Genomic DNA, 104,144 nt, shown 5'->3' with positions numbered 1-104,144 from the left:
TAATTCCTCTAAAAATCACGATTTACTGAATAATCCACAGCACACACTAACCTGGGGGCCACAGCTTCAAAGGATGAAACAACAACATCAACTGGTCTACTGGTTTTCATAGAGCATATGTTCAGGGCTGTTATGTGCTTTTTGATCTTGTGCCAAAGCAGAGCAGCAGCTCTTAAAGAAGGACGTCGGTGGACGTGCGTAGGAAGGCCATCAAGAGGTTAACTACCCGGCCAATATCATTTATACTGTTTAAATTCATGATGACGAACCGGTGTTCTTTGATGTGCAATAAAAAACACCTGGCAGCTTCTGCTTGTACTGAGGCAGATATGGAAAGTCTCATAATAGGTTTAGTACATGCACGATTATGGCTTCCAACACACTATTCCTACTTTGTATGGCAAAGTGGATGTAGCTTCCATGACGTTCTGATCTACTTCTCTTTTGAACGCTAAAATTTTGGATTTTGGCCTTGTCATCTTGTTTTGGCAATCAGAAAGCTGAATAGGACATGAGACATTTTTATTATAAACATATTTTACTCTTAGAGACTTCTTTATCTAGCACACTTGATTTTATATTTCGCAGTACGTTCGCAATTTCAAGCACAATCTGTAGTGTCTAAATGGGAGATTTAGGAGAATGTCCCCGTCACTGTACAAGTTTACATTACTGACTGCACTCCATTTCTCACCAGGCATTGTCCTTACATACAGGCAGCAGCACAATAATCCAGCAAAACATTTGAATTTTTAATTGGATTTAATATAAAACATCAAATATACATTTAGTTACAGTCTAATTTGAGTAAACAGTAACCATATCTTAAGGTGTTAATATATTGGTGTAGCACAGAAACACATGACTCTCTTTTAGTACATGAAATGCAGAAATGGGTCATTAAACTGCGCATGCACTGCAGCAGATATTCACAATAGAAGAGCGGCGGCTAACATGAAACACATGCTCTTAAAAAACGAGCTGAATGAAAACAGCACCAGTCAACCGCTCATGGAGAGAGAAGAAACCGCTCTAGTCACAGCGGAGATAAGCTGAAGGGTCCTCTGGCGTCAACAGAATAACTGAATTACACAAATAAAAGACAGAAGTGCAGCACATGAACAAACAGAAAGAATAAAGCCTGAGAAACAGGTTAGAGACATCATTTAGTTAGCTCAAATAGTTATACTCGCACTGATATAAATACAGTGATTGAAGCGTGATGATACTTTTTAAATAAGTCATATTGAGTTTTTCTTCCACAAAATATTTTAAAAAATCAAATTAGCCATAGGCTAGTAATAGTTTCAACTTGGGCAGTCAGTCTACCTGGAGTTTTCCAGGTTAAATTGTAAGACTAAATACGTTAATATCACTTCAACTTATTGACATATTACTATAGTCCAGTTAAAAGGTCACAACATTATCAAGGAAAGTAGCCTACTGTTAATCTTTATTTGATTAAGTACACTACTATATTAGTCTTTCTAGAGTAAATGTAATTGGTTACTTTCCATCAGATAATGCTAACTAGCGTAGCTAACCGTACATGAAGGTGGTTTTAGTTGAAATTCTGAAACTGTTCATTACTGAAACTACAGAAACACAGTAATCATTCTTTATTCATGCACTTGGGGGGTAACCTTTAAACATGGTTACTAACTTTCTCTATGCTAAGCTAAGCTAAAAGGCTGCAGTGAGAATGGTTTTAATAATCTCTTAACATGGACTAAACTCCAATACGAAACAGCAATAACCATATTTTCTATTCCTCCAAAATCAAACCATCAAAATCTACATTGCTTAACATCTGGTCTATCTTTTTAGAAACACAAAAAACACGGTTGAGTTTCTTATTCTATACTGCAACCCAGAGGATTGACACTCCGCTTCCTGATTGGTAGCTGATCTGGTTGATTCGTCCACGCACGCAATCCAGTGTGAAGAACGCCGCTGTGCCGTTACGGACCTGGAAAGACGCTCGCAGGCCAACAGTGGCCCAGTTGCTTCCCTCGGGCATCTGACCACCAACCTGCTGGGCCAGAGTGACGGGTCGCGAGCCCTCTGCCTCCCGGCCTCCCGCCGACCCCTCTGCGTCACCTCGCCTGAGAAGAGTCACCTTGATGAGGTTGCAGGAGTGAATAAGCTTGAGATCCAGAGCCACGCTGGCGGTTCCGCCCTCCCTGAAGACAAAGTCCTGCCTCTGACCTGTGGACGCCTTCACTAGCAGCCCCATCTGGGGCACCTGAGCGCTGGTCTGGCGGAAGAACAGCGGCTTGTTTCGAACTGCTCCCGAGGGAAGGCCGGCGTCAGACACGGAGGCAGACAGGGAGGAGGAGAGAGCGGCGGGGACCCAAACCAAGCTGAGGATGCTGATGCCCGTCTCGTCGCCAAAGAATCTGACGTTGCACTGGGCGGGAGAGAGGATCTCGAAGCCCAGCGTGTCTCCGGGCTCGACTCTTGCCGCCCCCGACAAAGACAGGGAGGTGTCCCGATAGTGGACGCCGGGTTTGAAGGTGCGACACAGCTCGGCGCCCGTTCCGTTGTGGTTGAGGTACGCCAACGTTTGGAAGCCCTCGCTCACGCAGGCCTGGCCCATTGAGTACAGCGCCTGCTGGAACACAAAGCGCACGGTACCGCTTTCGGCAAAGCGGATCCCGCGGCCATCGTGGGTGAGGCCCACTACGTACGGGTCAGAGGTGGAGGAGGTGCGGAAGACCGGCCGATAGTTTGTGTGGTAGTGCGCGGACACAATAGCCTGTGCTGTCATGGCGACGGCCCCCGTGTCGTGGGAGAGCCAGAAGAGGCTGAGCGGAGCTGCTAAAGGGTCGTACAGCTGCAGGCCTTCGCTGCTTTCGTTACAGTGCCGGCTGGCGCTCCGGAGGAAGAGGGAAATCGTGTTCCCCGGGGCGACTTCTGCCACGCCGCTGATGCTGACGCTCTGGAGCGACCTTCCCTCCTGCTGCTCGACCCTTAGGCCGCTGAGGTCGCGGCCTTCCGAGCCGTCCGTGTTGTTGATACGGAGACACAACTGGATGAAGCTCCGGCAGCCGTGGCTCACAGACAGATTCTCATCCAGCCAGACCAGGCCGTGCTGCCTGAGCGTCAGGCGGCCGTCCTCAGCGGACAGCAGACCTGCGTTGCCTCTGCCCTGGATGCGAAGCTGCACGCCAGGAAAGGCGTGAGCCAGGATTTGGCCTTTGGTGCCGGACAGCCTCACATCTCCGGACCAGGACAAAGAAAGGGCGCTTTCACCACCAGCAGCAGCATGGCCAGAGCAGATGGTATCTTTGGTAAAGGTACAAGGTGAAGCCACGGGCTCGCCATCACACTCATTACAGGCCTGACACTCGTCCATGTCCAAGACGTAGAAGTAGCCGTGGCCACACATTCCTGAATTGGCTTCACGCTCTGTCATGCCCTGGCACCTGAATCCACCTGATGATAGAGAAACAAGGAGCGAAGTCTAAAACCAAAAAGTGTTCAAGAAATTCAAGAAAGACCAAATGAAACGTCACGGTTCTAAACACATGCCGGCAATATTGACAAACGTTCTCAGTAACTCAGGTTACCTGGAGTATTGAGACACTTCTGTTGGTCTCTGCACGAATCAGCTATTTCAAGGCATTCATCTCTGTCCTGTAACGATGAACACATTGACACTTCAATCCATTTTTAAGAAGCTTTGATTGCTTTGGTTTTCCGGCCACAAATGTATTTTTGGCTACACCCCCCCTCCTTCCCCCCAAATAACTTAATGAGAAGGCAGCCCAGTATCCTGTTTGCATGTTTCTGTCCGTCTATCTTCTCTGTCATGGCTGCTCTGGATCCTTTCTGATCTAGTATTCTGTGGGGAAACATGCTGTAACCCAAGAACCCTCCACCACAGGCGTTGCTTTGTCTCGCACGTTTTAAGCAAATTTTTCACATCCCATGACTTTTGTTTACGAGCGTGAGTGCAACAGTCTGTAATGTTCAAATGATTGTGGTGCTACCTGGCAGATCCTGTCTGCGTGGACTGAACACTGGGCGACAAGGAAGAAGCCGGCAGGACACACGGTACATTTCTCACAGCGAGGATGACCGCTGCTGAAGCCACAGTACTCCTCAGGGCCGCAGCTCCCACAAGCCAACAGGGAGCGCCCCACCTGGAGCCATCAAACAGGTCACACAGCGTCAGTCAGGTCTGTACAGCACATGAAGATACTTTGCAAAATAAGAAGAAATCAGAGCAAGTTTTGTGCATGACTCCAGGAACAAACAACTGTTATCCAACGAGTTAGTTCGCTCTCTGTTGATGGAAACCTGAAATCACATTGACTGTCACTATGTGGCTCTCATACACTATAATCACCTCCATCACGCTGGCCTCCATGTCCACCTTGTGCAGCGAGAGAGCCTGCTGTGCTTGGTGAGCTCTAACCTGCCCACTCGCGGTCTCCATGTGACGGTCTAGCCCCCCCTGGAGGTTCTGGAGTGATGTTTGTTTGAGGCTGTCCATCATTGTGATGTACTGGGCTTTGACCTGGGTGTAGTAAATAAAAAGACACTGAGAGGTCAGTGGTCAGTCTGATCTAACACATAAAACTTCCGTGGGTCCGATGTTTTCTATCCACCTCTCCAAAATAAACGTTCAATGCTTCTCAAAGGCCCTCAAACCATTGACTACCAAGATCTCCCGCGTCGTCAAACCCCAAGAACCTTACTTGCTCCATCTGGTCATACATCTTCCTCTGTTGTTCCAGTATCTCTCTCTGCTGGCTCACCAGCGTCCCCTGCTGCTCACCGAGGAGCCTCTGCAGCTCCTGGACCTCGTCCTGCTGGCCCCTGAGGGCCTCAACCAGCTTCTCCTGGCTCTTAGACAACTGCAGCTGCAGCACAAGCGCGTCCTCCGAAGGGAGGTCATTCGTCCCTGAGGAAAAGGAAGAAAACGGTTACAATTTAAGAGATCATGTTCTCACTTAGAAGGCTGTCGTTTAAAGTTGTTTCGTATATCTTTTTACATTTTATGTTTTCGAGCACGTCAACACTTATATTGACCTGGTTTCATGTCACATGTCAACTGTATCCAGGCGCCACGTTCCGACGCCAAGTCTGGAAACTCATCCAGAAATTGCGCCGCTGTGTCGGTCACGTGCACAGGTGAAGAGGGTCCCCTCCCGTCGTCTCCTGCATGCGCGCCGCAACCGTCTCCGACGCACGGCTTCGGCTTCTGGCGCATCCGAGGAGGCAGCTTACATCCGATCCCTTTGCACTCGCGCGTTGCGCCGTCATCACTTGTCGGGCGTTGAGCCACGGTGGTCGGGCAGGTCCCCCCGGCGCAGCCAGGGTGGAACACCTCCGCCGTGATGGTTCTCGCATTCGTCCTCCTGTTGCCGTTATTTCCCGCGGTTTGCACATAGCCTCCCTGCTGCGGTTGGATGACGGTGTACGGCGCCAGCGGCGCGCTTTGAGCTTGGTGGTGACTGAAATGAGCGTCGTGTTGGTAACTCGGGTAGACTTGTCCTTGTCTGGATTGTGCAGAGCTGGGAAACTGTCGCCGGGACACGGCTGCCTCCGTGCGCCCGTGGCACTGCGCTCCGACGCACGGTCTCCATTCCTGTCCAGAGAAGCAGCGTGTCCCGCGGCACACATCAGGCGCGCCTTTGGCCCCACCGAAGAGAGAGGCTACGCAGAGTAAAAATATGCCAGAGATACCTGCCATGTTGTAATGCTGAAAGGTACAAACGAACCCAGGCCACGGGCGAATGGTGACCCAATCCTTCAGTCCTGTAGATCTTGTTTTATCATGTCTAAAAAAAGTAAAGGCAGGTTGATCTTGAACAAACGGTTGCACAGATATTTAGGTTGTCTCCATTGCGCACACCGCGGTTCCCGCCTCCTTTTGCTCCTTCTAGAGATGGCTCCGTCTATCCCACATGTGGCGCTCACTGCTCCTAATTGGCAACAGGCTTTGCGCCTAGTCTTAAATTAACCCGTAGCGTTCCCGGACATACCACTCTGCAGAGTCACCCCATTCCCATTAAAGCTGTGCCAGTGGTATTTGGACTATTTTATTTGTTATTTTTCTTTTCACAGTCCCGTGGGTCATTAATGAGATTTGTATGCAGTGAGCCGAACTACAGAAGAAAGCTTCAAGTAGTCCAACTTTCAGATATGTTTTTTAATTTCTAGTTACATGTTTTTGCTTTCTTTTGCTCTTCATTTTGATGATCGGAACATTTTTTACAAGCCATTTTGGAATCAGAGTCTCTGCTTTATATGGCACCCAATCTTTGATCTCTTCTGTAGAACCAGGAACGGGTGCAGAGGAAGGACTCTGGGACATTTTTGAAGACCTCTCTGCCTGTAAAATCTCAACTTTACTACAGTTTATTGCCAGTCTCACATCCCCCCCTGAGCCCAACGGTGTTGATTAAAGCCTTAAACCCACATTAGAAACTCTTAAATGTTTCTTGCTCTTCTCATTTTCTTGGCAAAATAGATCTTACTCTCTCTCTCTCACACACTGTAAGTAGGTACACACACATACACACAACGTGTAGAGTAGAGTGCACGTCAGTGGAGGAAACCTCCACCTTTTGGTTATGAATCTTCTGCTTATAAACAGTCAAATAAATAGTTGTTAAATAATTAGTCGTTAAAAGTTGTTTTTTGTAAAGGGCCGCTAAAGAACGGATGTACATTCTACACATAGCAGGGTCACACTCAGTTACTCATTTACTCCCTCGAGTGGGACCACACACGATTCTGACACTGTCAAGAACTATGTGTTAAAAAAAGACACGAAAAAAATTGTTGTCGAACGGTCACAACGTCGGAGGCTTTTAATGTCTGTATGAGAATTCACACATTTCTCTCACCATCTGCACTGTTCACAGTGACGCTGTTGTCACATGGGCTCATTCTGCTGCTCAACTTCTCTGAGTTGCAGGTTTATTGTGGACGCCTACCCAAAACATGCTGTAACGTCTCAGAATGCATCTTCGATATGCGTTTTTCTCCAAACTGTTTTAGAGAGAAGCTGAGTCGACTTTATGATCACTGTGGTTGGCTGCGGCTTGAGGTGCAATATGCACAGTTGTTTCTATTTTTCAGCCTGCCCTTGTTGATGCAAATAAGGTACAATAATAGCAACACTAGTGAGTACAAAAAATAACGTCTAAAAGTTTACTTACGTCTTTTATCAGACCCTCCAAGTCGTGTTGCTGCACTAACTCAAGTCACACAGCTTTTATTTGTGTAGCTCCTTTAAATGAAATGACAATGCATCAGGGTTTTTTTTGCATCAGGCGTGAAAAACACCTCTGTGCAAAAGAAAGAATAAGCAAAATGACAGACACAAGAAATGCAATTTAATAAAGATAAGTAGCACAGTTGCAATGCAGGGGACACGTGGTTTTAAAGTATTAGTTTAAAGAATTGCAAAGGAGAAATGTTTCTGAGAACCGGGGCAGACCTCAAGTGCTAAGCAGGAAGTTGGTGGATACCACCAAACTACTTATATTTCACAAAAAGCTGTAATGAATCCCCCTCCTGAAACATGTATCGCAAAACTGAAAGAGTAAGAGACATTTTAATCAATTATGCTCCATAACCAGGCCAAATAGGTGGACACTTTCATGGCTCGACCAAGGACCGGGTAGGACTTAAGAAATTAAGAGAAGAGGCGAGTAGATCATGGTCTTAGCTGTGGCACACACTCAAAAAATACATTTATTTGTGTGCAGGATTTCCATCCAATACATATGTGTAGTCAGATGAATAGATAACATTAATCAAATATAAAAAAAATGTTGTTCGTTCAACTCAATCTGCAGTGCTGCGAAACAATTAGAGAAGAAAACCTCACGGTTTAATGTACTTCCTGATATTACAGGAAGTTTAATATCTGCGGCGGCTGTGCATGCAAAGTCACATGTTCTTAGTGGTTTTTTATGGACTGACCTTTGAGCGCTTTAGCACTCACACACACTCTATGATGCTGCCCCGTGTGAACGAGACAGACAAGGTAAGAACTTTAAAATGAAAGTTCTTTATGAATGATATATACTCTCTTGTGTTCGTCCCTTTGAGGGTTAAATACTTGAGCAGCAACATCAGCTTTGTTTGGGACAAGCACATGTCCTCCCCACGGCAGCCAATGAATAGTTGTGCAACTAATTAGGAAATAGCAAAAAGCTTTCAACCACAAGAGTAGAGAGGACATGGTGGTTTGCTGTCGACGGGCAAAGCTGTTGTCAAATTGCATTTAAGTCTCAATAAATCACCGTTTTGGCCCGTCGGCCGGTTGCTTAGCTGTTCCCTGTTTTGTTGATGTGAGAGACCACGGTGGCAGACGGCAGGAACAATCGGACCTGCCCGATGGGAGCATGGCCCGTGCAAACAAATGGTGGTTTTGGAATACGTTGCTTTGATGAGCACATACCGGGCATCGCTGAAAAGCACCGGGAATTGAATAAACACACCTCTGTATAATAGAGAAGAAAAGTCCGGTTCGACGTTTTCACATGTGGGAGAAAGTCCACAAAGGTGGAGTTCACTTTGTTGATTAACAAAATACAATTTCATATGGAAGCGATACTTAATCCACTACCTTCCTCTCAACTTCCCCCTCCGTATCATTGCAGTTTAATGGATGGTCTGTTTATTGTTCAGCATAAACACAGAATGAGAGTGAACAGCGCAGGAAGAGCTGTATCCTGTACGTGTTTTCGGGCACATGTGTGTGTGTGTGTGCATAAATACAGTAACTGTGTATGAGCAAGAACAAGTTTGCATACTTCCAGCATTCTTCCAGCAACACCTAAAATGTGTGCAATGTATCAGCGTGAAGTTAAACAAAGCCAAACAAACGTATCCGCTATAAGCCCGTCGCATATTTGAGTCCCGCAAATCTTTACTGCTGAGAATGCATTCACTCTTTCTGAGATTAAACATGTGGTCCAACCTGTGTCTCAGCAACCATTAACACAAACGAATAAAGATTTATATTACCGATGGAGCATGTGACTACTTGCGTTTGAGAGGAGTCAAAGCGTCCTGCTGTGGCTTTAGAATATATTATTGATGACCAGCATCGGTCTGAAATAGTTGTCACGATGCACTGAGCTCATTCTTCAATTTGCCGCTTCACATGCTGCTTCTAAAAAGATGTATTATTGACCCTAAAGCTGGTGAGGTCCCCATGAAAATCGTTACTCTCAGTGGAGCCCTCTCTTTTCACAGAAACTATCCATTTTTTATTTGATGTACTTTTCTGCTTTCTCCACGACAAGCTGTCGAAAGTTGTGTGCGTTAGAAACTGAGTTAAACTGAACTGAAATGATCCAACGGTTTTTCAGTTCCTGATGCGACTGCTTTAGTCACTTACTACACCGCACACTGTGCTGTCCTAAAATCTCTCCCACATAATGCTTTACCATCCTCAGATGGACGACATAGACACCATGTTCAGTCACCTGCTTGGAGAGATGGATACTCTCAGTCAGGTGAGTTCTACAGCAACACAACATGCTCACGGTGACTAAGGCTGGCAGGAATGTGTTTGTCTAAACAAAGACACTTGAAGGGCCTACAACGGAATGTGGAGCTATTTAGTCAGAAACCTGATGATGGTGCTTTGACAAGTAAAGGGGTCACACACATAATACCGTTCATCCTTGTGACGGTGTTAGCAGAGTCGAGGGATTGTAATAGTTATGGGGATTCATCCTCCAAGAACCATTACTGACATTTCCCTCCAATCATCAAACAGTAGTCGAGCCGAACTGACTGTGATCGCATTGTTTCTCGAAACATGACCGAGGCCCTCAATGAGTTGAGACTCTTTCGCTCCAGCCGACTGTTCCCTCGGGTGCCTTTGAAGCTGGAACAGGTTACAAGAAGTGAATCAGAACAAATCCCTCAATGTTTACCTCACTAATCTGGACATTACCTGATTACACGCAGCGGTCTTTGTTTGAAACTGAAGCATCAGACAGGAGGACGCTAAGGAGTGATGTCATCGCATCTGGATTGGGCCGCAGGTGATCGCTGCTGAGTCCCTTAAGCGTCCATAAGCTGCTCATCACATAACTGCAATTCTAACTGATTCATTATTGATGCATATGTAAGATAAATTACAGCCATGATAACACGATCAGTCTGGAACATTACATAAGCTGCTATATAATAGAATATTGGCTCAATTGAATGCACGATGTTGATAAAAGCATTGACGCTCCCAGAGTGTTTTAAACAAAAGGATTTAAAGGGATTCCACTCACCGCCATAATACGGCTTATTCTCTGATTTACTGCCTTGAAGCCAGAAGACAAATAATATCATTTTATACCCTTGACATTAAGGATTCCGGTGTAATTTAAGCAACAGCTCCACCATTGCAAGTTGCAGCTTTAAGAGAGATTGAAAAAACTGGCTTACGATGTAACATTAAAACATTCACAGCAGTTCAGGGCCACAAATGAAGGGCATGACGTCTGCTTAAAATCCATTTCAAAACAACAAATGGAGTGAAATAAAATAATTGACTTTATAACACTGTCATTCGTGGATGCTGGGGAGGTGTTGTTAATTCACCGTCTCGATGCTTCACTGCAGAGTTTGATGCCTGCAGCGGACTCACCTGAAGTGGACGCCGGCTCACAGGGAAACTGCCCCATTTCCATCGGCTTTTCAGACCTAAACGGTACAGTGAGTGTTTGTTCAGAGGGGACGCTCTCATCCAAAGCAAGAAGGGTAGATGAAGCTTGAATGTCCAGATCCAGAATGAGGCTGGGATTTGTATACACCATATTTCCTGTTAAATAATTAAATTAAATGACCAAGCCAGTCCGTTGCTTCAACAAAAGTAAAGCAATATTCACCTTTGATCTGTCAGAGAGTTGTCTTCTTTCCTAGAGTTGGACGAGAAGATTGTTGCATTGAGGCAGGAGGCAATTAGCTTAGCTTAGCATAAAACCCTGAAAAACTGTCTCTGGGGATCTCTTCCTCAGTGCGATGCTGTGGGATTGAACCTGAACCGTTACCTTTATGAGGCCTCTTCTCTAACACAGAGCCTCAACTGTTCCCCTCTCTCCTCACAGAGTCTCTTAATGAAATGGAGGACCAGGACCTGGATGCTCTGGTGGCTGACCTTGAATCCACCTCAGATGGGCACGACCCCGGGGATCAAGGCGCCGGCAGCTTGGCGGCAGCCTCGGCAACGCTTGATCCGGCTTGGGAACCTAAGGCAGCAGCTACCCTTCCTCCACCGTCAAACTCCGTGGAGTCCTCTGAAGAGATGGTAAACTGAATACGTCACTGATCACGAAAAAATAAAGATGTAGAGTCATGAAAATAATGCCCAGATTACGTCAGCTTGTTGTTCTTCCAGGTCGAACCCCAGACGAAGGCAGATAGAATTCACCTGGCTCTGGAGAAGCTGAAGGAAGCCAAAGTCAGAAAGGTACGTCTGCGTTTTTGGTGTTTGCAGGCTAATCAGCCCTCCAGATAAAGTTCAACCCAGCCAGCCGCCTCTCCTAGTTGATAGTCAAGCTGCTGATGAGTGACGGCAGCTCCAAGACGCTGATGGTGGACGAGAGACAGACCGTACGAGAGGTTTTGGACAAACTCTTTGAGAAGACACACTGTGACTGCGGCATCGACTGGAGCCTGTGCGAGACCAACTCCGAGCTGCAGATCGGTGAGGCGAACGCTTCCCATGCGGGCAATACGGCGAGTGTCCAAAAGGACGAGCCGCACTGCTTTCAGCCCACGTGTCTTCTCGGCATTTCAGAGAGAGGATTCGAGGACCATGAGCACTTAGTGGAGCTCCTGTCTGCGTGGACTCGCTTCAGTGAGAACAAAATCTATTTCCTGTCAAGACCTCAGAGGTATTTGATGTTCACTGAGCCTCAGGTGAGTTTGACTTGTTTTTTTCCTCGCCAAAGTATTATCCCAATTATTGCTTAGTCAGAAAACTGAACTTTTTCTGACCCTGCAGCTCTTTTACATGTGGAAAAAGAAGACAGCATGTTTGAGTGGGATTAAAGAGGAAGCCAAACAGCTCTTAATCAAGGTCAGTTACATTACTATAATACTTTAGCGCAAGTTGGATGTCATTTAACAAAGTGGAAATCACTGCAAGTTGATTGTTCCACAAATTGAAAAGTATCTTGTTCTTAAAGTTTCTCATGTAATCTTTGAACCTGCAGGAACATTTTGGAGGTTCCACTGTGATTGTTCCTGATCTGGAGGGCAAGCTGTACCTAAAGGAGGATGGGAAGAAGCTTTGGAAACCTCATTACTTCATGCTCAGGGCCTCGGGCCTTTACTATGTACCCAAAGGAAAGACAAGGGTAAAAGAATTTCAAAAAAAAAGAAATACAACAAATTAGCACTAACCACACAGAGCTAACCCACTTTAACTATTCTTAGATAGCTGCAACTGAGAGAACTGTGAATAAACGTTACAGCATTATCTTTCTTCTGAGAACATCAGAGAAGTGCGTACATTTTGGCAGTGCAATGATGTACAACTATAGCAGCAGTACTTTTACAGGGAGAAGTCAAATGTTTTCCCCTCGTAAAGTCTGTAATGTCTTAACTCTGAGCGCCCAAGAAGAGGCAGGAGAGAGCGACGGAGGGATGAGGATGGACGTGAATTGAGGCCTCGCCAGTCGTTCTTTTACTGAGCGGAAAAACGCCGCCCAAAGAAAAATCATACAAGAAGAAAAAAATAGATGGAGGGCAAACTCTGTGAAGCAGATGTGCAAATCAAAAACATAAGAGATGCAGGAATCCTCTGAGGTCAGGACACAAGAACAAAGCAGAACACGACCCACAACGGAGAGTTCATTGGGCAGCGGAAAAGAGAGAAAACAAAAAACACTGTACAATAAGGCCAACGTGTATTCCATCTTCACAATGCGAAAACAAAATAGTGGAACCGCATTTAGACCACTGCAATTTATGCTAGATTTAAAATACCATTGTTTAGCTAATCTTGATTAACAGCTTTTTTTTATTTAAAAAATGCTAGAAAGTTGTTTACCATGTTTATAATTGTGTATAAATTACATTCCATCCTGTGATGCCCATGCACATTTTCCACTATTCCTTCCAAACACATTTTGATGATGTTTCAGATATAAACATATGTATAGTGTATAATATTTTCCACATTATAAGATTTTATTTTTCTCTCTGTCCGGCAGGCCATAAGTGATCTCGTCTGCTTTGTTCGTTTTGAAAAGGTCAACATCTACACCACCAAAAACTACAAACATAAATACAAAGCTCCCTCCGACTTCTGCTTTGTGCTGAAGGTAAGCTCAAAATATCTTTTGTCAAGAGAAGTGAGAAGTGAGAAGAATTAAGACTTCTCAAACTATAAATAACAAGCGCCACCTATTTTTAGTGGTGTGGACTACTTCTTTTTTTTTTTTTAAATAACCGTACGATCTTAAAAAAAAATCACAAATTGATGTTCAAATTGAGCTTGTGCACTTTCAGACAACTTATTTTTAGAATATGACTAAAGTTGTTTGTAAGGCGAGTTTAAACCGTTAAACCCCCACTGAAGCCCTTCTCTGTTCTCCTTGCAAATCACTTCCAACGTGAGAAAATTTCCCATTTGACAAAAACATTAACAAAAAAAGGCTACAATTCACACAGCAGAGCAGAGAAGCTGTGTTTTTTGTTGGGCAATGTGGGCCTTTTGCAGTATGTTTAATTAGAGGAAAAGGATAGTAAGCGGAACAACATGTAGGCAGGTATGCGTGTGTGTGTGTGTGTGTGTGTGTGTGTGTGTGTGTGTGTGTGTGTGTGTATGTGTGTGTGTGTGTGTGTGTGTGTGTGTGTGTGTGTGTTTGTGGGTGGTTTTGTTCCATTTTAAGGGCATGCAGGTCTTATTATGACCATGTTGACCATGTTGACCTGTGTGTGAGGTGAGTGCAATGATCACATGTCACAGGTGAAGCTGATCCGGGCAGAGCAGACAATCAAAAAGGTGGGAAAACTCAATAAAAACAAGATGTCAAACCAATTTGGGTTGAACTTTAAAATAAGATTAAAAAAATGATGACATAAATCGCAGAACCATAACAATGAGCACTGGTATTTTCCACTGCATCCACCATGGTGCTCTCCGCGTCACGGCAGTTTTTCAAAACATGAGGAAAGCTTGAAGGGAGGCTGAAGATAACGAGAGGAGGACTTTAAACAAGTGGCAGATGAAGAGCGAGTTTTTAGGAGACAAAAAAGTGTTACTGGCAATTACAGGTTTGTGATGTTGACTTGTTTTAACAAAAAAACAGCAGTTTTTGGTAATTTTTGCTTTTGAAAAACAATGGTCACATCTAGGACTGTCTGCTTAACATTCAATTTGACTAATCAAGCGCCCAGTGAGAACACTTGGTATCCGCTGCCCTCTGCTGACTTGTACGTGTGCTGCAAACATACCGCAGAGTTAGTTTCTATGTATCATTTATTTTATATATAGAAATATTTAACAAATAAACATATATTTATGATGCCTCTCTCAAGCTCCATGTAGTTGCATCAAGGGAATGGACCTGCATTCTGTGTCAAAGGAACAGCCCTCTGACCTCATTGTTCTCTCTGCACGTTCTCGTTCCCCAGCATCCCTGCATCCAGAGAGAGTCGCTCTACGTCAGGTTCCTGTGCTGTGACGACAAACACACACTGTCGCTTTGGGTGAACTCCATCAGAATAGCCAAGGTCAGATCCAACGGCGCCCTTATCACAAATCACTTTAATGAGAGCTGCTCAGTTGGAAATCTATTTGCAATTCAGCTACAAATTTGGGACTTTAATAGACAAATATAGACATTTGGTCTCCAGCAAAGTGTGTGTCCTCTGTCTGTGTTCAGTATGGGACCGTCCTATTTGAGAACTACCAGACCGCGGTGAAGAAAGCTTCCGGTTCGCAGCCTCTCCACTTTGCTGCAGGTGAGTCCACACCTGTAATCTCTTGGAAGCTTTGCGTGAGGAAACTTGAAAGAAGCATTTGGCAAAAGTTTGATTTTTGCAGTAATTTTAGACTGCAGTGGATCCTAATTATCGTTCGCCTTTACAGACAGATACAACAGCGCGGCGCCTAATCCGGCTCCACCCAAAACCACAAATGTGGAGGACTATCCTCACGAGCCTCCACCTGACTTCATCCCTCCTCCTCCTCCTTCTCAAAACACACACGTTTGAGACGCATCCTCTCCTCCTCCAGCCTGGATTAAGCCAAATTAGCCTCCATGAGCACAAGACCAAATGCATATTTTATAATATTTTAATAATGCACTTAGGTGTAGTAGTACCAGCGTTTCAGGAATATTTTGCAATAGATCACATTCTAAAAGACTTTATTTATTCCTAGATGAATATACTGAAATATTTAAACGTTCATTCAGCTTTACGAAAAAAAAAATCACGCACTTCTGTTCATTGTTTCAATGGGCTGTTTATTGAAAAAAGACTGTACATAAATTTCAATGAACACACAATATGTACAAACTGAGAGAAGACAAATATTTGTTTCTGCTTCCGTGAACATTTAAGTTACTGATTCTTTTTTTTCCCACCAACGTTTCATCATTAAGAAAACACACATCAAAGAAAGGCGCCTTGACCTGTGATGCCCTGAAATGCAAGACGTTAAGTGGTAAACATTACAAAGTCATCAGTGGTTGTCTCATGGTTTCTCTATGAAAAAAGTATAAATTAATCCGTTACATACAAACCTCAGCAGTGTCCGACACAAAAAACATGTTGAATGCAAAGCTAGAAATACATTAGGTAGAAAAAGTTGTTTTCTCACAAAAGATCACCTCATGATGGAAAAGATACAATCAAGAATGGGATGTAGTGGCAAATCAATCACTGTAACACTGTTTCAGACTTTTTTGCACAGCGAGCTGAATGAATACTGTCGATCTGAGTCATTTTCTTTTGTTGGTCTGTGTTAATAATCATCTGTATCCATTCCAAAATAAAAGTTTGTGTTACAATGACCGTTACTCACAAAGTATAAATGATTGTGTTAATGTGGATTGTTAAAAAAAAATAGATTCTGAGATAAACAGTGTAGCTTGATGGTATTTGACAGCGGGTTTCACTTAAACCAAACGATCACTTGTCATCTCATTTCCCTAAAAAAACGAATTGAAATCAGAGCAGAAGTCTTCACATCGGCACCGTTTGTGAGACCTGCTGATTGCAATTCATTCCTTCACTGCAGCAAGCAGGCGTCATTCATACGTCCGTGTGTCGATCGACAAAAACATCCCGTAAGTAGCCGACAGAACCTCGCACATCGCTGCTGGGTCGTCTACATTCACGGAAAAAAAAAAACCCCAGAGGGGATTAAAGACAACTACAATCAGATCTGAAATAAGGTTGCTCCTCTGGAACGAAGCAGCGTGGCTTAAATCACTTCTGCAGTAGTTGGAGCAGTCTTGGCTTGAGGTTGTTTGGGTTGGTGATTATGGTTATTGAGCACCAATGTAGAGCACCACACCACTGAAAGACTGGACGAGTGTGAAGGTGAGTCCATGCTTCTGTAGATGCAACTCTTGAGTAAAAAAAAAAAAGTCAAAAAGCAAGGAAAGGAACTCAGCGCAGCTATTCCAACACAATGGAGAACAACATGAAAACACACATCTTATTCTTCCCTCCGATTCCCCTTTTGAAGCCACCTCTGCAACAGCAGCTGGACCGCATCACAGAATATAGTGACAGTGATCGTAAAATGATATAGTGGTTTGTACGCGGCCGCTTGGCTCCGATGAAGTTGAAATGGCACTGTGAGTGACGGATAAAATGAATATTCCAGTAAGAAAAACTAAAAAAAAATTGAAAACATCCAACCTTGGCATCACGCTGATGGAATCTCACAGGTGAAACACACTAACCGACAAATGCACTGTACTGGCAGCTTCTCACGTTACAGTTTATATACAAGAGAACAGAAAGAAGAATCGGTTGTCTTTTTTTTAATGCATTCTATACACTCGGTTTAACCCTTTTTTTCCCTCCTCTGCAGCCCCACATCCACAGAGCACAGTGAACACACAACTCCAGGTCGCTTTAGTTCCCTTCGTAAACATCTGGCGATTCGGACATCGACGGCATCGAACATTCAGTCGTGTCCTAAATGCACTTGTTGATGTCTGTTTATCCTTTTCGGGTCGCTGTTTTTTTTTTTGTGTGTGTGTGTGTGTGTGTGTGTGTGTGTGTGGCAGGTTTTAGAAAGGAGGGGAAAGGTCGGTCTGCCTCATCTTTACTGTCTGGATGAACTGCGTATCGGAAACACTGGTTGCAAATACACTGAATCCAGATGTGCTTGTTTAAAATTACTCTGCAATGTCTTTCGAGAAAAAAATGACACCTACACGGGTGTAACAGCTGCAGGTGAAAGGCTTTATCTTTGTCTCCTCCCTTTCGTCCACAGTGTAAACTAACAGACCCCAGTCTGAAGCGTCACCACCCTCCTTCCCTGTTTATTTTTTTGAGGGGGGGAAGGGGGGGGCGAGGGGGGTTGGGGTGCATTATAAAACCGTGCAAGCACAAGCTCCCTAAAAGAAGAAAAGCATCTGAAAAATCCACCATGGCACTTCATTCAAAAACGGGAGCTCGTATGAACTGCAGTCAATGGCAAACATCTGTACATCTTCACGGTTTTACCTTCGCTCAAAACTAGCAGTGCCACTTTGGGTGTGTTTTTGTTTCGTCTGTCCGCTAGTCAGCATAGTGCATGATCGACTCCACGTAGTTTCCCGGGAAGAGTCCGGTGACGCCGTTAGCGACCCCTTCGAACCAGCCGTCGTCGTTTTTCTTGATTATGTAGATGATGGCTCCTTCGTTGAAGGACAGCTCATCCTCCTTGTCCTTGCTGTAGTCGTAGATGGCCACCACTGTGGAGCAAAGTTATCGTTATATTATAGTCTTTTTTTTTCTTCTCCAGAAGACACGTAGAAAGATGTCACTAACCTTTCTCTAAATAAACCTTGGGGGCCCAGAGGGGGTCTCCGTCTGCGTAGGGATCGCTGTAATGAACCACCGCGGCTTCCTCTTCCTCATAGTCCACAGGTGGGGGAGGAGGAGGGGGAGAGCCCTCCTCAAAGACGCCCATGTCCTCTGGCGGGGGCGGCGGAGGCGGGGCGGGGCTGTCTGTTACTGAAAGAGGACGTGGAGGATCAGAAAGAAGAGGAGTGCCGGTCTGCTCTCCTCACCTCGTGCTCTTGCAGCGATTCGTTCTTTGACACCCTCTTTTTATTTATTCTACTTTTGCATTCAGTGTCTGACAACGCAAGGATTTGATTTCAAAAACTGTCCCTGTGAGGAGGGACAAAGTTGGGATGATGTTCTACACTTAACACACGTGAATATTGTCAAATTAATTTTCCCATATTGATAACCATCATATAGACTTTTATCAACCCGGTCAGTGTGGAGCCATTTAAGTGTTCACTAGAGGGCAGCTTGGGGTCATTGCTTCTCTTTATTATGGCATCTTACAGCTTCCACTACTACGACTCACACCACCAACACTCCTCTGTTGGGATAACATTTAGTGTATCTTTTTCTTGCCCTAAATAAAATTGTATCCTATTTAGTCTAAAGTACCAGGAAACACCTCCAGACTGCTGCAACAGCTACAACCCTGCTAGTATTGCGGTTAAGAAATACCTACGCTAATAGCAATTTAAACCAACAGTTTTAGTCTTATTTTTACTTATTGTGAGTAAGTTTTCAAGATACAAAGCTGTAGATTTTGTATTTTAACCCCCCCGAGTTTTGAAATGTTAACAGAAAAGGATCTGTCATCTCCATCTGCATGTACAAGGTGCTATATTGGGCAGATATGCATTTTACTGGCTTAATAATAATGAGAAAAGGTCGACTCGGTCTTCACGCTCTTCCACCGGTGCTACAGTCTTTTAAACGCATTCATGTCCAGAGATGAGAGAACAATGGCACATCCGTGCCGCACTAATTCATAAGCCTGCATATGAGTTACACAAACTGGTAAAAAGTCACCAGAAATCTGCTCAATCAGCTGATTCTCCACTGGTCTAATGACTGATCTTTAATCGCATTAGGAGCTGAAAATGCTTCAAAATATAACAGATGTTGTCTTTCTTTCTATTAGTGCAGGCAGTTACCTGTCTAAGGACAATAACTGACTGACTACCTCCAACACAAGAACTGTATCAATAGTAAGTCACAATTCGGGAAGACGTCAATTCAGTACTACTATTTGATAAGTAATGTGTATAAAGTGGTTATACATATATCATTTTTAATGTTTAAACAAGTTACAGGGAGATGACTTCTGTTTAAACATAATTACTGAGGCCCTCTTTGTCTATTCAGCCCCGAAGGGGGCGGTGTGGGGGGGGCTGTGTATCGCTGGTCATACTAACTAGTCGCTGCTTCTCCTATTCACATATGACTCCCTGTTTCTGGTGTGCGCCTCTGTGTGCTTAGACAAATAAAAAAGCAAACGTTGAATGGATAGAGGTTAAACAGCCCATAATATCAAAATGTTTAATTTCCTGAGACCATACATTTGTTTAACCCGGCCTTTGTTTGACTTTGTGACTCGTATCCACCAGTGCAGCGCGCCGGCAGTCTGCACTACGTTTGAGACGGACGCCGACAGACAGTTGCAGATCGCTACACAGCTGCATTTCTGCACACAGGCGGCGGAAGGTGTGGGGGGGGGGTGGAAGGACACGGCATCGGGTGCATTTTCTCAGGAAGGATGGGACGCGCGCTTTTTTTCGTGATCCATCACCATGGCAACAGGCAGTCAGCCGAGGGGCGTGCGCTCGACCCCGAACGCGGCGCAAGGAAAAGGTGTGGCGAGTGTAGCGAGCGACAGAGAGGAGTGTAGAAGTGAGGCTGCGTGTGGATGCTGAGATAGTGAAAAGTGTCTCTCTATACGCTTGCATTTATGGAGAGCTGAAATACGGTCGATATATGACAAATCTGTATTAAGGTAGAGTTTACAGATACGCATTTATTGCCTCGTCATTTCTCACGCTCTGGACAATTGAGTGTGCACAAGTGAGTGTGTGTGCATGATATAATGTATAAACTCACACAGGTATATCTGCTTGACTGATTTTGGAATAGATTTTCTACTTACTGCTCTCCTGCATTCTGGCAACAAAGCCGGTCAGAGGGATCTGTGGGGTCAGCTGGACCATTGGAGGAGGAGGCGGAGGAGCCACAGACACTGGAGCAGCAACACCCAGAGAGGCAGACGTGGCAGCAGAGAGACAGAGAGAGACGGAGGTGGCGGAAAGGGAGACAGACGATGGCGAGGGAAGAGCCGATGGACACAACAGAGGAGACGGAGAGGTGAATTTGAGAAAACAAAAAGCTTGTGATACAGGGCAGAAAGCAGAGCTGAGCAACTCATTTACACATTTGCAATCGTTGTTCTTTCGGGATGCCTTTTTCCAGCTCAGCTAACGAGACATTCATCTCATCTGAGTACGGAAAACCAACCTCATCAGCATCTGTTTTACTTCAAGAGCAAAAGGCTGCGGGTAACGAGCGCACTACACAGACCTGAAGACATGAGGTGGCAGCTGAGGAGCTGTGTGGAATAGCAAGGCAGCCATATGTGTCTTCTCAAGAAAAGAGCCCTCCCAGGTAGCGCTGCAGCATCTTTATCTGATCTGAATAAATGCTAAATTAGAGCGGTATGTCTGGATCAAATGCTACATTTAGTCCACCCTTTACTGAAAAGCGCCTGCATCCAAACCATCTTCTGCCTCTGGAATGAGGCTTTTTGCTGCAATTTTTAAACGAAAAGGAGAAAAAAACGGAACAGACAAACAAACAAACGCAGCTTTCCTCGCCGATAAAGACATGATGTCACACGAGCGCACGCCAGGTGTGACTCATAAATCACACGTAATGGAAAGGCCTCTGTGAGCTCACAGTAATGTCTTATTATTCCACCCTGCTCTCAGCGCAGCGCCATATGCCTCCACAGCTACACCCTGAAAGATCGATGAACTCCCCCGGGCTCCCTCGTGCACGGGAGCCGGCCTCCTTTTACTGCAATAAGGCTTTTATTACATCCACCAAATATTCCAAAAATATATTTTCAATTTCAATGAGTAGACATGACAGAGAACATACGTTGATGTGGCTCTGCATCATTGTCTCTCTCCTCCCAGACAAGACAAACAGCCTCCTCCGTGCCAAGGAGGATGCCTGTCCTTTGAGGGAGAGACGCCATTAGCAGAGAACGGATTAGAGTGATGCTCCTTCTAAAGGGAAGACACGCACGTGTCCCTGGCTTCCCCTTGTCTTATCGGCTCGTTATGTGCGTACGGAGATGAGATGCCTCCTGGCAGCCCGCCCTGCCGCTCCTGAACAAGAAGGCCTCTCGAGCGGACTAAAGTGATAATGTCATAACTCATTCACGAATGGTAATGGAAGAGAGGTGGGAAGGTTTCAACAAGCATGACTTCAGTAATTATGGTTCATTATTCATTTTCATTAGCCGCTGGAAGGGCTAGCCCCGGCATATCTTCTAGACCCAGGGGATCCTTTTTAGGAGGAGGCGATGCTTTAGTCTGACCATCAGATAAGTCTATTACGAAGCACCGATCATCTAGTAAACTGGAGCGCTCCGAACATACGTTAAAGAGTGTTTTCTTTGTGTCACCTGAGTTCTGCGGGTAGGCCGGGCCACCGTTCATGTGGGGCTGCTGGGAGGAGACGGAGGGGGCGCGGCGGTAGGTTCCAGTGGCCGACACCATGGAGGCCGAGGAGGTGGTGGAAGAGTTGTGACGGGAGATCTGGCGGGAGATGGTGCCAAACTGGGACATGGGTATCGGACCCAGGCCGGGGCCCTGGGGCACCGAGGCAGAAGATGTCGCCGCTGCGGGAAGAGGAGAGACAAGGAGACGTGAGTCTATCCTTCCATGCAGAAAGTGAGAAAAGATCTGTGTGTATATGGTAATGAGTGTGGACAAGAACAGGCCAGCGAGAGCCAAACAGAGCCTGTACAGCATTACTGTGCCCAGCAGGGACGTCTTGTGATGTGCAATACGGGTCTGGCTGCTGAGGCTCACCTTGCCCCATGCTGGGAGGGGAGGGGGTGGGAACTGCTATTGGAATACCGACTCCACTGCCTCCGCTGTTCTCCCTGCCGCCGCTACCACCACTGCTGCCACTGCGGACGCAGTTGGAAAAGGGTTTTAGGGTGATGATTAGAGGATGTCTGCGACAAACTGCCATTGCATAACAGCATTTGACATCCCATCATTACTCTCTCATGTGTCTTTCCTGTCATGAGAAAGTCCCCGTCACCGTGGTAACATATTCACGGCTCTGTGAATGTGGGGCGGGCGCCGTCTGGCACGTTCACGCGTTCACACAGGGCACAGATTTTCGGGAGCAAGAAAAACAACACGACAGCCAGGACTTGTTTGGAAGGCAGAAAGGCACCGCGGACAAATCTCTAAAGCTGCGACTAAAGGAGTAATTACGTCTTGCTGGTAGATGCCGAATTGTCAAGTTAAAAGTGATAAAAGAGAGATATAGAGATATAAAAGTCTAACGCCATACTGACTACAATGCTATATTCTGATTTGGGCCACTGTATAAAACACTTGCTGATAGTAAAATAAAACATTTTAATTGGAAATGCAGTCTTCATTTTAGCAAAAGCTGTCACTGTGTTGTTGTGGGTGATTTAGTAGAATTGATGTTTTGGCACTCCAGCCAAATGGATCAGTACTGAGTGACGAGGATGGTGAAAGTAAAACAAGAAAACACAAGCTAAGAATATAAAGTAGAGCGCTGATGCAGCAGTGGCTCATCTAAAAGGTTCTTTCACTTCTGCTTGACGTGTACCCTTAAGACAGATCTAAAGCTGTAAATATCAAGAGAGAACAAAAAAAAGGGATTTCAATCACTTAAGCACACACTAAGGTGTGTAAATAATGACATCATAGATGGCTGAGTTTCATTTAGCTGCGTTAGTGTCCCAGTGTGAGTGCGTGTCCCTTGTTAACAAACGTGTAACTAATACGATGACTCATGGCCCCTGTTACGCCCTGCCATTGTGAGTGGTGGCTCACTGGAATGGCTGGCACACACTAAATAGAATGGGGCCATAATTTATTTTTGATCTATTTCAACCGTGATTATCCTGCTATGACAAGTCAAAATGGCTGCAGTGGTTTCAGCCTCACACATTCGCTGAATTCTAGTTTAAAGTGGATTGTAGTTCCAGTTTACTACATTCGCTCCTGTGGCTCTGCAGTCGAGCTCTATCCGAACACAGGTTGCGTGTAAGTGCCGCGGCCGTGCTACCTGTGTGTCCTGGGCCTCTGGTTGAGCGAGGCTGTGCGTGCGGGGCTGTGCTGGTTGCCCAGTCGGGCCGGGCTCGTCATGTAGTCGTTGGGCACCACGGGAGGCTTCACCGGCTCCAAGGTCTTGTAAGGAGTGTTACGCCTGGATGTGGATAAACACGGCCGAAGAGGACACAGATACTTCTCAGTGTTTTCATCAAGTGAGAGGAGGCACTCGGGGCTTTTGCAGCTATTGTTTATGGAGCCGCGGTCGGGTGGTCCTGGTGTTTACAGTAACCAACGTGTAAAGTAGGAATAGTCTCAAACTGACATAAACAAAGAAAAGGTTCATCGGTGTAACGGTCCAGAGCTTCCACCTGCACTGCAAATGCATTTAATTCAGTTTTGTACACAGACTATGTTTTAAAAGTATTTTGAAATGTACTACACAGCTGTAAGTTCTTACCCTAGGGTACCACGACCAGCCATGGGGGGGCTTGGTGGTTTCTGTGAGGGAGGGGTGGTCCTGGAAAGTGTCGCTCCCCTTCCTGCTGCATTGTTCCCATGTTGCTAGAGGAGCAAATCGAAGTTAAAGCATTGTTTTTTGTACAATCTAATCTTCTTTTTGAAGGGGGCAACACCGGGATCCAGGCTTTTTTTCTCCATATAAAGACATCGAATAGGACACGATGAGACATGAAGGAGGAGAGCAAACAGAAGGCAGCACCATGAAGGGTGTCACTCTGTACATGGATCAGGATAGGAATATGTATAAAGATGAATTACTATAAATATTAAATATAAGGTTTCAGTTATCCATTTTTCTGCATTTACTGTAACATACATAAAGAGATTTCACACCAGGTTTACACTCCCAATAGTTAAGATGAAAAAGGTAAATTAAGTTCATCAAATCTATCACCAGTGGTGACAGGAAGAGACACAGTCGGTTTAATTATGCTGCTTTGCACCATAGTAATAAATCAGCGTTTTCATGGAATCCTATTTGTACAATGAGAAAGTAATTCAAAGTTGCCTGAAATGAATGTGAATGTTTTTTACAAAGTGAAAGAAAAATAAAGAGAAAGACACCCATCTCTTACCTTGGCCTTAAGCCACTGAGCGCAAGCAGGCAAAAAGGAGGAGAGAAAACCAGATATGCCCATTGGTTAAAGGTTAATATGAGTTTAAATAGTTATATACAGAATATCAAATTTCAATCACAAATCGAACGATCACAAATCATAAATAAGGACAGAAGAGAAGGAGATTGTAATGGAACACGTTAGTGTGAAATAACCAGCTTGCCAACTAAACACATACAGAAAATATGAGAGGCTGAAAATCTGTGTTCCTTTCTAACATGTGATGTTTGTGCCAGTTGCCAGTATGTGTGAATGTGTGCATATGTGTGTGTGAAAAGCTGCAAATATTACAGCTTTTCATGATACCGACATGATCTTTTAATCCTCAGCACCAGAATGATTGCTCTAATATGTAATTCACTTCTATTTAGACTCAGGCTCCTTTCCTGCTGCAAAATGAATCACCTAAAATAGGTTTCAAGCAACAAAAAGAAAGAAATAACCGGGTTTGAGAAAAAAGGAGCAAAAAAGAGGCAAAACCACCACTGGCCTCCAGATCAAATACACAGATGAAACTACTGACCAACCCTGTGTGTGTGTAGACGTGTTGTAGACTGTAATCAGAATGAGAATCACTTTAACGGGTAGATAGACTAGAAATAATGAGCCCTGCCTGAGCTATATGCTACTGTGCTGACGTTTTAAGTGTTGCAGGAATCAAAGAAATAAGAAAACCTGGGCAGTAAAGGTCATCAATAACGTCTGTGAGGTGTTCAGGCCGTCGGAGTGGCTGTAATGTAGTCGAAACGATGTCACCCTGGTAACTGCTGGTAATGCCAGTGAAGGCTGCTAAGGAGTGTGGGGCGGGGGGGACACAGTCATCCGTACATGTGGGAATGGGTCTAATGCTCAAGCCTGACTTCCAATCCGTCCACGGGTGACTTCCCACAGTTATGTGGATGACGGATTTTTACAGGCGATCACGACTCGGATGCTCCAAGGGAAGCCGCCACTACGCGGAAGGACGAGGCTGTAATGTTGGAGTGCTAATAAGCTGCCAGTGTGAACACACCGACAAACAAGGACATTCATTAATGTACTTCTCAGCATCATTTTCATTTCTATCTATCTATCTGTGGTGCAGAAGTGACTTTTAAATTATCTCATGATATATATATATAATACATTTAGGTCTGCAGCCGAATGCATATCCATGGACAAAAGCACACACACAGAAATGAACCAGTAGCCAGGGAGTCTTATTGCTCCAGTTTGCTTCCAGCCCAAAATGATGATCTGACCCTCATCCAAATTGAACTTGAATAAATCAAAGATCCTCCCCCAAATGTTGACTCCCGAGATGAGTCACTCTACTCACGTCTGGATCCTCTTTTAGTGCTGGCAGGGTAAACAGTTTTTCCCTACACAGGTATAACTAGAAAGAAAAAACTGGCACATCTTCTAACATATGCAGTGATTTCTGCAGAGATCCGTCATTTGTAGCATTCACGAGTGATGCTCCATTTGCATAGCCGGCCGTGCCAAATCTGTGTCAGCGTGCGCCAGCTCTCACAGGAGGGAACACTGGCTTTTGAGTTCGAAGCGGCGGATGTTTGAATATCAGCGGGCAGCCACTATCTCCACAGAGACAGACGAGGGGGGGGAGGGATAAAGAGGGCAACTCAAACAAGCTGCGGAAATGTGACACCAGCAATCAATGCCCATAAACTGTGTGTGTGTGTGTACCTCACACACACACACACACTCGAGACAAAACACACAGAACTTTATATAAAAGCAGGGAAGAAGGGGTCGGGGTTGGGGGGTGGAGAGACGGATCATGGGGGAGAGGATAACAAAAAAAAACGGAAGAATGAGCCGGAAGAGCATTGAAAGAATATTTTCGCACAGTTCAGTAGAGGATGTGATGGTGTGTAGCACTTGGCCAATGTGTCTCACACTGCGGGTTCTTCACACACACTTATCCTTTAACTTCCACATTCGGTCCATGTTAATTGGCACGAGAGAAACCTCTCAAAAAAATATTCATTTTGCCGCAGACCGCCGCACACTTCCCGAAGGCGAGCGGTTGATACTTTTCTCAGTGTGTCTTGACGTAATAAACTGAAAGGCCGGCGTATTGATCGGCTCGCAGCGTGAGTGAAGGAGACCATCGGCTCGTCCACGTGCACGTGGGAAGTGTGAACTCCACTGAGCATGTGTTTTCCTGTCTCGTTAAATTGATTAGCAATGGAAATCGAGATGAAACATTAAAGTAATGACGTTGGGATTCTGCCGCAACACTGGTTGTGGTGAAGCGAGGAAAGTGCTTTTTCGAAAACCGTGTACAGACATCAGGGTCAATGTGCGAGCTAGTCTGATGTGACAGATATCTTACTTTGACGCCGTGTCCCACGTCGTCCAGCAGCGTGTAGTCGATGGGCTTCCGGATGTAGCGCACTGGCCGCTCCATGTTGCCAGGGGCGATGATCTTGTGGGTGCGCGCGGTGTTCTTATTTGTGGTCAGGATGCCGATCTCTCGACGCGCCACCTTCTCCTTGTGGATGTCCACGGTCTGCAGCAGAGAGAAACGAAGGACAGAATGAAGGGGGGGGGGATACAAATGCTCAGATTGATGCAATTGCATTGGCTTATTTTTAGACAGGTCATAATAACAGACATAGAGGATTTCATTTAGGACATATAGGAGAGAGAGAGAGAGAGAGAGAGAGAGAGAGAGAGAGAGAGAGAGAGAGAGAGAGAATGAATCATATTTTATTAAGAGGCTTCTTACTTGCTTTTAATGCAAACACAATACTTCCTCCATCTGTTTCACGTTAAAAGCCTCCCAGGAGCTCAAGGGCACAATCACCTCACTTCCCCGGTGAGATATGTTCTAAAAACATGTTTTAAATATATAATTCCAAAAATACTAACTAAACTAATAAAAAGACAGGAATCACTCCAGTCTTTTTATTTAAAGGTATTTATTATTACTATATCCAGCATCTATGTAAGCATATTTAATGTTAATATACATATCATTTTGTGAGGCACAGTCAATAGTTGAGAATATATTTTAAATCAAACTGTGAATCAAACTAATTTGTTCCTTTGCGTTTCTCATAAATCCTCCAACCTCCCAGCGAGTCCTTTGAACTCCCACTGACCCACGATCCTGCTCCGCTGGCCCACACCCCGGGGCCCATTGGAAGGGGCTGTCCTTTAACCCCTCGCACCGGGACACTCGGACAATACCAGTGACCTCCATGTCTTCAGCGATTACAGTCATTATGGCTCACTGCTGCGCCGCCTTCGCACAGGCCTTCAATTTATGAATGATGGATGAAACTTGAAAAGATTGAGGGATTAAGTGAGGGAGGGGAAGCCAAAGGAGGAGAAACGTGGGGGAGGACGGAGGGCTTAATTTCAGGGGGAGAATGCTGACGAGTGTATAAAAAGGACATAAATTATTCCATTAATGTTGTTAATCATTCTCTGCAGTGCACCTGCCTCTGTGCACACGAGATTGTCGAGGAGACTCATTTGATATTAAATTAAAACATGTATTTTTAAACATGAAAGCGTGTATTTATTCAGGTATTAGTCAGTTTTCTTTAGGATAGGTGCAGAACCGCCTCCGACGCCACGAAGCCTGCATCTGCTGCTCATGAGATATATATAGAAAACATGCTCGCCCCTCTTTTAGGAGCGGAAATTGAGGCGACACGCCCAGCTTCAGCTGGGAAGTTGCAAGAAGAAAAAAGAAACGCCTATTTCCTGCCGGTGAGAGGCGAGCAGAGGTGGACCGCAGATTAGAGAGAGAGACAAACTCCGAAGGACAGGAAGGGCGAGGCGATTTGAGATCCACGAGATAGAGAGGGTCAATAATAGAAGCTGATTCTGGTGGTGATCAAAGAGAGATGCATGTGGGGATGGGATAGCAGAGATGATGAGAACATTTTTACTATCTAGATTTTGAAATGGCCCCTTTTTGACTAAACTGTCACCACCCACCTGGTGTCTCTACTGTGATCACACTAAAGCAGCTTCCAGAGGCACTCTTCAACAGGAGGAAGAGCTTGCAGCGGTGCGGCAAAAGCGGCGCACATCTGCACGTGATGGCTGAACTGTCAACCTTATGTCAGCATTTCCTCTAAACATACATTGTGAAACCAAAGTTAGGTCATCTTTAAGAAATGTTACAACACTCTGTGTTTCTTTCTGCTGCACGGTCAATCTAATTTATTTTAATATCTTCACTCCAATAAACATCTGGCTGCAGTGCCTTTCTGTGAGCAGATGCCACCCCTTTAACTTTCACTACTGGCTGTACATTATAGTTTCAGCCGAATAAATCTGTGTTTTAGCAAATGATTGGTTAGTGCAGTTTAACCAACTTGTACATTTTTGTTCAGTCTAGTTTATTGGCTCTAAGAAAATATGATGCCGTCTGTATTGAAACTACAATACATTATACATCAATGATCTCACACATGGCTTTAGTAAGACATCCAATCAACATAATCTACATAATATTTCAGGATTTAAGAAGGAAACCTATCAATTGCCAGCAGCCAGTCAGAGATATTGTGATCGAATGAATTAGAAAAAAATGACATTCAGCAGGACTCAAGGAAATGGAAAAGAGGAGCAAAGACACTACTGGGATGGCCCTTGTGTTTATGTGTCACAACAGCTCTGCTTTTATTAAACCTGCTTTAGTTTTGCATTTAGTGGCATTTCGGATATAACTTTGTGACAGCCACCTCTGCAGCTTTAAATCCTACACACAGGGGGCTTTGGATTTGGCAGCTCGGCAACCTTCATTTTCTATTCCCATTTTAACTATTTATGCAAAAACATAAACACAACAAAAACACCTGGCACAAGACAAAATGTCATTTCTTTATGAGTTATGATGAACCAAAGCCCTACGGCTTGTGATGAAATGCTTCTAAAGTGAATAGACCTTTCTCCACCTGTGAAAGATATCAACATTGAGATTTGATAGACTCTACATACAAATGGTCATGTACCTGTGTTGGTTGGATAACCTTCCGTCCAGTTAACCTTTTATGAGAAGTACAGCTGTAAATAAATGACTTTAATGAGGGCTGGACGTGGGGAGCTTCACCTGTTCTACAGGTCCAGTGTTTTGCATATCAATCGAAGGGACCGCTGTGAGAGAGCAGTATTTTAAACCATATGGATAGACTGGGGCTGAAGAAAGTCCCACGATTGACTCGAGACGAATGCATTCAGTACCAACGACAGTGACCAGCCAGGCTCAATGGTTTCCATGACCACACCGGTGAGGTGACGTGTCTCTGCAGAACTATTGTGACCGAGGCACAAATATCCATCGAGCGTCTCCAAGAACAATAAAAGACTCTCGTTGTTCTTCGTTAGAACTTCCCCTGACTGTACTCCGTCCTGCAGCCTGTCAAAGGGAACGGACGCTGAGAAAATGCCACCCGGGCGCAGGGAGCTGGTGTCAGGATTTCACTTCATCCCTGACAGGCTTAATGAAGCACACAGGGAGGAGACCGGGACATTCACTGGCTGACAGGCAGGGTGGCAGTGTGAAGCGCACACACAGAGGGAAACAGAGAGAGGGGATTGAAAGAGAGAGAGAGAGAGAGAGGACTGCTGATGAAGCAAGAGGGACTGAAGAGGGGCTGTGGTGGTTGGGCAGCTCCAGCATGAACTGTGTGTCTGTGCCATTCACACAAAGGATAATACCAGCAGGTTTGGGCTTAATTGTGCTCGAATAGATTTTCAGATAAAGATCTTGAAAAAAAAAACAGTTTGATTCATTTGACATCATTTTGTAAGTTAAAAAAACGTTTTTCTGTTGAACAGATGGGAGTGTGGGTGACAATTCTCGTGGGAAAATGTAGATCACACTGTATTCATGCAATTTAAAACAGCGGAACACCCCGAAATTAGGGAGGACCTTGACATTACGCATTTCCTGCCACCGGAGTGTCTTCCGGCGCTATGATGTGAACCTGACCTGGGAGATGTGGTTGATGGAGGACTCCATGCGTCGCAGTTGCGAGGCCTGGATGTCCAGCAGCTGCAGCACATTGTTCGCTAAGGCGTTGATCTGGTAGGCCACGCTGGCCAGGGACTGGGTGGTGTAGGCCTTGGTCTCCTCCAGGGCCTTCTTCTTGTCTTGAGCCTGGCAGGAAGAGGAGAGGAAAAGAGGAAACGAGAAGGAGAGAAAACACAAGTCGGTCAGAATCTGTGGCCAGATGTGTGGTTGGAAGGAATAGAGAAGCTGGCAGAGGGAAGTAAAGAGCGCAAGTCAAATAAAAAACAAACGCTGCACTCTTATTGCTACTCGGATCAGCTGTGTGAGCGAGGAGAGGGCAGCTTTTCCACAAGGGGTCCGCGTTTGACAGGACCCTTTGTTCTCGACTGTTTCTACGCTGCAAAGCCCCGTTAAGATCTGTAGGGAAGCGAACACGGGTCGATAATTCTCAGAGGGAATGACTACGTGGATACAAAGCAGCCAGGAATTGTACAATTATCAACAACCCAGATGGACAACATGGGACAGGTGCGCGGTGGGAGCGGAGCCAAGGGAGCGGGGAATGCCAAGACACTTCCTGGGATCCCAAATATCCAGCCGGCTGCCCAAACCATCTGTTTCTGCGGGCCTTTAAATAGCGAAGGGACTGGGTGGACATATTTAGAATTTGGAAACGAAAAACAGGGGTGCAGCCACTCAGGGCCAGTCCAACTGGGGACTGCCAGTCTTCTGCAGGAAACGGGAAGCAGGAGTACAACTGGCTAATTACTGTAAATGCAACTGATCCCATTGTTTTTTTTCTTTTTTTCCATTAAGAAATTCCTTAACTGTGTATACGATGATGAACGACTGCCCGTTGCTTCGCTAATGAGTGTCACCGAAAGGCCAAAATAAAACAAATTGACACACTTACAGTGTGACGTGGGGCATCATATGCCATCACATGCAGATGTTTGATGTGTGACAGAAGCTGTTCATGATCAACATAGTACATATAGCTATAACCCAGATTCAAACAATTCAAAAATCCCACTGATCTGGAAAGTGGAGTTAGTAAAAATAACAGTGCACGACTTACGACCTATAATGAAAAGGTGAATATTTGGTGCTACGATGCTAAAGGCCAGAAAACCGGCGTTCCTAAGAACAGGTAGCACAAAGGAAATTCACAGTTTCACAGGAAGTTGACTAATGAAACCTTTTGCCTGTTTGCTACACTCCTACACCGCAAAAAAAAGGAAACCCCTGCCCACACGCTACTGAGCAAACCACCAATATCTGTTGGAAGATGTCTGGTGGAACAAACCGGTCAGCAGATCTCTGTCCGAAGACTGGAACAGGTTCGTCACACCCGAGCTTATAGGAAAACTCTGACATGTGTTTCCAAGCACATGTGCAGACTAATAAAACACCTTGCATTCTACTATTCTCGCGGAGCCAATTCCAAAAAGAAAAGGAAAAGGGAATAAGTCGCATTATCTACCCAGCGCTATCTTTAACAAAGAGCAATGCTCGCATTAAAGGGAGAAAATGTGTGAACTGGGATCTAAAAGAGTGGTTTAAACTCAAATACAATATCCCGCGTAGAAGAGCCTTTGTAATAATTAACGACATCTTTCTAATACACATTTTTCATTATGATTCTCTCCCTCTCTTTCTCTCTCTAACTCACTCTCTTCTGCTTTCACTTATATTCTCTTATATTCCGCTTACAAAAGGCTTTTTTTAAACATTTTTCATTAACTTCCATTTTTAACTGTTAAGCACCCGACTCCACCTTAACAACGCGTAGCGCAGAACGGTTTGTACGTTACAGCGTACTGAGCACCGGGTCTGATGCTGGAATGACATGAAGCCCGTGAGTCACTAACACCAGTGAGTCAGAGGGGTCTTGTGTTTAACATTGGGGACATTTAAAGTAGGGTGTTTTTCCATCTGACACAATGTGTCATGCCACAAATATTTCTCAAAAACTGATACCTCAATTAAAAGTGAAACTCAAACGTATTCATTGCCACATTGTTCAATAAGCCCATTCAAAGAGTGGCTATTTTTGTATAAAAGGCATTGAGAAAGGTACCAACCAAGCAGTGTTCTGCTTTCATGCCACCCGTCACTTTGTAGTGGCAGCTTTTCATTGGCCAATTTAAAAGAAAAATCACCTCCAAGAATAAAACTATTTTTTCCACTGCAGAATAAGAATGGATTTGCATATCAGGGCGTATCAGTGGCCGTGTGGTATTTCGAGAAACTATGCTGTTCTGGTGGATACTGTGAATGTATTTATGAGATGTTGCATTAGAAAGCGTATTACAGAAACATATTGCATGTCTAATATTACTGCTCACAGCCTGAGCATATACGCTATAATAGCAGGCACAGCTTATCCTTAATTCCCTGTTGTGTTTGTCAAGTGGATTCACACACATGCAGGATTCCAGATAACGATTTTAACGTCCCCGAAGAAATCACTATTCGGGAGAAGCGGCACACGTGCACCTTCATATTTCAGGAAAGATTTGAGCTATTGAAGCTGAAGGTGACACTGTAGTGCAGAGCTCGGAAATCAGCACAGATGGGGATGAGAAGGAGAATTACACCGCTGAGTTTGTCAACCACATACATTGCCGCCCAGTAGTGACACAAAAAGGGGCCATTAATACGTTCCTCACAACTGATTCCATGTCCACAAGATAATCCAAATTCAGAAAATGTCCAAAAAGATCCATAAATGAACATGTGGAAGTCTATGATGAGTCCAACCCTGCTTCTAATAATAGACACATTTACCAACAGTAGCATGACATTACTTCTCAAAAATCAATGGAAATCTTGACCGTATGTGGCTTGTGATAACAGCACCACCTTTAAGCGGTGTCAGGCCGCTCTGCGTGATGCTACTGGGCCGAGCAACTGTAGGAACTATAACCTACATTGCCTTTCTGACGACAAGCGAGGCTTATTACTGCAAAACTTGAATGCTCTCTGAGCAGCGTTTTACCACAGCGGGGGAAAGCCGGGTTTCATGTGTGTGCTGGTCTGTCGGTACTCTGTTCACACCAGACCATCGAAACCTGCCGACGGTCTATGACGTGAAACCAGCAAATCAATACATTCTCACTGTGCACAAGTAGCCGGGTGATGAAATGTAACGGGAGAGAACACTCCCAACAAATGTTTTAATATTTCAACACATGCCTCTCCGCGGATATACACTCAAAATAATACAATAATAAAATAATAAGTCAAACTTGTAAGGTACCAGCGGGGCCACACGTTCGGGCCCCCTCTGGTTTGGGAGCCACTGTTTTCCTGTTGGACACTGATTTAAAATTCAGTCTGTGTGTGTGTGTGTGTGTGTGTGTGTGTGTGTGTGTGTGTGTGTGTGTGTGTGTGTGTGTGTGGGTGTGTATGAAAAGCATCACACACACCTGTCACCCTGTGCTGCACCATGCATTTGATTACAGGCAAATGATCCACGGGCCCAACACTGTGCGCCAACACGTCCCGCATCACCAAGTGGCTCGACCACACATCTCGAGTCCTCCACGACTTCTCTCCCCACTCTCTAAAGGAGTCGGCCTACGCGATGATATTCACCAATAAGCCAACGCGCCAGCTGGGGGATGCTCGGCGCTTGTGTGAACACATGTTACAGTGAGTATAGGGGGCTTCACTCAACGCGTGAAACTCGTTACAACGTGGGAATAAGCACGCGCAGCTCTGCGGTTATTCACCCCAAACGCGCGGCGCCTCTGTTGGTTCGGGTCCAATGCGGAGGGGTCACCACACGGCTCCGTGTGAGCATGTGAACGTGAGAACAAACTGGGCCCGACATCATGTTCCGTGACACGGGTTCCTCTCACAGAACGCAGCCCGGGACTAAAACCACTCGTTCATAACAACGACACACCCTCTTCATGCCCCCCTTTACCCCCTTTATCCCCCCCAGCAGCGTCCAACACTAACCGGAGCCCTTTAAACGAGAACACGGCTCCGGTAAAATGTTGGAGGGGGGGGGGGGGGTACATTTAAAAACGGGCCACTACGGTATTCGCGGTTTGAAGGTTCCCCTTCGTTCCTATCAGCATTTCCTGTGGTTTCCCTCACTTCCAACGCGACTACAACCGCACTCGGCGGAGATCGATTCAAATCCAGCCGAATGTAACGGCCGTCGGGCACCTCTTACCTGGACATAATTGTTTTCACAGTATTCCGCTACCCGGGTCAGGTTCTGGTAGCTTTCGACGAGGGCTCTTTTACCGGCGGGGATTTCCTCCTCTAACAGCATTTGTAGCTCTGCCATCTTACATCCCTTAGCATTGCTCTCCTCTCTCTGGGCTTTTTTCTTTTTTTTTTTTCTTCAGCGAGGCGAGGCGGTGATGCTGTGGCGTGTAGCTGAGAGTGGGGCTCCCCCGCCTGGCATTGTGGGGCCGCTGGCCTCCGGTTTCACAATAGCCCGTGACGAATGGCGGCTACGCTGTGAACGGCGCCCGTGATTGGCTGAGTGGCCGAGGGAGAAGAGCAGTGGACCAATGGGGTTTCGCTGTGATGACGTTTGGTGCAATCGGTAAAAATGTTAGCCAAAAAAATTATTACGGTTATTATTATGTTAATACACTATTTGTTTTTCCAATAGTTCGTAAAATAGTGGATTGCCATTATTCTAATCAACAGTATGAACAATATATTGGAGGTTTAATGACACTGCACCATCATAAAATAGGATTAGTGTATAAAAGCAACAAATTACAAGAAAGGGTCAAATATTCTTACCGTTAAAGTAACAACCAACATTAACATGTTCCTCTCATTTATCACTTTATAATCATAAATGTAATATTATAGAGCCATAAACGATTATTGGTAGCAACAGGGTAGTATGGACTACATTAACACATTTGGAAGCTTAGAAAGATACATACAATATGAAACTTGGCCTATGCTTTTGACAGTAACGATTAAAAACGCAGTGAAAATCTGTGTTACTCTACGATTTCCTCAAATCTTAAATCGATTGTTTCTTTTTTAAGGGCACTTAAAAACTCCCGGTGCTCCTTTGCATTATAAGGTTTGGCTCCACAACACTACACTTCCCATGAACCACCGCGGTTTAATGCCCGGCTGAGGTGGGCTTCTGGGGCTTGGAGTAATAAACGTTTACGCTTTGACCCTCTACGACACGAAGCTTGTTCGGTAAAAAACTACATTTCCCAGACTTAGGATTTAGGAACCAGACGTTCGGCTCATCCTTGACGGGACTCACCGGAGTGGAAATTAGCTTTCTGCTGCATATTGCTGACAAACACCGGACTAATGAAATCATTATTGCCCCGGTGAAAGTGAAGTTTTTGGTGAGTTTCTAACAAATCGGCCGTAGAAACAATCAAAGAATGCAAGTGTATTGGCGCTAAATCGACAATGTATCTCATTGAGCCCCAGGTTTAGATTTAAGACAGAAGAGGAAACAGCAATGTGCCATCCTTAGATAAGACAAGTGACAACCAGCAGCAGTGACCACATTGTTTTCAACTTTCCTCTGCTGTTCTAATTTGCTTTTACGTGTAATCTTTTCATATATTTGTTCAAGATGTGACGACTGCTTCCACTTCACCCTTGTTGCGATTCGGCATGGCGCAGGAGGAGGACACACACAGCCTGGAGGCGAAATTTGATGCTGCAGTTAAAGTGATCCAGAGTTTTCCTGAAGAAGGTGATGCTGCTCTTTCCGAGTGTGAAGGAGATGGGACAGTTTGTGCATGTTTGTGTGTAAACACTGCAGGTGGTCGACCTACATGCAGAGCTGTCACTTAGCTACCCCTCTATTGATAAAGCTGCTATAATGAAAAGAGCTGATTAACAAGATCAGTCATATCTTAAGTCTAACCACTCCTGTGGCTCACATAGAACAGGGCGTATATGTATGAAGGTGTATACAAAAAAATGCATGTATTAATTGCTTCTTTCATTTCTCAGGTCCTTTTCAGCCATCTGATGACATGATGCTGATGTTCGATGGTTACTACAAGCAGGCCACTTTGGGGCCTTGCAACGTTCCGAGACCCAATGGCTTCTGGGACCCGAGTGGAAAGGCTATATGGTATAACGGGTTGTCTTAATACGCAGGCGATTGTGTTGTTCCACAGCAAAATTCTGAGTTGTTGCTAATAGCAACACAGGATGCAGACAGCTGGCGCATTTCCACGTTTCAGACAAACTAAGTTAACAAATATTCATGCTGTCAGAGTCCATTCAGAGCCTATTTTAGTCACTTCCCATAAATAGCCTTCGTACATAATCCGCAACTTATTTTAATAATGTAATACCCAAATATTAAGGCACAATACCGCAGGTATGAATAATCCTGCAATAATACAGAAGATATCAACATTGGGGACATTTCTCTATCCGCTTTTTTAAAGCTATTCAGTGAGGGGAAGTGTTGAACTGAGACTTTGTGTTACCAGGGAAGCGTGGAGCTCTTTGGGAAGTATGACAAAGAAGGAAGCCATGGAGAATTATGTTGAGGACATCCAGCGGGTAAGTCCTTTCAAGGACAACTAAAGCTGAATACAGGCGGTATGCATAATGATAAAAAGTAGACAAACAGACATTGATGTTTTTTTTTGCTTGATGAGATACTTCTGTGGCATATTGAAGAGTAAATATTTATGTATATACAATATGTGCTCATGGAGGCCGACCATCTACTAAGACTCAATTGCAGTTTGTGTTTATTGCTAATTAGAAAATGCCAACATGCTAAACCTTGGTAGTGTATGGTAAAAAATATACTTGCTTAACATCTGGATTAGCATTGTTATTGTGAGCACCTTATCGTGAAGATGTGTTAATCTTGTTGATAACGATTCACTTCGTGAATTTGAAAAATGTTTTAAACGGTGACATCTAGTTTGAAATAACATCAAACTGCTTTAACAAATTGTATTTTCAGGTCCTTCAATATTAAGCTGTTTTTAATCAGCTTTAATTATACGGTGCAGCGGATGAATCAGTCAGCCTTTGCTATATGAAATGATGAATTCCATTTTTTTTCTGGTGACTTGTTGAAAGTTGTACTGCACTGTACAAAGCGAACGCCATTCCGTAGCCATTTCTAAAGAATATGCATAAACATGTATTATTTATGTGTTCTCAGATTTTGGAGACCATTCCGATGTCCGACGAAGTGTCCGATCTGGTAAAGAAGCTTGGCAACTTCTACGCAGAGTCAGACAGAGAAGAAGATGAAGATGAAGAGAATGAGGTGGACAGGAGACCCTTCACCAGGCCTTTTGCAAACAATGCAGGTAATGCATGTGACCAGTGATGCTATTTTACAAGCAGAATACAATCCAAGGTGAGCGCTGCTGCTCGAGCGGGATGAAGTGCTGCTGTTACCCACCTTTGTTAGTCACACAGAAGGCATTTTTTTGTAATACTGAGCCTGTCTTACTTGTGTCTTCATCACTAGATGGGCTGATAAAACAATTTGTCAAGCCGACAATGGAAGGCAAGTCTTTATTGTTCTCTGTGGCTGTATAACTTCATTTCAACTGAGTATAATTTGCTTTCAACACAGCTTTATTTGACAAAAGAGTGATGAGTGTTGTCCCTTGCTTACACCGCCGGAACATTACGAGATCGTTGGAGGAAACGTGCTTGTGTGCTGCCATGTGTGCTGTAGTTAGTCCGTGTGTTATTAGTGTCACCTGCACTTTGTGGTATTGACGTAGTGCACGGAGGGTTTATTTGCTTTGTGTAGATGTGCACTGCGCAACGTGCACTTAGATAGAGAGCTGATGAAGAGTGTTTCCCTCGTCGCTCAGGCTACGGGGATCTGTGGGACGATGTTCAAAATCTCGGAGAACATGTCAGCAGTGTTGCAAGCGGCGAGGAGGCAGAGGGAAGCAATGAAAATAGTGAATTTGAGAGAAAAGAGGAAAGTTGTGATTGGGGGAAAAGTGAGGAAGAGGAGAACGGGGATGAAGAAGACAACGCATACGATGAAGACAAGGAGGAGGAAGAGGATGAGGAAGAAGGTACTATCCGATAGCCTAATCGCATTTCGTTGCCTCAGTACTTGTACTGACAATAAAATTGAATCCAATCAAATTTCTGCATGATTCATAGAGTAATGCAGGTGTTATATATTATTCTATATTTATTATTATATGTACACATTTCAGAAATTTAACTACAGAGGCGAAAACCATATTTTGTAGCAGGCTCCAGTCATGGTTATTCCTGCGGTAAATTTGGGCATTCACTGAGTCTGAGGGGGCCTCAAGTGGTCATTTGAGTAACTGCAGTTTTCGGCTTCATAGTTCCGCTTCGGTAGGTTTGGGAGTCACACTTTTGTTTTGTCTTTAAGATTAAAGTTTTTTCTCTTGAGGCCATTTTAAAGGTATAGGATCCACATCATTTCCATTGAAATTAGATTAACATAAGTCATTTTCATTTCCCAATACTGTAAATGGGAACAGAAGTGAGATAAAGGAAAAAGTAATTTGCACTTTTTTATATGCAAAGCGAGATATGACCGAACATTTTGTTATTCTATCTCGCTCTCTCTTTCTTTTGTGCCATCTCAGAGTGGAGGCCTGAGCCGAGGCTGCTGATGGTGGACAAGAGGGTGCGGTCTGAGACCAGGGGGTCCGGCAGCAGCATAGAGCCCAGCATGTACTCCTTCACCAACGGGACACACAGCTCACTCAACAGCGAGGTGGAGGAGGAGGAGCTGGCCTTTTGCATGGAGCCCAGTGTCCAGTGTAACCCCAATATGCACTTTAATGGACACCTGAGTGGTAAGAATATACCATTTTGCATTATACCCGTAGTGTATACCTCAAAATAGTTGCAGGTTGCTCTTGTGTAAAACCTTTGCTGTACTATAAGAATAATTTAAGCCTAAAAAAAAATGAATCCTCGCACTCTGAAAATGATATTGGTGCAGAAAAAAGACTCAAAGATACAAAGCGTCTTGAAAGACAATATAACTGTTGTATAATATATATAATATATACATTTTGTTTTTCTTCAGGTCATATCGATGCTTTTCCTGAAGTAAAACATCGTTCAGACTCCGACAATGAGGAATTCTGTGACTCAATAGATCATCTGGCCGTGGAAGAGGTTTGGTGTCCCTCCACCACACAAATATCTTTATTTACATTCTTTCTGAGAGTTAGAAGAGCTTATTTTCTCATAACCCCCTGCAAGAAAGTTAATAACAAAAAAATCATAAATACAATAAATTGAATTTCTTTTGACCTAATGATGTTCATTTCAATTGAGGTTGACACTTCTTTTCCAATCAAGGCGATGTCCACATCAAAGACACATTCACCTGGATCAGGAGCTGCCTCGGTGAGGCAAAGGGATCTTTGGTTTGAGAGCAGCACTACCCTTAAGGGAGGAGAGGATCAAGTACTCGTGGGAGCTTCTTACCTTCAAGAAGGGATTAGTTCAAGCCAGCACAACAGCTCCGCGTCAAGTAGAGGGAGAGGTGACGACTTGGATTTACACTGACACCGTTTGCCTAACTTTCCTTGCTTCTAGGATGTGTACTTATCTCATCCTCCAATAGCCTTTAAAGGCAGCTCACTGCCAAATCCCTCACACCAGACCTTTCAGACCACACCAGCGGCCTCATTCTGACTCGCGTTTCAGGTTCGGAGTCGACAAGGACCACCTGCAGCTCTCATCGGTGTACCAGTGTCAATGTCGCCCGCCGCGATGCGTGGCAGAGCGGACATCCAACCGGCTCTGCCAGAGGAGACGTCAATGAGCAAATAGCCGCAGCTCTGCTGCGGCTGCAGCGTGACATGGCGTCGGTGTTGCAGAGGCTGCGGGCGCTGGAGGAGCTTTCGGGGTCACAGGTGAAACGGCCCACAGTGTGTTTACAGAAACGTACAATTGTTGGTCACAGTTTACATACATTTTATTATATATTTATTGATAGTGATCTATATTTTCTTATTTCATTTTTCAGTCAAGATCCTCTTCACCAAGGCAGGAGGACTCTCTACGTGTTGCACAAATGGTCTTTTAGAGCTCCTTTTTATTTATTTATTTATTTGTGTTAATTTCAGCACCAAGTTGAAGTAATTAAGAAAAAACACTTTAATGTGAGTTATTTTTTTATAGTTCCTGAGACCATCTTGGTGGCCTTTTGACTTTTCTCCACTCACTGCCGTGTTGACCGCACTCTGGCCTCCGATCGCCCATTGGCTTGTGCAGCTTTATTTACAGCGGAGGAGAAGGTGAGATAAATGTCGAGCAAGAATGTCCTGGTGTATTATAACAAATTACTTTTGCTTTTATAGCCACATTGCAAACTATCAAAACTTTCATTTATCCCCCCTCAGGAAAATCACCTGAATCATCTGTCAACCATCAACATCAATCAAAGGACATGAAGCTGGGATGGAATCGTTGCACATTTGTTGCTCTGTAGCTTTCTCAAGCCCCTTCAGAGACAGAGTTTAATGAGGCTCCAGTAGAGATGGAGAGTTTACTTTAGATAAATGAATGGTCAGAAAGGTGTGTAAGACTCTGCAATATAGTGTAGCATCCATACAAACATGTGCATTATAAATGCTTGCACATTTTCTTTGTTATAGTATGCTTAGCATTAGGTGGGTGTCTTATTTATATTTCACTGACCCCCAGAAACTCTATATACCCAAAACTACATCAACTATTTATTAAAATGAATTTATCATTATGCAGTAGCTGTTAACTGTAAGTGGTTCCCCATCGTTATCAACATTTATATTATTTAATGTACATGTCATTGTTTATTTCGGTTTACACAATTTGTTAATAATATTTGTTTCTGATTACGGAGGACTTTTGTATTTATTGTTGAAAACATAGACATATAAGGTTAATTTTCTTTCAGAGATGGGGAGCAATATTATATTTATATCTCAAAGAATGAACTTTATGGCTTCTGTGCAATAGTATCATAGATGGAAAATTAAGAAACGGTCTGGGGATTTCAAATATGCAGTTATTAAATCTAACAAGGTGAAGCACACGGTGACATCCAATAAATGCATTATTTGGACAAATACATTTATTGCAGTGTTCCTTTTTATTTGTTTTGAATTTAAAGATTGAGATAATAGGCAACTAACTTTATATTAGAAATATGACATGGAAAATAGAGGTGTTTAGTGCATTTAATTTATCACAGTTTACAGTGTGGCAAATATGCTGAATGATAATGTTAAAGTTTTACATTAACTGCAGACAAGTCAGCTGAAGTGGGTCAGAGCAGGAGAGCGTTAAACGGGGGTTACGAAAGAGGTCACATCCGGGTTATTTTCAGCCGAGGCTGAAGTTAGCAGTTTCACTTTCAATGACAGCTACGGCGAGACACACATTTGAAGAAATACAGACTCCCAACTCTCAAGGACGGATGCTCAATTCGTGCGGCTTAACGGCTGTTGTGTGCCTGTGAGACTTCAACATGTTTTCTCTGTCAATGACAGTCCAACCGCAGGTAAGTGAGCAGGAGCAGCTAGGCCGAGCTAACATTAGCACCGCTGTTGCTGTGGCTCTCCACTCCAGTTGACTGGCGCCTGCTAGCATGTGCAGCTAACCGCAGCTTGTTTGCTAAAGTGACCCATAATGCTGTCAACAGTTTGTTGTAGTCTGGTGATTTAAAAGCCCTTCATATTCACGTCAGCAGGCATAGTCAGTATTGTTGTTATTGTTGTCTTTATTTAATATCTGGACGTTGGGGCTTTTCAGCTAACGCTAACTTAGCTGACGTTAACGTTATTAAACGTTAGCTACCTAACAAGTTAACGTTACGTCATCTGGTAAATGATACGTGGTTGTGCTCTTGCACTTTTTACATTTTTTTTAATTTCAGAAATAACTGACGTGCACGCTTGCTTAACATCTTGCCGACTTTGAAACAGCAACTTTGAACTGTTTGATTTCACGTGATCACAGGTGACCGTGCCTCTCAGCCACCTCATCAATGTCCTGCACTCCATTAAGAGCTCAGTGGGAAGCAGCAGCAGTTCCCCCCCCTGCAAGTCAGGAACACACAAGGAGCATGCTCCAGACCCAGAACTTCACTGCACGGAGGTATAACATCAACCGGAGAGAATCTGTGATCAGCAAGACACGTGTGTTATTCCAAGTCCACGTGTGCAACGAAAACGTATTCCACAATAACTTTTGTGAGGACTGTAAATCAATTCTCGATTACAAAGTGGTGTGATGTAACTATGTGTGCAGCCACCGTGGAGTCTGCGTGAGCTCGGCTTGTCGGATCTGGGTGCACAGCAGCTGGATGAGCTGGTGAGCCGTGTGTTACCACGCTGGAGTCCACCTGAGACACTACGTCCCCCGGGGGGACAGACCACCTGGAGGACCTCACATCTGTCTACACACTCCTTTTACTACAATAAGAATGGTGAGAATGTACTACGTTGTTATAAACGGCTCTACCATACTGGAAATAAGACAACTGTGGCTCATCATTTTTATCTTAGGGATGAACACAGCATGTCCGGACTTCAAAGCGCGCAAAAATAATCAAATATTGTTTTACCCAACTCCCTTTTTAAGGCATTACTTAATTGTTTCAACATGTTTAATGTAGGTTCCCTCATTTAATGCATCAGTCTTTTGTCAATGATTGATCATGAATGAAAGACTGCATCATCCGATGTCTGTCAGGAAAATAGTAAGGGAGGAGTGAAAGCAATCTATGAGGGTTAAGTTCTGTTGGTAAAAGAATTCGATTCCAACAAGGTCCTGTTAAAGTGGACAGAGAGTTTACGAGCTTTTGCATTGGCAAATAGTGCTTTGGGTTAAAACATTAGTTAGTGAAGCAGAGTCTTGATATTTTCCCAAGGAGCTCGCATTGTAAAGTTTTATTGCCTAGGGGTAAACAAATCTTCCATCTCCTTCAATCAGAAATGACAATGCTATTTCTCTCTCTCTTTTGATGCGGAGGTGACCAGTGGGAGCTGATCCAGCACAGATGTTTGTCACCGTAGACTATATAACTCAAAGCTGCATATAAATGTCCTGTTCAATGATTTTTACATCGGTGTCGAGTACAATTCTTCAAACGAACCTTCTTAACCAGCAATCAGGGCCTCTGCTACCACTTTCTCCGCAGGTTATCTGAGGGTCAACAGTTGAGCCTTGTTCTCTGTTCCCAGGCTTCTCGAGTGGTGCACTGGCCATGTCGTACTCTAGCAGGCACCCCTCGCCTCTTCAGTCCGTCTGCACAGAGCTCCAGCAGTGGCCCGGTAACTATAGATTACTCAGTATGTTCGCAGTCATCCAGGGCTTTGCATTCGGTTGTTACTAATGAATTACTAGAGCTGCAAACCGTATGTTACTTGACAACATCATACATGATGTTACAGAGAACTAATATTCAAGTTGATCTGTCAGTATTATATTTCTTAGCCTATTTGTACGTTTACTTTTACACTGCTTATGTTAACCTTGTTAAAACTTATGCGGTGGTCTATTTAACATCTTATATTTGCTTCCTATTTCAAGCGTGGGTTCCAAACAGAAGTTTTAAAACTTTAAAGAGCAAAACCAGACGACTGCAATCAGTTGCTGACCGCTCCCTGGACTCTGAAGGATTCACACCGTCTTTTATGAAGGTAACTACTTCAAGATGCTGAAATGCTTAAGTAAGTCCTTAAGTGCTTATTATATTAAGCACACCCTTTAAATATTTAATGTAATAAGCATCTTAAGATCTATGTGGCCTTCACAACAACAACAACAACAACATCTGACTAGGCTACTCCATTTATTTGGAGTAGAAAAGCTCTTAATTGCTGAGGGTTAGGGGTTGCTGCCGTTAATGGGCCTGTTTGGATTGTCTGCTCACAAGAAAAACACTTGGTTGACAGCAGCTGCCTTTGCACCATGCTGTGAATAAAGGCCATCTAATGTTTTCAGGCCTACACGGCTCGTCCGGTCTGATGGCCTTGTCAGGGAATACGATGCTAAAATGTAGGCATGTTGTTGCTTCGCTAGTACCGATGGCAATTCTTAACTTGTACTGCAGGGTTTTCTAACGCGTGACAAGGGGTTGGAAGTTGAAAATCTAGACAGTCTGGTTAAGGACAAGAGCGTCCCCGAGGGGCAGCAGGATTCTTTCAAGAGGGGCTTCGCTGAGGGTTTCCTGAAAGCCCAAGCCTTGACACGACGCACGCAAGGCAGGTTGCAATGCAAACAAACTCAAATTAAGTCACGCTACCTTCATTCCACTCTAAGCGGTAAACATGGCTGATGTCTAGTTTCCGTGCTTCAGACTCCCTCAGGAGGACTCGTCTAATCCTGCTGGTGCTGCTTCTTGTTGGGCTCTACGGTCTCTCCAAGACCCCCTTCATATCGGGTAAAGGCTCCTCATCTACTCTAAAGCTGCGTTTTACTTTCATATAACACCTAAAATCAAAGTGTGAATGTGAATAATAATAAAGCCCAGCGTTTGCCTGCTGAACTAATCCACGCGTCTTGTACATGTATTAATCCATTAAACCAAAGAACTTCAATTAACCTACAACAGCAGCGTATTCTAGCCTGCATATATTGACCCACTATTACAGTATATGCAATCTGACAATGTGGCTTTGGATCCCAGAGTAACAAGCAGTGTTAACCGTGCCTTGCAGTGTGATTTCGAACTTTAATCTAACCATTTTGAATAGTACGGTTCCGAACCACATCAGGCCTGGACTCTGCAGTGGACCCGGTCCAGGTGAAAAATGTGACATTCGAGCACGTCAAAGGGGTGGAAGAAGCTAAAAACGAGCTGCAGGAAGTAGTGGAGTTCCTGAAAAACCCAGAGAAGTTCACAGTCTTGGGAGGAAAGCTGCCAAAAGGTATCGGTATCTCTCCCACTACGTTTTCCTCCGTTACGTTCTGGGATGTTTTTTTTTGTCTCTCTATTTCTTCCTCAACGCTTTTCCTCTCGCCTCTCTCTACTTTAGGTGTTCTACTGATTGGTCCTCCAGGGACCGGGAAGACTCTACTGGCCAGAGCGGTGGCAGGGGAGGCAGATGTGCCGTTCTACTACGCCTCCGGGTCCGAATTTGACGAGATGTTTGTTGGAGTGGGAGCCAGCCGCATCCGGAACCTTTTCAGTGGGATATTTCAAATTATTTGAATTAATCCTTTATCCTTTACCTCTACTTATACGATAGCTATAGGGTTATGGCAACAAAAGTAATTGGCGTGAATCTTTAGCTATTATTCCGCCCTATTTTTATCAAAATAGTCTTTTCCTCAATCTTTTATACATATTTTTCAATTTTTTAATCCGATCAAAATATTCAACCTTCTCTGAAACTTTGCAAAAGATATCGTTTCCAGATTAAGACAATAGTACCAGTACTGGACAGAATGTCATCACATCACATATCTTTCATACTTTCGGAGTACAACTTTGAAACATTATTATATAATTATATTATATAACATGTATTTTCGCTGAATGTTGTGCTACATAAGTAAATATGTGTATTTGTCCTGCTGTTTTCTAGGGGAGGCTAAAAGCAATGCTCCGTGTGTGATCTTCATCGACGAACTAGACAGTGTGGGCGGAAAGAGGATCGAGTCTCCCATGCACCCGTACTCCAGACAGACTATCAACCAACTACTTGCAGAGATGGATGGGTAATCTCTAAATGTATATTTTGCATTTTTACAGTTTATGAATGCATTAACTGGGGGGGTTGTTTTAATTCATATTAAAAGGACATTTGCCAATATGGTGGGTGGGGATGTTGCAATAATCTGGTAATGACCATAGAAATATCTTTAGAACATGTGATATTAATATAGTGCAGGACTTGAGTTATTCAACTACACATAATGATAACAAAAACTTCTTTTAATCGCAAGTGCATACTATACAGTACAGCGTTGGTGGAAACAAGATTAAACAAAGCACTGCATTGTCACTTGAAGTATGAGTTGCTCATTGTTGAAAGCCGGAGGAGAGCTGCTGACTAGCATCAACCCTGTGCCATCATTTTGTAGGTTTAAACCTAATGAAGGCGTGATCATCATTGGAGCAACCAACTTCCCGGAAGCTTTGGATAAGTATGTTTGCCTCTGTGTCTCTCGCTTGAAAATGTCCGAGCTCACCGTGCACATTCACGCCCAGCTTTCACTAATAGACTCCCACCCTGAGGCTGTTTTTGGATGCAGTGACCCAGATCGGGACACAGTATCAGACCCTTTATAACAAGCGGATCTCCTTCTTTTTAGTGCCCTGATCCGCCCAGGAAGATTTGACATGCAGGTGACTGTACCCAAACCAGACGTGAAAGGACGCACCGAGATTATCAACTGGTATCTGAAGAAGATTAAAGTGGATCCAGGTGTGATCCTAAACAATAATAGCAATATTCTTCTTCTCTCAATTGTATTGCTCTGGCAAATGACATTTAGTCAGATCTGAGAATTCTGTTTATTTTTCATAAACTGTATAGTTTGATACCCGGGAGATCTTTGTTGATGCGTGTTATCTTTGCAGCTATTGAGGCCAATATCATTGCCCGGGGCACCGTGGGCTTCTCTGGCGCTGACCTGGAAAATCTGGTCAACCAGGCTGCCCTGAAGGCAGCAGTTGACGGCAAAGACATGGTCACCCTGAAGGAGCTGGAGTTCGCGAAAGACAAAATCCTCATGGGTGAGTGATTGGGAAGATGGTCCCCTTACTTGTTTCCCTGCAGTTGTTGAGATATAATTAATCTTCCTGCAAAACCACCTTCATATTTTCTATCTTTATCTCCCCTGGCAACAGTTTATACTTTATACATTCATTTTGAGAATGTTGCCATAAAATAATTTTTCTCACGCCGTCTTTTCTTTTAAGGCCCTGAGAGAAAAAGTGCAGAAATAGATGAGAAAAACAAGCGCATCACAGCGTACCACGAGTCCGGCCATGCGATCGTGGCTTACTACACCAAAGACGCCATGCCGATTAACAAAGCTACCATCATGCCCAGAGGACACAGTTTGGGACATGTAAGGAGACCTTGAGCTTCTAAACCAAATGGTTGAACTCCTCATGTAAAGTTTTGAAACCAGGTCCTGGGCAAACTGTCATTACTCTAAACTGCATAAATCCCCTCGTTCCTTTTTCATTCCATCTCCTTCATTGTATCTCGTCAGGTGTCCATGCTCCCAGAGAGCGATCGCTGGAGTGAGACCCGCTCACAGCTGCTGGCCCAGATGGACGTCAGTATGGGCGGCCGTGTTGCAGAGGAGATCATGTTTGGCCAAGAGTTCATAACAACCGGTGAGGCCGAGTTCCCAATATGTGTTCCGTTATAAGTGGTCAAATGTAGGAAACTCTTTATTCTCTAACATGAGGAAATGTGGTTACGGCCTAATTGTTGGAATGCATTGAGATGCATTCCAAGTATTGTTCTTCGAATCTTTATTGTTGGAATGCATTAACGATGCATTCCAAGTATTGTTCTTCGAATCTTTATTTCTTCATCTTCATCTTCTTCTTCTATTTCTTCCGCGCCACCTTTCAACTCCTTCACACTTTCAGCTATTTAAACCGTTCAAATATTAAAATGTTCAGCTCCTTTCTGGCTTGAGGGCTATGACTTTTCAGCTTTCTACCTCTTATGCTTGAATTTATATAAATCAATAATCATTAATATTTTAACATGGTTTTCAAATGGAGTTTGCTTTCAAATCCTCCTAAACTTCTTCAACTTTCAGATTTTTCAGCTTCGCGAATCTTTCAGCTACAGACACCATTTCAACTCTCAAATGTTCACACAAGTCTCAACTATTTTATGAAAAAAACTGCTTCTTGATATCTATTGTACTTTTTTCATAATCACTGATTATGTTTCACTAGTTTTTCGCTCCGTTTCTGACTTTTACATGAGTGTGTATTGCGTCTGCTAGAGTGGAGAGCTCCAGGGCTAGAGTGTGGGGCAGCGCAGAAATCTGGTTAAAAAAGTATGGAACTTCTGTCCTTGCAGCCAAAGTATACACTCTAGAGGCTTCATTTCTTCAGATTAATGAGGGTATGGTTGTGCTGATTGGATTAATGTGTTCATGGAATCCCAGAGTTTTTTAGTTTTGGCGCAAGGAGTGTTTGAGTGACACAACCTCTGCCAAAAGCCCCATAGGCTCCAATACAAATCTGCCGACATATTTCTCACAAAAATCCACAAGGTACACGTTTTGTAAACGGCCATAGGAGCCGTATTTATTACCGGACAGACATAAAAAGCACATCCACGCGTTCGGTAGAGTCTTGGGTCTCATACAAACGCCGTATTTTTTAGATAGCTGTTATAGTTTTGCGCTGGTTCTCATTTGTGTGAGGTGTGGATTCTGTGTAACTTGCTGCCATGTCTCTGCATTTTGCAGCCGTTAATGATCACAGGTGCGCCGTTGTCGTGGTTACGAGCACTCACATGCTGCAGGATCTGTCTGTGACTCACAGCTGCTCGCTCCTATGACCTGATTAGTGGAGTCACATGACGCAGCTATGCTTTCTGTCAACAGACCAATATGATAAAGACACTAGCCCCCCCTCCCCCCTCCCCCCTCCACCCTGACCTCTACTTACTGTTAATCACTCTCAGTCAGTCAGTCAGTCTAATTCTCCTCCCCTCTCCCTCTCTTCCTCACCACCATTCCCTTCCTCACCCTCTCACCCTCCCTCCCTCTATCTACACCCCCCCACCCCACCCAATGCAATACGTGCGCCGTTGCCGTGGTTACTCGTAAACACGCTGCAGTATCTCTGTGTGTGACTCACAGCTGCTCCAATGACCTGATTAGTGGAGTCACATGACGCAGCTATGCTTTCTGTCAACAGACCAATATGATAAAGACACTCGCCCCCCCTCCCCCCTCCACCCTGACCTCTTCTTACTGTTAATCACTCAGTCAGTCAGTATGTCTGTCTATTTCTCCTCCTCTCTCTCTCCCTCTATCTCTTCCTCACCACCCCTCCCTTCCTCACCCTCTCACCCTCCCTCCCTCTATCTACACCCCCCCAACCCGCCCAATCCAATAATTTCAAAATAAAAGCCACATGGAGGGAATTTTTACTGTAATGTTTGTGATGAGGCCTATTAATTAAAAACTTCTTAGTTTGAATAACAAACATTCTGTCTCCCACTACGAATATTACTCGTACTTCTAGTACTACAACTGATACTTCTACTACCATACTACTAGTATTTCTACTGCTATTAATACTACAACTACTACTAATGTTATTACAAATACGACTATGGCTAATAGTATTACAGCTGTTTCTACTGCTATTGATACTAAACCTACTATTACTGCTAGTACTACTAATACCACAATTATAACTAATACTACTACTAATATTACTACAAACAATTTTAAACAAATTTAAGCTCCTGCAACTTCTGTTTTTAGAAAATCTATTGAAATTCAGCTTCCCCACTTCCTGTATTTTCAGCAGTTCTTTAAAATAATTTCAGCTATTCTTATGCCTCTATCAACAGCAATTTTTCACTATTCATTTCTGTATTTTTTTGCAATATTTCAAATTTATTTCAGCTGTTTTCATTTCTGCTTTTTCAGCAAATCTATTGAAATTCCTTTCAGCTTCTCCCATTTCTGTATTTTCAGCAATTTCAAATTCATTTCAGCTTTTCTAATATCTATAATTTCAGCAAATGTATTCAAATTCCCTTCAACTTTCTGTATTTTCAGCTATTTTAAAAAGTTCATTTCAGCTTTCAGCTTTTTGCATTCCAACGCATTTTCAGCAGGAAATGCATTTTCTAGTTCTTCAGCTTCTTCTTCTATTTCTTCCGCGGCACCTTTCAACTCCTTCACACTTTCAGCTATTTAAACCGTTCAAATATTAAAATGTTCAGCTCCTTTCTGGCTTGAGGGCTATGACTTTTCAGCTTTCTACCTCTTATGCTTGAATTTATATAAATCAATAATCATTAATATTTTAACATGGTTTTCAAATGGAGTTTGCTTTCAAATCCTCCTAAACTTCTTCAACTTTCAGATTTTTCAGCTTCGCGAATCTTTCAGCTACAGACACCATTTCAACTCTCAAATGTTCACACAAGTCTCAACTATTTTATGAAAAAAACTGCTTCTTGATATCTATTGTACTTTTTTCATAATCACTGATTATGTTTCACTAGTTTTTCGCTCCGTTTCTGACTTTTACATGAGTGTGTATTGCGTCTGCTAGAGTGGAGAGCTCGCGGGCTAGAGGCTGAAGCAGCGCAGAAATCTGGTTAAAAAAGTATGGAACTTCTGTCCTTGCAGCCAAAGTATACACTCTAGAGGCTTCATTTCTTCAGATTAATGAGGGTATGGTTGTGCTGATTGGATTAATGTGTTCATGGAATCCCAGAGTTTTTTAGTTTTGGCGCAAGGAGTGTTTGAGTGACACAACCTCTGCCAAAAGCCCCATAGGCTCCAATACAAATCTGCCGACATATTTCTCACAAAAATCCACAAGGTACACGTTTTGTAAACGGCCATAGGAGCCGTATTTATTACCGGACAGACATAAAACGCACATCCACGCGTTCGGTAGAGTCTTGGGTCTCATACAAACGCCGTATTTTTTAGATAGCTGTTATAGTTTTGCGCTGGTTCCCATTTGTTTGAGGTGTGGATTCTGTGTAACTTGCTGCCATGTCTCTGTCTTTTGCAGCAGATCGTTAATGATCACAGGTGCGCCGTTGTCGTGGTTACGAGCACTCACATGCTGCAGGATCTGTCTGTGGCTCACAGCTGCTCGCTCCTATGACCTGATTAGTGGAGTCACATGACGCAGCTATGCTTTCTGTCAACAGACCAATATGATAAAGACACTCGCCCCCCCTCCCCCCTCCCCCCTGACCTCTTCTCACTGTTAATCACTCAGTCAGTCAGTCAGTCTGTCTAATTCTCCTCCCCTCTCCCTCTCTCTCTTCCTCACCACCATTCCCTTCCTCACCCTCTCACCCTCCCTCCCTCTATCTACACCCCCCCACCCCACCCAATCCAATAGGTGCGCCGTTGTCGTGGTTACTCGCTCACACGCTGCAGGATCTCTGTCTGTGGCTCAAAGCTGCTCCTTGTGACCTGATTAGTGGAGTCACATGACGCAGCTATGCTTTCTGTCAACAGACCAATATGATAAAGACACTCGCCCCCCCTCCCCCCTCCACCCTGACCTCTACTTACTGTTAATCACTCTCAGTCAGTCAGTCAGTCTAATTCTCCTCCCCTCTCCCTCTCTTCCTCACCACCCCTCCCTTCCTCACCCTCTCACCCTCCCTCCCTCTATCTACACCCCCCCACCCCACCCAATCCAATAATTTCAAAATAAAAGCCCCATGGAGGGAATTTTTACTGTAATGTTTGTGATGAGGCCTATTAATTAAAAACTTTTAAGTGTGAATAACAAACATTCTGTCTCCCTCTACGAATATTACTCGTACTTCTAGTACTACAACTGATACTTCTACTACCATACTACTAGTATTTCTACTGCTATTAATACTACAACTACTACTAATGTTATTACAAATACTACTATGGCTAATAGTATTACAGCTGTTTCTACTGCTATTGATACTAAACCTACTATTACTGCTTATACTGCTAGTACTACTAACACCACAATTTCAACTAATACTACTACTAATATTACTACAAACAATTTAAAACAAATTTAAGCTCCTGCAACTTCTGTTTTTAGAAAATCTATTGAAATTCAGCTTCCCCACTTCCTGTATTTTCAGCAGTTCTTTAAAATAATTTCAGCTATTCTTATGCCTCTATCAACAGCAATTTTTCACTATTCATTTCTGTATTTTTTTGCAATATTTCAAATTTATTTCAGCTGTTTTCATTTCTGCTTTTTCAGCAAATCTATTGAAATTCCTTTCAGCTTCTCCCATTTCTGTATTTTCAGCAATTTCAAATTCATTTCAGCTTTTCTAATATCTATAATTTCAGCAAATGTATTCAAATTCCCTTCAACTTTCTGTATTTTCAGCTATTTTAAAAAGTTCATTTCAGCTTTCAGCTTTTTGCATTCCAACGCATTTTCAGCAGGAAATGCATTTTCTAGTTTCTTCTTCTTCTCCAGGTGCATCAAGTGACTTTGATAGTGCCACAAAGATTGCCAAGATGATGGTGACCAGATATGGAATGTGTGATAAGGTATGCTAACATATGGGAATCCACTATTGGTCGACCTCTAGTTGGAAGTATTCGTACAGCGCACCAATCACAGTCCGCACTTTGGCTATAATTGTATGTACTTTCATGTATTTGTTTCCCGTCTCCCAGCTGGGTGTGATGACTTACACTGACATGACAGCCCAGAGCCCCGAGGCACAAGCAGCTGTGGAGCGTGAAGTGCGACTCTTATTGAAGGTCTGTGTGACGTTGTAGATTCTGAAACAAAACAACCCTATCCCCACCAGCCTCGTAAAAAAATGTTTTTTTTCTCGCCATCTCTACTCTTGCTCGTCACCAGGAGTCTTATGAGCGTGCCAAAGCCCTGCTGAAGACTCACACCAAAGAGCACAAAAACCTGGCGGACGCTCTGCTCACGTATGAGACTCTGGATGCCAAAGAGATTCGGCTGGTCCTGGAGGGCAAGGCCCTGGAGACCAAGTGAAACCCCCCAAGCACAGCAACAAATCGAGAGGGTAGCAACAGGGGAGGGGGGGGGGGGGGACATTTGTAGAGTTGGGGGGGGGGGGGTCATGGAAGGAGGGGCGGACTCGATGAGCTCAATGAGCAGTGATTTAGAGAAGTCTTGGTCTGTGTTTTTCAAAGTGGGACTACGTCGCATCCTCACGCTGTCCCCGTTCTGTGATCTCACCAACATTCCCTCGATCTGTCATGTGACTCTTGAACGTAGCTTTTCCTGTTTTAACTGCTTCACCGATTAAATGTTGAGAATGTTATTCAGGTCAATCAGTTGCAGGGAGGAAATAATACATGAATGTATTTAGGCACCTCAAACAGATTAGCAGCATGTTAAATAATGTTAATGTCGAAAAAAAGGTTTTACTTTTCTCTTTTTTTGCTGATCCTTAGCCCAAAGAGCAAATGTGCAATCGTAATAAAACTTCAGCTTAATTTCAACTCCTATTTGTCACTTATCCTGCAGGGTTTGTGTTTTTGTTATTTGTGTAGTATATTTTCAAGGCCGTGCGGCACTCTACTTCTAGCTCGCGTGTGTTTTAATCAAACACCAGGAAGTGGATGTGCAGCTCTTTGACTTCCCATCAGATTCTTTGTATCTGAGATGGTGGGAGGGTCATATATATGTATGTATTTACACTTGCCTGTCCACCACTGCATATGTCCCTGGTACTTATTTGTAATGGTGGCCTTTTGGGGAATGTTGAGTGGTTTAGGAGGAGGAGCAGGTTGAACTCATCACCATCACTCATGCTGTATAAATTGAAAATGCTCACTTCATGTAATTTATTGCGCTTATGCTGCGTGTACAAACAGACTATTTACTGATGCTCAGCCTCAAAAAGCATGCATAAAAGTATATATATTTATATGTATATACATATAAAGCTGTGTTTATCTTGTGCTATATACCTTTTCTGTTTCAACACATTTTGTGCAGTGGATGAAAGGCCTACTGGCACTGCTCTGTCTATAAAGGCACTTAGGATGTCTTTGTGTAAAGTGAAATTCTTCAGTCTAAATATGACATTTCTTAAACATAGATTATTGGTAGAAACATGCAGTTATGCCTCCTAAAATGTTGTTCCAATTTTAAAGTGAATAGTTATGGATGCAGCAGCCCATGTGATCTCTATTTTAGCATTTTATATATAGTACAAATATCAAGATCGCTATCGGCCTACGTACTTTAGGTTGATAACCTTTTCGGTGTTTTGCTTTGAATTGAGACACTTTTTAGGAGAGTTTTATCTGTTTAGCTGTACATGCGATTGGGATGTAATGGGGACATCGTGTATATAGATGTATAGTTTGTTTTTACGAGAACACATGGAATGAATGTCTCTCAACAACGCCATGGATGTGGTAAATGAATGTTTGTGCATTTGACAAATAAAAAGAAACCCAAAGAAATGTTTTGTGTTTTTGATCTGAAACGGAATATAAGATTTATATGGCCTCTTTGGTAGAGGCGGACCAATTTGCCTGGTGGAAGTCACTGAGGTAGTCAAACAACTGGTTATGCAGTCTGTGTGTCTGGCCATGACTGCAAAAAAACTACTTGGGGAAAAATTGACAGGGTTGTCTACTCTGCAATGAGACTGATGAGGTATGCGGACGGCCTCAGTTAAACAGTCTATTGTAGAACAGGTACTGTTGTGTGTTTCACTAATTACATTTCAATGGTTACTGTCAAGGGTTTTATTTGCTCCAACCCTCAGGTGATTCCTTCTCACAGGTGTGGTAACAGTAGTCACGGGATCTTGAAGATTGATGAAACCTAGCAAAAGACCTAAGGTAATGTGGACCTTTACTTACTTTGTTTTCCACAAGTCAGCTGAAGGTAATTTTCTATGGTAGACTTCACTCTAATCCCTCGTCCGCCATCTGCTTCAGGGTAAACTGGCCCACAATGGCAACGGGGGATGTAGCCTTATATAAAATATACAAGCCATGAACACAAAACAAGGACAAACTACAAGCCACATAAAAGCTTATTTTTTTTACTTACATACCTTTCTAAATTCACAACGAAACCTTCTAACAAATAAAACACAATAAATTATTGGAAAACAGTAGTGAACCTTTTTTATTTAACACATTATCTGGTACATTTTTCATTATTCAATTTGTATTTTTTATTTTAACAAAACTCTATTCATCTTCAAGTGCACAACAATACAATTGGGTTAAAATACTGACGACGAATTCATATCTTGTTTTCTTTTCACTTTCAACCATCGTGGCTCTGCGTGACGTCACGCGTCGAAGGCGGAAGTTGCGTGACCAGCAGGCTGTCAGCGGAGCTGTTAGCCGAAAGCTGTTTTGAAAAAAGATAAGTGCAATTCACCGTGAAAAGCCGTCGACAACTGCAAGTGAGAGCAGCTCCCACAAGGAATATGGACGACGACGTGTTGACGACCCTCAAGCTGTTGATAATCGGGGAAAGCGGAGTCGGAAAGTCCAGGTGTGTGTGTGTCGCGCTACTAGCTAGCATCGCGTGAATGTTGACATTCTCTGACAAGTTTATTCCCCCCATTGCTTCGCAGTTGTTGCTACAGCTAGCCGCTAATGTTGTCGATGTCCCTCTTCTGCCGGCCATTGTTATCAGTCATTAGGTGACCGATGACGTCAACCTCACGTAACGTTAGTCAGTTTAGAAACTTTTCTCAGGTATTTTGTGTTCTTACAAGAGATGCTGCTGCTCAGCATCAGCTAATGATTAACGTACCATATATACTAAAGGTTTTACGAGCCTTTAAGCAACCCACAAAAAAACTATTGTACTGTATCTTATTTCAGTATGTACCTTTTCATTTCCCTAAACAGTCTCCTCCTGAGGTTCACAGAAGACACCTTCGATCCAGAGCAGCCTGCGACTATAGGTTTATGACTCACTCACATACACCGATAAAAGCCACACACAGACATAAACATGTACGACGCTTTGGATCTCTAAAAATGCTTCCTTTCTTTCTCCTTTCTTTGTCTCATCGCTGATCAGGTGTGGATTTTAAAGTAAAGACACTCTCAATAGATGGGAACAAAGCCAAACTCGCCATATGGGTAAGACTGGAGTCATCTGGTGTGTTTTTTTCTTTTATAGTTTATTTGTGTTTGGGATAAAAACATTGTGAAGTTCAGGGTTTCTCCACAAGGTGGCGCACATTGCACAGACAGAATGACTGAAGGAAGCTGAAAAAAAAGATTCAACTTTCCGCTATGAGGCTTAAAGTCTTAAACTCCACGACGAGGCCATAAACTACAGCCAAACGCCCCTCACGATTGAGGAAAACAGCTCTCAAAATACTTGGGAATACAACTAGTAAATAACTACAAATAATAACTAGTAGATACATTTGAAAAGGTTCTGTGTAATTGAAAAGTTTTTTTCTTTTTCATATAAAGTTAAAATACTAAAACCAATAATTTCCCTAAGAAAAACATCCGTAAGGATTTCTACACCAAAGGCCAATTTCCCTGCCCGAAACATTGCACATTGTCACAGTCTGAGTGGGGACGCTGGCCAGCGTACCTGTTGCTCCGAAGTTTGGAGTCAGGGATTCTTCTGCTGCCGTTGATTTAAAGTGTCTTTTTCTTTTTGCAGGACACGGCGGGGCAGGAAAGGTTTCGCACCCTGACACCCAGCTACTACCGCGGTGCACAGGGAGTTATACTTGGTAAACAGCAAAAAACATAAAGCACAATATCATGATAAACATCCCCCATCTGGTAAAAGAATCTTATCTGCTCTTTGCTTCCCGTCGCACTTACTCAAAAAGACATTATCTTATAATTGAGTTTGGATAAATACTGTGAATCGACGGTCATTGGGATGCTGCACTGTCCTGTTAAGACGTGTTGGTAATAAAAGCAAAAGATGTCATCGTACTCGGGTGAAACATTCCCACTCACTCCTTTCCTCTTTTTGATTGGTTTTGACAGTTTATGACGTCACAAAGCGCGAGACCTTCACGAAGCTTGAAAATTGGCTGAATGAACTGGAAACCTACACAACACGCAATGACCTTGTGAAGATGCTCGTTGGGAACAAAATAGATCGGGTGAGTGCTGCTAACGCCAGTTTGAGTCCTACAATACAAGCTTTAGTTGTCGCTGTCTCATCGTGACATTTCTTGGAATGCGGTCCTTAATATAAGAATATAGGCTCAAAGTTGGCCTTAATGTGAATATTGTTTTTCTACCTTCTGCTTGCATTTATTATATTAAAATATAAAAACGCATACACCAGAAATCCTGTAAGTGTTGAATAATGAAATGTGTATTCCACACGGAGTAAAATCCCATTGGATCTTTTCTCTGGTTTCAGGATGACCATGAGGTGGACAGAAATGAGGGACTGAAATTTGCTCGGAAACACTCCATGCTTTTTATTGGTAAGTGTCCAACTGAGAAATCAAAATCAAACATTCGTCTCTTAAACTAATAGAGCCAAAACATGGAACCTCCTGTGTAGCACCACTAAAAATGTGCCGTACTGTACTAGAGAGTCAGACCCTTTTTTTTTCTCCGAGACATTCCTCAGTAAGCAATGCATTTAGTTTGGTTTTGTTGCGTTCTTTTTGCTGCTTTGGCGTTTCGCGCTGAGAGATGCGGCCACTTCAAAATAACCGCGTTACGATTAAAACCTTGCAGGCTTTCACTTATCTGATTCCCGTCTGCATGTGTTCCTGATTGTCATCTCTAATCTGCCCCTCTCTGGGAAATTGTGTCAACATTTATGGAGTTTTCATTTTATTACTAAATTACGGGGTTTTTAAAAAGCGCCGGGCAGGAAGATGTCGCGGACTTAATCCACTGCGGGATGTCTTCATTCCTCTTCACTCCTTTTATATGAATTCATTTCAAACTTTCAACATCATGTTTATAAAAACGGATGGACATTTAGAAATCTTTGTCATCAGTTACTATATTACAAAAAGATAGCTGTGATTTTAAAAGTGACATGTTTTAAAAGGGGTTGTACCAGTTTTCTGTTGCTGATCTCAGTGACCCGCTCCTCCTTTGTCCAGAGGCCAGTGCGAAGACAAAGGACGGCGTCCAGTGTGCCTTCGAGGAGCTTGTGGAGAAGATCCTCCAAACTCCGGGGCTTTGGCAGAGCGAGAGCCACAGTCAGGGGGTCCGTCTGGACGACCAGGAGCAGGGCGGCAGGCGCGCATGTGGAGGATACTGTTCCGTACCCTGAAACCGGACCCAAGCAAACAAGCACTAAAGTAATAGGAACGACTACAGAGCAGGAGCAGAGAGAAAAGGGAGTCCGTCGAATGGACTCTGCTGTTTGCACACCTTTTTGGCCATCATCTGTTACTGCTTTCTGTTTAGATCATGAATGAATGAAAGGATCATGCGAAAATACCCTCTTGCCTGAGGAGGTGTAGTGTTTTAAATCGACATAACAACACCAGGCGTGCGTCATACGAGTGCACGTCTGGTTCAAATTGCACTTATTGGCAGCAGTGATTCTGTTGTGCATTAAGGCATCAGGGTAATAGAATAGCAGTGCCTAATTACATAAACCAATTTGTAGGTTACAGTACACAGCTTTACAATTTTACCCCAAATAGTTCGTTATAATCAAGACCGAAGTCCCCAGAAGAGCTCTGCTTAAACTTGTAAATGTCTAATTCTAATGTTAAAATGTTCTAGACATGCGTTTTTAAACATGCATATATAACACATCACTCGTGGTGGGAGAGGCTTGTTTTCATGTGAGTTTGAGTACTATCTGTCATAATGCACCACGGCACTGTGAATGCTACCACATAAGACCTTTCACAATGGACCCCGGTGACCCATACCACTTTATTTTTACTGTTAAAGCTTCAAAATGTAGAGAGGCTTTCAAATTAAACCATGTCCTTATTTTTGTTTTTCCTCTCCTCTCTTCTTATTTACATCAAAATATGTAAGACAAGTAGCCGCCTTGAACTTTAAGATTTCTTGCAACTAAACCCTTCTTTGTCTTTGCATGTCTCACCTGGACCATAACTTCTGCGAGCAAAAGTATGAGGTTTACAGAAGTAGGAGCTCCTGCAATAAAATCTGCTCTTTTACTCACTTTACTTCACAGCTTTCTGTTGCCTAAAAAAGCAAGTGGTTTGCACATTTAGTCTCAGCTCTGCTCTCTGAGCTGGTTTTCTTCCTGCGTTTAGCGGTTTCTGTGTGCTGCTGTGGTCCATGTGATGTCCCCGTTGGCTCATTGAGGGCATTTATCTCACATTGTAGCAGGAGAGCATTCCTAAGAGCTTCCCGAGCTTTGAGTTGTTGTGTTGTTGCAATCTGTTTGAATTCCTTTTTCTCGTTTGAAATGACCTTGTTATTCCTTAACTTCTTTCTGTTGCTTTTGCTGTGCGCCCAGTTGAATCATATTCAGCGAATTGTTAAATTGATATCTGCCTTAAGATTGAATGATATAGGCTGGAGTTACGGTGCAGTGACCGTTGTATCATTTCAAACTGAAATAAACGGAAACCTGAAGATGCCGACTAATTATTGCCTAACTGCAGTTTGAACTCCGCCGTAACGCGTCCATCTTATGAAGAAACCCGGCGAATCAAAAAGAGGATTTACAGTGGAAACGGGTGAGGTGCTCTTTCCATAATAGTTTATTGATGACTGGCCGGTTGCACATGCAAGACTGAAAACATTCTGTGAACAAAATGTAAAAAAATAAAAACGAACAAAACCCGGAGTGGAAAGAATCTTGGCAACCTTGTTTTGTAAATGATTCCCAGAGGACTGAGTGTGCTTACAAGCTGACGTTTGGTGTCAGGATGTCCCCAGATGTGGGACGCTCACCGCAGGTCCACCAGGTCTCCCTCAACTCAATTTGGTCTCTTATCTTAACAATAACATGCGTTTTTGGCAGATGACCCCATGTTGAGGTCAGACGATTCCTGAGCTGTCATTTAATATCTGACGTTATGTTTTAACATGAAAAGCCGTTGACAGTTGTGTGCCTCCATAATCATAATGTTGTTTCCTGTGATTTTGTTCCCCAGACAGACATCGGCTCATTAAAATACGTTCAGAACTTTATGAGGTTTCTTTGAAAAAAACCTGCATTAACAAGACTTTTAGGAACCATTTGTTGGACACAGTTAGATGAGAATTACCAGAAGCCTATCAACAAATACAGAAGACATGGGAGTCGGTTTTCCCAAATATGTGTTGGTTTCCTAACTATTGGAATAGTTTGATCGGGTGGAGAAAAATAGTGTTGGATCTGTAGATTTCACATTGGCTTTATTCAAATAGCTGCTGTCAAACTTCAGCATTGGATGACAATCCAGTCTCATGGAAGTTAATATAACTTACGGCAACAGACAGACAATAGGAAGACATTCAAAAAATGGCAACAACACTAGAAAATATTAAAGTTAGGTTGTTTTTTTTTCTATTTAAACTTTGATATTTCAAATCATTTTTATCAGCAATACAAAATAACTGAGGCTGCAAGGCACCCAAGCACGTGGTATCATACGGAAGGACAGAGCAGATGCTCTGATCGCATGCCTACACGCTGCTGGCGTTAACAGTCTGGACCTCGGAGATATGAGAAGACTTCTGGATGATGCGGCTGGTGGGAGCGGGCCCCGCGGCGCAGCTCTGCCTCGGAGGGACGGTGGGTCCCTCGGCGAACGTCCCGTCCGTGACAGTGGTCCTCGCGACTGAGAAGGGCCCTCGGGTGCAGCCGATCTGGTCCGCTTTGCGGCTCTGCCCCTGGGCCAGGCTGGTGAGGGCCACGGCGGCGTGGATCTCCCTCCAGCCCTGATCGCTTCCTTTGTGCTGCTGCTGCTCCCTGGGAATAATGTGAAAAATCACAAAAGGGCTCAAATCAGCCCGAGAGCAATTTTTTGAAATCCAAACCAGGATTTGTGGATTTGCTTCTCCTGAGATACAGCCAGAATGATGTGGATGAATTAGAGGTGGTGATTCAGTTTCAAGAGAGGGGATTACACAGAGTATCGTTTTTTAAGCTGGTGAAAGTTGAAAAATGCAAACAGCTGATTCGATTGCAGATGGAGCGGTTGATAATTGCACATACCTTTCGCATACAGCTGAAGCGTAGTCCACTGTGTCTGAAAAGAGAAGAAAAGGACTCACCGAAATGTAACTTTAATCACCTTACTTCATGGCATTGAAATTGCAAACCGAGAATGTTCGCAGGGCAATCAATGTTGATATTCTGACTGTATTTTAAATGATCAGCATGTGTGGGAGTATCTATGCGTGTGTGTTCATGGATTAATCTGCATCTGCATTAGTTTAGTGTGTGTGTTTTTTTTCAGTTCATGTCACGGTGTTCGCAAATAGTCTCAGGACCGGTGAGTTTGCATCACTTGCTACTTGTCCAGTGTGTCTCTCTGCATACGTTTTACAGTGCAGGAAAGGTTTCACTCACTCAAATGCACCAGTCAGCCGTTGCTCAGCTACTCTGGCCAAGACAAACGCAATGTAGTGTTTCTCTTTTTTTTTTCTCCTAAAATAAACGATATCTGCAATGTGTCATGGGCCCTGACCGTGTTTTGGGTTTTCCAAAGCTCTGCTAGCACCTATAAAGTTGATGCACCGCATGTTATTCCTTTCCAAAGAAACTTTCCCTATTCATCTCCATCTTTTTTGCCCAAGGCCTGAGCTCAAAGTGAAATCACACCAATGTGCAGGGGACTGTTTCGAAAACCTATGAACCTCATCTGTAGGAGAAGAAAGGGTCTTTCACTTAAACTACAGTTCATCTGGCATTAAAAAAATAAATAAATAGCACTATGCGGTTGTATTACAGTATATTGGATGCACACTCTGTTTGATGTCTGTGCATTTAACATATTTTCCATTTCAGTTGTGGAATATTGCCTTTTTTCATTGAAGCAAAAGAGAAGCTGGTCAGACGCAATTTTTCTTCAGAGAGAAACAGACATTAGAGGCCCAATGTGACGCACTCTCTTTCAACACTAACGGGCGACACATCCCCGTTTCTAATTTCTGTAGCCAGGCTGGAGCCAAGAGCAACTCCTTGTCGATAGTAAATCATTTTGCTGTTTTATTTTTTTTAGCTACTGAACATCCTTAAGTATCTTCCTCTATAGCTGTTTCGCTATCCTTTGCCAAGAAAGTTATTTAATGCCTCTGGTGTATTCATTACCACGAAAAAACATTGTTTTACCTCTGGTGAGTCTCAAAACTATTGCAGGAATCAGTCACTACTGAATTTAACAAGTGGTAATTAAGTTAGGCTACTAACCTTTTTTTATATTAGCCTACATAGACATTCATTTCACAGTTTATCAAACCCTATTTATTAAGAAATAAGAAATAGTTAGATATTTTAAGAAATAAAAATGTAAATGTCAACAATGTCAGATGAGATGAATGATTACACTGAATATGAATGTAGCAATTAGCCGGTTAGCTTAGATTAGCATAAAGACGGCAGCAAAACAGCGTGCCTCCCTGTTTTGAATGTACAAAGCTAAATTCACATACTGCACCTCTAATGCTAATAGTTTAATGGGTTATCTCATTTGTTTCATCTGTACAAAGACTCAAATGTCAAAACAACAACAACAAGTTGAGGGTGTTTAGCTATAAATTAGCCTAAAACAGTTAGGCTAGCCGTCGCTCCCCGATAGCACTCTTTTTACTAAGCTAATGGTAACAGACTGCTGGCTCCAGCTTTGTACTTAGTTGACAGTAATGTGGGAGAAAAATGTGTGTTTAAATGTTTACATCTCAAAGGTGTGTCGTTGGGATCAACAATGCAAAACAAAACAGCCGCGTGCAGAGAAAATATCGTTACACTGTGCTTCCGCAATGCCGATTCAACGTTACTGCATATTCACTACTAAGAGACCCCTCTCTCGATGCATGTTTTCATTTGAAAGAAAATGGGTGGAAAACCCAGCAGGGCATGTGTGCAGATACTGTACAAGTCAAAAGTTTGGACGCATTTTCTCAGTCAATTCAATGAGAAAGCGTGTCCAAACTTCTGACTGGTGCTGTATGTTTTTCGTCGCTCTGTTTCCAATAAAACACAAGTGTGGTCACATTTATGGCTCTCCAGGCTTTTAAGTGAAACACTGGAGTTGATGCGAGTACCACACTAAACGCCCTGAAATTCCTGCAGGCTACAGCGAATCGTAACATCCCTGACGTACAGGCCGCGATTCCACGGTACTTCACCGCCTTTGGTACTCGGACTGATACGTGTAAAGCGCCCTTTTGAAACGCCGTGTAGCGGCATCACTTAGTAGCCCATCAGTCGAGGTTTACGTTTGACCGTCTTCCAGGTGGCGTATAAACGTGTTAATGGTGTCATGAATCTGGCAGCTGTACTTTCCACTTCACTTTTCACAGGGGGAGTTGTACATGGTTGCAAACACCGTTAGCACGACCAGCAGGGATGCATTAAAAGTTTTCAAAAACATTTCAAGAGCGCTGATGGCCACATAGTTTATGACAACATCAAGAAACCCCCAAGAAACTCTGTAGTAAAAGTGCAATGATACTTTCAAAGGAATAGTTTCTGGGAAATACGCTTATTTTCTTTCTTGATTTGAGCCAGATCGGAAAAGACTGATACCTCTCAAATATCCGTACGCTCAGATATTCAGCTTAGCTTAGCACGAAGAAAGAAAACAAGACAAAATAACACACACTCACTCTCTAATTAGCTGTTTTGTCTGGTCCGTTCAAACCAACCGGCCACGAAGACAATAGATAGGCTCTCAATTTTAAATTTAGCATGTTCAGCATGACAGCACAATCTAAAAAAAAACAGTACATGTACCATATCACTGTTTGAATACAATAGAAGTCTGTTAAATGATGTATTACTCTTTAACCAATGTCAGGGCCAAATTGAGGTTACAATGAGTTACCTCGATACAGATCCAAAGTCTAGTCACAATATCCATTAAATATTTGTCTTGAAACTGGGACCAGAATTTAATGTTGGCCTGCAAATAATAAAAAAAAGTAACTCAAATATGAATTTTTAGATGAAATATGAAACAATATAATGTCCATTGAGATTGATTTTGAGTGGAAATCAACAATTGGCAGAAGCCGCATGCCAAAGCACACATGAGGCAGGGAAGCAAAGCTACGCGCTCTGAAGGCAACGGGGAAACCCAAATGCATATTAGTGACCTCGCTCTGGCTTGTCTCAAAAATGAGTGGCGGCTGTGACAGTTACTCTGCGAGACGTCGTCAGTGCTTTCAGACTGCTCCATTTCTAGATTTGGCTGAGGTTCCCTCTTCTCACCCTGTGAAGAATAAAGTCTCAGACGTTCTGTAATTGTCCTTGTGCCTGGAATGGGCATTTCAACTATGGCGAGAAGCTGAAGCGGAACAAATGCCACATTCTAGTATATGGAAATCATACTTGCGGTGTGAAGTGGCAGCCAGCGTGTGCTCCGTCCAATTTTAAAATGAGGGATTTCAGCGTCTGCATGAGTCTTTATTAGAAATGTTTCTAAAGGTTTTGGCTCCTAACCGTTTAACGGATTCGAGTGTTGTCGGTGTGCTGGGCTCCCTCAAGGTCCGAAAGGGCACCCAGGTGTCAAACTCCCTCCCAGATTTGTTGTAACTTTATAATCGAATCCTTCAGAGCTTCTGAGGGGGAGATTTATTAATGTACATGGAGCTCTGAGGGGCCGTGTGGAAGTTTCTGTTCGGCCTGTTCTTATTTTACTGTGCGCTGTGGTGTGTTAAATACAAACCGAGGTTGTTAAAGTGCCATTTGAATTCAACATAAACTCCAAATTAACAAGGAATATGCTGTCATGGTTCCTGTCCTATTTTCCTCTCAAAGTACCTTCTAAGATTTTGTGTTCAACGCTCCTCTCTCTTAACTAACAGTGTGACAAACACTGACATCTCTCACCCATGTGGTAGACGAAGTTGGCCTCTGTTTCGTAGGACGACCCCGGAGAGACGGCGCCCTGATCGCACTCGTTGAAGTTGAAGGACTGCGAGTGGCTACTCCTCTTGTGGGCTGAGGGGACGCTGTCGGCCTTCGCCGCCATCATGTGCCGCAGGGTGTCGTTCAGATACCGGTTCAGTAAACTGCTCTTGTACTTGGACGGAGGCGACACGCCGTCGTCACTGTTGGCGGAGTCCGCCATGGCGAGGATGCTGCCGTGCTTCTCTGTTAAGGTCTTGTGGGAAGATGACCTGCCGAAGTCCGATTGGTTGATAGGAATTTGTAAGGGACAATCTTCGCCTGCGGCACAGGAAGCAAAACTCATTTTATCGAAGAAAAGAAATTCTTTCTTTCACAGTAATTCCAAAATTAACTTCAATACACTGCAAAAGGATGCTGTAGCCTGTACCATCGGAGTCGGTGTCATCGCTGCACACACTCAGCCTCTCAGCGTTTCCCTGGATGTATTTATTGTACAGTTTGATCCTCAGCGCCCAGCTCAGATCCGGCTGTCTCACTGTGTTTTTCAGCCTTCGGCGGGCGTTAGCGAACCAGTTCGAGACCTGCACAGATGCACCTTGTTATAGAACAGCACTGGCTTTGCTTTAACCCCCAAAAAAACCAAACCAACACATCCGTGAAATCAATTTGACTTAATTCGATCCATCCATGTTTTCTCGCACAAGCTCTTCTCTCACCTGCACCAGCGTCATGTGTGAGCCCAAAGCCAGCAGGACCTTCTCCGTCTTGGTCGGGTAAGGGTTGTCCCGGTGTTTGTACAGCCAGTGTTTCAACGGTCGGGCCATGTCCTGCAGCACCTGTCTCTTGTGGCGAACTTTGACCCCGTCCAGACGAGACCTGGAGGAAGTCGCCCCGTAGATTCAGAAAGACCACCCAAAAACTCCCTTCTGTTCAGTACGAAACTTACACAAGAAAGAGGTACATAACATTTCAAAAGGATTGCAAATAACCTTGACCCCGGACGACATTTTGTCAGGTTAGAGAATTCACTTTTTTCATACCGATACACTTTTTACAGCCGCCCGTTTTGCTGTTTTAAAACATTATTTCCAACACAGACAAACAAGCCATACCCGTATCTCCTGTGCTTGGTAGGAGAACCGTCACCATTAGGGCTCTGGCATCGCAGCAGGTCTGTCTTCCGCCCGTCCGTTAAACTGCTCGGCGGCAGGTCTCCACAGTTCAGTCTGCTCCTCTCATCTGTCCTCAGGTGGTCCTCAAAATGAAGCAGAGTGTCGGACTTCATCTCAGCAACTTTGATCATGGTTGAACACACAGAGTTTTCCTTGATCAACAGGTGCATCGGTCGACTTCCAGGTGTAAACAGAAGCAGCAGGTTCCCATCCTGGATGCACCAAATGTAAAGGTAATGATAAAAAGAAAAGGGTTAAAAAAATGTTCCTTCCTCTTCTTTCTGTGCCCACGGGAGCAGTGGCTGAACAGACTGGATGATGGCAGACGCTTGTGAGAGAATGATGTCTTAAAAGTCAGAGGATGTTGTCCGGGTTTGGTTGAGTTGTGTGAGGAGAGTTCAAATAACTTGCTGCTCAGCCGCCGATTGGCTCTCCCACCATCCAATCACTTCTCTGGAGAGCTCTGCGAGGAGAAGTACAGAACGGCAGCCGTGGATCTCGGTAGCACTCCGGCTCATGAAAAATATTGCACATGAACAGAAAATTTGATTCACTAGTGACATTTTTCTCTGGTCTGTCTACAGCCTGTGCTAAGCACTCAGATTTTCTGCACAAGGCACATGAATATCTTGCGGTTTCACCAAAAATCATGTCAGCAGATATTAATGCGTGTTTTACCAGGGGACTCTGGAAATTTATGGGTGTAATTGCATGGTCGATAACAACCAGCAAAACCTCCAAACGGTGTCATGTGCCAGGCTGGGATGCCTGCTGAGATGAAGTGGATTTCACTACAAATTGTCTCATTTGTAGCTCAGAGCAGTTAACACAAACACTGGTAAATTAAATTGACCGTTTCCTATATGATCCTGTTATAATGATGCAGATTTTTTTATTCAGAATGTGAGTGAGAGTGCGCATTTGACTGTCAGAAATTTGGATCTTTTCATGCACTCTGCAGTGTGCGCAGACAAATCCGACTATACGGCTCATATTTGTCTCAATTATGGAACAAGGTCTGTAAACAATTATTCAAAAGTGGGTCTGACAGAAGCTTAGCCTTGTCATTAGTGTAACTACGTGACAACATGCTGGTACTTAACAAGTATTTGGAGACTCTGGAGTTCAACTTGAGCTCTAATCCATGCATGATCCATTCCTCTTGACATCCAAACAGTGTTATGTAAGCCTGTTTGGATATACAGCAATGAATTTGCCATGCATAATCTTAACTTGATCATAAAATTTGATTTTCCTGCCTAAAACTGAAACTTTTGAGGATTATGGCTAAATTCCGTACAGCAACCATTAAACATATGAGATGTTAGGTCTCGTTCCTGTTCGTACTGCAGATGAATTGGTGTGCAGGTTGAGTTTCAATGGATTTCAAAGCTGAAAAACACATGGACCAGAAGGATCCCCGTTAGGTGCAGTAAATTCCTGGCTCACATTCCTCAGCAGCGGTCGGAGAATGCTACATGCTATCACACACCATTTACTCCCGTCCCCCAGTGATATGTTCACCGGTTCAACTGTTGATATTAGCTGGGAACACACCTTCATTCGGCAGTCAAGAGACCTGTAAAAAGATCTGGGGAAGCACATATATCTCCTTTTGTTTGGGCAGTTTGGTAAAACTGTGTGTGCGTGTGTGTGTGTGTGTGTGTGTGTGTGTGTGTGTGTGTGTGTGTGTGTGTGTGTGTGTGTGTGTGTGTGTGTGTGTGTGTGTGTGTGTGTGTGTGTTGTGTGTAAGGGCCAAACATCTAGCAAGTGTCAGTTGGAGAAATTGATTGTGTTGTCAAGTATCCTGAGGAATTGGCTTTGCTAAATCTAGATCTTTAATTAGTTTTAGTTTAATAAAAACCTGTTGATAAACCGGACAAAGTCAGCAACTGGCTTGAACATTTAGTGACTTAAGTTCCAGATATTTGTCTCAGGATTTGGTGGAGACCAAAACAAAGCTGAAAGGTGAGGAAAGTTTGTTTATAATGTGTAATAAATAGCTAATTGTCTGTTAATACCTTCCCCGTAATCACTGTGAGATGATCAAATGTTGTATAATGAACCTTGCAGGTTTCAATGCATCGCTGTTCTTCGCTAACGTCACGGATAACGTGAAGCCAAAAGCAACAAGAAGGTTTTCTGGTGAAGTCACGCGTGTTCCGTTTCTGTTTTAATTCGTAATCAAACGAATCCTTAAATGTTTCACTCTGACTTGCCAACATGTGATTTAAAAGCTAAACCACATGTTAGCATGTCAAAGCCAACTGTGTTCTAATGATAATGAACTGAGTCAGAAATGTTAGTCTAAGTTTGCTGACATTAAGCATCATAACTTTCTGGTCGTACCGGACTAAGTAAGACTGGAGCTCAGAAAGCCTTTATTGAATTGAGCAACTTTTTATCCGTTAGAGGAAGATTGTGATGAATGTTCCATAGTCTGGCTTTAATGTGTCAATATCAGGAAATATGAACCAGTAGATGACTCCTTCAATTCGCAGGTGATGAACTAAAAACCTTTCGAATAATTAACTCCCATAAACTTCCGCCTGTGCACAACTGTGATGCTTATTTAAAAGTTATGAATATCCAATGCAAAGACAAAGACATTGTTTAAGTCAGTCATATTTATTTTCAACACATTTAAAATAAACAGTTAGGTGATTGGGCCTAATTATCCGAGACCAATTGACATCATACTTCTGCGTAATGTTTCACGTAGGAGCAGAGGTGAAAATAAAACGGCAGGTTTTCATTGGATGTCTTAAATGGCATCGTAATGATCTCAGACGGTGCCCGCGGATCCTCCGCGGTTTGGTGAAGTTACGCCGCTGCGCTTTTCCTGAGGCCCGGGAAAATCACGTCTGTTGTTTCCTGAGAGGATCGGATGCCCCTGCGACACGCGGACGCGCCCATGTGTACATCTCTACCCATCCATCTCAGACGCTGACAAGAAGCTGGCTAAGCTTAAATAAATACTTCAGGCCAAAATGGCATGCATTTTATCCCCCGGAGCCTAATTCCCAAATTATAAAGCCTCGCCATGTTTTTACAGTAGGCTTTTATGTGCGGTCGTTACTTTCTTTGCGTACGTCTGCGAAGGCCCGCGTCCCTAGAAAGCCGTTACCGTCTGCACACATCACACCGCTCCCTCTTCCTCACAAACACGACATGACAGACACATTAACACCCCTTCACACCCAATTGAGCGCGGCATCCAAAAAGGGGAGAAGGAAACACCACGAACGTTGGAGGAATGCGGCCATTAAAAAAAGAAATTGGATTAAGTAGGTTGTGTGAAGGCAAACATTTGCATGTGTCTCCAACAGGCAGCTGCGATGCTCAAACATGAGCATTTATTAATGGAGTGTCTATAATGGCGACTCTCCAATTATTCAAAACTGTCTCGAAATGACTGTCAATAAAAGTCTTCTTTACAATTTAATGTCTGTGGTGTAGATTTGCAGCACCGTGGTCATGTACACGGTCTGAAACATGCCGCTATTAAACATGCCGCTATTAAACATGCCGCTATTAAACATGCCGCTATTAAACAGCCATTTCTTCATCATCTACAGGTTTTAGATGGACTGTTATCTTGTTTGTGTCGCTATTTTGCACAGCATTTTTGGAAAAAGGCTTTCCCGACTGCTACTAATAATATTTCTCTGGTGTACATTACAGTTAATTGAAGTGCAGCAGCTGTCAGAGTAATTACATGCTGATGTTTGCGATTTGGCAGGGAGGGATTACACTCAGCCACAAGTAGAGGTTCTCTGGACAGTTTCCTTTTTTTTTTTTCTTCTACTTCTCAGCCCCGCAAGCCGACGTTATTTCAGCCAAATGCCAACAGGAAAACTGGCTCTTGGACAGACGGGGAGAGAGAGAGAGAGGGAGAGAGAGAGAGAGAGCGAGAGAGAGAGAGTGAGAGAGAGGGATGGATTGTGTTTGCTTAATTGGAAACACGCTACGAGACACTGTGGAAAACTGTTGTCATCACAAATCAGGACAAATATTTGAAATATGACAAAAATGAAATGGTTCATGTTGTTGAATTCTAACTAGAAGCCATTTATACCTGTTTTTAAAAAATATTTTAGTCTTTGGAAGTTCAAATCCAGCCACCCGAATGACCAACACTTCTCTGTGCGTTTGTTGGTAAAGAGCAAATCCACTTTGCAGGAATCCACTGGACTTTTGCCTCTTTCAAATTCTCAAGGTCCACCTTCAGCTCTCTAAAAGCCACGGCCACATCACCGTTGACGATCTCCTTGTCAAACAAGTGACCGCACTGACTTTCTATGGTTTCAGCCGAGTTAATCATGTCTTCAAAATCCTCCTCCTGCGAAAAGAGAAAGACTGGGTGAATTAAATGTACAATCATAGCGTTGTAATACCTCTATTCACTTATTCAGGCGTAACCCATCGTTACACGCTGAGCGAGGAGGCCTTTTCACACCAGCTGTGGAACAAGTTACACAAACTTAAATGAATATTGAACTGCTTTCTGTGTTTATTTTGACTTGGACGAGAAAAAAAAACGTCGATTGTTGTTGGTGGTTATGGTGACAAAACAGGTCAGTGGGGCCCGTGAAGTCTTGTCGCAGCTCGCCGGGAAGAGACAGTTGGACAGCTTGTCCATCTGGGAGTGAGGCGGCAACCAGTGTGGCGTTGAAGCGCGGCGAAATCGAACAAGCGAGTTAACCGGCCAGCTGTGCGCTTTGTCGGCCGCGGCCAATTCCCGCCGTGATTAAATGCTACACCGGCTACACACGATGAGGCGGTCGACGTTGTGATTTTCCCCCGACTCTCTGTTCCTTTGTGCTTTATGTGGAAGTCAGCCCACTAGAACGTTTGTAACGGCAACGGAACCCGTAAAAATGGCTGCCGCTCGGCCGGCAATCCGGCTTCGTTTATCCTGAGTGGAAAAAGTCCTCTCTGCTCGTCTACCGTTTCGACGGCCTGAACCGTCGACGTACACGGCAACGGGTTTTCCGAAGCCATGCTGCAACACACAGGTGTGTGACCTCCCGGGTTTAATAAGGGCAGCGCTGGCAGCTGGGGGTCAGACAGTGAAGGAGAAGCCAGATGGGGACTACGAGTGACCTGGCAAATTCAACCAGTAATACACATACACCTGTTTTGTAACCCTCCATCGCCCGGACGAAATGTCCCCACCTGCATGTTAGTAATGGAACAAGAAGCCACCCACCGAGCAGCCGTGTAACTCCTCCTGTCCTCTTAAATGCAAACCACGGGGTCAGCTATGTGCGAGGCAAGGTGTGTGTACGCCTGTGGGCATGGGTGGCTGCAACGAGGCCCGGGCGTTTGACCTCAAACCGCCCTTCATGTCACCGGACAGAGAACAAGCCCCCCGAGTTCACACTTGAACCCGACGCCATGTGGTTTTTTGTTGAGATTCTGGTTTATCTTACTGTGAAGATCCTGGCTGAGTTCTCGTCCTCCTCGTCGGAGAGGAATTTCGCTCTCCGTCGGGTGATGCGTAGCTCTTCTATAGATGGGGGCCTCACGAACACCACGTATGGCTTGAATTCAGACGTGTACACGTGCTTTATTTTCTGTGGTAGTGTAGACAAAAGAAAAGGAGGTTAGATGTCATGTCAGCATTAATATTCATGGTACACAGACGTTCTCAACCTTTTCTGTCTCGAAGATCCCTACACATACACATTACGTCGTGGTTTTTCCTTCGGGGACCCCCATCTGGAAATATTTTGATTGTTCGATATCATTAAATCCAGAATTTTCTAGTTGTCAACTGAGGTTGAGGGGATAACTGTGGAAGTGAAACCTTGGATTAGAACGGTGGTTTCCCTTCTGGATTGATTTAAATAGCGAAAATAAACTGTACCCTATTTTTCTGCCTACCCGAACTCCCTCTCAGACCCTAAGTTCCTCTGGTGACAAACACACACACACACACACACACACACACACACACACAACCATTACCGATGAGGCAATTGTCGCGATTAACATTTTGTATGAAACACCAGTCTGATTTTTTTACAAGGGACATGTACTGTTTCATTATTTTTTAAACTTCCTCACCGTCTGCCAATTTCAGATGGCTATGTGGACATAAACCTCTAAAAGGACATAATACTCACATTAGGGTGCACGTCCAGCAGGCACACCTTGCCCTCAGCCATTACTCTGTGCACCGAGTCTAGACTGGTTCCATAGTAGTGTCCTTTGTACCTCCCATATTCCACAAACCTAGAGGTCGAACACAAGCAAGGACCAACAGTAAGACAGCATCAAATGCTTATTGGACCGCAGTTGACGTGGGGGGACATCACTCCCATGAAAGTGTCTTCTACAGTGAGTAGAAGACTGTTTTGTAACACCATGGGAAAGGAAACCACGAGAGCGACAGCTGTTTATGTACCTATGATTGAGAATGTCCTCTTCGAACATGTGGACTGACACAAAATGATAATCCACCCCTTCGGTCTCCAGCCTGCTCCTCTCGCGCGTGGTGTCTGAAAGAGAACAGCGCGGCGGCTGTGAGAAGATGAGAAACCATTGTGTGCGAGGGAGGCGGCGGCGCTTTTGGACGTCTGTCTTACACGGTACAGTGACGCCGAAGAGGTCGGGGTCGGAGATCAGGAGCCTCCTCTTCAGTTCATCGACGCCCACGCCGCCGGGCCCTTGAGACGGAAATGAAAAGTTCTGTATGTGGGTGTTCATTTCTCAGCATCTCAGTGTGCTAACGTTTTCCTCACGACGAGTCCGACATCAAATAGGCTCAGTGATCCGGTGACACATCTGTCCTCTTCATCAGACAAGCACAAAGGGAGCGGGAGAGACTTGAAGAGACAGAGCTCGAATTTCATGCTGATTTTAAGTCTGAAAATGAATCTCCAACCAACCTCGCTCTTTTTGCTTCCTCCTCCTGTGTCTCTCTATTGAACGTTAAATGCAGCTCTGGATAATACATAGCATCACAATTAAATGCAACATCTGCAAAAGGCCACAGTATCAGTATCATTGTAGTGTAGGATGTGCAGGAGCACACACACATTCTGCAGCATCTGGGATTTTCCTCTAAAGCAGGTTTCTGCAGCCCCACATTGCATCAGACTAATAGAGCGCAGTCTGAAAGTAGGATTTTTGACATACCTGCCCTTTCCATCGCAGCGTTGCATGAGCTTGATACATTACAAAATATCAGGTTTATAGACTCTGCACTGTTACAATGCTGATGTCTTTCCCTGCTGCTCCACAGAACTGAAGAGGAGCATCATTGAGCTTTGTGGATACTTTCCCCGAATCATTTTTATCAAGAGTTACGCAATATGTTGGTCTTAAAGTGCCTGGCAATCCCTTTCAGCAGCTTTCCTGGAGTATGGTGGTCTATCGTTTCATCCAAAGTGTGGATGCAATGCGTGAAACATTATCCAGCAGGTCCTGGTTTTGGGTTTGGTTTTACCGTCTATGACTCTTGTCAATGAGCTGTGTGTTCTCAATGAGGGCTTCTGGTCAATAAAGCGCCTCCACTGCAGACAGTCAAATATAATCCAGAGTTGAGGTAAACTCCCAACTCAATTAGGGAAGTCTGAATCTAAATCCAAGCTGCCTTCAGTTTGAAGATGGAGCCCTTGGCTGACATTATAAAGGATCATATTCAAAATCCACTCATCCCTTCTAACTATCAGTAATCTGGTTTTGTTTTTGCACCTCTTCAGTTCATTGTGGTTCTCTTTTCTCTGCCTCCCAATTTCCATTGTCTGTGTGCTCTTTTTGACTCTCTTCCCTTCTCTTCTTTCTTTCTTTCCCTTTCCTTTCTCTTTATGTATTTCCATTGGTCACAGATGACCTAGAGAGCCCGGCTCAATGCAGAAAGTCCCAGTGGAGAGATATTGCTCAAAAAATACAAAGAGCAGGCCTGCAGGATTGAATCAGGGGTGAGCCACTTGGTAACCTAAGAGAACACAATATATTCTGACTTGGATTTCTCTGACAGTGTTTACGTGGCACTGATGGGAAAAGATCGTTCTTGCACTCAGGACATCAATCTTCATCAATGCAATTCTTTTGATCAACAACAGCTTCAATGATATTTTCCTTTTAATAAATGAGATTGTTGTTTTTATGGTTTGCATGGAGCAAAAAAAGGCAGTGGAAATAATAACACAACTGATTGCAATGTGAAATGTTGCGCATATGTCCACTAGTTACCTTGCTTTGTGTTTATAGCACTGTTAAATGCTGAAGATGTATCACACCAGTTGCCCATGGAGCCATTCATTAGAACTTATTTTCCAAGCTTTTGACATATGCATATATACATATAATATATATACACAAAAAACTATATTTTTGGAGCTCATACCTACCAACCAGAACAACCAGACGGTGTCGGTCTTTGGGGTCTCTGTGGTAGGGGATCACTTCTTTGTAGGTAGGAGGACGGATGGAGCTGCGGGGATGGAGCCCCGCGCTCCACCTCTTGGACCGAGCCGCTTCTCCGTCCCGGCCGCTCTTTCTCCCAAGTCGGAAACTCCTTCTTAAACCAGCTGGAAAAGAAAGTGAAGGACCTAAAATCCTCTACAAGTCTATTATTCACTTTCCTTGTAGTTTGGTTTTAAGTCTCCACCAACTTTTGGAGGAATCTCTTTAGCTGCTAAATGATCCACTAAGTTTAGCAGCTACAGCTGAACTTTATCTGTCTTCCTTTAAGTGCTGGGTGAGTAAGTTTTTTCTTATTTCATTTTCTTATATTCATCTTTTTCTGAAAACAGCTACCTGCCGTAACTGGAATTGGGTTTGATGCGAGCGGTGAGAGTGACGCATCACAACAAAATTGAAGGCTGTAAAATAAAACAATAAGCTAAACAAGGCAAAAACAGTCTGTTTAGTAGAGCCGGCGGGAACAGCAGAGACACAATAAACGTTGTCATTTGATCCATTGTAGGCACAAGCATTAAGGAAACACTTTAACTTAATAATCCGATCCACATCCATAATCCATAATGACAATGTATTTGGTTAATTTCCATGTTATTTAGCTTCATTATGACCAATATTTTCCAATAACTAAGCACTCTATCACACATTAATAAACCCCAAATTATTCTTAACATACTTCCACAAATCACTTACATTGCTACATATATCTTACAAGTTTGTACATAAGAACTCTCCAACATTGTTAAAAAAGCCCAAACGGTCCTCAGATGACCACAAGGCCAATAAATGAAGGCAGAGCTAAATAAACACAGGCTCCCAACGGCACGAATCTCAGTCAACAGACGACAACTCCGACTGTCACGCGCCGCTCGCGGGGCCGTCTGACAGCCAGCGTCTGTCATGCGACGGCGGTCTGGCTTGGCAGGCGCGCTCTCTCTCTTTCATGATGTTAACTGCTGCTAAGTGATGCTGCCAGGCTTTCTTTGACGTCACGTCAGCTGCAATTTCACTTTGTAAGCATATCTGTCTATTTCCTTTCTGGGCTTCATTTTAAGAGACATGGCACCATGAGTAGAGATTTCAAACTTGTGTTTGCATTGGATTTAAACTGATGATTTCACTAACAGAGAGTAATACGTGCTGTATTAAACATATGTTATAAAGAATATGAGATATCTTGTTTCCCGTAATGAAAGAAGGTATAGAGGAAAACATATCGGAAATGTCAATCTCGAGTAATTCACCCAGGAAAATTCATCATGTGTTGCTGGAAATGCTCTCGGCTGTAAGACTGTAGTACATTTTTGGAAATGCTGGGTAGATATAAGACTGCTAGGAGAATGCAGTAACGCCGAGAGATGGACCGGAGCCCTTTTTAAGTTAAGATGATTTGATCAGAGTCTCAACCTGCACCACAAAAGAATGGACGAAACCCGTCAGTATGAAAAGTATTAAAAGCATTATCACCGTTTTCCTTCTCTTTCAGCCACTCTAGTCTGATTACTCGGCATGTTTTATTTGGTTGTGCATCATTGGTGAGGGTTTACGTGGCAGACAAAGAGGAAACACAGTCTGAACCATGTGATCAGGTGAAAGCCGGCCTGAGATAAGATGAAATGCACATCATTAAATGCACACGAGTTGTGGAACTGACACTGTGCAACATCTGTAATTACATTGCCTTGCACAGACGTAGGGAGCCTTTTTACAATCAGCACGCCCCCATGCGAACATCCTGCAGTGCTCATTTGCACTCACGGAAATACACACAAGCACATCATAACCAATCCATGAGATCCAGACAAATGGGATAAATGGCAAGGCTAAAACCGCATTTGCTGTTCTAGCCTTCTCCCTCAAATCCCCAAACCACAAAACGACATCATCATATGAATGTCTGTCGTGTAACTATAACCAGGGTCTCCCTTTGTGACTGTTTTTGCTCCATCTATTTTCATTGCTAAATGAAACATATTTTGATACGTGTGTGTGTTGTTTTGAGCTGTCAAGTCCAATTTCCATGACTTGTTCTTGTCTCGTCTCACATTCTCTAGTATCAGTGTGATTTGAGTGAAACAATTCAATGACCTCACCAATGTTGATCCCTGTTATCGCTCTGTAGTCTACATCCTCAATGACTGGAAAAAAATAGGAAGAGGGAAAAGGAAAGAGTGAGGAAATTGTGAAAACAAACCACATTTGGATGACACGTGCAATGCTCTGAAATGCTATACTCATAGCGTGTTTACTAAACCCAATAATGTTTTTTGAGAAAATCGAATAATGGTCTAATTAAGAAATGATACCCACATTTTAGAAACATTAATAACTGCCTTACTCTTACAAATTGATTATTAGCTACAAACAAGCGCTCCGCAGAAGGACAGATACCATAAACTTGCTTGGAGGAACATTAAAAAGAACTCTTTCCATGCTGGAAAGACATGCGTGGAGAATTACAGGGCTCTCCTTTTTTGGACAACACGTCTCTTTAAATCTTTGAAATACAAAAACCTAAAATAGGACACATGTATTATATTACGTAAATAACATGGCCACGCTAAGACAATAGAACAGACAGTACCTTCCTCCTCATCTGTGCAGCATGTGGAGAAAACAAAAGCAGTGAGTACGTCGGCAGCAGAGCTCACCCGTGACCTTGACCCGGGTTCTGCAGACGTGACCTGTCACCTCTCAGCCCAGCGCTACAGGAGCTCCAAAAATGTTTATTGGAAAGGGTTAAAGGGTTTTACTCCAGTCAGGTGTGGTGATTTTTACGGACACACTGTGGCTCATCACCTGGCGGTTGCCTGACTCGTTGAGGCGTGAACAGGGCTTTAGGTCGCTGTAGGGCAACTCTCCTGAAGAAAGACAAATGAAACACGTACGAGTAAATGAAACCAGGCATTCGTCAAAACGGGTGTTTTCAAGCGAGTGAACATGTTGCCGGTCGGCGACCTCTCATGGAGCTGCTGCGAGGGGATGAGCCCGGCCCGGGTGCTGCCGTCCCCGAGGCGACACGCCTGCCACCAGGTGTCGTCCTCCATGCTGACGACGCGAAGGACGTCCCCTCTTTTGAAGGCCACCGCTGCATCCTTGCATGGAACGGCGGGGTCGTCATTAGGGTCGTAGTCAAACAGAGCCCGCATAAACAGCTGAGGAAAGACAACAGAAAGGTCAACGAATATCAATGCATTCATTCGTCTCTTTTACCAAAGCAGCTTTGTGAGGTTCTTCTGAATCCCAGATGGCGACACAACATCTTTGTCTGGGGCTTTTTCACACGTGTTGGTGTCATCTTTGAGAAATGGCGATGATCATAGAAAATAATTTGTCTTAATTCACTGCAAATGCTCCATGCTCTAACAGTTTCCAGCCCTGACATCCACTGCATGTGGTGGTGGTGGCCATTACTTCTTCCTCAACCCCCAAAAACTGGATTGTGGAAATAGAGATTTTCCACATAAGGTGTGCACATTGTTAATGTTAAATTAAGCAATTGCGGATCCAAAATGATAAAAAGCTGAATATATCAATGAGGTTAGTGGGTTTCTTATCCTTGACTGTCTCAGCTGGATTTACTTCTTGACAATGAGCTGCTGTAGTGACAGAACTGTGGCAAAAACACAAAATATAACCAAACACACAAGATGCCACTGATTTAATATAGTTTTACTGCATATTCCCCATGCAGTCATATTGCCAACTAACTTTAAAGGACACATGTTGCAGAAAAAAATGGTGTTAATATTTACGGTACCTTCTTATTGGATGACATTTCTTCTGTGGTGGAGGCAGGAACAATTTTGAATGTAACTTCACCCTGAGAACCAGTCTGTGCAAAAACAGTTTTAAGCAGTAGTAGTAGTAGTAGTAGTAGTACATTTGCATTTAGCTTCTTGAATAGGGTTGGATAGGAAGATAAATGAATTATCAATGAATATCTGTATGGATGATATATGACGCTGGACCAAGCAGTTGATTAGATTAGTTTAACAAGCAGTTAACAGAGTTCTGTCCAAAGGCAACAAAGCCAACCTACTATCATCTATAAAGTCAAATCAAATCAAAGATTTCTTTATTCTATGTCTTACTTACTGACAATAAGAACAATATGCAAAAATGTCTCTTTCTTCAAAGAAAAGTTGAGAGCAAGAGAGAAACAGAAATATCCGATGACAGAATCAAATGTGTGTGAAACTAACCAGAAGAGGAAGGATTTCCTTTGGCTTCATGTGCTCCAGTGAGACTCCATTCACCTCCTTTAGCTCATCTCCTTCATGGATCAGACCTTCAAAGTGTTGGAAATACATATGGAAATTTGTACCAAATGCTTTTCATTGTAATATTGTGTAACAACCTAACACAGCGTGAAGGCAGAGTGAGAGAGTAGACTGGACACAATAATACACCGTGATAACTGTAATAAATAAGCATACCGCTTTTATCAGCCGCACCTCCTCGCATGATCCTCGCCACAACAATAGCCCCAGTGGCTCTATCCCTCCTAATTGTTGCCCCCTTGAGGATGATTAGTGAATGAGAGGACGAGGAGCAAACAGAAGAGCAGAGGCAAAGAGGTCAAGTGATGGACAGTGAAAATAACATGTTGACGAGACAAGCTTCCTATTTAGAGACGAAACCTTTTAGCGGGGAGGCTTTATGTATCACGCAGAGCGCTGGGAAAGGTTATCCAAATCAGCATTATTTTCAACAGATGTTATGGATGTGGACTCAATCCAATGGAAAGAGCATCTTATGTAGCTGGCTACAATCAGCTCATACTGGGGTGTAACCCTGTCGTCTGGAAAACGGGAACACGTTTGATCGATCAAAGAGGCCGTGTCACAGAAAGGTCAGTCTCCTTGCAATCTAGTTTTGGGATCAACGTATGTTCTCGATTATTGGTTCTAAGCACGTTCCGTTCTCAAAGCTGAAACACTAAATATGAGCATACACACACAGCGAGAAATGCCTATAATTAACTACATTATTCTCATTTATTCTTCTTGGAAAAATATTAAACTTCATCAGAAATGTTCTTTGCCCATATTGTTGTTGCTGTTTTGTTCAGCAGGATATCTAAAAATACGTTTTAAAGGACATTTGCCATAAAATAAAGCCACTGGCTAAGTGACAAATGTTTTTGATGTGGATCCAGCTTTATGTTTAAAGGATTTTTTTTTTCTACTTTCTGCTTGGGGGCTTTTTCTGTCTTTTTTTTCTGCTATTTAATAATGAACTATTGGATACTTGAATGGAATAAAAGGTGGAACATTTACCCCGCTGCTGTCCAGTAGGTATTTAATAAAGATCTTGATTTATTATTAACATAACAAATTTTAAAGGATTCCGCAGCTTTGGCAGAGGTATTCATCAGTCTTAGTAGTTTGGTTTGCTTTCAGCTACATTTGATCCAGGAAAATTCCACGAATAAGTGACAAAGACTTGGAATAAGGTGGAATATGGCAGATCATACAGGTAATATCAAGAAAATCAGCTCTGATTAAAGACCTTGAAACCAGTTGATTTACATCAGACACAGAAAAGAAATTATTTTATTTCAATAATCAATACGGCTCAAAGGGACTCATCCATAGTTTTGCTGTGGATATACAAATGCACATGCGTGCAAACACACAATTCTGAAAGCATGCTGTGCGTCCCAGCAGATATATGGCAACAAAGATGTGGAAGAATTGACTGTAAATTCCTGGCTGCTGCAGGAACTTTCCTGATGTGTCCCGTCACTGCGAGCGCTGCTACACTTTGGCGTGCGTGGCTGCAGCCGTCACGCAGTTCGACAACATGACAGAAATTCAGTAACCAGAGAGAAAAAAACAGCTGTCCCTTGGTTTATTACTTTGAACTGCCTGTGTGTGTCAGATGAATGAACAAATTACACATTGCTGAGTGCAGTTGCCCTGTTACATGCTTGTCTTAACTTAAATGCGTTTATTACAAGGACAGGTAAACCAAATGAGAAACAGGCCGCCAGGCTAAAAGTACAGTGGTACTGTACTAGAGGCATGTAGAAATGTACATGTATGCAGCTGGAGCCAGCAGGAGGTTATCGTAGCTTAGCATGGAGAATAGAAATGCAGGAAACTGATGGGTCGGCCTTGGGGAAAGCTACAGAACAAACTATTTAATTAGACAAGGTATATCTCATTCCCGTTGTGCCAAGCAAATACAAATATTTAGGAAAATCTACACTCCTCTCAACAGAGGAAGGCGAGATTCCACATGTTTTTAGTCTCCATTGAGAGCTAAGCTAACTTCCAGCTGGCTTTAGCTGTAGATTTAGCATACGTGCATAACAATGATACTACAACAATCATCTAATTAACTCTCACCAAGAAAGTATTCCAGTCAATTTTCCAACGTGTTGAGAGAATAAGCTAATTAATAACTGGATTGCTTGAACATAAAAACATGCTTACTGACCAGGGGGTCTTTAGTTTTGACCAGACTGACAATTTTGACCGAATCCTGGTCATCCTCCAATGAGTCGTCACTTAATGGTGGCAGACGGGGCTCAAAGTCTCTCTGAGCTACAGCGTCATGGACGGACAGGAGACTCTGTGGAGGTAATAGAAATACAGTGAGGGTGCTGATATGTGCTGATACATCGATCCCTTTGAATCGTAGGTGCTGTGATGTGGAACGGGGCCGGCGTTCTTTATTCACTCTGTATTGAAGAACGGCACCGGCTGAAGGCAACGGTATAATCCAAACTAAACACAAACCCGCCCGTTTGATGCCCGTAGTTTGACAGGGTTGCCCGAACTCACTACAGCAACTTAATCAAAATATACAACTTCCCTTTTGGTTTTGATGGTGCCAACATGGCGAATGTTCTGCCTGCCTGCGGGCCCCCTGGAAGCAACCTCCCCCCTTCCTGCTGACAGTCACACGCACCTCAAACATCACACACGTCTTAGAAAAAAACATTTTTTTCCAGTCACGGGACTGGGAACTGATACATGAGTCACTATCAATGCCAGTTAATTTAATCTAATTCTTCTTTAAATTTGAGCGTGGCTAAACTCAGGGTTGGTTTTCAGATTTCACTGAAAGCCCGCAACGGGTAGAATTTTGTAAATGACCAAAAAAAAAAAAAGACAAAACATTTGCTCATCATTTTAACATCAGCCGATCCTTCTTTCAGTTAGTCTACTTATCCATGTTGTCCATCAACAGTTGCCCCGCACTCAGAAGCTGCCAGAGCCTGAGCAATGTGTCTCTGGACACTTTCATAGACGGGTTTTCAAGAAACAAACATTCATTTACAGAATGTTTCACCCCGAGTCGCTCATAAGTATGTGTGAGCTCCCGCGTTTGGGCCAAGAACAAACAGGTCATTAACAGAAACTCTTTAAACAAACCCAGTTAGTTCTCGGCTGGCTTTGGCTCCTCATTGAGAAATAAAACAACTCCGGCAGCTAACTGGAAAACCAAACGTCGTGTGCATGTGTGTGTGTGTGTGTGTATGTCTGCAATATTACTGTCAGCAGGAGTGAAATTAGGAGACATGCATTTGAGTAGTCTGGACGTCTACATGAGAGAACACTAATAAACATGATTAGAGAGTAGATTAGCTTCAATACCGGTGTGGTTAATAAATGTCAGCACCTGTTAGAGGACAAAACGTTCTTCAACAGAAAAGGGAGATCGATGAATTTGTCCCTGCATAGATTTATAGTCTCTCAGATTACACTGCTGGTGTTGGCTTGGTCCAGAATAAATGACGGAAAACGTTACCACATGATTTACGATTAGGTTTCTTGTATTGACAATGACCCACCGGGGCGCCGAAGATGAATGAAGAGAAACAACGTCTTCAGAGGTGATTACATTCATTGCTTCATAAATGGTCATCGTGAATGGCAATTATAGGTCGTGCTTCCGGGACAGGAAGCATAACCAGGGTATGCGGTAATATTACAGATGATAAAAAGTCACTTTAGGGAACAGTTTGATATGTTGGGAAATGAACGTATTTGCTTTCTTGCCAAGAGGTAGCTGTGAGGCGCTACAGTTTAATGTGAAGCTAGAGGTATATGAAGGGAAACGTTTGCCTGGTTCTGTTCAAATTGTCCCTTGGTACCTCTAAACCTCACTATTTATGACATTTATATAGTTTGTTCGATTCGTACAAAAAAAAGAGAGACTTTGGCTTTTTGGGCTGAATAGTTTTTTGTTTTGTTTGTATCTTTGAACCGAACAAAGCTTGTTGTTTCCCTCTGCTTCAAACAATCTAAGACATGATAAAGTAACCTTCCCTTTCCCGTGGATTACTTTGCCTGTTTGGCTCCCGTCGTCATGTAGGACTCCATCTTGTCAGCCTTGATTGAATTGTAAGCTTTCTTTTTAAATCAAATCATTGCATCGTTTCTGCCCCTTTGCTCGTTTTGGTTTGGCCGAGAGTGTTTTTCGGGTCGACGCACGTGTGTGAAGCTCCGGCGAACACGTGGAATGAAATGCTTTTCACCTTAAAGTTGGGTTTGGAAATGAGGGCAGCCAGTTCTTTGACTCTGTCCCTCCCGCATTGGCATATCAGCTCCTCCGCCAACTGGAAACAAAGAAACAGAGGAGGAACGGCAGGATGTGTATTTTTAAAAATTTTGCTGTACAAAATATCACGGCCTGAAAGAAGCCAAGAGAGACGGAGAAACACGCAGGAAGAGAAATTCAGCTCGTATCTTATTCGAGCTGCAGTAATGCATACTGTCGTTATTTATACATTTTCATTTGACCGCGTGCGCCTCATTAGGACATTTGCTTTCTTCTTTGACTTTTCGTCCGTGTTCCTCTTTTGGCTGTGTGCCTTTTAGCCCACCAGCAGTTACAAAAAAAAAAAAAGAAAAAAAGCTCCCAAGCGCTTAAGGCCGCACGAGAGTTGCGGCGACGGCTGAAAACAAAGCGGCCTTGGGCGTCATCGCCGAGTGAAGAGGCGGCGATGGGCCGCGTTCGGTCGCCCGTCTTGTCGAGCGCATTACTGTAATGACTCCTACTGCTTCAAGATGTCGAGGCACACTCCAGAGACACAATGCATGAAGGTCATTACTTTCCACTGTGAGCAAACAGAAGCCTCTCTGAGGGGAAACAGACCCATGGTTTGGCCCATTGCAGTAGGTCCTGATGATTTAAGCCAGGCGGAGAGAGGCTGTCTCACGGACTCCCAGGCAAAAGAAGTGATGGTGGAGTTTATGGGGGAAAGCGTGGGGCTAGATAGACCGAGTGGAAACATGGCAGGAATTGCAGTACACTGGGTGGAAGAGAGAGGGAAGTGAGAGGATAAGGGGGAGCTGGGATAATGGAAGGGGAGTGTGGTCTGGGGATGGAGAGAAGAACAGATGGAAGCGTGGAGTAAGGGGAAAAGTCTGAAAAAGAACAGCCTGTTAAACATGTCGCCCAGGAACAGGATTTGGAAACCAGGCGAATGCAAACGCAGAGTACAGAAGTGACTGGTTTGGGAACACGAAGACGGTGGAATAAAATGTAACGCACATCTGAAGGGGATGTACCGGTCGTGTCGCTGTCGCTAGAATCAGAAATGAATTGTAGTCCTCCAAACTGTAACATTTTGATATAAGGATTCCCACATTCCATTCGTGCTTAAAAATCCTCCACCGCCCGCTGTTGTCCTCAGCGGCTCGTCTGTCTGCGAATGATGTTCAGAGAGAGTCACTTACATCTGAGGCCAGACCCGCTGCGTGGTCTTGGACCGGGACGGGGCCACGCTTCTCAAAGCGCCTCAGCCGCTCGTGGATCTGTCGAGTGAGGAAAGTTCCACAATAAAAGGTTTTGTCTGCAGTAAAAAAAATTGAAATTCTCTGAACACTCATTCATATATGATATGAGAACAGTGTTTATTGAAAGACCTGCAATGGCACCGTGGCTAGAACACAACCTAAAACAATCTCAAAATGAATGCTGTGAAAGTGAGTTTCTATTTTTGATGGTGGTGGAAAATAACTTTTATTAACATATTGTACAAAATGTTGATACATTGTACTTAACTTCTGGGTCTGAAACTACATCAATTACTCATGAAATATGAGATATTTCTTCACATTCTATTAACAAACAGTCGATACAAAAGTTTAGTGCTTTTAAATTAGCTGCATTTATTAATGTTTTAACACTAAAGTGCCACTAGACCACTTATGCATCTCTGATAATATTGTCTAAAATACATAATAGAGTGGCACCGACAGCAGCCATTTGTTTTGAACAATAAGATGTAGATCATGCATTGTGTTTCATTGTTACGTTGGATAATTATGGCACATTTTCCCTGACAGCACTAATAAATTTAGCTAAGCACTTTGATTGCATGACCATTCATTTGTCATGACGTTTTTTTTCCACCTTGGTAGCCTAAAATAAGATTTTGACACTAAAATAGGTTTGTAAATGGATGTTGTCCCTGAAAGCAGAGGAAGTAATTAAGCACAAATCACTGTACAAATGTGTCGTCACCTTAAAGAGCAGATGAAGCTTCTTCTCCATCAACATGCTGTGGAGGAACCTGTAGTCCTCCTCTCTGTCTGTATGAGACTCTGTTCCAGACATCACTGAAGATATCAGCCTGCACACACCTGCAGGACGACCACACGTTTAAACACAAACACGCACACACACACAAATACCTACACTTGTTATGAGCTCAGGGAGCTTATTTTTTAGGTTAGGATTAACAACAAAAGAAAAGACTCCTATACGGAAGCCTTTAAAAGATTCCCTGTTATGGAGACCACTGCTTTATTTTCCAGTATTACAGATATGTTTCCGTTAATAGAGGACGTACCTCTGTGTTCTGTTCGGCTCAGCATCCTCCTCATTCTGAGAACAGAAAGGAAGTATTCAAGGAAAATTGACTATATATATATATATATATATATATATATATATATATATATATATATGGGATATATTATAATATATGGGATAAATGAGGAGGAAAGGGAATGATTTTTTTTTCTCATATGCATTGGAAGATGCTTCTTCTGAGATATTACCGCCCCCTAATGCTGGTAAAAGATACTTCAACATTTTCCACAGCTATGTTTGGGAAGTAATACAACAGTTCATGCTTTAGCAATAGTATTCAAGGCTTTTGTTCTTCATTGCATAGACGTAACACGTCGGCATCAAGCCACTTAATGTAGTATTAAATCTAATATTAAAGTATTACTTACTTCCGTTGAGAAGCATGAGGATTTTATCAGAAAAAAACAGAATCTGGGGGTATAAGAAATATTATACCCCCAATTAGCAGATAGCGAATATAAACAATCTACAGAGAAGTTTTGATTATTATATTCTAATGTCTCCCTACCAGATAAGGTAAAATATTGCGAAGATATATTTGAACTAACACAGCTAATCCGGGTAACAGATTAGGTGAACATGTGTGTCAACTCCTACACATTTTAAGTAAAGCAGCTGAGGACAATCACAAAAAAAGTTGCACTCACCAGAGGCATTGCATTCCACAGATTCAGGCAGGCCATATCACTCAGTGCGCCATGAGAATGAACAACATTTGAAAATTCACTCTTGAAGAGAGTTTTTTAAAGTGTCCGACTCGTCAGATTGTTAAAAACTGACCGTTGTTCAGTCAATGTGTGTGAGGTCTGACCTAAATCGAGCCGACGTGGAATCAATACAGCAATCAATTAGCAAGGGACGCTATGTTCACTTTCCACATATGTCACAGAGATTTATTTGGAGCAGAGGGCAATAGTATTCTCTCTTTTGACATTTTAGTTCAATTTCACACTTTGACACAGATGTGATGAATACATCTGGTATTCTGGTTTAATCCGTCTGAGGAAAAAAGTGTCCTAATTAGCTCGTATTGTTATCTGTTAACATTCTCTAAATTATTCAATTTAGTGAGCGGGAATCCAAAAAGGGCTGTAGTGCACATTGTAATTTAAACCTGTTGTGCAGAGAATAAAAAATATCTTTCTTCAATCGCCTTTCAAAGTGCATCAGTCGTCTGTTCATCCGCTAACAAACATTTACTGTAGCTACGACGCGGGCCAATCACAGCACTTGGATGCTACGTAGGGCGGGTCTTATCAAGAAGAGAAGTGAGATTCCGGACGACGCCGCTGTTAATGTTGGATGCTAACTTCCGGGCACAAAGGCCCCATGATCCGCCATTGCTTTCCGGATTGGAGTGAACGGAGACGTGACTCTTACGTCCACGTCGGAAATGAAGTAACTCATTTCAAAATAAGAGGCATGCAATTGCCGTTTGTGTGAAAAAATGTCCCGTTCGTTATAACGAGGTTATGTAGTTATTTGTGCTGCTTTGTCATGCTAATAGGAAATTATTTTGGATACACCACCAAAAACGTCACGGTAAGTCTAGCTTTTACATTACTTATCAGTTGTATTTATGTGCAAGTTTATATCTAATTGAATTGTTCGTCATTGTGGTTATTTCCTTTACTCAACAAAGTTGTAGCTATAACATATTCGACTTATAATACTTTTAATTTGAAAGATACAACCGGAACCTCTTTTTTCTAGCTAAACATCACCGAGGCGTTCGTCTGCGCCGTTTCCTCCTGACTCTACTGCTTTTCGCTGAGCAACAACGGCTGAGCTAACCCTGTACCGTAACTACATGTCAGGTGATGCACTGAGGGTGGTTTGCAATAAAGACCACCCGCTATGCAGTGCTGGTGCTCGGTGGACGGCTTGTAGGTATCCGTTTGGTAGCATAGTTTGAGACCAGATATCAGGAAGCTGACGAAAAGAGAACCGTTGAAAGAAGATAGACAGGAGGCCACGGTTCCCCCTCACACACACACACACATCACCACGGCCTTGATGGTGATGTATGCAAGGAAACCAACAAGAGTCAGCGATGGGTAATTCCAGCACAAACCAAGATATTTTCAAAGTTATTCGTAATGTTAAGCCTTTTTTTCCCCGCGAGGAACGGTTACTAATTTCTGCCTAAAACGTTAACTGTTAACCTTAGCTGTCAGAGCTACGAGCTAACAGCTTGTCTGCAATTAGCTTTGGGTTCCGGATATATCCGTTTAGCTTATCGACGAATAACTAAGCATAACGTTAGCTAACCGAAGCGGTACCGGTAACCTTTAGTGTATACGCCATAGTACGTGCGATATGATTTCAACACGATCTGTAATACTCGTGACATAATAATTAATCAGCTGTTGCTAAGGTGGCAAAAAAATGCTAATCGACTTAGCTAACGGCAGCTAATAGCTAGATAACGTTCTTTTCCTCAAAGTGTGTTGTTACCGTAATAAAAACAACATAATCGTTAAACTGCACACCGTCTTACACTATCGTCTGTTCTATGTGTTTCCACAGGTGCAACGAGAGAAGGGATTCACAATCCTATCAGGTATGAGGCTGTTAACGGTCACTAACTGTCATTATTGTCCACTAACTTAGCCGATCAAGGTGTAGAATTTTCCTTTTAGAATTATAGAAAATGTGTCATGTTGGGGATGCTGCAACCCCACTCAAGCATTTTTAAGTTAATGCTTCTAAGTCAAGTCTCATTTACTTCTCAACGTACATTTATTGTCACTTGATTGAAACTAAATAAACCACCATAAACGGTTGACTATTTCTGGCCTGTGGCTTTCTGTAGGCTACATTTAAAAAATGCTGAACGGCAGTGAAGATACATATTTTAATATTTAATACAGAACCACTTTTCAAACTAATATTATTTCCATAGACATTCTGCAAAATATGACAAAAATGACCCGACCTAACACGTCTTTCTGCCGTTCTTTATTCAATCTAGACCCATAAATCTCAGCCAAAGAGCCAGACCGGTGGCCCTAACCGCTATGACAAGGTGCGGGATGGCTCATCGGACCCCACACCCCCTTTCAAGATGCTGCGACGCTCAGACGAAAGTCCTGTCAGCAGACACGGAGACGGCCCAGCGCACGGCAAGGCAAAAACCTCTCAGGCCGTTAGGGGGAAAAATGGTAAGCTTGGATCTCGCCATTGCTCACATGCATGAATGTTTTTTTTTTTTTTTTGTCTTAAATGGTTGTTATGATGCAAAGGCAGCATCTCGGTCATACAGCAATGTCGGACAAATTAAAAAACACATTGCATTATTGTGGATGCAGGTAAACTAATGGTTCTCACCTTCAACTTACTGCTATCAATTTCTTGGACACAAAAATCTCAGATATTCTGCCTTCACACTCACCCATATCACCGTTTAGCAGAGTTTGACAAAAAGCAGCAGATTGAAAACATAACACATTTAAAGCTGTAGATTATTTGTGTAATCTTTCTGCCAGATGACATTACAGCTATTACTGCTGTGCAAATGTGAATAATCCAAACCTAAAACTATCGCAAACCTTAGGGAAGGGTTTGTTATTTGGCACTTGTAGCTGTTCCTAAGATTCAGTCCTCTCCCACACATCACACATGTATATCTTTTGTGACCTGATAAGTGGATTTGTTTCAGGGACCAGCGGATCTCCTCAGGAGAATTCTCACAACAACAGCTCCCACCCCGGCTCCGACTCGCATGCGACTCAGAGCAAGCCTGCAGACCGGGTAAGACGTTGTCCAGTGTACTCTGGAACACACTATTGGGTGATTATGTAGGGACGTCTGTGTCACAAGCTTTGCGGACATTTATTTGTCTCCAAAACACTGTATCATTAAAAACTCACATTTTTCTAATGGTCTCTTTATGTATGAAGGGTCTTCCTTAATATTAGACTTCCTCATCAAAGTGTTGGATTATGTCACATAGAGTATCTGGTTGAACTGAGCAATGAAGGAAGATTATCAATGTTCGTCATTGTCTCATTGGATGTTGGTTCATCATTATAATGAATGCAGGCTTTCTAACCGATGGTATTTCCTGTATACTGCTTTGCTTTGACAATTGTGAAGCCAAAAAGAAAGTTACTCCTCATCTGTTAACCATCATCGGACCTCCATCACGAAATGCATAGAGAAACACCGGGACAGCCCCCCCCCTCACCACCTCTCCGAGCTATACACCGATTTGCCAATTACTCATAACCTGTATGAGCTGCAAAGACGTGAGCAGTGAGTGACAGTAGTGTCAATGCGCGATGAATCGAAGGCGGTCTGAAACATTTTGTGACACCTCTGTTAGCAGTTAGAACATAGCACAGACTTGTGCAAGTTATTACCATTTCTATTTGTGTTTTCCGGATTTTACATCTAAGGCTTGAAGAACGATTAACCCGTCACAGAGGATGTGATGTCTGCCGCCAGGTTTATTTGTCAAACTTTTTGTAATAGCTCTTATGCCAGCGGCTTTAATCTTGAAAAACAAATTTCCAATGTGGTTACAAAAATCCCGATTTGTGGCCACCTCCTGTGGTTTTGATTGTTTGGCATAAGCTGTCTTAAGTCTGTCTTGGCTCATGCCGATAGGAAATGTCAATCACAGGAACATTGTAACATCCAATAGCAGCACTCTCTCCAAACCACACAGTGGTGTGTGTGAACATATTATATTATCACAAGCTCACATTCTCTCACGCAATAGTGTGTGTACAGATGGAGCGGAGGTTTCTCAGTTCAGAGCATATTGCACACTTGTGGTCAAGCCCCCAAAAACAAGCTTCCAGAGACTGCAAGTAGCTTTCAATGATGCCATGAGAATATTATTACAGAGACCAAGAGGGAGTTGTGCCAGTGATATTTTTGTGGCTTCAGGAGTCATTGCTTTCCAAACTGTCTTAAGAAATCTTAAATGACTTTGCCGTCTCAATGACTCTAGCTATACTCAAACTATGAAGGGATTTTGGTCAACAGACACAGGGCTTAGTCCTACGTGCTACCAGTCCCAGCTGTGGAGACATTGGCAGAGTGTTCTCTCAGTAAGGCATTGCTAGACTCATGCACTGTACTTTATTGTCTTCTCTCATCCGGACCTTGAGTCTGGAATAAAGTATGATTTATATTAACTCCCCATTCCTAAGACCAGTGGCATCCTCCTGCTTGCCTCACACATACTAAAAAACGAGACAAGACGTTGTTGCCAGAAGAAGCCCGTCCCTGCTGTCACTTTGAAGAGCATGCATGGGAATTGCTGACAATGATAGATTTGATTATTTGGCCATATAGTCCTTAAGAGGCTTTGTCACTTTTGTCAAGTTGTCTTTAGTCTTTTACAGGTCTTGTAGTGTACGTAGACTTTGTTCTTAATCACGTCTCATGTCTCGCCTCTCTCTCCGCACCAGGAACCAGCCGACGACTGGACAGAACACATCAGCTCCTCTGGGAAGAAGTACTACTACAACTGTAGAACCGAGGTGTCCCAGTGGGAGAAGCCCAAGGACCTGCTGGAGAGGCAAGCCCTCTTAAAATGACATGAACACATCCGTACCCCGGGAGACAACTCAACATTGACCCGAGTAATCGAGATGCTCGTCCTCATGCATTCGTACAGTAGATCGAACTGCTCACTGGTCTTCTCATAGATAGCATTGGCTGAGGATACAGTCTAACTACAAACTGCAATCCAGCACATTGTCACTGGTTTTTTTTCTGCTTAATGTGCCTCAGGGAACAACGACAGAAAGATCCAGTCAAGATGGCGGCAAATAGTTTCCCCAGGGACATGGACTACAGACAAGAGGCCTTGCAGGACAAAGCCTCAACAAGTAAGTGTGGCAGAAATGTAAAAGCAAAGCAATGTGGCTCAGGTTTTGAAATAGTTGTCCGGTCCAGCATTGTGACCAGCTTCTTCTGTTAATTGCTATTCTGGAGAATTCTTGAATATACGGACCTTTTTTTCTTAGAACCTGCACAGATTTTCTCTCACACACGTTCTGTTAACTAAGGCTTTTCTCTCCACAGAGACCACACCAGGGGATCAGTCCGCTGCGTCCAACTCCGGCCATTCCTCCTCCTCCTCCTCCTCTTCTCAGAGCCTGAACTCTGCGCCCGGTGCTTTAGGCTCCACCCCCTCCGCCATGTCCTCCTCCTCTTCCTCCTCTTCGGGGCAGGTGCCTCAGTCTGTTCAATCCCCGTCACCGGCCCTGCTGCAGGACCCGGCCCTTCTGCACCAGCTCCTCCCGGCGCTGCAGGCTGCTCTGCAGATGAACAACGGCAACATGGACATGGCGAAACTCAACGAGGGTGAGCGATCCGAAACATGGGAGACGCACCAGATGTCACTTTGAGCAAAGTTTCTTTTTTTTTCGGTGAAACGTAAACTTCTGGTTTGTAACCCAGTTACGCAGCAAAAAGTGTACGGCAGATTCATGGCGACGTTTTACATAGAGAATTACTTGTCCGCTGTTACTAACCAGGGCGGGAACTTGTCATTAATGATCAAGTTCTTCTGCCGGCGGCTGGCGTATACGTGCGCTTACTAAAAAATACCGTACATGAAAGATGAATCTTCCCTGTGATCCTATTTATTTTCTTACCGTAGCTCTTGTGTGTTTGTGCTTACTCACCTGTTATGTATGTGTGTGTGTGTGTGTGTGTGTGTGTGTGCGCGCATTCCCTCCTTCTTCCCTCCAGTCTTGGCAGCTGCTGTCACCCAAGCTTCCTTGCGGTCTGTGCTTCATAAGCTCCTCGCTGCTGGACCTGCTTTCAACGTCACTGCTCTGCTCTCAGCTGCTCAGCACTCCAATCAAGGTACGGCTGCCTCGCGGTTTCTCACTGTCTGCTACACAAACAATTTATTTTCTTTTTTAGCTCCCTGTTCATGCAAATCACGTTTTCAAATGCAGGGTAAGACACAATTTGTGGCTCACCATCAGTCAATGAAGCACTTTATTTTTGCAAGTGAAGCACAAGGTTTTACTACTTGGAAATTGGAAAATACTATGGAAAAACCAATTACGTCCTCTCATGTATTCCATCGAGCCCCCATTGTGGCGGCAGAGGATGCGACGCATAGCAATCACAACCAGTCGACCAGAGAAAATTGACACAAGCTTGAGCTGAAAACAGAGGCAAAAAATTACGAGTATCCTTCTAAACAGCTTGTTTTTGTCAGATTTCTGGCAGCCTTGTTGCTAAACTGACTATTCGCCTGTGTGCCATTTTTTTGTTTTTACTCCAAGCAAGAAATTGCCGCAAGCTTTGTTTTTCCAGATTCTTCATATTTGTCACAGTTATCATTCTGTATTTGAAGATGATTGAAACCAAAAGGAAAGCACAGTAATGCGCCTCTTCTCCACCATCAGCCCAGCACTCCAGTCAGTCGCCCGTCTCCCTGACATCTGATGCATCATCACCGCGGCCCTACGTCTCACCGCGGAACGGCACGCCGCAGAGCAGCCAGAAATCCCTCCTGGCTGGTCATCCCGGCGGCGTCACATCTTCACAAACGAGGGTGAGTGGCCCAAATAAAAGTCCAAAGTACTTTCCCGTTTCTCTATTTCCCCTTCTCCACTTTAACGTCTTTTCCTCCTCGCTTGCATCCCTATTCATTTCTGTCTCGCCGGGTGTTCTTCTGTCTACAGGGCAGCATGTCTTCAGGTAAACAAGGAGCAGCGCCCCTCTCACAGGTTCCAGAGAAGCGCCTGGAGGACCCCAGAACTCTCCAGCAGAGAAGGTAGAAGACACTAGTTTGTTTGGGGTGATCCATTGCTTGGATGTAAAGCAAGCAAATGAAGGCTTTTCACATTCCGAATTACCAAAAACCAGTTATAAACATCTGTGTCATGTTAAAAGGGTTACATTAGTTTATTACTACACTTGTTTATTATAACTGTGTATCAGTTCGTTAGACTGATATTATAGGGCCTCACTTGGACTTCTTGGACATTGATGAGGTTGGCTATTGACTTGACTCAAAGTATGATGAGCTGTGTTTGAGGTATTCTGTGATAATAAATGTGGAAAAAGAAATGCCAAGGACTCAATAGTCCATAGCATCCATGACTAATATGCACAAAGAGCAGCATTCCACCACTGAGGGAGAATGCTGCTGGATTTCATTTCCACCGTCTACACATCAGTAATCGTTTTTTCTCCCTCCATCAGTCAGGAGCTTCTGTGCACGGGATCCAGCCTATCTGGTGCTGCGTTGGCCCACGTCCCCTCCGGCAGCACCAGCAACGCCCATGTCGACAAGCCCGGCTCCTTCACCCCCACCCTGGCAACACATTTTGATGAGAGCCTCATCAGACATATCCAGGGATGGCCTTCAGAGAACATTGAGAAACAGGTATTGTCCATGTCGGAGATCTACACGTGAGACAGAGCAGTGTTAAAGTCTGTTTTTAGTGTTGGAGTCATCACAAAGCTGCCCAGGCATTACAGCCTCACGGAGCTGCCAGCCCAAATTTAGACTCTTAAGTTTTGGACAAAAAAAAAAGAAATCAGGGTCCACTTACTTATTGTTTCCGAAGCTTGCAGGCTCATCTCACAGCCTTTCTGCAAGAGTGCAATAAACAATAACCGCTAAATCGTCTCCGTGACAACTGAGCAACATCCTTCTGAAGAGGATTGGTTGCTCACAGGAAGTCGAATGCTTTGTAAAGACCAAGTAAGCGGTCCTCGTAATGTTCATTCTTCTGTCATACTTTTATTTACAAGGTCGAGAACCAACATCCACCTTTGTTTTCCATGATGAAATTTCAACGTTTGTGATTTGAGAATCTATGGTCGCTCGTCCCTCTCCCGTCAGGCGGCTCGGTTACGGGAGGACCTCCACAACATGGGCAGCCTGTACATGTCTGAGATCTGCACAGAGATGAAAAACCTCCGCTCCTTGGTCAGAGTGTGTGAGATTCAAGCCACACTGAGAGAACAGAGGTGAGGCGAATGTTACATCTTCCTTGGCTAATGAATGAAGATCTTTTTTTCTTTTTATATTGTTTTACATAAATCAATATGGGGACTTTCATCATGGCCCAACCATTATTCTCACACTTATGTTTTCCTCAATCACAGAATTCTGTTCCTGAGGCAGCAGAGCAAAGAGCTGGACAAGCTGAAGAACCAGAACTCCTACATGGTGTGAGGTCCTGGGACGGTTGGATTGAAGCGCAGATTGAAGAAGAGGAGTAGACATGGACGGCGAGCTGCCGCGGTCCGTTTATTCTGCCTCCCAGAGCAACTGAGAAGAGCTGTCAGACATATAAGATGTGGCGGACGAGGTGAAGCTCCATTTTTTTTTCCTGAACATATCTTTTCTCTCTTCTGCTGCTTTTTTTTTTTTTTTTTTTTTTTAAATGTCTTTCTTTCAGCGTCCACCACATGAATTGCTCTGGCCGAAAAGGTGGAACTGCCCGTTCACCGATCGGACTCTTTAACACGTGGACATGGGACCTGAGGCTCTTTTCAAACAGCACCTTCTAGGACTGTGAACCTTGGATTGTGTGTATCGTATTGGGTTAACTTGTTTTCTGGTGTGTTTTGATGTGTAGTGGTCAGGAAACGATTACAATTCATCCATGGGGAAAATGAACTAAAAGAAACCACGTCATGGTAATTGGTGTGACACAGTTCTGGGGTTCCCCAATCTTCTGAAATGGACTTGGTCATCCATTGAAATGTATGGATTCAATGGCAGTGATGTTACTAATGTTATTTTTAATTCACTCTACTTGTCCGTGGTTTTGCCGTACCAGGGTGTCTTCATGCTGGTTGGTTTTTTCATGTCATGAGATTAGCAAAGACCTTCGGCCAGACCTTTCTCCGAAAGCTCGTAAATGTGCTTCAGTTTTGTTCCAGTATATGGGAATCCGCGTTGTGGTTCCACTAGTACACATCCGCCGGGGCGTTTTGGCTACTTTGTCAAACACACTCCAGATTATTCAGAGCCATTTTGAAGAAGGCTACATTATTGGACCTAGGTTGGCTGCTAGTACATATGAGGGTTGCATTCATGTGCAGCCCTTCTGGCTGTTTTCTTACCCCTTCTGCTATTTGTCCTTTCTTTTCTTTTTCTTTTTGTGTGCGTGTAATAATTATTTTTTTTCCTTCCCAAGTTCGATTGGGTAAATATTCCATTCCTGTTGTGCGGCTTTGAGATTTTGTAAACAAAGGAAAGGCGACTGAATCTACAGTCATGTAAAGCTAAATTATTCTTGCGCATGATTGAGCACTTCCTTGTTGTCGTGATGGAAAAGATCGATGAAAAGAAGTTTTTATTTTTACAAAAAGGAAACTTGTGTTTTGTTAAATAGTTTTTTTTTGTGTAGCCGTCATGGCTGCACCCTTTTTATTAACTGACTAGCCAGACGTGGACTTTTTTTTTTTAATGGGTTCATTCATGATGAGAGGGTATACTTTTTATATGAACAACACATTAAATTGCTGTCATACACTTCCACGCCCATGAAACCACTTCCTTTGGTCTCTCGCCTGTTCTTTTCCTCGTCCCTATAGTTTCCACCAGATCTGATGTGCACACTCTTTGGGGTGGGAGGGTTGGGGCTTTGTATTCCATAAAATATGAGAATAAAATACTATAACACACCTCTTGGAGTTACTCGCTGTTCTAGAAGCTGTTTGTGTTCCTGCATTTGTGCAAATGTGAGCCACGAGTAATTATCCTCATGAATAATGCATTTTGTGATTTTCCTAAATGAAAGTGTGTAATTATGCAGCTAAGGGAGGGTTGAGTAGAGCTCTGAAGGGAATGGACATGTCTGTGCATTGGGATCAGAAACTAACTTGTCGGTGATTGACAGATGTAGCGGTTGCCACAGTTACACTGTTGCCACATCAATGTTGGGTATGCACCTCCACTTATGGCCACAAGGTGATGACGTTGAGCAGTCTTACGTCAAATTGTTTTGTATGGGCTTTAGTGGTGTTTTAGTTGATTATTTATTTATTTTTTTGTAATTAATAGTGTAGTTTTTCGATATCAGAAGCATCACAATTAAAAACAATCCATTCCCCTTTAACAGGAATCTAAGAGAGATATCTTAACATCCTGCGGTATTTGAGAAAGTATTTAGGTATTAGTCCTTTCAGTTAGCCGACCATTGGAGGAGACACCTGTTCATACTTACTGCCCCCGTGGACGGCCGATACGATTGGAGTCAATGGTTCTCTACTTATGAACATATAGTCAATCATGTCATCTTAAAAAGTATGTGCAGCGATGATTTCAGGAGTGTTTTTTTCCCTGAATGCTGCACTAGTCCTGAGCTTTGTTGCCTCTGACTATTAAATCGGTTTAAAATGTGTATATTGCGTCTACGTGGAGACGAATATCTGATACCTTCATCTTCAATTAATTGCTGAATGAGCGAGAGCCGTGTGTCAGTTGTAACTCACTTTATTTGTTTTTACCGAGTAGAAGTACTTGAAGAGCGTTGTGTCCCATTGATACTGAGGAGCAAAGTTCAGCGCTTCACATCCAATAAAAGTCCACCTTTGTGTGCACTAGTCAGCATGGGCATCTTTTAATATCTTTTAATCTTAAACTCCTTATGGTGTATTTAAAAGTTAGCTCCAGTTTAACCACAAGCATTTAATCAAAGCACAAGAGAGTCTTCACCTGAGAGTGTTTAGTTGATGCATCAGCAGCTTTAAGTGCAGCGATCAGCCACCAAATATGTGTGCTGTTAATTTTTCCTATCAGAGGGCACGGAGCATGGCAGACATCCCAGCATGCCGCTCTCATTACGAACCCATCTGCACCCGACTTTATAGCTTCAGCTCCATCACTGGCCTAGCAGTAGACACAAGTAAAGCCCCCCGTGTGTCGTTATGTGATCTACGACGCTGAGTGGACCCATTAGTTTGACCTTTTTTTTTTTTTTTTTCTCACACTTCTGCGGTGAGCGAGGAATCATTTCCCTCGGCTTCCTCGGCCACCGCTTTCTTTCCTTCTAGCATCTCTCACTACGGTCTCTTTACGGCAGGCAACACCTTTCATTCAGAAGTCACCGTGTCCTCCTGGTTGTGTCAGAGTACCTGCCTCCTCACAAGATACTGGGGAGTCTTTTTTCATTTATGTGCTAAATTCTGCCCATTACTTCATCATATAGGATACGAAAGTTAAATGTTGCGAGTTCTAAAGCGCTGAAAATGTGACTAACCAGCAGTTTTACGGGATTGGAAAGTGCATCGTCATTTCACTCGTTATTTAACTGAACTTTCCTCGACCCGTTTCATTATTCTGTATTATAAATTTTAAGTATTTTTCTTCCGTCAGCAGGAATGAAAAATGCTGTCACAAGCACCCAGGACCAGATATTGCTCTTCAAGCTTATGGGGCAGCTCAGAAACACTGTTACACTCATATCACTCCCTAAATCCTGATCGGCTTGATCACTGACGTCTCACATAAGAAGCAATATACCTCCCCAGCAGGTGAGTGATGGACCCCGTCGCTGCCGTCTTCGATCCCACACCTGTTCACCTCGTCCAGCGGCGGGGTTAAAGGTCGCCTTCATCCACTCCCACCTCCTGTGTTCAGTTTGTTCTCCTCCTGGGGGATTTCTTTGCAGATCGTTGATCTTCAGCTCAGGTCCCCGCGGTGTGTGAGACACCGGTCGGTCCCCATGTCCCATTCCCCTTTGGTCGGTGATGTCCTTGGGGGGGGGGGGGGGGAGTGGGTTAATGCGCTAATGACCATTTGCACTATATTTATTGCTGTCACAGGTTTATTTATGAGTCCCCAATAATCCAAGTGAGCCCCCCCCCCTACCCCTGCCCTCCCCTTTTCAATTAGACCCTCACCTTCTGTCCGCCCCTCTTCTCCTCTAGTGTAACCCCCCATCCACACTGGCGGGGGGGCACTTACATCAAGGTGACCGATCTCCCCACAAAACTGAGCTAGACCTCGGAGGGAGGTACGCTTAGCTTGACTTTGTAAAACTTTTGGCGAATGACGGATCTGGTGGTCACATTGTTTGGACTGTCAACGACAATATTGGGACAAACTACACTTGGATTGTCATCTCTTCACTAGAATGGTAATACTTGTGATTTAATATCTGAACCAAGGGACCATCAAAGCTGTGCAAACGAGACGTATGATTTAAGTGCCATTACTGCCATTGTTAAAGAGCATGAAATATAGATTCTCTCCATGGCGATGGGCTCCTTCAGAGCCCACCGTGTCTGTTATTGTACCTGAGAGGTTTACAGGCTTTTGTCGCTGGTTTGAAGTGGGCGGGGCCATGTTGGAAACTATGTGACATCACGGTCATAAATGCAGCGATGGGGGTATGTGGCAGGATTATTCTCTCACTCTGCAGTTCCCCTCAGCTCTATTGTTGGCAACAGGCAGCTGTTTATTTACAGAATAATTGAACATAGAGGAGGATTTGTCTACTAATGAACCACACAGTTCTGTCACAACTTATGAAGAACATGTATTATTTATTAGGAGGCCGGAGACAAAACTACTACATAAACTACTACTACATATGTAAAAAAAAAAGTCCTTTTTTTCCAAGCACCAATGGAAACATTTTCTCATAAACTATTCAAACGACACGTCATCATCTCTGCGACTGTGAACCTCAAAATTATAACAAACACACTCACAGCTGGAATTGCCTTTCCACGGGAGTCTTTTGTCATTATACTAATCTACATTTTCCAGCCCGGGGACGTCTAAAATTGGTCCATCTGCACAGTGATTGCTCATCTCTTAAAATGACTTGCACACCGAATGCATAAAAACATAATTATTTTGGAGAGCTGATGATTGCACAGAAATGATTGCGTTGCGTAAGTTGGCCGTCAACCCGGTAAAAATAGCTTGTGTAGAAATCACAGAGACAAAATGGATTCGTAAAGACGTCTCAGCATAATAAGTTGAATGTCAAAAGATCTTCTAAGCAGCGGTATTGAGCCCTTTAATGGATTGCTTGGCCTGACATATACTTTTGTAATAAGCCTGTATATATTATATATTCATTCACAGCCGTGGCTGAGGATACACATAACAGATATATTAATAACCAATAAATGTAGGAAAGCAACAAGCGAGCAGGATATATTAGTCTTGACTCTTGACAGCCTCGTTAGGACAGCCAGAAACTGTAAGAACACAGAGCGACCACAGGGGAGTGCTGTTGGTCAGGGGTCAGGCTATGGCGTTATATTTGTGCCACAATCCTGAGCGCGTAATTGTAAGTTTTGAGCACAGAGAACTATGTTGTAGCAAAGAAAAACATCCCGTGCGCGCAGTTTACTGAGGTGCCCTCGCCACAAACTGGTTTTCTGCGCGCAGGCAGCCGTTGCTGCGCTCTCTCGCTCCACCTCTTCACGCTGCGCTCGCTCGACGGTTCACTCACGCGCTCGCTCGACTTGCAGCAGCGTTACATTTGTGCCACAAAACCAACCAATCAGAGAATTAAAGAAGGTCCATTTTGATTGGCTGTTGGTCTCCAATCACAACGCTTCCTAAAGAAGACGAAAACGAGTGATATTAGAAGTCCGGCTAGCCACCATCAGACATGACCGAAGCAAATGATGAGAACAGCAAGTGTTTTAATCCAGGCCATTAGCATTTAGCACAAATGCTGCAAACTTCAACAACTCGCTGAGCTTCCGCGATGCTGTAGGTAGTTCTACTAGCGTTGTGATTGGAGACCAACAGCCAATCACAATGGACCTTCTTTAATTCTCTGATTGGTTGGTTTTGTGGCACAAATGTAACGCTGCTGCAAGTCGAGCGAGCGCAGCGTGAAGAGGTGGAGAGAGAGAGCGCAGCAACGGCTGCCTGCGCGCAGAAAACCAGTTTGTGGAGAGGGCACCTCAGTAAACTGCGCGCACGGAATGTTTTTCTTTGCTACAACATAGTTCTCTGTGCTCAAAACTTAAAATTACGCGCTCAGGATTGTGGCACAAATATAACGCCATATCAGGCCTACTGGTGAATTCCCACTGGGGACCATCAAGTGTCCGACACCCATCTGCTGTGCATCCAGAGACCAAAGGAGTGCTTTGACCACGTTATCTTAACCCATTGTTAAATATTTGTCCATTTATCTTCTTGATATTGGGTCTGAGGGTAGACTAAGAATCAAGAAGGTTTTTAAAATAGGACACCGGTCAATGAGTGTTGGCATATAATTCTATGTTCTTTGGCCTTTGGTAAAACCTACTAAGACATAACTCTGGGTGGAAAGAGGTCTAAAGTGGATTCATGGGTCGGGCTTATGGCAGAGAGCCCAGGGAGACATTAATTAAATGTCTCATGGATTAAAATGGAGCATTAATAGTCCTATTTGTGCGGTGTTAGTGTAGGTTGTACAGGTCGTAGGTTGGTGGCAGTGTGTGGGCTTGAGAATTGCAATTAATTACGTCTTTATTTGACACAACTTGAGTTGACTGGACAGGCCTGCTGCTCATTCCCTCACAGCAAAGGACAGCCGTTGAATAACTAGGAATATATTGCTCTGTTCTTCAAAAGATTTGGGGAAAGAATTTTAGCAAATTTATAGAGAAGCGATTAAAATTTTGTTTTATACACTGTGTGAGAAACCCTGGCTGACAATTTGCACCAGCGGTGCATCAATTAAACTGAACATACCATTAGACTTTTTCCTACTGCTGGACTTTAAATGTTAATGCTTAATAACTATAAATGACTAAGGAATCCATCTTGGAGCACTATTAGGCTGGACCAGTTAGCCCTCTGAGATCACCCGTCAATTACTTTACTTTTAATTAACTCTTTTTCGTTTAAAAAGTTTGGTACAACTCAATGGGCTCCAAGTTGATTATTGTCCTGTGAGAGTTTTTATTTTAGGAATGCCTAAACACCCAACAGCACCTCAACAGCGGGCCTTTGAACGTTTGAACAGATCAGAATCAGGTTGGTAAAATACACTTTATAATGGAATGAAATCATGTAAATCAAAATGTCTTTTCTTGGCTCTTATTCTAGGCTCTTGGACATTTTTTACAATTATCCAAAATTCCATTGATAAATAATCAACAAGAGTATTAATTGGCCTTCTTTGCAGTTGAAGGTGCCTAACAACAGACATTTCTTTTGCTGCCTTTTCTTCTCTTCTTTTCGTACATGTGCACTTTCTGCTTATTGACAAAACAACTTTAAATGCAAATGCATGGGAATGTGTCTGTGAAGCTGCCCGGGCAGCACTCTTATTCACAAAGGAATGAATAAACATTCAATCCCGGGCCTCAAATGGCTGCTTTGCAAGCCGATTGTCTGATGAAGCCAATTTGACTGTGGAAAAAAAAACACGTATCACGGTGTGGAACGACTTCGGAAGTGCTGCTGGTCCTCTGAGGGGCCGGTATCGGAGTCACTTGACGAAAAGAAGCTCAGGAAGTCGAGGCAACAATAAGACTAACAGGGTAAATTGGTGAAGGAGGGATTGTCGTCTGCCGTTCTTATTTCTGAATGTTATTTTTAAACTGTAAGGGTTCCCCTGGTTTAAAAGCATGTTGATATATTTGTGTTGAACAATGACGGCGGAACATCAGATTTTCTTTCATGAATTCAGGGTTTCTGATGTGTTCTCATTTCCGTCCTTTTGCAAAGAAATCTCAACGCAAGATTCATTCAGTATTCCCATCAAGACCATTACGCACAAACAGAGATAACGACGTCATAGACAAAAGAACAAAGAAATCAAGCTGAGGCAGTAATTCAGAATGATGGGAGTCACACTGCTGGAATAATGATTTGCATTTTCCCTTGTTTAGTGGATGTCTCTCTGTTTTCCTTTGTGCAACTTCATCGATACGTGCTGAGCTGTAAACGTGGATGCTTCCCCGTGTCATTGCTGTAAATCTGACCCAAGAACCAGCGATCCTGTGTTCATCTCATGTGACAAACACATAGAAATTGAATCAGGGGCTCAAGGTAAACCCAGAATGGATCCTCTTTTAAATCTGCCGTATGGCGGCAAAGTGTACACACAATATAACAAATGGTCTGGTTTACTCAATTGCAGCATTTACTCAAGATCCCATCATCTCCTGCCCGCAGATGTTAGTGTGTTCATCGCTCATTTTTCATTTTTCCTCATGCCCGGGTTCCAAGGACAGAGGATGTTGTATACTGTGCAGATTGTAAAGCCCAAACACATATATATATATATATATATGAAATTTAATTGAAAAAATTATGAATGAATGAATAAATCTAAAGAGGAGAAAACAGGTGCACCAATATTAAGAAAAAAGTTCACTCCACCTGCTTTTCCCATTCTCACACACACACACACACACACACACACACACACACACACACACACACACACACACACACACACACACACACACACACACACAAAAGTGCAGCTCCCACCTCATTTAACGATCGCTGTAGTTACACAATATCACCTTTGACCACCGTTTATTTAAGGCGCACTTTGTTTCTTGATCAATTACCTCAAATCACAACAGCTAATAGAAGCCATACATCTTCATTATTTTTATGCTGGCTTTTTTGTGTTAATGGGAAAAAAAAAGAAAAAGCTCACTGGAGTGAAGATCTCATTTGCTCAGCTGTCCGATTTGAGTTTATGCGCCATCATCTGTTTTTGTAGCAAACAGACGAATAATGGATCGGTTGGTAAATTAGCCTCAATTAATTCTATCTGCCTCTTTGCTGATTATCATTTAATCACACAGAAAATCACTCGCTCCATAACGAACGTTTCTCCTGGCAGGAGATCAAGTAATCGGGATGCTGACGTGGCAACAGTGTGCGAGAAAAGTGCTTGTTGTTTACTATTTGATTTCTTTTTAACAGAAAGCTGCACGTTACCTTTGGCCCTTTTGGTATCATTGTTTGCACGTCTGGTGGCCTCAAACGCAGCGGTTTGAACATCGGATGCGTGCGCTCTTCTCGGTGGTTAGTGTTGGCGTGGAAGGGAAAACTATTTCAAACTAATGGGTTGCGGCCTACAACCTGGCAGTGATTAATGGTGCTGTAGGTCTCTGCCGGGGCTTTAAGATTATCACGCTGTAATTGGGATTCTGGGACTACGCTCCAGCATGTGCTCAGCCAGCAAATCCTGTATTTGTTTTTTATTTTGCAGTCCTGTGAGATGTGCTGGCCGAACGGTGGCAACGGGCCAGTCTATCTTCACATGACTCGCTGTTAGGTGTCAGCTGAAGCCAATTTCCTTATCGCCGGGGCCCAGGGTGCGTTACGGTGCCAGATGTGACCGATGCAGGTGTTACCTAACGCGCAGTGACTTGTAAAGTGCTGGTGAATCAGTGCAACGAGGAGCTCTTTACAGTCGAGGGGCTGAGCAGAGTGGAGGTCACGAGGTGACTGGGTGTCTCTGCCGCGATTGTTTCCCCACGGCGGCAGAAGCCTTTTGCCAAAGAGTCACAATGCGAATGACCCGCCTTTGTCTCCCCGTCGCTTGACCTGTTTTCCTGTTTTCAGGTAGCTTACTTTATATTCAGACTAAAGTGTTTGTTTGAGGATTTTTATTATGTCAATGATATGTAGCATTCTCATATCATCTTACAGTCAGTGGTGGAATGGAACAGTAT

At 43.5% G+C, this 104,144-nt stretch overlaps 9 protein-coding genes across 19 annotated transcripts; 5 read left to right on the top strand and 4 right to left on the bottom strand.

Annotated features, from left to right (window-relative positions):
* Nucleotides 1-743: 743 nt before the first annotated feature.
* On the bottom strand, nt 744-5,938 carry LOC120816541 (uncharacterized). Its single transcript, XM_040172226.2, has 6 exons — nt 5,041-5,938; nt 4,707-4,912; nt 4,355-4,525; nt 3,996-4,148; nt 3,573-3,639; nt 744-3,438 (listed from the first exon to the last, which is right to left on the bottom strand). Exons 1-6 carry the CDS (start codon nt 5,702-5,704, stop codon nt 1,859-1,861), a joined length of 2,841 nt encoding a protein of 946 aa, XP_040028160.2. The 5' UTR covers nt 5,705-5,938; the 3' UTR covers nt 744-1,858.
* Nucleotides 5,939-7,843: 1,905 nt separating this feature from the next.
* On the top strand, nt 7,844-15,909 carry LOC120816648 (amyloid beta A4 precursor protein-binding family B member 1-interacting protein). The gene is made up of 13 exons (XM_040172426.2): nt 7,844-8,011; nt 9,432-9,491; nt 10,603-10,690; nt 11,088-11,287; nt 11,378-11,449; nt 11,527-11,686; nt 11,780-11,901; nt 11,987-12,061; nt 12,198-12,341; nt 13,200-13,310; nt 14,626-14,724; nt 14,877-14,955; nt 15,083-15,909. The coding sequence occupies exons 1-13, from the start codon at nt 7,907-7,909 to the stop codon at nt 15,205-15,207; spliced, it is 1,440 nt and encodes a 479-aa protein (XP_040028360.2). The 5' UTR covers nt 7,844-7,906; the 3' UTR covers nt 15,208-15,909.
* LOC120816647 (abl interactor 1) lies at nt 15,441-35,007 on the bottom strand. Of its 4 annotated transcripts, XM_040172422.2 has the most exons (11): nt 34,639-34,905; nt 30,429-30,596; nt 26,808-26,984; nt 24,428-24,442; nt 23,791-23,894; nt 23,347-23,487; nt 22,101-22,201; nt 21,692-21,907; nt 20,153-20,242; nt 17,989-18,174; nt 15,441-17,912 (listed from the first exon to the last, which is right to left on the bottom strand). In XM_040172422.2, the coding sequence occupies exons 1-11, from the start codon at nt 34,753-34,755 to the stop codon at nt 17,737-17,739; spliced, it is 1,491 nt and encodes a 496-aa protein (XP_040028356.2). In that variant the 5' UTR covers nt 34,756-34,905; the 3' UTR covers nt 15,441-17,736. The 4 variants fall into 4 exon arrangements, with proteins under 4 accessions (XP_040028356.2, XP_040028357.2, XP_040028358.2 ...); XM_040172423.2 differs by lacking the exon at nt 24,428-24,442 and having other exon boundaries at nt 34,639-35,007; XM_040172424.2 differs by lacking the exon at nt 20,153-20,242.
* On the top strand, nt 33,522-41,531 carry LOC120816646 (acyl-CoA-binding domain-containing protein 5-B). Of its 6 annotated transcripts, XM_078099268.1 has the most exons (15): nt 33,522-34,106; nt 34,817-35,019; nt 36,040-36,162; nt 36,426-36,549; nt 36,917-36,989; nt 37,609-37,759; nt 37,924-37,962; nt 38,279-38,491; nt 39,044-39,256; nt 39,493-39,584; nt 39,771-39,957; nt 40,122-40,330; nt 40,444-40,494; nt 40,599-40,714; nt 40,820-41,531. In XM_078099268.1, the coding sequence occupies exons 2-15, from the start codon at nt 35,001-35,003 to the stop codon at nt 40,830-40,832; spliced, it is 1,623 nt and encodes a 540-aa protein (XP_077955394.1). In that variant the 5' UTR covers nt 33,522-34,106; nt 34,817-35,000; the 3' UTR covers nt 40,833-41,531. The 6 variants fall into 6 exon arrangements, with proteins under 6 accessions (XP_077955394.1, XP_077955395.1, XP_077955396.1 ...); XM_078099269.1 differs by lacking the exon at nt 38,279-38,491 and having other exon boundaries at nt 33,525-34,106; XM_040172418.2 differs by lacking the exons at nt 33,522-34,106; nt 34,817-35,019 and adding an exon at nt 35,665-35,803.
* Nucleotides 41,532-41,730: 199 nt separating this feature from the next.
* Nucleotides 41,731-54,569, top strand: LOC120816645 (ATP-dependent zinc metalloprotease YME1L1). 2 transcript variants are annotated; one of them, XM_040172415.2, is made up of 18 exons: nt 41,731-41,961; nt 42,420-42,557; nt 42,711-42,888; nt 43,646-43,735; nt 43,995-44,104; nt 44,518-44,668; nt 44,764-44,847; nt 45,161-45,334; nt 45,443-45,595; nt 45,995-46,127; nt 46,494-46,556; nt 46,725-46,837; nt 46,993-47,148; nt 47,335-47,486; nt 47,634-47,760; nt 52,588-52,661; nt 52,791-52,877; nt 52,981-54,569. In XM_040172415.2, the coding sequence occupies exons 1-18, from the start codon at nt 41,929-41,931 to the stop codon at nt 53,122-53,124; spliced, it is 2,160 nt and encodes a 719-aa protein (XP_040028349.2). In that variant the 5' UTR covers nt 41,731-41,928; the 3' UTR covers nt 53,125-54,569. The 2 variants fall into 2 exon arrangements, with proteins under 2 accessions (XP_040028349.2, XP_040028350.2); XM_040172416.2 differs by having other exon boundaries at nt 41,763-41,961; nt 45,182-45,334.
* Nucleotides 54,570-55,240: 671 nt separating this feature from the next.
* Nucleotides 55,241-59,654, top strand: LOC120815778 (ras-related protein Rab-18-B). Its single transcript, XM_040170738.2, has 7 exons — nt 55,241-55,623; nt 55,986-56,041; nt 56,161-56,222; nt 56,764-56,836; nt 57,102-57,220; nt 57,487-57,553; nt 58,190-59,654. The coding sequence occupies exons 1-7, from the start codon at nt 55,556-55,558 to the stop codon at nt 58,360-58,362; spliced, it is 618 nt and encodes a 205-aa protein (XP_040026672.1). The 5' UTR covers nt 55,241-55,555; the 3' UTR covers nt 58,363-59,654.
* A 108-nt stretch (nt 59,655-59,762) lies between these two features.
* LOC120815777 (homeobox protein Mohawk) lies at nt 59,763-69,847 on the bottom strand. Its single transcript, XM_040170737.2, has 6 exons — nt 66,198-69,847; nt 65,802-65,961; nt 65,513-65,666; nt 65,065-65,403; nt 61,225-61,258; nt 59,763-60,978 (listed from the first exon to the last, which is right to left on the bottom strand). Exons 1-6 carry the CDS (start codon nt 66,425-66,427, stop codon nt 60,693-60,695), a joined length of 1,203 nt encoding a protein of 400 aa, XP_040026671.2. The 5' UTR covers nt 66,428-69,847; the 3' UTR covers nt 59,763-60,692.
* Nucleotides 69,848-69,990: 143 nt separating this feature from the next.
* On the bottom strand, nt 69,991-86,891 carry LOC120815775 (MAGUK p55 subfamily member 7). Its single transcript, XM_078099267.1, has 18 exons — nt 86,180-86,891; nt 85,510-85,544; nt 85,182-85,300; nt 84,392-84,469; nt 83,188-83,268; nt 81,141-81,275; nt 79,133-79,214; nt 78,899-78,984; nt 78,454-78,528; nt 77,652-77,848; nt 77,493-77,554; nt 76,787-76,831; nt 74,621-74,800; nt 72,851-72,931; nt 72,670-72,763; nt 72,389-72,497; nt 71,693-71,836; nt 69,991-70,599 (listed from the first exon to the last, which is right to left on the bottom strand). Exons 2-18 carry the CDS (start codon nt 85,541-85,543, stop codon nt 70,369-70,371), a joined length of 1,833 nt encoding a protein of 610 aa, XP_077955393.1. The 5' UTR covers nt 85,544; nt 86,180-86,891; the 3' UTR covers nt 69,991-70,368.
* A 329-nt stretch (nt 86,892-87,220) lies between these two features.
* LOC120815776 (WW domain-containing adapter protein with coiled-coil) lies at nt 87,221-96,161 on the top strand. Of its 2 annotated transcripts, XM_040170735.2 has the most exons (13): nt 87,221-87,589; nt 88,062-88,095; nt 88,507-88,696; nt 89,194-89,285; nt 90,956-91,065; nt 91,281-91,378; nt 91,575-91,856; nt 92,247-92,363; nt 92,918-93,066; nt 93,197-93,288; nt 93,720-93,903; nt 94,366-94,493; nt 94,632-96,161. In XM_040170735.2, the coding sequence occupies exons 1-13, from the start codon at nt 87,549-87,551 to the stop codon at nt 94,699-94,701; spliced, it is 1,587 nt and encodes a 528-aa protein (XP_040026669.2). In that variant the 5' UTR covers nt 87,221-87,548; the 3' UTR covers nt 94,702-96,161. The 2 variants fall into 2 exon arrangements, with proteins under 2 accessions (XP_040026669.2, XP_077955392.1); XM_078099266.1 differs by lacking the exon at nt 92,247-92,363 and having other exon boundaries at nt 87,233-87,589.
* The last annotated feature ends 7,983 nt before the right edge of the window (nt 96,162-104,144 follow it).

The sequence above is a fragment of the Gasterosteus aculeatus genome, chromosome 3 (assembly GCF_964276395.1).
Source record: "Gasterosteus aculeatus chromosome 3, fGasAcu3.hap1.1, whole genome shotgun sequence".
NCBI lineage: Eukaryota > Metazoa > Chordata > Actinopteri > Perciformes > Gasterosteidae > Gasterosteus > Gasterosteus aculeatus.
Note: the sequence above shows the minus strand (reverse complement) of the source record. Positions and strands in the feature narration are given on the sequence as shown.

Excerpts from the sequence above, each read along its gene's own strand:
- LOC120816646 (XM_078099268.1), top strand. Across the intron at positions 38,492-39,043 it reads GGAAGAGGATGAGGAAGAAG|AGTGGAGGCCTGAGCCGAGG; the intron begins GTACTATCCGAT and ends GTGCCATCTCAG. Across the intron at positions 39,958-40,121 it reads CGCGTCAAGTAGAGGGAGAG|GTTCGGAGTCGACAAGGACC; the intron begins GTGACGACTTGG and ends CTCGCGTTTCAG.
- LOC120816541 (XM_040172226.2), bottom strand. The coding sequence starts at position 5,704 with ATGGCAGGTATCTCTGGCATATTTTTACTCTGCGTAGCCTCTCTCTTC. Across the intron at positions 4,913-5,040 it reads GACATGTGACATGAAACCAG|GGACGAATGACCTCCCTTCG; the intron begins GTCAATATAAGT and ends CCTTTTCCTCAG. Across the intron at positions 4,149-4,354 it reads TGGAGGCCAGCGTGATGGAG|GTGGGGCGCTCCCTGTTGGC; the intron begins GTGATTATAGTG and ends TGATGGCTCCAG.
- LOC120816648 (XM_040172426.2), top strand. The coding sequence starts at position 7,907 with ATGCAAAGTCACATGTTCTTAGTGGTTTTTTATGGACTGACCTTTGAG. Across the intron at positions 11,450-11,526 it reads AGGAAGCCAAAGTCAGAAAG|TTGATAGTCAAGCTGCTGAT; the intron begins GTACGTCTGCGT and ends CGCCTCTCCTAG. Across the intron at positions 14,725-14,876 it reads ACTCCATCAGAATAGCCAAG|TATGGGACCGTCCTATTTGA; the intron begins GTCAGATCCAAC and ends GTCTGTGTTCAG.
- LOC120815778 (XM_040170738.2), top strand. The coding sequence starts at position 55,556 with ATGGACGACGACGTGTTGACGACCCTCAAGCTGTTGATAATCGGGGAA. Across the intron at positions 56,042-56,160 it reads AGAGCAGCCTGCGACTATAG|GTGTGGATTTTAAAGTAAAG; the intron begins GTTTATGACTCA and ends ATCGCTGATCAG. Across the intron at positions 57,221-57,486 it reads TTGGGAACAAAATAGATCGG|GATGACCATGAGGTGGACAG; the intron begins GTGAGTGCTGCT and ends CTCTGGTTTCAG.
- LOC120815776 (XM_040170735.2), top strand. The coding sequence starts at position 87,549 with ATGGTGATGTATGCAAGGAAACCAACAAGAGTCAGCGATGG. Across the intron at positions 87,590-88,061 it reads CCAACAAGAGTCAGCGATGG|GTGCAACGAGAGAAGGGATT; the intron begins GTAATTCCAGCA and ends GTGTTTCCACAG. Across the intron at positions 94,494-94,631 it reads GCCACACTGAGAGAACAGAG|AATTCTGTTCCTGAGGCAGC; the intron begins GTGAGGCGAATG and ends CCTCAATCACAG.
- LOC120816647 (XM_040172422.2), bottom strand. The coding sequence starts at position 34,755 with ATGGCAGAGCTACAAATGCTGTTAGAGGAGGAAATCCCCGCCGGTAAA. Across the intron at positions 30,597-34,638 it reads GTGAAAACAATTATGTCCAG|GCTCAAGACAAGAAGAAGGC; the intron begins GTAAGAGGTGCC and ends TCTTCCTGCCAG. Across the intron at positions 18,175-20,152 it reads TGCCAGAATGCAGGAGAGCA|TAACAGACAGCCCCGCCCCG; the intron begins GTAAGTAGAAAA and ends GTCCTCTTTCAG.
- LOC120815775 (XM_078099267.1), bottom strand. The coding sequence starts at position 85,543 with ATGAGGAGGATGCTGAGCCGAACAGAACACAGAG. Across the intron at positions 84,470-85,181 it reads AGCTTCATCTGCTCTTTAAG|ATCCACGAGCGGCTGAGGCG; the intron begins GTGACGACACAT and ends CTCACTCGACAG. Across the intron at positions 72,764-72,850 it reads CTTCGGCGTCACTGTACCGT|ACACCACGCGCGAGAGGAGC; the intron begins GTAAGACAGACG and ends GTTCTCTTTCAG.
- LOC120815777 (XM_040170737.2), bottom strand. The coding sequence starts at position 66,427 with ATGCACCTGTTGATCAAGGAAAACTCTGTGTGTTCAACCATGATCAAA. Across the intron at positions 65,404-65,512 it reads CGATGACACCGACTCCGATG|GCGAAGATTGTCCCTTACAA; the intron begins GTACAGGCTACA and ends CCTGTGCCGCAG. Across the intron at positions 60,979-61,224 it reads GCTTCAGCTGTATGCGAAAG|GGAGCAGCAGCAGCACAAAG; the intron begins GTATGTGCAATT and ends CATTATTCCCAG.
- LOC120816645 (XM_040172415.2), top strand. The coding sequence starts at position 41,929 with ATGTTTTCTCTGTCAATGACAGTCCAACCGCAG. Across the intron at positions 44,669-44,763 it reads CTTGACACGACGCACGCAAG|ACTCCCTCAGGAGGACTCGT; the intron begins GCAGGTTGCAAT and ends TCCGTGCTTCAG. Across the intron at positions 47,761-52,587 it reads CCAAGAGTTCATAACAACCG|GTGCATCAAGTGACTTTGAT; the intron begins GTGAGGCCGAGT and ends CTTCTTCTCCAG.